The sequence below is a fragment of the Dipodomys merriami genome, unplaced genomic scaffold (assembly GCF_024711535.1).
Source record: "Dipodomys merriami isolate MVZ:Mamm:240054 unplaced genomic scaffold, mDipMer1.0.p SCAF_64, whole genome shotgun sequence".
Lineage (NCBI taxonomy): Eukaryota > Metazoa > Chordata > Mammalia > Rodentia > Heteromyidae > Dipodomys > Dipodomys merriami.
The window spans coordinates 2,917,578-3,029,432 of NW_027206224.1; the positions used below are offsets into that span (position 1 = coordinate 2,917,578).

Here is a 111,855-nt window from a genome sequence, read left to right on the forward strand (position 1 = left end):
GGAAGGTGGCTCAGTGGTAGAGCTTGCCTTGCATGCATGAGGCCCTGGGTTTGATTCCTCAGCACCACATAAGCAAAAAGAAAAAAGCTGGAAGTGGCACTGTGGCTCAAGTGGTAGAGCACTAGCCTTGAGCTGAAGAGCTGAGGGACAGCGCCCAGGCCCAGAGTTCAGGCCCTAAGACCGGACCCGTGTTGCTTCAAGGACTTTTTCTTTTTTTTGGGGGGGTGGTGGTGGTGGTGGTGGTGGTTCTGGGTCTTACACTTAGGGATTGGGTACAGTCCCTAAGATTTTGGGCTCAAGGATAGTGCTCTACCACTTGAACCACTCAAAATTTTTTTTATTGTAGTTAACTAGAGATAAGTCCCCTGTACTTTCCAGCTCAGGATGGCTTCAAACCATAATCCTCAGATCTCAGCTTCTTTAAACTAGGATTATAGGCGTGAGCCAATGGCACCCAGCTTGCTCTAAGGATTTTATGTTTAAGAGAGTGTCCACAGTAATAGTATCAACACTGAGCAGAGGCATTTGCAAAATCGATCACAGCAACCCTAGGATTGGACTTCAGAGAGGATGGAAAACTCCTCCCTAGGATTCTATTCTGAATGGAAAATAGTGATGATCAAAAGGGCTACAATAGTTCTCAGGCAGGACCCTGAAGTCCAAGAACAGGAGCAACAACAGGAGGGTCAGGTCAGCCCCTGTACCAAGTGAGTACTTGCGGCAGGCAAGAGCCACTAAGGCAACCAGGATCTACATAGAGATTGGGACTGGTGTGTGGGACAGTCAGACACCTTTTCTGATAGTGATCAGGAAAATAATGACAAAACAAACCTTAACTGGCCTCAGATCTTACAATAACTCCTTCACTGAAGTGAAGCCTTCAGCTTGTTCTGGACAGCACACCACACTGGGCACTAAGATGCTGAAGCTCCCAATAAGAATCAGCCCTGCTGTCTGAGAAGTACAGGGTGAGGGATGGTTTTAGGAGAGGATCCTGACCAAAAACCCAAGAAGGCTAAGGTGTCTGCTGGGCAATAAAAAGGGCTAAATGCTTGCAGAGGTGTGAAGATAAAGAAAAATAAAATAAAAATGTATGCTGGTACTGGGGCTTGAAGTCAGGGCCTGCATGCTGTCTGACGTTTTTTGCTCAATGCTGGCACTCTTAACACTTGAACCATAGCTCCATTTTTTTTTTTTTTTTTTTTTTTTGGGTGGTTAACTGGAGACAAGAGTCTCATGGACTTTGCTGTGCAGGCTGGCTTTGAATCAACATCCTCAGGTCTCAATCTCCCAAGTAGCTAGGATTAAAGGTTAGTTACTGGAGCCTGGCAAATTACTTTACTCAAGTCCTGTGGTTTAAAAATGAGGAAGGGAGTTGCAAACTGGTTCGGGAACTTGCTGCTCAAAGTTCAGTGGAGGAATTCAAGTGATAACTGGCCTCTGTGGAAGGATATATGGGCTATATGGATATATGGGCTATATAAAAATGAATCACTTCCCAGCTTCCATTATGTTACTTCTCTTGCCCCCACACTAGCCAAAACAAATCCACTTTCAAACAATTGAATATACACAATTAGAAACAAACTACATTGAAGATGCAGATAAATATAGCTTCACTGTTCTGCAGATTTACTTCTTTTAGAAAAGGATGTACCCATCTTAACAATTCTGGTAGGGGAGCTAGCCCATGGGTGGGATGAAGAATTTGTGTTCTTACAGTCTGAGGTTTACTAACATTCATTCAAATCTACAAGATTTTTTTTTTTTAATTTATTTTTGGTACTGGTCGTAGGGCTTGAAATCGGGGCCTGAGCTTTTATGCTCAAGACTAGTGCTTTTACCATTTGAACAAAAGGCCCACTGTGGCTTTTTTGGTAGTTACTGGAGATAAAGAGTCTCATGGACTTTGCTGTCTATGCTGGCTTCGAACCATGATTCTCATATTTTTGTCATGCTGGACCCAAATCTCTGCTCCCATGAGCCTGGGTGACCCTAAGCCCTCTGAGCCAAGATTCCAAGAACAGTTTCTCACCCAGCTCTTTCTATTCAAGGCAGCTCTGGGGCACTTCATTCTGTACATGGGGCATACATTCCTAAGGTGGTTCGTGGAAGTTGGCAGTGGTCCACTCACTTGCCTCTTATTCACACACACAGTTTTGGGAAGTTAAAAGTTGCAGCAAGCAGGTTGCATCCAATATCCTGTCATCTGCCAAACCATCTCATCTACTGCAAAAGAAGTATGTTAGGGATAGAGAATGCCTGAGAAGAGGAGGTCTGAGCAACCTGGAGCCATGCACAGGCCCCCTTGGGCTCCCAGCAGGCAGGAATCATGCCAGATGGAGTCTTAAGCGTGCCTGTTAATCCGTTATGATTTATTAGCTGTACAGCAGTAGATCCTCCTCCTCCCCAGCTTTCAACCCCATTACATATTTTATTACAGGTCTCATGTTGGCGTCCTAAAATAATGAAAAATATCACACAGTACAGCTAAGTACAAAATGCATCAACCTAGAGTCTGATAGCTAACTGATGGCTCTCTTAAAAGCAATACACAGAAGAAAAAAGTGTTTGAAATCAGTAAGACTGAGGCTCTCTAAAAAACACATTTTAAACATGTGACAGTTCATGTGCAAGAATCACTTTTTAAGTTGGTTTTGCTTCACATTATTATAAATTTTTTTTTTTTCAGATCCAAAGTTTAAATTACTGACCTAGTAAAATTTTCTGGCCCAGCATTTCTGGGCTGCTGTGACCCATTCATAATCACCCTTCTGGCTTTAACAGAAGATTTATAAAATACAACATTTAGCTACAAATAGAGCAAAGAAAATGTTGATGGGAAATCATAAAGTTAATTGTACAAGGTTCAAATGCTGGCTCCATGGGCTGAAAATCACCTCCACATGGGTATCCATCACTAGCAGACAGCAATCTGGGTGCTTTTCTGCTACATGATTGTGATCCAATTCCTGGTCAACATTTACACACCACCGAGTCCGTGGTAACTTAATTTGCAAGTAATTAAATGCTGGGTTTTCTTACACTGCACTTTTTTTTTTCAATCTCTTAATTAATGGAAAAGATTAAAATGTAAAAAAGTTATTTACAAGCTTGACCATACCAGAGACTTTGCCAAGAAAGAGGCAAAGCTTTCAGGACAGGAACTGATCATAGCATGCCATACTACTGGTGTGCAGCTGGCTCCGAGCAAAGGGAGTCAGGGAAAAGCAAAAGCAAAAAACAGGTTAAAAGTCTAAGTCCTTCCCAAGTCTGCATTTACAATTAAAAACTCTCTTGGGAAGAAGACTATAGAACTCTGGGAAACCCGTGGCCATTCTGGAGTGGTTTACTAAATCAAGAGAGAGGGCTCAATGTCTGTTTCCATCTCAGAAAACTAGTTAGGCATCAACACTGTCCTCAACACTTCACAGTAAACCCTCAGGAACTCAGGACATTCCATGATTTGCTAACATCAAACAGCAAGTTCTAGTTAAATCACATTTTTCTAACATCATCCTTGAAGTTTTCGTTCTCAGTATGTTTGGTAAAATGGGTGTAAAATGATGCTTTTCCCAAAGCCAAAAGAAGAAAAGGAGAAAAATTAAAATTTAGGCCGTTTAAACACAGCCTAGAACAGTCCTGGAGACAAGTAAGGCCCCGTTATCACCGGTCCATCATGCTGAGGATCATCTCAGGTGTGAGGTCTCCATTAGGGGCATCTGTGGCAGCTGGCTGGGCCTCCTCTTCCTCCCCTTCTGCAGGCTCAGCATCTGGCTCTTTTTTGACTTCAACTATAATGTTCTCAATTGCACCTGTATTCTGGTCTTCAACCTGAATGATGGCTGTTGCTGGCAAAGCAAAGCAAAGACAAAACAAACAGTACATTAAAAACCCCAGAAACTACAAGGGTCTTTTCAGATACGACAGTGAATAAGACAGCAATAAAGGAAACCCTTAGAGGTGATGAGGATAAAGTCAATGAAAGATCACCTTAAACACCTAAAATGTAGACATACATAAAATAGAGCCCTAATACTTAGAAACTGCCAAAGGACAAAATGCTGACATTCATCCTCATATACCTCCTAACTTACATTTTGAAATCCTTACTTTTCCTTTATGTTAGAAATTTAGATTTTAAGCTTTATAAATAGTGTGTGAAACAAGTAAAACTAAATCAGAAGAACCCCCCCCCCACACACACACAAAATAGCACATGATCTGAAACTATGAATACTTTAGAATGTATGCTGTAGGTAACTTTTTTGTTTGTTTTTGGTTGGTTGTGGGGCGTGAACTCAGGGCCTGGCCTTGAATCTCTTTGTGCTCAAAGCTAGTGCTCTAACCCTCTAAACCACAGCACCACTTCTGGTTTTCTGGTGGTTAATTGGAGATGGGTCTCACAGACTTTCCTGCCCCTGCTGGCTTCAAACTACAATCCTCAGATCTCAGCCTCCTGAGTTGCTAGGATTATAGATGTGAGCCACCAGTGCCTGGGGCTAGGTGACATTTTTAATTCTATAGCTCGTCCACACCTCTACACTGGGTGAAGGCCATTTTCCTGCTAGTTTGGTCACTCAAACATTGTGTAGGTGAAATGAGAGGGCTATATGACCTATTAATCTTTTTTTCCCCCCATGATAGACATTTAAACACAGGGCTGAGGAGAATATACAAAATATGGAAGAAAAAAAAAGATGAACTGTAGGTGTGGCTTAAAGTGGTAGGGTACCTAGCTAGCAAGTGTGAGGCCCTGATTTCAAACCCTAGAACTGCCATACAAAACAAAACAAAAAACAAAACAAAACAAAAAAAAGCCAGGTGCTGGTGGTTCATGGCTATAATCCTAGCTCTTCAGATGGCTGAGATCTGAAGATTGAGGTTCAAAGCCAGACAGACTGGACAAGTCCATGAGATTCTTATTTACAATTAACTAGCAAAAAGCCAAGCAAGAGTGTGAGGCTCTGAGTGAGCCCCAGTTACTGGCACAAAACTTCCCAAAATGAAATAGCCACTCCTAAAGAGATTAAGGAGACATTTCACACCTGGTGGTGTAAAGTGGCAGGGAAACATTTCCTCTGGGTCTTTTTATAGAACAGGAGGCCAACACTTGACTCTATGGTTCTGAATTTCTTCAGAGGGGCAACATCAGACAAATTATTTTATCCTTGAAAATTTGGCTCTTTTATGTTCATTCCCATATCAACCCTGCCAAACTCGCCCACATTAACAATACCCATCTTGTAGAACATAAGTACGCTTCTACTCTGGACGTTTTCTTCTTGAAATTAACAAGCTTGTAGAGACTTCCTCATATGTTCTTCAGTAAGAACTTCTAAAAAGTAATTTCCTGAGCGTTTATTCCCATTCTGACCTAACTTGTTTTCATGGCTTAGTTCCCACCTCCCTGAGAACACAGACCCGCCTGCCTGGTTCCCTCACAAGTTGGAGATGCAAGAGCAGAGGCAAGCAACTTACGCTGGTTCTGTTTGGGCTGGTTGGTTCTGCCAGGGGGTCTTCCTCTCCGCTTCTTGGCAGGTGGTGGGGCTGGGGTCACAGGTTGAGGCTCTGGCTCTGGTTCAATTTCTACCGCAGGTTCCTCATCATCCTCATTGTCATCCAGATCTGGCTCAGCATTTTCTTCTCATGGAAATGAGGAGGAACAGGTAGTAGGGCAAGGTGAGTAGTGGAAGAAAAAGAAAACAGACAATCATATGTCTGTGAAGTCTCATTACACATTTATTTCCTTTACTAAGTAAAGCTCCTTTAGTGAGCTAAGATTTTTCTGTCTTTTGAAAGATCATCTTTCCTTATCTGGTGCATGTGATACAATGTTTAAAAAAATGTTTAAAGTCCCATACCTCTCTGGTGGCTTACGCCTGTAATCCTAGCTACACAGGAGGTTCAAAGCCAGCCTAGGCAGGAAAGTCCGTGAGACTCTTATCTCCAATGAACCACCAGAAAACCAGAAGTGGTGCTGTGGCTCAAATGGTAGAGACTCATCTTGTGCTGAAGACTATAGGGACAGTGCCCAGGCCCATAGTTCAAGCCCACAACTGACCAAAAAGAAAAGTCCTATACCTCTAACTCAAGCACAGTCTTTGGGATTTTCTGTTGGTTTAATTTTCTGCTCAGTAAAAATATTTTTGCTCTGTAGTTAAAAAAGAAAAGCCAGTAAAAAAAAATGCATTTGCAGCAGGTACCCATAGCATAGACTTGTAATCCTAACTACTGAGGAAGCTAAGACCTAGAGGATCATGTTTAAAAGCCAGCCTGAGCAGGAAAGTCTGAGTGACATTATCTCTAATTGCAAAAAGCTAGGTTGGAGGCATAGCTCAAATGGTAAAGCACCAGACATGAGCAAAACAAAAGCTTGCCAGCCAGGGGTTGGGAAGGTGGCTCAGTGGTAGAGCGCTTGCCCTGCATGCATGAGGCCCTGGGTTCGATTCCTCAGCACCACATAAGCAAAAAGAAAAAAGCTGGAAGTGGTGCTGTGGCTCAAGTGGTAGAGCGCTCGCCTTGAGCTGAAGAGCTGAGGGACAGTGCCCAGGCCCAGAGTTCAGGCCTCACGACTGGACCCCACCCCCCCCCCAAAAAAAAAAAAAAAAAAAAAAAAGCTTGCCAGCCAGGCACCAATGGTTCACACTTGTTATCCTGGCTACTGAGGAGGCTGAAATCTGAGGATCCCAGTTTGAAGCCAGCCAAAGCAGGAAAGTCCTTGAGACTCTTTTATCTCCAATTAACAAGCAAAAAGTCAAAAGTGGAGGTATGGCTTAAATGGTGGAGCAACTTAAGTGGGGGAAAACAAACAAAAAACAGGCAAGAACACAAGGCCCTGAGTTAAAGCTCCAATATTCGCAAGAAAACACACACACACACACACACACACACACACACACACACACACACACACACACACACACACACACACACACACACACACACACACACACACACACACACACACACACACACGTTTCTAGCTATCAGCACTGATATACGGTAAACAGATACTATAATAGTTAGGCAAATCAACTAAAATGCTATTAATCCTCCTTTACATTGAGTGTTTTTCCCACTATTATCTCAGATCATTGTTTCAAATTCTTGCTTTTTTGGTGCTGGTCCTAGGAATTGGACTCAGGGCTGGGTACTGTTGCTGAGCTTCTTTTGCTCAAGGCTAGTACTCTACCACTTGAGCCACAGCTCTACTTCTGATTTTTTTTTTCAAGTAGTGTATTGGAGATAATAGTCTTATGGACTTTTCTGCCTTGCCTGGCTTTGAAACAAGGTCCTCAGATCTCAACCTCTTGAAAGTTGCTAGGATTACAGGTATGTTTCAAATTCTTTTTTTTTTTTTTTTTTTGTTGGTCGTGGGGCTTGAACTCTGGGCCTGGGCGCTGTCCTTCAGCTCTTCAGCTCAAGGCGAGCGCTCTACCACTTGAGCTACAGCGCCACTTCCGGTTTTCTGGTGGTTTATTGGAGATAGGAGTCTCTGTTTCAAATTCTTGGGAGGAAACTCCATCTTTTTTTTTTTTGCCAGTCTTAGGGCTTGAACTCAGGGCTTGGGCACTGTCTCTGAGCTTCTTTTGCTCAAGGCTAACACTCTACCACTTGAACCACAGCATCACTTCTGGCTTTTTCTGTTTATGTGATACTGAGGAAACAAACCCAGGGCTTCATGCATACTAGGCAAGTACTTTACCACTTAGTCACATTCCCAGCCCAATTCCATCTTTTATTAGCTATATACAACTACAAAATAGTGTTCAAGCTGAAAATAAAAATGTCTCCTTTACTATGTAAGGATAAAGCAAGATACTAAGCCTGATCCTTGGAAATCTGCCCATATCTGGTTGGGTAGGAGTGTGTGTGTGTCTGTCTTTGTGAGAGGGAAAACCAATGAACAGTCTTGAGATAAAAAGCTAAGGTCCTGAGTTCAATCCCTAGGAACCCCTCACCAAAAAATGTTCTTTTGAGACTATTACTGAATTTTCCTTTTTCTTTTTTGCCAGTTCTGGGGCTTGAACTTAGGGCCTGAGCACTGTTCCTGAGCTTCTTTTGCTCAAGGTTAGCATGCTACCACTTGAGCCACATCGCCACTTCTGGCTTTTCCTGTTTATTTGGTACTGAGCAATTGAACCGAGGGCTTCATGCATGCTAGGCAAGCACTCTACCACGAAGCCACATTGCCAGCCCTGATTTTTTACATCGAAAGTCTCAAAACTTAATTATCAGCTTCAATGGGTTAATTTATAGACCCACTGATTCTAATATCTGAACAAAGGGAGAGAACTGCTAAAGAGAATACTGACAAACAGCCAGATAATACAGGTTTGAGTCCCAGATCTGTTTTGGGTTCACAGCCTGTGTGTGTGTGTGAGGGGGGGGGGGGGGGGAAGGGTGGGGAGAGTTGCTACATGAACTAAGACCCTCTCTCCCTTTCTTTGAATAATCTACACAGCAATCCCAACCCAATTAATAGTGACTTGAGAATCATGCCCAGGAAATTACACTTTACACAAGCACTTTTTTTATGTGTATGTGCCAGTCCTGGGTACTGTCCCTGAGCTTCTTTTTGCTTAAGGTTAGCGTTCTAGCTCTTGAGCCACAGATTCACTTTCAGCTTTATTTTTTTTTATCTTTTATTTTTTTGTCGGTTGTGGGGCTTGAATCTGGGCCTGAGTGCTGTTCCTTAGCTCTTCAGCTCAAGGCTAGCGCTCTACCACTTGAGCTACAGTGCCACGTCCGGTTTTCTGGTGGTTTATTGGAGGTAAGAGTCTCACGGACTTTCCTGCCTAGGTTGGCTTTGAACCCTGATCCTCAGATCTCAGCCTCCTGAGTAGCTAGGATTACAGCCATGAGCCACTGGAGCCTGACTGCACTAGCTATCTTAAAACAGACATTTTCTCTGGAACAAAATGTTTAAACTTACAAAATCGGTGAGAAAATGCCTTATTTTCACGACAAAATGCCTCCTTTATCAAATGACTGAAATCCTTAGACACAGGGAACTCACTGGTAGGTGGTAGTGTGTAAAAAACAAGGTGCTTCTGAACTGAATTTATTTAAGCTCTCTATTGCCTAAGTTGGCCCAATGCCTAGAAGACTTAACAAATTCAGTTAGAACTAGGGAGGGGGCACAAAAAGAAGGTTGACAGGGTCAAAAGATTACTGGCTTAGTGATATTTTAGAAGAAAAGCCTTGAAAATAGCAGTACATTTTGCTGATGGCCAATAGGCAGAACTTCCTGGATGGGACAAGTAAGATTGTGGGGCCTTTGTCAGCAGCGGGATGCATCAAGTCCATACTGATTTCCTCGTTCTGGGGGCATAAAAAAACACTGGGTACAAAGGTACAAACAAACCAGTAGTGCAAAAAGACAAAAGGAAGAAGTGTAGAAATTGATTAGGAACCATCAATAATCTCTTTAGTTTAAAGAGACTTCTGGAAATGTGCAATTAGGAAGTGAAGCTGACCATGCTGAAGATGAACCACAGATAGAAACAAGGCAGTACTAGGGGAAGAAAGGGCTTGGAGCACAGTAGCAGGAGTTTCTGCAAAAAAAAGTACAGGGAATCCCAAAGATCAAGGTCACTGCAAGCACTGGTAATATCTGGGGTCTGACTGACATTACTTGGTATCTCCCAACAGTTCACTGCAATAATTTCTTAGCCAAATCAAGAGATCCCACAAAGACCTGTAGTAAAGGCTAGTGTGCTTTTGTAGATTTTCTAACTTAAAAGGGCAGCAAAAGAGCTGAGATATAGCTCAATGAAAGGTCAAGTGCAATCTCTAGCACCACCACCATCAAAAGTTTTTTTTTGTTTTTTTTGTTTTTTGGTTCCAGGTCTAGGGCTTGAACTGAGGGTCTGGGCACTAACCCAGAGCCTTTTTACTCAAAGCTAGTGCTCTACCACTTGAACCACAGCTCCACTTCTGATATGTTTGGTGCTTAGCTGGAGATAAGAAACTCATAAACAATGTTCTTGCCCAGGCTAGCTTTGAACCATGATCTTCAGATCTTAGCCTTTGGAGTAGCTAGGATTGTAGGCATTGGCCTCCAACACCTAGCTCAAAAAAAAAAAAAAAAAAAAAAAAAAAAAAAATTACTTTTGAGCCGGTGGCTCACACCTGTAATCCTACTCAGGAGGCTGAGATCTGAGGATCATGGTTCAAAGCCAGCCTGGGCAAGGAAAGTCTGTGAAACTCTTATCTCCAATAAACCACTAGAAAACTGGGAGTGGCACTGTGGCTCAAGCAGTAGAGCGCTTGCCTTGAGCTGAAGAGCTGAGGGATAGCACCCAAGCCCAGAGTTCAAGCCCCACAACCGACCAAAAAAAAAAAAAAATTACTTTTTGTTATGTAGGCCAGTAGCTTAACATTCAAGATCCATCTGACTCAGCCTCAAGTTCTAGGAATGCTGGGTGCCAGTGACTCACTGTGATTGTAGCTACTAAGGAGGCTGAGGTTTGAAGATCGCAGTTTGAAGCTGGCCCAGGCTTTAAAAAGTCTGTTGGACTTATTATCTCCAATTACGCAAAAAGCCAAAAATGGAGCTTGGACTCAAGTGGCAGAGTATTAGCCTTGAAAAAAAGGACCTGATTTGAAGCCCCAGGATTAGTGTACACATGTACACACACAGATGACAGACGCATGCACGCACACAAATTCTTTTTTGCAGGTATAAGCTACTATGCCTGAATTTCATCATTCTTTCTTCTTTTTTGGGTGGGGGGAGAGGGTTGGTACTGGGATGCTTATTGGGCAGGTACTCAATTGCTGGTCTATACCTCCAACCTCTGATTTTTTCTTTTTTTGATGGTTGTGGGGCTGAAACTCTGGGCCTGGGCTCTGTCCCTGAGCTCTTCAGCTCAAAGCTAGTGCTCTACCACTTGAGCCACAGTGCCACTTCTAGTTTTTTAGTGGCTTATTGGAGGTATGAGTCTCATGGACTTTTCTGCCTGGGCTGGCTTTGAACCGTGATCCTCAGATCTCAGCCTCCCAAGTAGCTAGGATTACAGGCGTGAGCCATCAGTGCCTGGCTGATTTACTTTATTCTTTTTTTTTTTTTTTTTTTTTTTTTTGTCGGTCGTGGGACTTGAACTCTGGGCCTGGGCGCTGTCCCTCAGCTCTTCAGCTCAAGGCGAGCGCTCTACCACTTGAGCTACAGGGCCACTTCCGGTTTTCTGGTGGTTTTTTGGAGATAGGAGTCTCACAGTCTCTCCTGCCCGGGCTGGCTTTGAACTGCGATCCTCAGATCTCAGCCTCCTGAGTAGCTAGGATTACAGGCGTGAGCCACCAGCGCCCGGCTTACTTTATTCTTATGCTTACCAGACAATATTTTGCCAGAGAAGTACTCAAAATTGAAGGCCTTAAAAACTTTTTTAAGCTAGAGCTTTCAATGAGCAAGTTTTATAATAAAACACAGAGTGATGGAAGTTCTCTAATTGGCTTACTTTCCAAAAATTCTATCCTCTCCCACTATTATCATTTTTTGTGCATGCCAGTACTGGGACTTTAACTCAGGGTTTCGAGCTCTCATTCAGGTTTCTTTGTTCACAGCTGATGCAATACTGCTTTATCCACAACTATAAATAAGCTTTTTGCTGGATAACCGGTGATAGGAGTCTCACTGACTTTTGCCTGGACTGGCTTCAAACTGCAATCCTCTAACTCTCAGCTTCTTGAGTAGATAGGATTTATAAACATAAACTACAGGGCCTGATTCTCATTACATTATTTTTACTAACCAGCAATTCAAAAGACTAAATGAGGGCTAGGGGTAGTGGCTCAAGTGGTAGAGGATCTGCCTAGCAAATTCAAGGGCCCAAGATCAAATCTTAGTACTGAGAAAACCAAGAACGAAAACAAAAAGTCCTTAGCGGAATTAGGCACCACCATTCCCCCAAACAGAGCTCTCTATGACCTTTTCAATCAAAAATTTTAGGCACATCTGACTAGAAAAGCAATTATCACACCATAGAGAACTAATGAGAGAGCAAAAAAGGTGGTTAAATGATAGGTGCAGAGATTAAGGTAGGAAGAACATGTGGCTGGCCTTCAAGATGATTTCATCAAGTACCTCAAGGCTAGGCTGAAAAACACAGTCAAGATACTTAAGCAACTACCTTGATGTCCATTACAGTCACTGCTCAAATCTGGACTACATGTAAAATAACATGGGAAAGAAACTCTGCTAGCCTTGGACTATCACTAATTTGAAAAAGTAAATACAATAACATTAACCCAGGAAATAAATTAGCTCCTGTTGTAAATGCACATTAGGAAGACTAGAATTAAAGAAGTTAAGAGTGATTTGGCCACCACTATATCTCACACACTTATCCATTGGAATTGGGTTCCAAAATCTGCCACACATAACTAAATCAATAAACAAGCCACCCATAAGCAGTAGAGGACCTGCCTAGCAATAAGTTCAATACTGGAAAAAGAAAAAAGCCACTTACCACTATCAGAGGAATCTTCTTTTTTAGAACGCATCTTTCTTTTTCTTCCACGTTTACTCTTCTTTGTTTCTCCTCCATTTTCTCCTTCTACACCATCTGGACCAGCACAATTATCAGCATGTCTTGCCATGGTATTCTGACAAAAGGAATAACTGTTGTTTTACACTACTAAAAAAGCTTAAGATCAAATTGGAATTTCTAGCTTTTCTAATGAAATCAAAATCTTGGGAATCCATATTTAAGCCTGAAAGTTCTGTTATCTACCTGAGCTTTCTCCTGTCATTCAGAGGTCTCAATCCAGAGGAAAAAAGAGAAGATCCAGAGAAAGAAGAGAGATTAACCCTCAGAAGATAAAGCTAGGTCTTCTAAGGGGAGGCTAAGCAGCCAGCAGAGCTGGCTAAAACAGCAACAGGGAAGACCTAAGACAGACTTAAACTAGATAGAGGTGGAATGAAGTACAGGTTTTAATCCAAAGACAATTCCTTCATACATTAAACTACTCAAAGATAGTGCTGTTCCCAGAAGTGGAAGGTTCACACATGGACTGAACACCTCCAGATGGGGATGATGGACCCTTACCAAATGATAACGTTTCACTATATTTGTAACCTAGGAGGAAAAAAAGCCTTGCTCTGTAGTGGAAGACCAAGAATGTGATATTAAGAATATGGGCAAGTAAAAAAAAAAAAAAAAAAAAGAATATGGGGAAGTGGGGCTAGGAAGTTGGCTCAGTGGTAGAGAGCTTGCCTTGCATGCCTGAGGCCCTGGGTTCAATTCCTCAGCACCACATAAGCAAAAAGAAAAAAGCCGGAAGTGGTGCTGTGGCTCAAGTGGTAGAGCACTAGCCTTGAGCTGAAGAGCTGAGGGACAGTGCCCAGGCTCAGAGTTCAGGCCCCACGACCGGACCCGCCCCCCCCCCCCCAAAAAAAAGAATATGGGGAAGTAACATTACAACACTGACTCTTACCCGACGAGTAAATGTTTTCCCACACTTAGAACAGACAAAGGCCGCAGGGACAAAGTTAGGGTCATGGTAGCGCTTGAAATGCATATCGAGGAGCTGTTTCTGGCGGAAGGTCTTGTCGCAGTGACTGCAGGCGTAAGGCTTTTCCCCAGTATGGGTGCGCTTGTGCATGATCATGTGCCTCTCCTGAAAACAGAGACAACAGGAAAGAGGCCCCAGGGCCTGGTTACAGGGCCACCATCCCAGCTGCTGTGCATGTGGCCTTTCCCTTACAACAGGGGCTAACCTGATTGACATGATAAAGTTATCTTTTACAAGAATTCAAAACTGCTTCCATAAATCCTAGCACAAAGAAATCTGTTCACCCCTAGTGGGCTGTTTCTCTAAAGTCTGAACATGTCACAGAACCAGATTATGTTCTTCCCTCAAATTCTGGACTTAACTCCAACACGGTTTTGAGAAAGAAGTGTAGTCAGTCTTAGGACTGGGTAAATCTGACTGACTTAAACAGCAGCTGAAGACCCAGATACAACTGACAAGGAACCTTTGATTTTGGTGAGGGCCCTCATAAACCAATTTGAAAGTATTTTTCTTAGAAGTAGTCACTGTACTAGGTATATAAAAACCCTCTGAGAATACCCGACATGGATAGGGCAGGCATTAACGGCCTTGTAACTATGACAGTTCCTACCTGTCTACAAGCATAATCACACTGGTCACACTTAAAGCGCTTCTCGTTCTTGTGTGATTTCTGATGCTGAATGAGGGCGTAACGCTCATGAAACACAGCATCGCAGTAACGGCATTTCTTGCCTTGCTCAATATAGGAATGCTGCTTCCGCAAGTGGACACCTGAGAGCAAAATATAAAAAGCCAAGCTGAACTTTTGAAAACACAAACAAGCATTGCAACAAATTACTCCTACATTTATTCTACTTCTTAAATTATTCTGTGGGCTGGCTGAGGTTGTGTAAGTTCAGCAGTCTAGCACTTAGCATCAAAAAGAGAGAGAGAAAGCAATTAAATTAGGTAGGTGGGAGAAGATGGCAGGCTGGACAAGAAGGCTAGCAAAGGATTTAGAAGTAAAGAAGTGATGAGAAACCCAAGAAGTGAGGCCAGGAAGAGTTACTGACTATGGAAGAAGATGCATGTCAGGGAAATCTACTGAAATTAGTGTGTGTGTGTGTGTGTGTGTGTGTGTGTGTGTGTGTGTGTGTGTATGTGTGTGAGTGTGTGAATTGTGGAAAAAGATGAAGACTAAGCTGTGTGTGTCTATTTTGATGGGAAAGTGTGGAATAGTTATAGAGCTTTAGTTTCACATGTTGAATTTACAATTGCAGTGTTATTGAAGTAGAGGTGATTATAGCAATGGATAAATGGCTATAAAGGAAATCTAACTGAAAGATCTGAAACAGGAAGAAGCCAGGAGCCAGTGACTCATGCCTGTGGATCCTAGCTACGCAGGAGGCTGAGATCTGAGGATTGCAGTTGGAAGCCAGACTGGTACAAAGTCCACAAGACTCTTTTATCTCCAATTAAGCACCAAAATTGAAGCTGTGGCTCAAGTGGTAGAGTGCTAATCCTGGACAGAGCCTAGGCCGAGTTCAAATTCCAGGATTGGTGCATACATGCACACACGTGCACACACGTATGCATGTGTACACACACACACACACACACACACACACACACACACACACACACACACACACACACACACACACACACACACACACACACACACACACACACACAACCTAGCCAGGTGCTGGTGGCTCACACCTGTAATCTAGCTATACTCAGATAGAAGGCTGAGATCTGAGGATTATGGTTCAAAGCCAGCCCAGGCAGGAAAGTCTATGTGACTCTTATCTCCAATTAACTGCCAGAAAACTGGAAATGGCAGTGTGGCTCACAGTGGTAGAGTGCTAGCCTTCAGTGAAAAAGCTTAGGGAGGAACAGAGCCCAGACTTTGAGTTCAAGCCCTACAAACAAACCCAATCTCTCTCCCCCCTCCAACAAAAAAAATCTGAAATAGGAACATCAATTTTGTTTGGGGGCTTGAATGAGATTATGGAGCTGATGAGATCACAAAGGCAAATGTTAAAAGGAAAAAGGAAGTCTATGGATTAGGCTTTAAAAACAAAAATCTAAGTCAGGTATAATGGCTCAAGGATACAATGCTAGCTACTTGGGAGGTGGAGAATGGGAGATCAGTTTAGGCAAAAAGATTTTAAAAAATAAGCCAGGCACCAGTGGCTCACAATTGTAATCCTAGCTACTCAGGAGGCTGAGATCTGAGAATCACAATTCAATGCCAGCCCAAACAGGAAAGTCTATGAGATTCATCTCCAATTAACCACCAAAAATCTGGAAGCAGCGCTGTGGTTCAAAGTGGTAGAGTGCCAACCTTGAGCGAAAAAGGTCAGGGATAGCACCCAGGCTCTGAGTTCAAGCTTCACGACCAACAAAAAATATGTATCTATTATTTCCCAAAAGGCCATCTCAACCAAGGACTGGGCACAATGGCTAGGTGCAGTGCATATGACTGTCATCCCTACAAACACATGGAAGTACAAGTCAAATGATCATAGGTTGGGCTTGAAAATAACCAAGACAAAAATGGACTGGAGGAGTGCCTAAAGTGGTAGAGCACCTGCCCAGTGAGTGAGAAGCCTTGAATTCAATCCCCAGTACTATCCAAAAAAAAAAAAAAAAAGGAGGGAAAATGGTAGAAGCAAGAAGAGCAGACAGACTCCAGGAATCAATGGCTCTTTCCACTTTCATTATACTTTCTGTTTTTCATTTGCCTTTAGTAAATCTACTTACCCAAGTCACTTTTTCGGGCTATGACAGTGTCACAGTGGGGACAATGAAATTTGGCCACATTTTCTGTGTGCTTCTGTAAAATGTGCATCTTCATGGTACCACTTTGGGTAAACCGAGCATGACAAATATAACATTCATAAGGTTTTTCCCCTTAAAAGGAAATACAGAATAAACAAATTAAATGAATATTATGATTCAATTGGGAGTAACTAATGTGGCAGACAGATATACTGGGCCATAGAAACTCTAAGTTCTACTTAGTAAGTCTGAGACTTATTCTGTATGTCAAACTCAAGCCTATCTTCAGAGATGACAAACCCTAAACTTCTGCTGTCTAGCTTTTCTACATAATCTTCCATGTAAAAAGATAATTTCCATGGCAAGGCCAATCTTTGGAAGAGACTAATGGAGGACTTCCAACTTTTTCTTGTCTTTAAATATTTTTTTCCTTTTTCTTTCATGCAATGTAGACCAGACTGCTCTCAAAGTCGATACTGTAGCCTTAGGCTGGCCTCAGACTCCTGAGTCTCTTGTCTCAGCTCAGCATTCCATATGTGGAATTACAATCATGTGCCACCACATACAGCATCTTAACCAACTGGGCACAGTGGAGTGCACCTGTTGTCCCACTTACCAGGGAAGCACAATGGCTAGGGGCAGTGCATGTGACTACACTTTAACAAAAAAGACTAGAGTTAAAAGACTAGAGGCTAAGCCAGAGCCTTTGTTAAGTCTTCCATTCAGGTACGCAATGACTGTATGTGGTGACTCACAGGCTATTATAGGATCATTGAAAAGAGCTCACTAATACCAGGAGGGGAGAAATCCTACCTGAATGTGTTCTCATATGTCTTTTCAGCTTGTATGTGTCCCTGCTGGCATAACTGCACAAACTGCACTGGAACGGGCGCTCTCCAGTATGAGAGCGAATGTGACGTTTTAATTTGCTGACCTGTAATATGAAAGCAATCAAACCTCTTATGCTTCTGTTAACAGACTGCTAGCATGAACACTATAGATTAGGTACAAATGCTTACTTGATTAGTTTTAGGGCACTTCAGGTAGGAAAAGTCTAAAAGATAATGACTAGCAAGGGTAAGCCCTCAGTTTAAACCCCAGTACCATGAGCACACAAAAAAGGATTAATTACTTTTGGTAATTGCTTTAAGTGTGTGATAAGGTATGTGCTTTTCTCTTTACTATTTTACTTTTGTGTGTGTGGTGCTAGTGATCAAACTCAGGGCCTCATGCATGCTTGGTAAACACTCTACCACTGAGCTACATCTCTAGTAGTTAAAAGATGTAGCTGTTTTTTTTTGGGGGTGGGGGTGGGAGGGAAGGGGGTCTGGGGACTTGAACTTGGCCTGGGTGCTGTCCCTAAGCTCAAGGCTAGTGCTCTACTACTCTGAGCCACAGAGCCACTTCTGGTTTTCTGATGGTAATTGAGGATAAAAGTCTCATGGACTTTTCTTTTTTGCTGATCCTAGTGCTTGGGCACTGTCCCTGAGCCTCTTTGTTCTCAAGGCTGTCACTCTACCGCTTGAGCCACAGTGCCACTTCTGGCGTTTTTGAGTTAGAATATCATGGAGACTTTTCTGTCCAGGCTGGCTTCAAACTGTGATCCTTAGATCTCAGCCTCCTGAGCAGCTAGGATTACAGTTGTGAGCCTCTGCCTCTTTCATGGACTTTTCTGCCCGCGTTGGCTTTGAACCGTGATCCTCAGATCTCAGTCTCCTGAGTGCTGGTGTGAATCACCAGTATCTAGCTTGAAATTTAAGTTGCTCTGATTTTATGAAAAACAAAAAAAATTTCTGCATTTACGTTTTACACACTAAAATTTCACACTTGTTAAGTTAGTAACTATCCCAACAGCATTACTGAGCTGTTTTCTTTCTCTCTTGCAATGTTGGGAAGTGAACACTGGGCCTTGCATATGTTAGGCAAGCACCTCTATAGCTTCCAAATTTTTCTTAGCTAACCATCCACATTTACTCTTCCAGACAAAAATCTGCAGCAGTCCTGGGGCCTTAACTCAGGGGCTCTTGCCCTCCACTGGCTTTTCTACTCAAAGTTGGTGCTCTACCACTTGAGCTACACTTTTACTTTTGGCTTTTTGCTGAGTTTTAAAAATAAAAGTCTCACAGATTTTCCTAATAAGGCTGGCTTTGAACCATGACCCTCAGATCTGATTTCCTTCTTCTTTTTTTTTTTTTTTTGGGTCCAGTCGTGGGGCCTGAACTCTGGGCCTGGGCACTGTCCCTCAGCTCTTCAGCTCAAGGCTAGTGCTCTACCACTTGAGCCACAGCTCCACTTCCGGCTTTTTTCTTTTTGCTTATGTGGTGCTGAGGAATTGAACTCAGGGCCTCAGGCATGCAAGGCAAGCGCTCCACCACTGAGCCACCTTCCCAGCCCTTCTTTTTTTTTAAAAATCTTTTAAAATGTTTATTATCTTCAAATAGTTGTACAAAGGAGTTTCAATTCAACATAGAGGACTTTGAGAACTTTTATATAAGCTATTCTTAATCACCTTCAATTTTTTTTGAGAAGAGTAAATAAACATGTTTGCTCTATCAAAAAAAAGTGATATTGATCATCAAGATATTGATATTAATCAACTCATATATTGACATGTTGAACTGATTTTCTTTAGTAGTGCCAGATTACAGGTCTACCATGAAAGATACCAACAAGGAACTTGACACTCACTTCTACACTGGCATAATCACACATGGAACACTTAAATGGCTTCTCATGGGTATGTTTGTAACGACGATGCCGCACTAATTCTCCACTGGTCACAAAGGCCATGTCACAGTCTGGGCACTTGTGAGGACGAGTACCTAGATAGAGAAAAGGACAACAGAACAAGATCAAAGGCATAGTTCAGAGTTCAAAGTATAGCACACAACTGTTGCCTAAGATGAGAATTCAGTCATCCTATCAACTCTGCCTTAACCCAAGACTAGTTCTACAAGATATGGGAAGGCCTAGCTAAATTTACAACACAGGATGCAAGAACACACCAAACTTTTTTGCTTATTATCTAATTTGAATCTGCTACCTTTGAATACAAAACCCCTTTTTGCCCCTAGTTTGTATCCAATCACTATGGATTCAAGGTTGATAAAAACTCAGGCTGAGGGGCTGGGAAGGTGGCTCAGTGGTAGAGCACTTGCCTTGCATGCCTGGGGCCCTGGGTTCGATTCCTCAGCACCACATAAGCAAAAAGAAAAAAGCCGGAAGTGGCACTGTGGCTCAAGTGGTAGAGCGCTAGCCTTAAGCTGAAGAGCTGAGGGACAGCGCCCAGGCCCAGAGTTCAGGCCCCACGACTGGACCCCCCCCCCAAAAAAAACAAAACAAACAAACAAAAAAAAAAAACTCAGGCTGAGGGCTGGGAAGGTGGCTCAGTAGTAGAGTGCTTGTCTTGCATGCATGAAGCCCTGGGTTCAATTCCTCAGCACCACATAAGCAGAAAAAGCCGGAAGTGGTACTGTGGCTCAAGTGGTAGAGCGCTAGCCTTGAGCTGAAGATCTGAGGGACAGTGCCCAGGACCAGAGTTCAGGCCACACAACCAGGTGGGGGCGGGGGACGGAGAGTGGGGGACAGGGGACAGGGGATGGGGAGCCGGATGCTGGTGGCTCACGCCTGTAATCCTCACTACTCAGGAGGCTGAGATCTGAGGATCGAGGTTCAAAGCTAACATGGTCAGGAAAGTCTGTGAGACTCTTATTTCCAATAAACCATCAGAAAACTGGAAGTGGTGCTGTGGCTCAAGTGGTAGAATGCTAGCCGTGAGCTGAAGAACTGAGTGACAACGCCTAGCCCCGGAGTTCAAGGCCCATGACTCTCCCCAAAAAATACCCAAAACCCAACTCTCTCTTTCTGTTCTTTTCTAGCTCTCTCTGCTCTCTCTCTGTTCTTTTCTAGCTCTTCTCTCTCTCTTTCCCAGCTCTCCCAGTTCTCTTTCCCAGGCCTTTCCCCACCTCGTGGAGGACCAAGATGGCCTGGTGCCAGCCGGAACAATGAATAAACCTACCCCTTAAAAAAAAAAAAAAAACCAAAACCCAAAAACTCAGCTGATGATGTGTCTCAAGTGGTAGAGGCCCTGCCTAGGATTCAAAAGGCCTGAATTCAAAACCTCAGTACTGTTACTACCACCTACATATACCGCAGTTTGAAGCCAGACCAGGGAGGAAAATCTGTAATACAACTCTTGTCTACAAGTAACCACCAGAAAACTGGGGGTGGAGCTACAGCTCAAAGTGGTAAAGTGCTAGCCTTGAGCAGAGGTCAGGGACAGTGCCCAGACCCTGAGTTCAAGCTCAATGGCCAAAAAACCAAAACCAAACCAAACCAACAACAACAACAAAAAAACACCCAAAACTAAAAATCAAAAACAGAATGGAAGTAAATCCAGGTGCTTGTGGCTTCATGCCCACAATCCTATCTATTCAAGAGGCTGAGATCTGAGGATTTCATAGTTCAGAGCCAGCCTGGACAGGAAAACCTGTGAGACTCTTTTATCTCCAATTAACAACCATAAAGCTGTAAGTGGGGATATGGCTCAATAGAGCATTAGCCTTGAGCACAAAAGCTTAGGGACAGTGCCCAGGCTCTTAGTCCAAGCTGTAGGACTAGGACAAAAAGAAAAAGAAAAAGGAAAAAAAAAAAAAAAAAAAAGGAAGTACAAGTGTAACAATGTAAAACAATGTAATGAATAGGTCCAGTCATGTGCAGAAATATTTCCTAAGAGGATGGGAAGAATTCTAGAAAGTTAAGTATAAATAGAAAATGACAATAAGAGCCGGGCGCTGGTGGCTCACGCCTGTAATCCTAGCTACTCAGGAGGCTGAGATCTGAGGATCGCGGTTCAAAGCCAGCCCGGGCAGCAGAGACCGTGAGACTCCTATCTCCAATAAACCACCATGAAACCGGAAGCGGCGCTGTAGCTCAAGTGGTAGAGCGCTCGCCTTGAGCTGAAGAGCTGAGGGACAGCGCCCAGGCCCAGAGTTCAAGCCCCACGACCGACAAAAAAAAAAAAAAAAGAAAATGACAATAAGGCTGGGCACCGGTGACTCATGCCTGTAAATTCTAGCTACTCAGGAGTCTGAGATCTGAGGATCACGGTTCAAAGCCAGGCCAGGCAGGAAAAGTCCGTGAGACTCATCTCCAATAAAAAACACTAGAAAATGGGAAGTGGCGCTGTGGCTCAAGCAGTAGAGTGCTTGCCTTGAGCTGAAGAGTGCAAGGACAGTGCCCAAGCCCAGGGTTCAAGCCCCACAACCGACCAAATAAAAAAAAAAAGAAATTCTAAGGAAGGAATATTCATTTGTTCATTCACCTTCCTTCTTCAGTACTACTAAAGGTGTAGGAGGGTGTGAAGGATAGTTCTTCTGTGGTAAGTGTACAGTATAGAGGTAAGGATAAGTGAAACAATTAGTTGTATTCATTTTGTATTCATTTCTGTTAGGACAGATAAGCTGAAAAATAACTTTTGGTGTTATTTACCCTAGTACTTCCCAGGGGGAAGAGGTTTACCTCTGGTAGAAGTAAGCATGTCATGACATTAATGAAGTAGACACTGCTGTGGAGGAATTTCCACCAGGCTGCACTACATAACCACTGTCTCTCTGCCCAAGATCCATGCTCATTCAGTCATCTCTCATTTATTACATCTTGACATAGGCAAGAGCTTCTCTTACACAACTGCATTTAGAAAATGAAAAGATAAGCCTGCCTCACTCCTGTAATCCTAGCTACATAGGAGGCTGAGATCTGAGTTGGTGAGACTCATCTCCAATTAACCATCAGAAAACCGGAAGTAGCGCTGTGGGTCAAAGTGGTAGAGAATTAGCCTTGAGCCGAAGAGCTCTGGGACAGCACCCAAGCCCAGAGTTCAAGCCCCATGACTGACAAAAAAAAAAAAGAAAAAAAATTGTTCCCCACTATAAACTGGCACTCTGTGTATATATGTGATTCCTTCCTTTAGGTCATACTAGAATTTAAATCCAGGATCTTGCACTTGCCAGGCTGCTATACTATTTGAGCCACACCTCTAGCCCTGTGTCAATCTCTTGCAGGCTTGGTTACTAGATGGATGAACTTCTACCTAATCAGCTCTGAGACCAGAAAGATCCAACTTCTCATTTGCAAAGCTAAAAGTCTAGAACAGGAGACTGTCTACATTAAGGCACACTCATGTTGACATATCCTACCATAGGGCCAGCTTTTAGTCATATGTCCAATATATTTTCAACGTTTCAATCCAGTTCACCAAGCTAATATTAGAATATTTGAACAACTTATTAAAGTATATATGGCACTTGGACAAATGAATCGTTTTACACTTGCTTGGTTTATGGTGTTAGCAATCGAGCCCAGTGCCTCACATATGCGACATTAAGTGTTCTGCCACTGTTGTTCTTTTGTTTTTGAGATAGGGTATGGGGATTGAACCTAGGAAAGTACCCTACCATTTGAATTATACCCCTACCCCTTGAACATTCAAATTGCCTAAAAAATATTTTAAACCTTACATTCTCCAATTATGAATTACTCAGGGTTTTACTTCAATTTCTGTTCGTCCTCATAGTGCCTGACAATTGTTATGTGGAACTTTTTGGACTTTTCTGTAATTACTGTATAAACCTCAGTTACACAACGGTCAGGTTTCTAGGAATTATTCCAAATAACAACCAGATAGCCTTTTTTTTCTGGTTCATCTCCTTTAAATCATTTGGATTATTTTCCACTAAGCATTTTCTTTTAGGGCCAAAACTGTGGTTGAACTCCAGGCCTCATACTCTTGCTTGGCTTTCTTGTATATAATTGGCATTCTACCACTTGAATGATTTTGCTGGTTAAAGTCTCAGAGATTTTTCTGCCTGGGCTGGTTTTAAACCCCAGTCCTCTAACTCTCAGCCTCTTTCCTCCCCCCCCATTGTTTAAGGAATTTTATTAAAGCAAGAATTTTATAATCCAAATTACATTTCCTTGCACAGTTATTAATTCTGTTACTTAGAACTGACATCCTGAGCTATTCCACAATAAAGAATTAGAAAATTAAAGGAATGCTTTAAATTTTTGTACTTTGCTGAAAATTCTTTTTCCCAGGTCTAACATTGTTTTATATTTTACTATTTTTTGTAGTTTTTTTGTTGATTTTAAATCAAGTAATCTAGGACTAGCACTGTTCGCTAGATCTGGCATTTGCTCAGTACATAAGGTTCAGTTTTCTTTCCTTTTTTAAATTATTTTATATTTTACAATTTTCTTTCCATTATATTTAGGTTTTTCGATGTTTAGATATTTTTCTTTGGTGAAGCACGAGTTTCTTTTCATGGTCTCTGATCAATTTTTTAACAGTTGGAACACCAGTGGCACTGTTAACTGCTTTCTGGGTAGCCTCTTTAGCTTGGTGGGCATGTAGTACAGCTACAGCTTCATCAACCTTAGAACTCAGAGACTCTGGAGACTCAAGACTCAGCCTCTTGAGTAACTAGGATTATAGCCATGAGCCACAAGTATTTGGCTTCCACTAAGTTTTCTTGACATTCACCTATAACTAAGTCCATATGCTTTTTTTTTTTTTTTTTAAATTGGGAGCCTGGCACCAGTGGCTCATGCCTACAATCCTAGCTACTCAGGAGGCTGAGATCTGAGGATCGAGGTTCAAAGCCAGCCTGGGCAGCAAAGTCCGTGAGACTCTTCTTTCTAATAAACCACTTGAAAACTGGAAGTGGCGCTATGGCTCAAGAGGAAGAGCACTTGTCTTGAGCTGAAGAGCACAGGGGCAGCGCCCAAGCCCAGAGTTCAAGCCCTATGACCGACCAAAACAAAGAAAAAATTGGGGCTGGGAAGGTGGCTCAATGGTAAAATGCTTGCCTTGCATGTATAAGGCCCTGGGTTGGATTCCTCAGCACCACATAAGCAGAAAAAGCTGGAAGTGGCGCTGTGGCTCAAGAGGTAGAGCGCTAGCCTTGAGCTGAGGGACAGCTTATGTCCAGAGTTCAAGCCCAGAGTTAGGCCCAGGGTTTAAGCCCCACGACCAGAAAAAAAAAAAAAAAAATCAAATTAAGATTACAAAAAAGGCACAAAAACCCTACAGAAATACTCCTTTAGCTTTCTCCTTGTAATCAATGTGAATAATTGAAACCCAACTTTATATTACAGTCTTCACATTTTCATACAGCACCTGTGTGTGTGTTAAGGTGATTCCTCAGGAGGGTGACTGTTCTAAATGCCCTGCCACAGAGATGGCATTTATGTGGTCTTTCATCAGTGTGGCTTTTCATGTGACGATCCAAATTTGAACGCCGTGGACATGTATAACTGCACAGCTCACACTGGAATGTCTTCTTTACACCTATATGCAAAAGAAAACACTTGCTATAGGGTTTCAATGTACTTAGGTTGGCACAGACTTTAATTTCTACAAATATATTTCATTGGTTTTTGTAACTAAAGCCAATGTAACTCATGTAAGTTGAAATTATGTCATTGCACTAACAGATTTACTTCTCTTTAGAACTTAATAACTTGAAAAATAAATTTAATATAACAAAGTAACTTGTATGTGAACAGTTGTATCATTAGTTCAAAATACTTTTAAGACTACTACTTTACCTTTTTTTTTAATTTTTGTTGGTTTGGGAGGCTTCATATTACCAACCACTTTCTCTGCATTAACTTCTGACAGCAGGCCTTCCTGCTGCTCTTCTTCAAAATCATAGACAGACACATCCACATCTTTGCCCTCCTCTGTGTAACGCAGTTTGCTCTTTTTGGTTTTCTTTGTTTTTTTGGCTGGTGGCTGATAGTCTGGGTCTTTCTGCCAGCTTGGATCTTCCTGAGGTGGAAGTTCACCTTGCTCTAGTGTCTCCACCTCTCCATTGGCCCCCACTTTCACCACCTGAAACCCTTCAGGCAAAGGTAATGTGTGACATATCATGGGTTCACTTTCTGCAAGGCCCTCTTTAGACACTTCATTTTCATAAGCCCCCTGAAGTTCTTCTACCGAAGTGGTAGCAACAGGTACAGTCACAGGAACAGGTACTTGAACAAGCTGAAGCTCTCCTATATTAATGGGCTGTTCCTCCATATTTACAACTTGCAAAGTTATGATTTGTGTATCGTCCACTGCAGCCTCCGCTTCGGGAGCCACCGTACCCTCCATTACTTCAGTCTTCATTTGAAGAAGGGTAGGATCCAGCTGTTCCATCATTACCATCTGTACACTGCTGTTGACATCCTGTACCACCTCACCCCCATCTGTCTGGTTCTGGGGTAGGTGGCAAGCATCTTCTTCCTGGCCACCTTCCCGGCGTCGCTGGTAAGTCTTTCTCTCCTTTCCTTTAATGAAAGTTTCAGACTCTTCCACAATGGCTTCGACTGCCTCACCTTCCATTTCCCCTTCCTTTATTAAGGAAGAACATAAGATTGTTATTTAAGATAAAGCTTGACTAAATGTAAACTTACATTTTAAAACAAAAAAAGATCCCTGATGAATGAATTAAGAATCAATAATTGTTCAAAAGAACATCATGTGCCTCCTGATGAACGATAAAGAAAGTCTGTAACTGCTGGGCACACACCAGTGGCTCACACTCAAGAGGCTGAGATCAAGAGGATCACTGTTTAAAGCCAGCCTGGGCAAGAAGGTCTGAGATTCCATCTACAAAGTAACCAGCAAAAAGTAGGGCTGGAGGTATGATCTAAATGGTAGAGCACAAGCCTACTGAACACTAACCCTGAGTTCAAGCCCAGTATCACCAAAACAATACAAAAAACCTGTAACTGATTAGTCCCTAGATCCAATTTCCAATTAATAGCAAACTGATAACAGAGGATGTTAAAGCACATTGCAGAAATAATAGACAAATCTGGTCTAAGGGAAACATAGCAGGATTAACTTTGAGTTTCTTTTGCAAATCAATGGGGAAAAATAAAGGGAAAGAAAGACTGAAGTGACAACCTACAGACTGAAAGAGCTCAATGTGGGATGACTTTCAGGGGCTTTTGGCAGGGTCTAGAGACACTTTTGGTTATTACTGGCCAGAATGTCACTACTGACATCAGGTGGATAGAGGCAATATGAAATAGCCTACAATGCTCAAGTTAGTCTTCCACCACAAAGAATTGTCAGAGATAGGTGTGTGTAATACAGTGGATTACCAAATATAATCTAAGAAGTTGGAAGGCTGAGGCAAGAAGGGGGTACAGAACAGGATAGTCTGGGATACATAGTAAGATTCAGTTTCAAATCAACAACAACAAAAAGCTATTAGGCAAAGAATTATTAACTAGTTTAAATCTTATACATCCAAGGAGATTAGGGAAGAATACATTAGTGAAAGGATAACAATTTTCAGTTATAGCAATGTTTTTTTTCCAGTTGGTTTCATCTGTTTTCTAACAAGTGAGGATGTGGAAACTGGGTGGGTCATGATTGGAGGGCAGCCCCAATGAAACATATACAAGACCTCGTCTCAACCAATAGCTGAGTATGGTGATGCCTACCTGTCATACCAGCTAGGAGAGAGGCTAAGATTGGGACCATCGAAGTTCAAGGCCAGCCCAGACAAAAAGTTCATGACTCCATCTCAGCACAAAAGGCTAGGCATGGTGGTGCATGCCTGTCATGCCTGCTGCAGCAGAAAGCATAAATAGGAGAATGGCAGTCCAGGTCCACCTGGGCAAAAAGCAATATCCTATTTAAAAAATAGCCAGACCTGAAACCCAAACCCAAACCAACCCACCTTCCCAAAAAAGAACAGACCAAAAAGGGTTGAAGGCATGGCTCGAGCAGTAGAGCACCTGCCAAGCAAGCTGGAAGCCCTGAGATCAAACTCCAGTTATCACTAAAAAACAAAAACAAAACAACATGGAGACTAAACCTAGTAAGAACGTACTGCATACTTGAAAAAACATTGAGAGATTTTACATGTTCTCACCTCAAATTACATAAATTAAGTTCGACCTAGTCATTCTAGAACATATACAACCTATTTCAAATTATGCTGTATATAATTAAAAGTTAAATAAGCCAGTACTGGTAGGTCACACCTGTAATCTAAACTTGCCAGGAGACTGAGATCTGAGAATTAAGGTTCAAAGATAATTGGACATAAAGTCCATTACTTTTGGGGCTGGGAAGTTGGCTCAGTGGTAGAGCACTTGCCTTGCATGCCTGAGGCCCTGGGTTCGATTCCTCAGCACCACATAAGCAAAAAAGAAAAAAGCCGGAAGTGGCGCTGTGGCTCAAGTGGTAGAGCGCTAGCCTTGAGCTGAAGAGCTGAGGGACAGCGCTCAGGCCCAGAGTTCAGGCCCCCACGACTGGACCCAAAAAAAAAAAAAAAAAAAGTCCATTACTCTTATCTCCAATTAACCATCCGAAAGCTGCAAGTGAAGGTGTAGCTCAAGTAGTTGAGAACCAGCTTTGAACAAAAAAGCCAAGAACTTGAGGCCTTGAGTTCAAGCCTCAGTACCATTGTGTGCACGCACATGCACGCGCACACACATTGGTTAATTAAAAGAATAAATCTCGGTCTGGGAATGTGGTTCAATGGTAGAGCAATTACCTAACAATTGTGAATCTCTGGGTTGAATTTCTAGAAACACAAAACAAAGCCAGATGCAGTGGCCCATGCCCGTAGTACTAGTTACTCAGGAGGCTGAGATCTGAAGATTTAGGTTTGATGTCAGCCAGGGGCAGAAAGTCTGTGAAACTCTTACCTCCTTAACCACTTAAAAAAAAAAAAAAAAACTCAGAAGTTGAGCTGTGGCTCAAGTGGTAGAGTGCCAGCCTTGAGTAAAGAAATTAAGGTGATATCACCCTGGTTCTTAGTTCAAGCCCTAGAACCTGAACACAAAAAAGCAAAACAAAAACAATGTACCCTTTTATATGTATTTACCTTTAAAGTATAAGTAGAAAGCCCTACTGGATTTTTGTTTGTTTTTATGGTCTTGAGACTGTTTCCCTGTTTTTTGGGTTTTTTTGCCAGGCTTGAACTAAAGGCCTGAGTGCTGTCTGTGAGCTTCTTTTTGTTCAAGACTAGTGCTCTACCACTTGAGCCACAGGATCCACTTCAGGATGTTTCTGAGTAGTTTGTTAGAGATAAGAGTCACAAACTTTCCTGTCCAGGCTAGCTTCAAATTGCAATCCTCAGATTTCAGCTTCCTGAGTAGCTAGGATGATAGGTTTGAGCCACCAGGCTCCCAGATGCTTTCCTTTTCTTTCCTTCTTTCTTTTCTTTCTTTCTTTCTTTCTTTCTTTCTTTCTTTCTTTCTTTCTTTCTTTCTTTCTTTCTTTCTTTCTTTCTTTCTTTCTTTTAATTGATTTTAGCCAGGCACCAGTGGCTCACGCCTGTAATCCTAGCTCCTCAGGAGGCTGAGATCTGAGGATCACAGTTCAAAGCCAGCCCAGGCAGGAAAACTCCATGAGACTCTTATCTCCAATGAACCACTAGAAAACCGGAAGTACTGCTGTGGTTCAAGTGGTAGAGGGCTTGCTTTGAGCTGAAGAGTGCAGGGAAAGCACCCAGGCCCAGAGTTCAAGCCTCATGACTAACAAAAATAAATAAATAAATAAATTTATTTTATGGTGCTGGGAACTAGCTACTCTGCCAGTCTTGCACATTGCCTTTTTTTTTTTTTTTTTTTTTTGTCAGTCATGGGGCCTGAACTCTGGGCCTGGGCACTGTCTGTGAGCTCTTCAACTCAAGGTACCACTAGAGCCACAGCACCACTTCGGCTTTTTCTGCTTATGTGGTGCTGAGGAATTGAACCCAGGGCTTCGTGAACGCAAGGCCAGCACTCTACCCCTGAGCCACTTTTCCAGCCCCTACTTTGCTGCTTTTAAGATAAATTCTACCTTAGAAACCATTCTGTCATATTGCTTTTAAAATTTTTTGAGTCAGACTGGTGACTTATGCCTGTAATCTTAGGTACTCAGTAGGCTGAGATCTAAGGATTGGGATTCAAAGCCAGCCGGGGCAGGAAAGTCCATGAGATTCTTAGCTACAATTAACCACCAGAAAACTGGACGTGGCACAGTGGTAGAGTGCTCACCTTGAGCTGAAGAGCTCAGGACCAACACCCTGGCCGAGTTCAATCTCCACAGCCGACCAAAAAAAAAAAAAGCTGCACACTTGATGACTCATAGCTATAATTTTAGCTACTCAGGAGGGTAAGATCTGAAGATCAAGGTTCAAAAGCAGCCCAGGTAGATAAATCTATGACTCTTATTTCCAATTAATTAACAAAAAGCCAGAAGTGGAGCCATGGCTCAAGTGAAGGAGTACCACCATTGGTGAAAGGCTGAACAGAGCTTGAGGCTCTGATTTCAAGCCCCAGCACTGGGGCTTGTGTGCATGTGTGTGCATACATATACACAGATTTATGAAGCTACAATTTATGTATGTAAAAGTTACACTTATGTATATACTTTTTTTTTCTTGTGCCATTTTCTATTGTCACTACTGCCCCAGGGCCTGGGGCATTAGTATGTCCCTAAAACCTGACTCTACCACCTTTTTGCTGATAAGGAGAGAAGAAAGAATCTCTCGGACCTTCCTGAGCTGACTTGTAACTGGGATCCTTAGATCTCAGCCTCCGGAGTAACTAGGATTACAGGCATGAACAATCAGTGCCTGGCTTATTTGTGTACATTTGATGAATTTAGACATATACACATACCCATGATACCATTAACTACAATCAAGGAACTAAACATCACCATTACTTGTATAGTAAGACTGTCTTAAAAGAAATTTCAAAAACAGGGGCTGTGAAGGTGGCTCAGTGGTAGAGTGCTTGCCTTGCAAGCATGCGGCCCTGGGTTCAATTCCTCAGCACCACATAAACGAAAAGAAAAAAGCCAGAAGTGGCGCTAGTGCTAGCCTTGAGCTGAAGAGCTGAGGGACAGCGCCCAGGCCCAGAGTTCAGGCCCCATGACCGGACCAAAAAAAAAAAAAAAGGAAATTTCAAAAACAAAACCTTTATAATTCTCACAAACAGGTTACATTAAGTTCTATTGATGGAGAGAAACTCTCAATTCAGTCCTACATTATAATTAGTTGTATTTGATCTGCTTGGTGTTTTCCTGCCTTATTTTTATGAAAATATGAACATATGCCTCTCCCAAAGCAAGGTAATCTGAAAATTTAAGTGACAAGCTTTAGATTTGTTCCAGGTTGATATGTTTTTAACAGAGAGATATTTGGGCAGCACTATGGAAAAAATAAGTTAAACATCCCCAGTATAATACTCAATTCTATGCATCCCGAACATTCAGTTTCTTCTCAATAGCAGTTTCCTTCTAACTATATACCCATAGATACCAAGGGTCTACAGTATTGCTGTGATTCAAGGGTCTACAGTATTGCTGTGATTTTTCTATCATGAGATCTGTCCTCTTAAACTTCACTGATACTATATTAGAAACTACAGGTACTACATTATATAGGAGATCTTCAGTAGTTACCCATTTTCCCTAAGTGAAATTTTATATACATTGATTAACAACTGTATTTCTCCCAGCAGTTTTTTTTCTTTGAAGAATTCTTGTTGTGTAGTACAAGCTGGTAAAATTGCTATTCTGCCTCAGCTTCCTGAGAGCTAAGATTACAGGTGTATACTATTATGCCTAGACCTGGAAGTTTTTTTAGTCAGTTGTGGGGCTTTAACTCAGGGCCTGGGCACTGTTCCTGAGCTCTTTTGCTCAAGGCCAGTGCTCTACCGCTTGACCCACAGCACCACTTCAGTTTTCTGGTGATTAATTGGAGATAAGAGTTTCATGCCTTTGCTGCCCAGGCTGGTTTCTAACCATGATCCTCAGACCTCAGTTTCCTGAGTAGCTAGGATTACAGGCATGAGCCACCAGCACCCCGCTGATCCAGAGTTTTTAAACCTTGGAGCCAGAGTCAGACTTTCAATCCAGACTCTAACAGCAATGTCTCATACAGCTTCCAATATTATATCAAAAACAACATTAGCCTATCTTTTTTTCTTATGAGACCATCAGTTCCCTGGTGATCAAATAACATCAAGTGAATTTTACTTAAAACAGAAAATAACTCAACTAATTCATAGTTTCTAGCTATTAAATCTAAGGAGTACCAAAAGTACTCAAATATTCAAAGAGTAAATTGTGAGCAGTCATCTAATTCAAGCAAAAACTACAAATGTGTGTGTGTGTGTGTGTGTGTGTGTGTGTGTGTGTGTATATACACACATGTATAAATATAAATAATCTTAAATGAAAAGGTAAAATACTTTATATTCTTGGTCTAGTCTCAAACTAAGAGTTTTTTTTTTTAAGTGCCAGTCCTGGACTTTAGTTAAGTCCCTGAGATTTTTTGCTTAAGGCTAGCACTCCACCATGAGCCACAGCTCCACCTTTGGCTCTTTTTTTTTTTTTTTTTTCTGTGCAGGTCCTGGTGCTGTCCTTAAAGCTTTTGTGTTCAACCAATTGGTAGAGCCAGTGCTCTACCAATTTTGAGTTATAGGACCATTTCCAGCTTTTTAGTAGTTAAATAGAAACAGGAGTCTCGTGGTCTCTTCATGCCTGGGCTGGCTTTAAACTGTGATCCTCAGATCTCAGCCTTCTGAACAGCTAGGATTATGAGTGTGAGCTTACCAACACCTGGCCACTTCTATCTTTTTTTTGGTTGTTAATTGGAAGTAAGAGTGTTATGGACTTCCTACCTGGACTGGCTTCAAACTGTAATTCTCAGATCTCAGCATCCAGAGCAGCTAGGATTACAGGCATGAGCCACCCGTGCCTACCTCCTTCAACTAAATAAAAATTTATTTAAAGGGCTGAGAAGGTGGCTCAATGGTTCAGTGCTTGCCTCGCATGCATGAGGCCCTGGGTTTGATTCCTTAGCATCATATAAACAGAAAAAGCCAGAAGTGGCACTGTGGCAAGTGGTAGAGTGCTAGCCTTGAGCTGAAGAGCTGAGGAACAGAGCCCAGGCCCAGAGTTCAAGCCCCACGACCAACCAAAAAATAAAAAATTTAATTAAGTACAGCCGGGTGCCTGCCTGTATTCCTAGCTACTCAGGAAGCTAAGACCTGGAGAATCATCATAGTTTCAAATTAGCACAGGCAGAAAAGTCCCTGTGAGATTCTTAACTCCAACTGACAAGTAAAAAACTGTGGCTCAAAGTTTTAGAGCCCTAGTCCTGAGTAAAAGAGCACAGGACAGTGTCCAGGCCCTGACTTCAAGCCCTATGACAAAAAAAAAAAGGAACGAATGCCCAAGATATATGAAAATTACCATACACTCAGGTATTAATAGAAGCAATAGCTTCTATTTTTTTATAGAAACATCACATATGAAGTAGCAAGCAAGCATCCTCTCCCAGATACTTAGAAATCTCACAAGAAGTGGATCCCTTAACCTAGCTTTCTCCAGGAGTGAGTCTCTTCTGAATCAATAACTAACCCAATAGGTTAGACCAAGCCCTGTCTCTCCACTCCCAGGGGATTTCACTCTTAGCTGCTTTACTCTTGCAAACAGCTCCAATCCATCGGTCTCCTCACTTCCTTTCTCTGCTTTCAAATCATTAGTTCCTCCACCACTACCCCCGATTCTCAGGCATTCTCATTTGTGTTAGCCTTACCTTCTAGGTTTCGTCAAATCTCTTTTGTTTGGACTGCTACCACTAAAAGTTTTTTTTACTTCAGGGATACAACTTTTCTCTTCAAAACTATCAGTCTTATTCATAGAAATCTGAAAAAGGCAGCATCTAAAAGATATAAATAACATTCACAATTCTTACTCTAAAGATAATCATTTACCAAGCACAGGATCATGTCTGTAAACCAAACTATTCCAGAGGCTGAGATCTGAGGATCGTGGTTACAAACCAGTCTCACCTCCTTAGTTAAAACTCCAGTTAACCACCAAAAAGCTAGAAGTGGAGCTGTAGCACAAGTGGTAGAGTGCCAGCCTTGTATGGAAAAAGCTAAGGACAGTGATGGAGATTGAACCCAGGCGCTTCATGGTCGCTATACCACGTGAACTATGTCTCCACCCCTTTTATGAGTAATTTTGCTCTTTTTTTTTTTGTCTTTTCTTTTTTGATACTGGGGATTGAACCCAGGACACTGCATTTGCTAGGCAAAGGCTTTGCCCCTGAGCTATATCCCAGGCCTAGTTTTGCTCTCTTAAGAAAGATTCCACTTAAAGCCAGGCATTGATGGTCCACACCTCTAATCCTAGCTACTCAGGAGACTCAGATCAGAGAATCCTAGTTCAAAGCCAGATGGGGCAGGAAAGTCTGTGAGACTCATCTCCAATTAACCACCAGAAAAATCAAAAGTGGAGCCATGGCTCAACTAGCTATCCTTGAGCAAAAACACTCAGGTAGAGTGGCCTAGACTGAGTTCAAGCCCCATAATGGACGAAAGAAAGAAAGAAAGAAAGAAAGAAAGAAAGAAAGAAAGAAAGAAAGAAAGAAAGAAAGAAAGAAAGAAAGAAAGAAAGAAAGAAAGAAAAAAGAAAGAAAGGAAGGAAGGAAGGAAGGAAGGAAGGAAGGAAAGGAAGGAAAGAAAGAAAAGAAAGAAAGAAAGAGAAAGAAAGAAAGAAAGAGAAAGAAAGAAAAGACCCCATTCTCTCCTTAGCCTGGCCCACAAGCAGCATTCATCACAATCATCTTAACCAACCCAAAAGCCTTTTTTCTTTATCCAGTTTCTCTAAAAATAAAACTCATCTTCCTTTATCCTGAGCTTCTCTCATCCCTTGAATGCTGCCTGTCCCAGGTCTTTTCTCTTGTTGCTGAAGGCCCTTCCATCTCCGCCACCCTCTCCCCCTCCCCCAACATACCAAGGGTCTGTTCCTTTCATTGTAGCTACTATTTGTGCTAGTTTTTTTTTCTTCCAGTCCTGAGGCTTGAACTCAGGACCTGAGTGCTGTCCCTGAGCTTTGTGCTGAAGGGCTATTGCTCTACCACTTGAGCCACAACTTCAGTTTTGGCTTTTTTTGTAGTTAACTGGAAGTAAGAGTCTCACGGGCTTTCCTGCCTAGGCTAGCTTGGAACTGGGATCCTCAGATCTCAGACTCTTGAGTAGCTAGGATTACAGGCATGAGCAACTGGTACCTGGCTTAGGTTTCTTTTTAAACTTATTTTTCTTTATTACTAGGTAGTCTTACAAAGGTTACAATCCCATAAGTCAGGTTATGAGTACAATGCTTCTATTTATTTATTACAATGTGCCTTAATTAATGTCACTTCTTCTATTGTTCTCCCCCGTTTTTTCCTTCCCATCCCTATTTCGGGTTATGCAGTTTATAATGTACAATGGCTATAATGAGTACATTACTCTTTATTCCTCCAGTCACATGCCACTCTTTTGTCTCCCTCCAAAATATATTACCATTTCCTGGTATTCATTTTGATAGATACATTAGTTGTTCAGAGGAGTTACACCTTTTGGATTCCTCCCACCCCCCAAAGTTATCCCATCCGTTAGTCAGTTTGTGTGTATATGCACAGAACCCTGTATATGTTATCATGCATGTATGCATTTTAGATCTAGCTTCCACATGAGAGAAAACATGTGCCACTTGTCTGAGACTCACTTCACTTAACATTATTTTCTCTAGGTTCATCTATTTCCCTGCAAATGGCACATTCTAATAGATGAGTAAATTTTCTTTTTCTCTTTTTTTTTTTTTTTGGGGGGGGGGGTCTGGTCGTGGGGCCTGAACTCTGGGCCTGGGCGCTGTCCCTCAGCTCTTCAGCTCAAGGCTAGCACTCTACCACTTGAGCCACAGCGCCACTTCTGGCTTTTTTCTTTTTGCTTATGTGGTGCTGAGGAATCGAACCCAGGGCCTCATGCCTGCAAGGCAAGCGCTCTACCACTGAGCCACCTTCCCAGCCCTGGATGAATAAATTTTCATTGTATGTATGTACCACATTTTCTTGATCCACTCAAGATGTAGGATATCTGGGTTGTTCCTACAACTTTTCTATTGAGAGTAGGGTGTCAATGAACATAAATGTTGCACTAGTTTTTTTCACTTTAATTTTCTCTACTATAGGGGTCTATCTCATATTTGCAATCCTAGTTTCACTGCCTGAATCTCTCCATATGGATGGTTGCGTGTCACTTTCCCCTCAAAAGTATAGTCAACAAATAAAGACACCAGGACTCTAGTCTCTAATCCATCCAGCTACAATGGTACTTCGGGGGTGGAGGGTGCAGTGTGCTGTTTGAAATCGAAACCTTGTGCTCACTCAACTTGCTAGTTTGGCTGGCACTGTCCCTCAGCTCTTCAGCTCAAGGCTAGCACTCTACCACTTGAGCCACAGTGCCACTTCCCACCTTTTCTACTTATGTGGTGCTGAGGAATTGAACCCAGGGCCTCATGCATACAAGGCAAGTACTCTACCATTGAGCCACCTTCCCAGCTCTACCACCATCTTTGATCTCTATCCTTAGGAAATCTGCTGGACCAACCATCCCCCTTTTCTTTCCACAGTTTCTCTGCCAGTTCTACATGGTTTAAAAGAACTCCCAATTTAAAATGCCCCTTAACCTGATTTCAGTGTAGCACATGTAGATATGATGTTGTACTACCTCCAATCCTTTTCTTCTCTTCCATTCCTAATTACCAGTTTATGTACCCCAATATTCTATTGTATTGAACTAGTACTCGAGGCCAGCAATGGCACTTGTTTGGTCAATTCAAAGGAGATTCCTCTATCCTAACCTTGACTTCTTTGTAGAAATCAGCATTCTATCCTAGGTATACCCTAAGCTTTGGTAAACAAGGGAAACTTGTATTCCCTACAGAACTGCTTTCACTGAATTTTGTTTTGGTATCATATTCTTGGCTTACAGTAAAGGATATGTGGGTTCAGTTTATTTGGAAAAGCTTTGTTTCAGGCCACCAGTATAAGTGGAGAGGGCTAACAAAAGAGGGGAAATAAAGATGAATATGGTAAAAATAGTTTGTTTGCCATATGTGAAAACAGAACTCTGAAACCAGGAGAAACTGTTTTAAGAAAGGGGAGTAGAACTTGGTGCCAGTATTTTACTCCTAGAGGCCTAAAATCCAAACTAGTTAGGAGGCAGAGTTTGGGAAGATTGTACTTCAAGGCCAGCCCAGGTAAAGTTCATGAGAGCTCATCTCAGTTAATAAATAGTTGGACATGGTGAACCTTGTCTGTCATCCCTACTATGAGGGAAGTTTAAAGTATGTGGGTCACAATCCAGGCAGCCTGGGCAAAAATTTGAGATTCTATTAAAAAAATAACTAAAGCATAAAAGGTTAGCATGTGGCTCAAGTGGGAGAGCACCTATCAGGCAAGCACAAGCTCCTGAATTCAAAACCCCAGTATAAAACCTAAAAAAAAGTATCTATGACAATACATTAAACACCTTTATTACATAAAGAAATGTAAAATTTCTAAGAACAAGATTAATGTCAAAGAAAACTCTAGGCAAAAAGAGATTGAAAAAGATGATTCAAATTACAAATGACAGAGCTCAGTGGCAGTGCCTACTTAGTGTGTGAGGTCATGGCTCCACCCTCAGAATAAAAAGTAAAAAAAAAAAAAAAGAGCATGGCAAACATCTCCCCAAATTTTATACAAAATAGCTAAAGAAAACAAATGGACAAATGGAACACTGCTAAGTCTGTTCAAGATACTTTGCAATATTGGTCACAGTACAATGAAACCAGCATAGTGCTCCTGGAAGGAACAGATTCCATGAATCTTTAAAATTTAAAAATATTCAAATTGTGTTATGGTATTTTTTATTATTACTTTTATTTCTTTTTGCTGATCCTGGGGCTTGAATTCAAAGCCTAGGCACTGTCCCTGAACCTCTTTGCACTAAAGGTTAGCACTCTACCACTTGAGCCACAGCACCACTTCTGGCTTTTCCTGAGTAGTTTATTGGAGATAAGAGTCACAGTCTGGGGCTAGGAAGGTGGCTCAGTGTAGAGGGCTTGCCTTGCATGCATGAGGCCCTGGTTCGATTCCTCAACACCACATAAGCAGAAAAAGCCAGAAGTGGCGTTGTGGCTCAATGGTAGAGTGCTAGCCTTGAGCTAAAGAGCTGAGGGACAGTGCCCAGGTCCAGAGTTCAGGCCCCATGACCTGCCAAAAAAACAAAAACCAAAAAAACCCAAAAGAGTCACAGTCTATTCTGCCTGGGCTGGCTTCTAACTGCAATTCTCAAATCTCAACCTCCTGAGTAGCTAGGATTATAGGCATGAGCCTCCAGTGCCCAGCCTGGATGCTGTCTCTGAGGTTTGTTTTATTTCAAGGTCAGTGCTTTAACACTTGAGCCACAGTTCTACTTCCAGAATGGCATTCTGGTGGTTAATTGGAAATAAGAATCTCATGAACTGCGTTTGAACTGTGATTCTCAGACCTTAGCCTCCTGAGTAGCTAAGATTACAGGCATGAGCCACAAGTGTGTGACTGTGCTATGGTATTTAGACTTTAGGACCACCAGGATAATTGCAACCTTTCCCTCCAAATATTTCTAATTTGTAGCTGGTTAAATCCATGGGTGTTAGAACCTGTATTTATGTAGGGTAGATGATGGTTACTATGGGGAAAATGTAGTGCGTGCGTGCGTGCGTGCGTGCGTGCGTGCGTGCGTGCGTGCGTGCGTGCGTGTGTGTGTGTGTGTGTGTGTGTGTGTGTGTATTTTAAAGGGAGGGTAAGCCGTCGCTGGTGTGTGTGTGTATTTTATTTTATTTTTATTTATTTATTTTTTTATTGTAAAGATACTATACAGAGGGTTACAGTTACATGAGTGAGGTAATGAGTACACTTCCACTTCCTCTTGAACATTGTTACCCCCTCCATTGTTTTCCCCCTGTGTGTGTGTATTTTAAAGGGAGGGTAAGGAAGTAGGGCACCACTGGCTCATAGCTGTAATCCTAGCTATTCAGGAGGTTGAGATCTGAGGATATGAGGATCATGGTTCAAAGCTAGCTCGAGCAGAAAAGTTCCTGAGACTCGTATCTCTAATTAATCACTAGAAAACCAGAAGTGGGGCTGTGGCTCAAGTGGTAGAGTTCTATACTTGAGCTGAAGTGCTCAGAATCAGTGCCCAGGCCCAGAGTTCAAGCCCCATGACCAACAAAAAAATAAAAAATAAAGGGAGGGTAAGGAATTAGTAGACATTAAGAGTCAAAAGATCTGAATTCCTATTTCAGGTTCTTCTAACTAGCAGTGTGACCTGGGATATGATAAACTTCTTTCTGTGCCTGGCCCTTTTATATATAAAAAGAGAATGATGACATCTAATGCACTTATATGATGCCTGCTTTGGTGCTTTTTTTTTTTTTTTTAATAATCATACAGGCCGTACCAGAAAGCAGTCAACACATTTCAGATGTGAACAATGACATGAAACCTTAGATAAGTTTCCTAACAAAAATAGTCTCTCTAGGGGCTGAGGACCTCTCTTAATTTTGAGAGACTAGCAATTTCAAGGCCCTGAATAATCAGACCAGTTACAAAAAGACAGACTTCTCTAAAAAAAACCCAAAAACCAAAAAAACAAAACTCCTGGGTTTCTAGAAGAAGAAGGTAGCAATACCTGACAGAACTTTTGTTTGTTTGTTTGTGGGCCTTAGCTCTGGGGCCTGGGTGCTGTCCCTCAGCTCTTCAGCCACAGCACCACTATTTTTTTTCTGCTTATATGGTGCTAAGGAATCGAACCCAAGGCCTCTTGTATGCAAGGCAAGCACTCTACCACTGAGCCACCTTCCCAGCCCTACCTGACAGAACTTTATGACTAACCGAAGCCAGAACAAACATATGAATCTACCAACCAAGGGAGAGCAGCATGGAGGAGACATGGTATACCAATGTTTGAGGGAAGTAGTCTACCATTTTAGGATCCTGTTCAATTTTAAGTGAATTCATAGTATAAGATGAATAAAGACAAAACGAAACAATAACACAAACAGAACAAGGCTGGGAAGGTTTAGTCAGGGCCCAACATTTGGGTTTAGTCCCTATCGCTATAAACAAAAAAACAAACAATGACAACAAAAAACCCAGAACCACTCTCAGACTGGTCTTTCTTACTCTGCATGACATAGTAATGCCAGACTAAATTGTCCTAAAATGAGGCTCAAAAATCTATCAAGTCAGACATGACACCTATTGTCCCAGCTAATCAGGGATGGGACAGGAAGATCACTTGAATTTAAGAGTTTGGGGCCAGCCAAGGCAACACAGCGAGACTCTCTCTCTCTCTCCCACCTAATCTTTTTAAAAAACAGAGCTGAATGTGGCAGCAGGCCTGTAATTATAATACTTGGGAGTCTTAGGTAGGAGGACTGGGAGTTTGAAGCCAGTCTGGACTACATAGGGAAGCTGTCACAAACAAACAAACAAACAATTCATGATGGTTGGTGTTTACTTAATCAAGTCAAAACTCTTTGGCTTCGCTCCCAGAGCTCTGTACAGCTTGTTCCTATTCCTTCTACCCACTCAATGTCACCTCTGAATACTCTGATGGGCATCTCTACACCAGTGTCATACTCTTTGTCTTGTCACCTCCCAGCTATATCAGTCTTTTCAATCTTTACTAGGGCAGACTGACCTGAAGTTTTTTGGTTTTGCTTTGTTTTTACAGTAGCATAATGTTCTATATTTGTGCCTTTTCCACAACAGACTATTAGCTTTTTTAGGGCAGGAATTAAACTTTTTTTTGGTCAGTTGTGGGGCCTGAACTCTGGGCCTATGTGCTGTCCCTCAGCAATTCAGCTCAAGGCTAGCACTCTACCACTTGAGCCACAGTGCCACTTCTGGCTTTTTCTGTTTATGTGGTGCTGAGGAATCAAATCCAGGTTCTCATGCATGGGAGGCAAGCACTCTACCACTGAGCCACCTTCCCAGCCCCAGGAATTAACACTTTTTTCTTCTTCTTTGGGGGGAGGATGGGATGGGAAGGGGAAACAAAGGAGGAGGCTACAATGCTTGATAAGAAAAGTACTCATTATCTTGCCCATGTAATTGTAACCCCTCTGTACAGTATTTTCACAATAAAACAAAAAAAAACCTTTTTTCTTTTGGATCCTCTATAACAACAGATTTAAAACAATGTTAAGTAAATAGTAGATACCCCAATAACATTTTCTTTTTCTTTTTCTTTTTTTTTTGGGGGGTCCGGTCGTGGGGCCTGAACTCTGGGCCTGGGCACTGTCCCTCAGCTCTTCAGCTCAAGGCTAGCGCTCTACCACTTGAGCCCCAGCACCACTTCCGGCTTTTTTTCTTTTTGCTTATGTGGTGCTGAGGAATGGAACCCAGGGCCTCATGCATGCAAGGCAAGTGCTCTACCACTGAGCCACCTTCCCAGCCCCCCCAATAACACTTTCAGTCATATGAAATATATAAATCTTTCTTGTATAGGATAAGTAAAAGAAGGGAATATAGAAAAATGAAACAGTATATGCTTAGTGAAAGCTTAACTATTAATTTTTTTTTCCCTGCTGCACTATTTATTTCATTTTCTCTTTAACAAAAGAAAAAACATTTTTGGAGACAGGGTCTTGTATGTAGTTCAGGCTAGCCTTGAACTTTCAATTCTCCAGCTTCAGGTTCTTGAGTGGTGGGATTATATTGGCGTGTGCCACTAAGTCTGGTTCTATGTCTTTTTTTTTTTTTGTCGGTCGTGGGGCTTGAACTCTGGGACTGGGCTCTGTCCCTCAGCTCTTCAGCTTAAGGCTAGCCCTCTACCACTTGAGCCACAGTGCCACTTCCAGTTTTCTGGTAGTTGATTAGAGAGAAGATTCTCACGGACTTTCTTGCCCCAGCTGGCTTTGAACCGAGATCCTCCTCATCTCAGCCTCCTGAGTAACTAGGATTACAGGCGTAATCCTAGCCACCAAAGCCAGGCTCTATCTAATTCTTTAAAGAGAAAATGTCCTAATACAATTATAGATTATATTTAAAAACAAAACAATCTGTCACATAAAATAGATGCTAACTGTGAGTACACCTATCATTGTATGGTTATGTAACAAATTGGCAAACCATTCTCAAAAGAGAACTGTCAAAATAACCTCTATTCATTATTGCAGGGTTTTGTCATTTAGAGATATTGGTTATTGTATAATGGACAAATATTTGCTAAAAACAAAACAAAAAAAACCCCTCCAGTTTATTTCCTGAAGAGCAGGAGACTGTGTACATTATCTTGCCAAGAAATTGCAGCCCCAAGTTTCCATGAGCTTCCATAGCCACTCTGAAAGTCTAAAATGAAAGTCACTAAAAACAGGTCTAAACTGTGCTTTTCTTTTTTTCTAGATCTTTATTTTTATTTTTGCAGGAATGCAGATTGAGCTCAGAGCATCTCAATTGCTAGGCAAGTGCTATACTACTTGGGTATCTCAACCTAGCCTCCTACTTTTAAAATTACACAAATGTTGCCAGGTGTCTATAGCTCATGCCTATAATCCTAGCTACTTAGGAAGAATGAATGGTGTTGGAAAGCCTAGTCTAGTACCATTTCAAAATATTCATTTACTTATTTTGTACCAGTCCTGGGGCTTTTGTGTACTTTAATCATGTTCACCATACAGTATATTTTTTTTGACAGTACTGAGATCTGAACTCAAGGCCATGTACTTACTTGCTAGGAAGGTGCTCTACCACTTAAGCTATATTCTTAGTCCTTCCTTCCCTTCTTTCCTGCTGTGACTTACTCCTCAACTTCATTTAAAACAAAAGTCCTGGGGTGGGAAGGTGGCTCAGTGGTAGAGTGCTTGCCTTGCATGCATGAGGCTCTGGGTTCCATTCCTCAGCACCACATAAGCAGAAAAAGCTGGAAGTGGTGCTATGGCTCAAGTGGTAGAGCACTAGCCTTGAGCAGAAGAGCTCAGGGACAGTGCCCAGGCTGAGTTCAGACTGACAAAAAAAAAAAGGTTCTAACAGCTCATTTGCAAGTTAATATGTTAGGAATAAGGTTGCTGTATACCAGCAAATAGAGCACATAAAGAATACAGGCAACAGAGGCAACCTCCAACTGGTACAGTGGCTTACTATGGCACTGTTCACTACCAGATAAGCTTTGAATTCCCCACAGGGCTCAGTTCTCACAGAGCTCATCTGGCAGAGAAACCATCAAAACAAATAGCAGCTATCTAGTGTGACTCTAACAGGGTTAACATTCTTCTCATCACCCTGGAACAGAAGAAAGCAACTTACTTAGAAAAAAGGAGGGTTTAAAGGAGAAGAATTGCTAAAACAATCTTTTTTTTTTTTTTTTTTTGGGGGGGGGGGGTCCGGTCGTGGTGCCTGAACTCTTTGCCTGGGCGCTGTCCCTCAGCTCTTCAGCTCAAGGCTAGCGCTCTACCACTTGAGCCACAGTGCCACTTCCGGCTTTTTTCTTTTTGCTTATGTGGTGCTGAGGAATCGAACCCAGAGCCTCATGCATGCAGGGAAAGCGCTCTACCACTGAGCCACCTTCCCAGCCCCTTTTAAAACAATCTTAAAGGATGAAATAGCCTTTATCAGGCAAGCTACTAGACAGAAGCATTCTAGCAGAAGGATTCTATATGAGAACACTAGTTTATATATAAATGAAAATTTCTATATAAGACATTCAATGTACCCAATTGAAGTTATGTTAAATCATCTCAAATTTACTACTGGGATCTGGTTTCAGAGGGCAAGTTCTAGCCCTTCATTAAGGACAGTTTATTTATTTCATTTATTCAACATTTATACACAAAATAGAGTAAAATGATTATCTGGAAGTCAATGATGGAGTTTCATACCAAGTATTTGCTAGGTCCTGAGCACATGCTGTCCTTCTCTGCACGCTGAAGCCTAGATGATACTTTTGCTGGCACAAAGCAACCTAATGTGTCACTTCTTCATGTATTTTCCCTAGGGTGACTTTGTCAGTGACAACTAGATGCCTTTCCACTCTACTCCATACCCACCCCCTGGAAGCAGCTCAGAGTTATAACACCTTTGGAACATCCCTTAGTCTTTCATCACTTGATATATGAAAAGGCTGAGTATCTATGGCAAATTTATTACTTTGAATAAATATATTACACAACATGAGAAATTACATACACAATGTAAATATGCATATATACAACAGGAACTTCTAAGGATTGGTGGGCGGACACTTCCTGGGCATCACTCCTTAGAACTAGTTTGTATCAGAATGGCTAGTGAGCTTCAAAAAATATATAACTAGCCAAATGCTAATGATTCATGCCTATAATTCTCAAGAGGCTGAAATCTGGGGATTGTGGTTCAAAGCCAGCCTGTGCAGACAAACTGGAGAGACTCATGTCTAATTAAACATCAAAAGGCCAGAAGTAGAGCTGTGGATCAAGTGGTAAAGTGCTATTCTTTTTTTTTTTTAATAATTTTTTTATTGGGATTAGGTGATTACATAAATTTCACAGTATTATGGGATAGTGATACTTAAAAGTCACAAACACATTTTAACCTTTACAGGGCAAATTGTTATTATCATGGTCTAAAAGTTTGTGAATTCCATAAACTATGGTAACATAACTACTTCCAAATCAGGTGATATGTACATTTCTTTCCTTCTGCTTAGTGTAAGGTGTTCCCACCTTCCCTCTAAAGTGCTATTCTTTTTGTCAGTTGTGGAGCTTGAACTCTGAGCGTGGGCACTGTCCCTCAGCTCTTCGGCTCAAGGCCAGCGTGCCACCACTTGAGCCACAATGCCACTTCCAGCTTTTTCTATTTATGTGGTGCTGAGGAATCGAACCAGTGTGCCTCATGCATGCGAGGCAAGCTCTCTATCACTGAGCCACCTTCCCAGCCTAAAGTGCTATTCTTGAGTACAAAATCTCAAGGACAATATCTAAGCCCTACTTTAAGTATAGGATTGGCACCAAAAAAAAAAAAAAAAAAGGAAAGAAAAGAAAAAAGAAAATAAGAAGCAGCAGGAGCAGCTGGGCATCAGTGGCTCACACCTATAATCCCAGCTACTCAGGAGGCTGAGATCTAAGGATTGTGGTTTGAAGCCAGCCTATGCAGGCAAGTCCCTGAGGCTCTTTGTTTTGGTTTTTTTTTTGGTCCGGTAGTGGAGCTAGAACTCTGGGCCTGGGCACTGTCCCTCAGCTCTTTAGCTCAAGGCTAGCGCTCTACCACTTGAGCCACAGCGCCACTTCTGGCTTTTTTCTTATGTGGTGCTGAGGAATCGAACCCAGGGCCTCAGGCATGCAAGGCAAGCGCTCTACCACTGAGCCACCTTCCCAGCCCCTCCCTGAGGCTCTTATCTCCAATAAACTACTGAGAAATGACTAGAAGTGGAGCTATGGCTCAAGTGGTAGAGTGCTAGCCTTGAGTAAAAGAAGCTTAGGAACAACACCCAGTCCCTGAGTTCAAGCCCCAAGACCAGTTAAAAACAAAACAAAAAATCATATAGCCAGAAATGATGGTACAGGCTTTTAATTCTAACATGTGGAGGCAGGGAGAATGTCAAGTTTGTAGGAGACTGTTTTAAAAACAAAAAACAAAAAGGGTCTCCAAGTAATCCTCATACAAAATTGCTGTTGACCATGCTCTGGAAGTGACTGACCTAGTATGCAAGTTAATGCAGTCTAAATATAGATCCACATAATCTTCTGTGTAAAAATTTTTTGGCTAGGTGCCAGTAGCTCAAGGCTGTAATCCTAGCAACTCAGGAGGCTGAGATCTGAGGATCATGGTTCAAAGCCATCCCGGGCAGGAAAGTCCATGAAACTTTTATCTCCAACTAAATACCAGAAAAATGGAAGTGGTGCTGTAACTCAAGTGGTAGAATGCTAGACATGAGCTGAAGAACTCAGGGCCAGCGCCCAGACCCAGATTTCAAGCCCCAAGACCAGTAAAAAGATAAATTAAAAAAAATAATTTTTGTTCATTTTTCAAATAAAATCTGTAGTCTATCATTACGTTTCTTAAAGAAAAAGTCATTAAGTTTCACTTCTTTTTTTTTTTTTTTGTCGGTCGTGTGACTTGAACTCTGGGCCTGGGCGCTGTCCCTCAGCTCTTCAGCTCAAGGCTAGCGCTCTACCACTTGAGCTACAGCGCCACTTCCGGTTTTCTGGTGGTTTATTGGAGATAGGAGTCTCACGGTCTCTCCTGTCCGGGCTGGCTTTGAACCTCAATCCTCAGATCTCAGCCTCCTGAGTAGCTAGGATTACAGGCATGAGCCACCAGCACCCGGCTTTTAAGTTTCACTTCTATTCTATGTACAACCAATATTAAATGAATTTTTTCCCCCCAGAGACCAGAGCTTGAGCTCAGGGGCTCCTATTTTTGCTTTGCTTTCCTGCTTACAGTTGGCACCCTGCCAGTTGAATCACAACTCATCTTTTTGTTAGTTCATCTTTTTGTTGGTTGTGAGGCTTGAAGTCTGGGCCTAGACACTGTCCCTCAGCTCTTCAGATCAAGGCTAGGGCTCTACCACTTGAGCCATAGCATCACTTCTGGTTTTCTGGTGGTTTATTGGAGTCTCACAGACTTTCCTGCCTAGGCTGGCTTTGAACTGTGATTCTCAGACCTCAACCTCCTAAATAGCTAGGATTATAGGTGTGATCCACCAGTACTGGGCTTAGTTCATCTTTTTGTTAGTTAACTGGAGATAAAGTCTCATGGACTTTTCTTTTTTTTTTTTTGGGTCCGGTCATGGGGCCTGAACTCTGGGCCTGGGCACTGTCCCTCAGCTCTTCAGCTCAGGGCTAGTGCTCTACCACTTGAGCCATAGCGCCACTTCCAGCTTTTTACTTTTTGCTTATGTGGTGCTGGGGAATCGAACCCAGGGCCTCAGGCATGCAAGGCAAGCACTCTACCACTGAGCCACCTTCCCAGCCCAAGAATAGCATTTTTTTTTGGTCCAGTCGTGGGGCCTGAACTCTGGGCCTGGGCGCTATCCCTGAGCTCTTGAGCTCAAGGCTCTACCACTTGAACCACAGTGCCACTTCCAGCTTATTCTGCTTATGTGGTGCTGAGGAATCGAACCCAGGGCCGCTCTACCACTGAGCCACCTTCCCAGCCCCTCTCATGGACTTTTCTAGCAGAGTGACTTTGAACCTAGATCCTACCCTTCATCTCACAGCCTCCTGGGTAGCAAGGATTACAGGGTAAGTCACCAACACTTGGCTTCAATGATTTCTTAGGTAGGAAGACAAAGTTCAAGGTATGACAGAAGGGAAAAAAGAGAGAAATGGATACAGACAAAGAAGTGAACTAATTACTTGTGGTTTTGTGGCCACTGATCCTATTGTCTCTACAACTCAGACTTAGTCACATTGGCCACTTTTTAGAATCAAAGCAATTTTTATTTAGTAAAGGAGGTCTCCTTTAAGATTAAATAAAAAACTAGTAGCTTACACTCAACAATGTACATCTGTACCAAATAGCAAAATGGTAATAAATGGCAACAATGTATTTGACAATCTAAAAAAAAGGAAAAAAGATACAGTTACTACATCAGTACCAGCTACTATATTCTTAGCTAGAAGAAACAAAAGTAATCTAAAACACAGCCAAGCATGGGTAGTTCATGCCCGTCATCCTTAGCTACTTGGAAGGCTGATAGGGAGAATTGTGATTCAAGGCTACCTAGGATAGAAAAATTTCTAGAATCCCTTCTTATACAATAGCTAGAAGTAGTGACCCATGTCTAATCATCCTATACCAAGAAGCCTAAAATATAGGTAGACTGAGGTATAGGCACATGCCTCGGCAGGATGCAATACTCAATTCAAATATTAACTAAAGCAAAAAGGACTGGATATGTGGCTTAAGTGGAAGTTTTTAAGTTTAAACAAAAAAAAAAAACAAAATTGGAAGAGCTGAGGGACAGCGCCCAAGGGCAAAGTTCAAGCCCCACAACCAACCAAAAAAAAAGAAAAAAAAAGAAGCAAAATTTTACTTTGAACTAAAATGAAAATTACTAAAACAAGGAATTTATTTATTTTATTATTATTATTTATTTTTTTGTCAGTCATGGGGCTTAAATTTGGGTCTGAGCGCTGTCCCTCAGCTCTTCAGCTCAAGGCTAGCACTCTACCACTGAGCCCCAGTGCTACTTCCAGTTCATTGGAGGTCAGAGTCTCTCGGACTTTTCTGCCTGGGCTGGCTTTGAACCTCGATCCTTAGATCTCAGACTCCTGAGTAGCTAGAATTACAGGTGTAAGGCACCAGTGCCTGGCTAAAAGAAGTAATTTATTAACTTGCTTATTTCTTAGTAGTAATAAAAGCAAGATTGGGGACTTGGCTCAAATGGTGGAATGTATGGTTAACAATCAGGAGACCTTGAGTTTAATCCCAAATAATGTTATATGGATGTGGCTATCTTCCCAGCCCCTGAACACCATCTTTATAATAACAATTTTTTTAAAAATTCAGGGCTGGGAAGTTGGCTCAGTGGTAGAGCACTTGCCTTGCATGCCTGAGACCCTGGGTTCGATTCCTCAGCACCACATAAGCAAAAAGAAAAAAGCCGGAAGTGGTGCTGTGGCTCAAGTGGTAGAGCGTTAGCCTTGAGCTGAAGAGCTGAGGGACAGTGCCCAGGCCCAGAGTTCAGGCCCCACGACCGGACCCCCACACACACACAAAAAAAATTCAGGGCTGGGGATATGGCTTAGTGGTAGAGTGCTTGCTAGCATGAATAACACCATGGGTTCAATTCCTTAGTACCATATAAACAGAAAAAGCCAGAACTGGTGCTGTGGCTCAAGTGGTAGAGTGGTAGCCTTGAACAAAAGCAGCTCAAGGACAGTGCCCAGGCCCTGAGTTCAAGCCCCAGGAGTGGCAAAAAAAAAAAAAAAAAAAAAAACACCCCCTCCACTCCGTCCCCACAAAAAAGAAAAAAGAAAAAGATTGTATCTCAAGCTCAGGCACCAGTGGCTCACACCTGTAATCCTAGCTACTCAGGAAAGTCCTTGAGACTCTTATCTCCAATAAACCATCAGAAAACTGCAAGTAGTGCTATGGCTCAAGTGGTAGTGCTAGCCTTGAGCTGAAGAGCTGAGGGACAGTGTCTAGGCTCAAAGTTCAAGCCCCATGACCACCCCTACCTCCCAAAACGAAAGACTGTCTCAGGAATCTGTGCCTCACACCTGTAATCCTAGTTATTCATGAAGCTGAGATCTGAGGATCCAGGCTCAAAACTAGCCCAAGCAAGAAAATTCTTGAGACTCTCATCTCCAAAAAAGCCAGAAGTGGAACTGTGGCTCAAGTGGTAGAATACCAGGCTTAAGTGACAAAGCTAAGGAATAAACACCTTGAAATCAAACTTCAATATAGTCCTAGGCATGCATACATGTGTGTACATATATATGTGCACAAGTGCACCCATGAAAACAAACACACACACACACACACACACACACAGAATTAGAGGAGTCATAGGTCTCTAGCTTTGGATTTAGTATTTGACTGGAATTGGAAGGAAAACTAACACAAACGAATATAAACTGTTAATTAAGATTGAGTTAATTTTAATCCCAGCTACTTGAGGAGCAAAAATTGTACCAGTCTGTCCAAAAAGTTATCAAAATTCACCTCAATAAATAAGCCAGGCATAGTAATGCATGTGTTTAACCCCAGCTACAGGAGGCACAAGTAGAAGCATAATCCAGATTATATCTGAAACAATAACATAAAGCAAAAATGACAGGAAAAAATGAGTTAAAATTTGACATTTGCTTCCTAAATTGTTTTACAGAATTTACTTTTAAGGTTTTAGACCAACCAGTCTCTGATAGTTCCTTTTTTCCTTTTAAATTATATCATCAGAATGGTCTTTATAACAACACTTCCAATCTGGTCTAGTCATCTACCAATTGTCATGTACACTCCAGTTAATTGTTATTATAAAGGTAATGTTCAGAGGGATAGGTTACTGTTTCATAAGTCAGGTAATAAGTACATTTCCTTTTGGATAATATAACTCCTTTCTCCACTCTTTCCCAGTTTTTCCCTCCTGTTCCCACCCACAACTTGTTGGGTTTTTGTTGTGGTTTTTTTTTTTTTGGGGGGGGGTCGGTTGTGGGGCCTGAACTCTGGACCTGGGGGCACTGTCCCTCAGCTCTTCAGCTCAAGGCTAGTGCTCTACCACTTGAGCCACAATGCTACTTCCACCTTTTTTTCTGCTTATGTGGTGCTGAGGAATCAAACCCAGGACCTCATGCATGCAAGGCAAGCACTCTACCACTGAACCACCTTCCCAGTCCCTCCACCCACAAGTTGTCCAGTTCATTTTCAAGACAATGAGACACATTTTTTTCTGACAGAAACACTTACGCAAGCAATAAATACCAACTTCTGTATCTCAGTACACTACAACAGGGACAAACTAAGAAACTGTTTAATGGCTCAAAAGTACTTTTTCCTGTGTTTCTCCTGTGGTGCCTTTAGAAAGAAGAATTCCAATCCCAGGTATTCACACCTCATTTTGTTAAAGATAAGTATGTGCCAGAAAATCATAGCTTGCATTCCACTAGTTAAATATAATTGTATGTAACTATATCTATGATACACACACACACACACACACACACACACACACACACACACACACACACACACACACACTCATTGGGAGGGGGCAGGAGCTAGGTTTGAAATTGCTAGGTGGGCGCTCCACTACTTGAACCATGCCTCTAGACCTAAATATTACAATATTTTAATTTCTTCCAGTTATTCACTATCCCCTAAGTTTAGAAGCTTTCCAAATAAGCTAATCCTGTGGATTCACTGTCTGGGAATATAAACAGATAAGCTAGACATGATAATTTCTTTTTTTCCCCTTGTGCTGGTACTGAGGCTTGAACTCAGGGCCTGGTTGCTGCCCATTAGCTTTTTCTGCTCAAGGGTAACACTCTACCACTTGAGTCACAGTTTGACTCTAAAAAGTCATCAGGTGCACCAGGCAGGGTGGGTACCAATGGCTCACACCTGTAATCCTAGCTACTCAGGAGGCTGAGATCGGAGGATCACAGTTCAAAGCCAGCCCGGGCAGGAAAGTCTATGAGACTCTTACCTCCAATAAACTAGTAGAAAAGTGGTGTTGTGGCTCAAGCAGTAGAGCGCTTGCTCTACTGATATATATCAGTAGATATATATATCAGGCACCAGTTGTTTACACCTGTAATCCTAGTTACCAGGAGGCTGGCTGGTAAGGGTCATGGTTCAAAGCTTGCTGGGACAGCAGACTCCTATTTCCAACTAACTCCCAAAAAGCCAGAAGTGGAGTTGTAGCTCAAGTAGTAGAGCCCTATCCTGAAGCAAAAAAGATCTGGAATTGTGTCCAGACCCTGAGTTCAAGTCCTAGAACTGGAACACACACATACATTAAAAAAGTGATCAAGGGGCTGGGAAGGTGGCTCAGTGGTAGAGCGCTTGCCTTGCATGCATGAGGCCCTGGGTTCAATTCCTTAGCACCACATAAGCAAAAAGAAAAAAAGCCGGAAGTGGCGCTGTGGCTCAAGTGGTAGAGCGCTAGCCTTGAGCTGAAGAGCTGAGGGACAGCGTTCAGGCCCAGAGTTCAAGCCCACGACTGGACCCAAAAAGAAATAAAAAATAAAAAAGTGATCAACATATTTCAAAGATCTGACATTTCCCAAACTATTAAGTCTAAATTTCTTACTAGTTCTTCAAATCAGTATCATTACTCTTTTCAGGATCTTATGAGTACAGCAGACTTTGTTCTTTCCATCTAGCAAGATACCAAGTTTGCTCATTTGTAGAACAGAAGCTTAAAGAATAATAGAGCTCTCATTCCTCCTTTCTCCCTCTACATTTACTTCTAGCACAGCTTCTAAGAAAAACTCTAGTAGTCACTTAGATGATTCATTTATATAAGCTTAGCTAATTTTAGCATTTGAAAATTTTGCCTCCACATTCCTTTTTGCCATTATACAATTTCAATTATTTTCACTTTTTTTTTTTTAAGGGATAAAAAGATGTGCCTTGTATAAGCCTGAAGAGAAACCACTTCCATAGCTCCCCCTTACCCCCAGCTGAGGACCAAACTCAGGGCCTTGTACTTGAAAGGCAAGTACTCTTCCACTGAGCCAAATCCCCAACCCAGAGAAAAAACTTTTAATATCTATACCTACTTAGTTACTTCAAGATCCTAAAGTAAGCCAGGTGCTAGTGACTCACGTCTGTAATCCTAGCTGCTCAGAAGGCTGAGATCTAAGGACCAAGTTTCAAAGCTAGCCCTGAGACTTTATTTTGTTGGTCATGGGGCCTGAACTCTGGGCCTGGGCGCTGTCCCTCAACTATTCAGGTCAAGGCTAGTGCTCTACCACTTGAGCCACAGCACCACTTCCAGCTTTTTTTTCCTGCTAATGTGGTGTTGAGGAATGTAACCCAGGGCCTCCTGCATGTAAGGCAAGCATTCTACCTCTAAGCCACCTTCCCAGCAGCCCTGAGACCAGAGGTGGAGCTGTGGCTCAAAGTAGTAGAGCTCTACCCTTGAGCAAAAGAGCTCATGGACAGAGCCCAGGCCCCGAGTTCAAGTCCCATAACTGACCAAAAAAAAAAGATTCCCAAAGCAGAGCAGACGACAACATTTATTAGGACTGTTTCAAGTTCTCATTATATTTTATAGCAGAAAATTATCAGCTAAATTGACTAGCTCGAATTAAGACAATTCTTATCCAGAATATTAATTTCTCCAAAAACAGCATTCCTTCTGTTCCTCATTAAAATTACAAATTGCCATAGGCCATAGACATTTCAGGTCATCTGCCAATAGTCAAAATACACAATTCAAAAATTTCTACAGAAAAACAGCCACAACTTCTTGGGAGTTTTCCTACACACACAATCAGATTGGAATTTAATCTGTTACATACATTATTGTTCACCTGAAGAACACACTGAGGTTGGTCTTATTTTTCTCTCTGAAACAGGGACTGTAGAATTAGACAGGTTAAGTAACTTGTCCAATGTCACTCAGCTAGTTTGTGACACTGCACAGTTTCAAACCCAGGACTCTTACTCTAAAGCTGTATAGCTCTCAATCACCCAATAACCTCTATCTCCTATACCCAAGAACTACCCATAAAATCCTCTAGTCCAGGAGTTTTCATTATTCCCATTTTTTTTTTAGAGCAAGAAATGAAAATAGCAATTACCGCTCCGTGGCTGCAAAGTTGGTTTGAGGAAGGAAAACAGAACCAGCTACGAAGTCCCTGGTCAGCAGTCCGTCTACTAGTGCATCTTGTTTTTTGTCTCTAGATCCACAATCATTCTAAAAACAAAAAGAAATAATTATATGAAATATGAATTTCACAAAAATGCACCATGCAGCATGGAATAAAATGAGAGCAAACTAAAGATTTGATGTAATTGATAAATAAATAATTAGTTGGGTTCTGGTATTACATGCTTGTAATCTCAACACTCAGGAGGCTGGCAAGTTTGAGGGTACCCTCAACAACAAAAAAGTTTGCAAAGAATTTAGTATATAAAATACTAAGAGGAGCTGGGCGCCGATGGCTCACACCTGTAATCCTATTACTCAGGAGACTGAGATTTGAGGATCATGGTTCAAAGCCAGCTCACACAGGAAAGTCTATGAAACTCTCATCTCCAATTAACCACCTGAAATCCAGAAGTGGCTCTGAGGCTCAAGTGGTAGAGGGACTGCCTTGAGATGAAGAGCTCAGGGACAGTGCCCAGGCCCAGAGTTCAAGTCCCATGACCTACCAAAAAAAAAAAAAAAAAAACTAAGAGGAAATTCATCTCATAATTAACTAGTCAACAAAAAAAGATTATTCTTTCTCAGACCAAGCTAAATAAAGTCTCTTATGTTGATAGGCAGCTTATAACACAAAAGAGGATTTGTATATTTGATCCAAGAAATTTTTTTTTTTTTTTTTGCTGGTCCTAGGGCTTGAGTACTGTCCCTGAGACTCTGTGCTCAAAGTTAGTTCTGTACCAGTTGAGCTATAGCTCTACTTCTGGCTTTTTCTGAGTGGTTTATTGGAATTAAGAGTCTCAAGGGGATTTTTCTGCCAAGGCTGGCTTCAAACCACGATCCTCAGATCTCAGCCTCCTGACTAACTAGGATTACAGGTGTGAGTCACCAGCACAAGGCTTTTTTTGGGGTGTTGATCATGGGGATTGCACTCTGGGCCTGGGGGCTGTCCCTCAGCTCTTCAGCTTAAGGATAGCCCTCTACCACTTGAGCCACAGCACCACTTCCGGTTTTCTGGTGGTTTATTGGAAATAAGAGTCTCATGAACTTTCCTGCCCAGGCTGGCTTTGAACCATGATCCTCAGATCTCAGCTTCCTGAGTAGCTAGAATTACAGATGTGAGCCACTAGTTTGTTTCTTTCTTTCTTTGGGTTATTTTGAGTCAAAGTTTATGTAGTCTGGGCTGGCCTGAAACTTGAGATCCTCCTGCTTCAGCCTCCTGAGTGCTGATGCCTGGCTTGTGTATTGATTGGTGTCCATGTATCACTAGAAACTTCAATGGGAAGAGAATTTTATGCCACTGAAAGTTCTAAGGGTGGGCCAAAATAAATATCAAGCATAAAAATTATATCAAAACCCTTGAGATATGTCAGCTGCCTATATCCAGTGACCTATCTCTGAACTCACACATGATATCACAGAAAGAACACACACAGATACTGGCAGGGATGATTTGAAGATAAAGAGTCACTTCCAGTTTTCTGGTGGTTAATTGGAGATAAGAGTCTCATGGACTTTCCTGTCTGAGCTGGCTTTGAACCATGACCCTCAGATCTCAGCCTCCTGAGTAGCTAGGTTTACAAGTGTGAGCAACTGATGCCCAGCAATTTTGCATCTTGTGGCATCTTTTACAACTTTAGGTAAATAAGCAGAATTTTCTTATGCAGGCAAAATTCTTGCAATCTTGCTCCTACAACTATTTAAACAAGTAGAGTCTTTGGGTTTCCCTGATATAACCCATTTATCCCAAATTTATTTTCTCTAGGTTTAGCTTTCTACTAAAAACAAAGTATTGGGGCTGGGAATGTGGCTTAGTGGTAGAGTGCCTGCCCAGCATAAACAGAAAAAGCCAGAAGTGGCACTGAGGCTCGAGTTGTAGAGTGCTAGCTTTGAGAAGAAAACGCTCGGGGGCTGGGAAGGTGGCTCAGTGGTACAGTGCTTGCCTTGCATGCATGAGGCCCTGGGTTCAATTCCTCAGCACCACATAAGCAGAAAAAAAAAAAAGCCGGAAGTGGTGCTGTGGCTCAAGTGGTAGAGCGCTAGCCTTGAGCTGAAGAACTGAGGGACAGTGCCCAGGCCCAGAGTTCAGGCCCCACAACCGGACCCCCCCCCCCAAAAAAGAAAAAGCTCGGGGACAGTGCCCAGGCCCTGAGTTCAAGTATCAGGACTGACAAAACAACAACAAAATAAGCAAAAAACCCAAAGATAATTTCTGGCATACAGACCCCAAAGAATAGCAATTGTGTTGGATAAGGTCTACACTATTTTTTTTTTTTTTGGGTCCGGTCGTGGGGCCTGAACTCTGGGCCTGGGCGCTGTCCCTCAGCTCTTCAGCTCAAGGCTAGTGCTCTACCACTTGAGCCACAGCGCCACTTCCGGCTTTTTTTCTTTTTGCTTATGTGGTGCTGAGGAATCGAACCCAGGGCCTCATGCATGCAAGGCAAGCGCTCTACCACTGAGCCACCTCCCCAGCCCAAGGTCTACACTATTAAGTCATCAAAATGCATAAGACTAAGAAACTGCCAGGTGCTGGTGGCTCACATCTATAATTCTAGCTACTCAAGCAGACTGAGATCAGAGAATCAAGGTTTGATGTCAATCCAAGTAGGAAAAGCCTATGAAACTCTTACCTCCAATTAACTACCCAAAACCAGAAGTGGAGGTACGGCTCAAGTGGAGGTATGGCTCAAGTGGTAGAGCTAGTACTAGCCTTGAGCAGAAAAAGCTGAGTAAGAGTGCAAGGGTCCTGAGTTCAAGCTCTAGTACTAGTACAAACAAAACCACATATAGAACAGCAGACTCTATAAAAGCAACACAGGATTTGCAGAGCATAATTCTAACCTGGGAAAACAAGCATTACTCTTGACTCAATTACAAACTTGCTGCATTTTAATTTTTAAATCTCTGTGGGCTTTATCTTAAACCTGCCACTTGTCACTCAGAAGTTTGAAAGATTGGGGGCTGGGAAGTTGGCTCAGTGGTAGAGCGCTTGCCTTGCATGCCTGAGGCCCTGGGTTCGATTCCTCAGCACCACATAAGCAAAAAGAAAAAAGCCGGAAGTGGCGCTGTGGCTCAAGTGGTAGAGCACTGGCCTTGAGCTGAAGAGCTGAGGGACAGTGCTCAGGCCCAGAGTTCAGGCCCCACAACCGGACCAAAAAAATAATTAAAAAAAAAAAAAAAAAAAAGAAGTTTGAAAGATTGAAAACATAAAATAATGCAATGAGTTACATAAGTGGATTATTTATCAATTAAAAGTAGTTCTAGAGGGAGGGAACAAGTGGGAAAGAGGGAACAGCTGATGCTATGCAAAAGAAATGTACATACCACCCAACATGAAAGAAATAACTGTATCGCAAAGCTCACAGAACTCATAAATGTTACAGACTGTGATAGACAATTTGCTCCAGGAAAGTTAGAATGTGTTTGTGATTTTAACTGAGCATCACTATCCCATAATACTGTGATTTGGGAAATTATGTAACCACTTAAACACAATAAAAAATAAAAAATAAATAAAAAGTAGTTCTAGTCCCAAGCCTAACATTTCATGAATACTGCCACATTTAGTTGCTTTTTACTTGGGAGAGGGCAGAGCAGGAACTCCAGTAGTACACACACACACACACACACACATACACACACACACACACACACACACACACACACACTAACACGGATGAGGGAGCTGAAAGTATAAGTTCAGTAGTAGAGCAAAAGTCATGAGTTTAAACCCAGTACCACAAAAAATAAAAGTTGCATAAATAAGGTTCTAATGTGGCTCCTGAGAAATTGGCCTAACCCTAGTTTCAGTTAAAAAAAAAAAAAAAAAGGATGTTCAAAAAGATGTATACGGAAGCAGATCATTATCAGGATTTACAGGTTGAGATTACATTACAGTGGAGACCTTTACCTCATAAATTAACATAGCTTTTCTTTCTTAAAAATATCAAAACAGCTGGGCACTGTGGCTCACACCTGTAATCCTAGCTACTCAGAAGGATGACGGCTGAGGATGGCAGTTCAAAGTCAGCCTAGGCAGGAAAGTCCGTAAGACGCTCATCTCCAATTAACCGCTAAAAAAGCCGGATGTGAAGCTGTGGCTCAAGGTAGAGGTAGACTTGTGCAAAAAGCTCAGGGACAGGGCTGGGAAGATGGCTCAGTGGTAGAGCGCTTGCTTTGCATGCCTGAGGCTCTGGGTTCGATTCCTCAGCATCACATAAGCAAAAAGAAAAAGCTGGAAGTGGCGCTGTGGCTCAAGTGGTAGAGTGCTAGCCTTGAGCTGAAGAGCTGAGGGACAGCACTCACGCCCAGAGTTCAGGCCCCACGACTGGACCCCCCCCCCCAAAAAAAGCTCAGGGACAGCACTCAGGCCCAGAGTTCAAACCTCAGATCCGGCACATAGACGACAAAGTCGTAGCAATGCTAGGCGTGGCTCAAGTAGTATAGCAGCTGCATAGTAAGCATGAGGCCTAGACTTCAAACCAGTGTGTATGGAGCTAACCCAGCCTTTTTTAAACTAAGGAGTTGATATATTGTACTATCCTGTACCATACAAAGGTAGTATGTTTGGAGGAGGGGAACTAAACTTCAACAATTCAACATAGGAAGCTTTTTAATGATGCAGGACGGCTTACTGACAGTAAATTTTAAATACATGCCCTAATTTAACTTCTTTTCCTGTCTATAGGAAACATGGAATCCTCACTTTCCTAGTTGATCTGTACTCAAAGAAAGTAGGAAAACTCTGTATTCGAATGTTTACTAATGTCGAACAGGAGAAATGCAGGAAGTCGGCTAGCTATTAGAGTAGTTACATTAGGCATAGATATTTATAAACCATCTGCAATGACCCAGGATTCAATTACAACACCAACCCTCATATTTCAGCGTACGGGCAAATTACCAGTTGAGTCAAGAATAAATTCATTCTGTCCTACTGGCGCTTTAGATCAGGTTGCACAATCTCGAAGGCTGAAACTGCCTATGCCTAGCCCTAGAGCATCAGGTACTAAGTATACGAAGTTTAGCGCCAGGACAATTAAAAACCGGAGGCCGACTCAAGGGTCGTCTCGATCAAAATAACCAGCCTAGAACTCCCGAATTCAGATGGTCACGTCACTTGAGATCAGAGCGAAATTGTTTCAGTCCCTTTGAGATCACTGAATGTACACAGGCTGTTACTTCTCCAAGGGGGTTAAGAGAGTGGAAGCCTGGCAGAAGAAATGCTACTTGAGGCGGAACTCGGCTTTTCTGCCAACTATGGGGTCGGCACGAAGTCCGCTCGCGCGCGGAGCCTTGGCGCGAGTTTGGGGGCGCAGCGGGGCCCGGCGGGGGCGGCGAGCGCACGTTCCCCCGCCCGCTCGGGCGGCGTCGAGGCGCGAATAGCTCAGCCAGCCTTGCAGAGGGAGCTCTCGGCAGCTCTGGGGTCCCTGTGCTCGCAGCCGCAGCAGCGCCGCCTGCGCCACTCGGCGGAGACGGAGACCAGCGGCGACGACGCGCGGACTGGGAGCGACCGCGGAGCAGCCGGGCGGCTGGGGAAGCACTCGGAGCAACCAGGTAGGTTCCGGGACTGGGTGGCCTGGAGGATGGGTATCCCGAGACGCATCGACAGGGGCCCGGACACCCACAGGGCTCTGGGACTCAGTTGCGTGCCCGGCCGCGGGAGGGTCTGAACTCTTAAACGAGTAGCGAGCAAGGAAGCCGGAGCGCGGAGACCGAGTCTCGGCTGAGGCCACCCGCCGCGGGAGGGGCGGAGGGCAGAGGGCGGGCCGCGGCAGGGCGATCAGCCGGGCCAAGTGCCGGCCTCGAGGGCAGAGACAAAGGAAGGAAAATGGAGTCGCCGGGCGCGCGGGCCTCCGCCGCCGCCGCCGCCGCCGCCGCCCGAGGCCTAGCGTGCGGCCAGGAGGCCTAGCGAGCGGGTGTGGAGTGGGGCGGCCGGGCCGCGGCGGCGGCGGCGGGCAATGGCGGCGGCCGCGCCGCAGCAGGGACGGTAGAGGGAGACAAACACCCCCCGGCGGCGGCGCTGGCGCCGGGCTACAGCCAGCGCCGACCGGAGCGGCCCCATCGTGACACCTAGAGGCGGCCCGCGAAACCTCCTCCACCCTGGGCCCCCTTACCTCCGCGCCACACCCCCCGCGGCGCCCGTTCCGCCGCCGCTCCACCGCTCCGGCCACCCGGCGTCCCCGGCCAGCTCTGCGCGCCCGCACCGGCTACTGCTGCCGCCACTGCCGCCAAAGAAGCAGCTCCGCGCACGGTTTAATCGCTCCACAAGCTCGGACACAAAATGGCGGCGGTGCGGTGCAGTGCGCCTGCGTCGGCGCTGCCGGGGCCGCGGGTGCTGATAAGGGAAGGGACGGGTGGGGGGGCCGGCCGGGCGGCGAGTGGAGGGCGGGGGAGGAAAGGTGAGGGGAGGGGTTGGCGCAGGGCAGCATGGGAGGCGGCCCCGGGCGCCAACTTTCAAAAGCAGGCGCGATGGCGTCACGGGACGCACCGCGAGTCGCGTCGTCACGCCGCACGCGCCCTCCCGCGCCCTCGCCCGGTCGCGCGTGGACTTCGCTGGCGTGGTGGCGTCCGGTCTTCCGTTGGGTGGGGCTTCCTGGGTGGGGACCGTCGTCTCGGGGCCGTCTCGGATTCCTGCCTGTTTGACCTGGTTCCCAAACTGCTCTCTCCGGCCCTCTAAACCCCTTAGGAGTTGGAGGAGTGGGGGTGGCTAGAGGAAGCGCGCGCGGGGCCGTCTGTGGGACATGGGCGGCTCCTAGGCCCGGCCCCGCCCAGTCTCCGCCCTACTGGGACCCGCCCGTCAACCGCGGCTCAGTGGCCCGCCACCGAGTGAGGCCCAGCGGGTATCTGTGCGTTGCTGTTTCTCGTATGGAGTCCAGTGCTCTCGAGTGACTGCAAGAAGGGCTGTGTTTGCCTAGAGGCTTCTGAAGATCTCACTCCCTAGAAAAAGAGTCTCCTGAAATCGGGTCAGAGGGAACCAGGGCCTACTCTGGGAGTTCCCAGGCGACTTCAGCCTGGAGAGATAGCAGAAGACCACTTGAGTCTTGTGCACTACAGTCACCTTTAGCGGAAAGGAGTTTTGAGTATTTGACGCCGTGTAGTTTCTGTTTTAAAACCTGCCTTTCTCATTTCTCGTCTTTGCCCGGGAGCTGTTAAGTTCCCGGTGGGTGGAGTCCTTTGGCTCCTCCCCCTCCCCTGGAAGTGCCTGCGGACCCCGCCCAGCCAGACCTTGAAGTTAACGGGGCCGATTGCCAGGTGTTGTGGTGGCTCCCGAAGGAGTGTCTTTTAGTGTTTTTACCGTAATGCGGCTTAATCCTCAACTCCCTTTCGTTAGACTCATTCAGCGCCAATGGAGATGCTTTTCCTCTATTCAGCTGATTGTTCTTGTGAGAATATTGGCCCAATATTGATATACTGGGGTCTTTTACCCACAAAGGAAAGAGAAATGTTTTCGAAAATGTAAAATCTCCAGAATTGTAGGTGCTGGTAACTCGATGAGAAGTTTTTAAACTCGGTGACTGGATTTCAACCATAGTGCGGTCTGTCAGCATATGATCCTTGACTTGAAGAAAAGGAAATTCTAAGAGCAAATCAGTTGTGGAATCCCAGGGCAGAAGATTCTGGTAGTGGGGAGGCTTCAGCTGGCTAAGGGGTTGAGAGTTCTAATCTTGGACCAGAGGCGTAGCTTGTGTTGGATGACTGGAGAATGTCTTTGGTGATCTTGGACAGATTCAGGTGGGTCATACATGGATGTTAATCTAACTAGAATGGGATAAAAAATGAGCAGAAACACGAGAAAATAGAGACAGTACATGTAGGCAACTTGAGAGAAGATTTTCAGTGAGGTAAGCACAGAAATTTAGGGATAGTCAAAAAGGATGTGAGGTGTTGTAAAGGGTTTTTGCCTCTTCCATGCTAGGGATTAAACCAAAGACCTTGTGATGCTAAGTAAGTTCTTACTACTGAGCTCCAGAGATATTTAAGACAGTATGTTTTTTGAGCTCCCCTTCCCCCCCCCCCCCCCACCAGTCCTAGAGCCTGAACTCGAGGCCTGGGCACTATCCCTGAGCTTTTTTGCTCAAGGCTAGTGATGTACCACTTGGGCCATAGCTCCACTTCTGGCTTCTAGTCATTAATTAGTGATAGAAGTCTCACAGACTTTACTGCCTGGCTGGCTTTGAACCACAATCTTCAGATCAGTCTTCTGAGTAGCTAGGATTACAGGTGTTAGCCACCAGCAACTAGCATCTTGAGCAGGTTTCTGCACTGTTGGGAGTGATGTAATAGGGAAGAAAGATGAATGGCACAGGAGAGACGTTTACTTGACCTCTAAAGGATATAAGGGGGCTGGGAAGGTGGCTCAGTGGTAGAGCGCTTGCCTTGCATGCATGAGCCCTTGGTTCCATTCCTCAGCACCACATAAGCAGAAAAAATAGCCGGAAGTGGTGCTGTGGCTCAAGTGGTAGAGTGTTAGCCTTGAGCTGAAGAGCTGAGGGACAGCACCCAGGCCTAGAGTTCAGGCCCCATGACTGGACCCCCCCCCAAAAAAATAAAGGATATAAGGAAATGGGAGAAGAGACCTTGGATAGGATGCTTCCTCTAATAATAAGGGTATTAGATGGATGCAAATGCAAGAGAAAGAGAAAACAAGTCCTTTGTAGGGGCACTGAGTACCCATTTCATGGTTTATGGTTGTGATCTTCAGTTTAAACTAGATGGTTCAGTGGGTGTGTATGTGTTTCCCATTAACTTTCAGCTACTTAAGTACAGATATAACATGACCCAAGTTTTCTCCTCATTCCAGTTGCTTGCCCTAGATGAGATACTATTCTAGAAATGTGTATAGTATTTGGAAAATTTACATATGACCTCCCTTTTTTTTTTTTTTTTGCTGGACGTGGGGCCTGAACTGTGGGCCTGGGCGCTGTCCCTCAGCTCTTCAGCTCAAGGCTAGCACTCTACCACTTGAGCCACAGCGCCACTTCCAGCTTTTTCTGCTTATGTGGTGCTGAGGAATCGAACCCAGGGCCTCATGCATGCAAGGCAAGCACTCTGCCACTGAGCCACCTTCCCAGCCCGTCCCCATTTTTTCTAGAAGCAAAATTATCCCATTTGTCTTTTTTTTTTTTTGGTCGGTCGTGGGGCTTCAACTCTGGGCTTGGGGGTTGTCCCTCAGCTCTTCAGCTCAAGCCTTAGCGCTCTACCACTTGAGCCACAGCACCACTTCTGGTTTTCTGGTGGTTTATTGGAGATAAGAGTTTCACGGGCTTTCCTGCCCGGGCTGGCTTTGAACCATGATCCTCAGATCTCAGCCTCCTGAGTAGCTAGGATTACAGGCATGAGCCACCAGCGCCTGGCTCCCATTTGTCTTTTATGTACACATGTTAAGTCTCAAGTATAAGGATAAGGTGGATTTAAAAAAATTTACCAGCCGGGCACTGGTGGCCTGTAATCCTAGCTACTCAGGAGGCTGAGATCTGAGGATCTCGGTTCAAAGCCAGCCCGGGCAGGAAAGACCGAGAGACTCCTATCTCCAATAAACCACCAGAAAAAACCGGAAGTGGCACTGTAGCTCAAGTGGTAGAGCGCTCGCCTTGAGCTGAAGAGCTGAGGGACAGCGCCCAGGCCCAGAGTTCAAGACCCACGACTGACAAAAAAAAAAAAAAATTACCAAACATACTTCTAGGATATTTGTGTTTTGCATTCTCTTTGCTAAAAAGAATAGAGCCTGGTACACTTTAGAACTTAGATAACAATAATAATGCTGACTTGGGTTGGGAATGTGGCTTAGTTATAGAGTGCTTGCCTAGCATGCATGGTTCCATTCCTCAGTACCACATAAACACAACAATCCAGAAGTAGTGCTGTGGCTCAAGTGATAGAGTGCTAGCCTTGAGCAAAAGAAGCTCAAGTACAGTGCCCAAGCCCTGAGTTCAAATCCAGGACCGGTAAAAAATAAAAAAAGTAATAATAATGCTGACTTGCATTTGAATATTTTGTTTATGGATTGGGGATGGAACTTAATGGTAAATGACAGCTTAGCATGCACAAGGACCTGGGTTTGATCCTAACTAGTCCAATTAAAAATAAATCTGTCACCAGACACCAGTGGCTCACTCCTGTAATCCTAGCTACTCAGGAGTCTGAGATGGCTGAGATCTGAGGATCACGGTTCAAAGCCAGCCCAGGCAGAAAAGTCCCCATGAGACTTGTAATCTCCAGTAAACCACTCAAAAACAGAAAGTGGTGCTATGGTTCAAGTGGTAGAGTGCTAGCCTTGAGTACAAAGAGGCTCAGAGCCAGCATCCAGGCCCTGAGTTCAAGCCTTACACCAACAAAAATAAATCTATTTGTGACTCAAAGCTGTATCTCAGCTTCTTGGGAAGTTGAGGTTAGGGGTATCACAACTTGAGAGAAGCCTAGGCAAAAAGATTTCAAGACTCGAACCAATTTTTTTTTTTGGGTCCGGTTGTGGGGCCTGAACTCTGGGCCTGGGTACTGTCCCTCAGCTCTTCAGCTCAAGGCTAGCACTCTACCACTTGAGCCACAGCGCCACTTCCGGCTTTTTTCTTTTTGCTTATGTGGTGCTGGGGAATCAAACCCAGGGCCTCATGCATTGCAAGGCAAGTGCTCTACCACTGAGCCACCTTCCCAGCCCCTCAAAGCAATTTTTTTTTAAAAGCTGGATATGGTTGGAAAATGCAAGAGTATGTGGCTCACAGTCCAGGCCAGCCGGGTCATAAGACCCTATTTGAAAACAAAAGCAAAAACAAGATGGGATATGTCTCAAGTGGTAAAGTGTTTTATCTCAAATCATCTTAAGAATAACCTACAAGAATATCTCTTTTTAACGTGGGCAAATATAATGTAGTGTCTTTGAAGAGAAACAAACCTCAACCGTATTTACCCAGTGTATGAACTATATTTACAACAGTTTGACCTCTGAGGCATGTTAGAGCTAGGAATGGGGTCCAAGCGGCCTTTGGAATCTGCTTTCTAAAGATGAAGTGCTGACCTAAATGGGCTAAGAAAAAGCTGAAAATCACTAGGAAGGAATAAAAGGATGTCTTTCTTTTTCTTATAGGAAATCCTTATATATTCTACTTTGTGTAATCATCTCCAAGAATCAAAGAATGAAAAGCCAAATAAAAAATATTTCAGGCTGAAAAGAAACAAACAGTGTTTGGTGCATGTGGCTCATGCCTGTAACCCTAGCTACTCAGGAGGCTGAGATCTGAGGATCATAGGTCAAAGTCAGCCCAGGTAGAAAAGTACCCCTGAGACTCCAATTAACCACCAGAAAACTGGAAGTGGCCCTGTGGCCCAAAGTGGTAGTATGTTAGCCTTAAGTGAAAAGGCTTAGGGACAGCATGCAGACTCTGAGTTCAAGCCCTACAACTGGCAAGGAAAAAAAAACTGAGAGGGAATGGTACTATGATGAGAGCCATTGAAACAGTTCAGATAATAAACATAGGAACTAGGAATGTAGCTCAGTGGTAGAGCAATTAATTGCCTAGCACGGATGTAGCCCAGTGGTAGAGCAATTAATTGCCTAGCACGGATGTAGCCATGAGTTTGATCCCTAGAACTGAAAAATAAGGTGAATTTGTTCCTAAATAAGCTACTTAAGAAAAATGAGAGCCCATTCTGTGATTTGTTTCAGTCAGGTGCTGGTGGTTCATGCTTGTAATCCTAGCTACTTAAGAGACTGAGATTTGAGGATTGAGGTTCAAAGCCAGCCCAGGCAGGAAGGTCTGTGAGACTTATTTTCAAGTAACTAGCAAAAATTAAAAAATTAAAAAATTAAAAAAATGGATCAAATGGTAGAGTGCCATCCTTGAGTGAAAAAGCCAAGTGAAGGCATGAGGTCCTGAATTCAAGTCCCAATACTGTCATGAAAAAGAAAAGGAAGGGGGCTGGGAAGGTGGCTCAGTGGTAGAGCACTTGCCTGGCATGCATGAGGCCCTGGTTCGATTCCTCAGCACCCCATAAGCAAAAAGAAAAAAGCCGGGAGTGGCACTGTGGCTCAAGTGGTAGAGCGCTAGCCTTGAGCTGAAGAGTTGAGGGACAGTGCCCAGGCCTAGAGTTCAGGCCCCACGACCAGACCCAAAAAAAAGAAAGAAAAGGAAGGATAATTTCAGATGCTTGTCCTAAGAAGGAATAAAGGTTTGCTCTTTTTCCCTCCCTCCCATACACACACACACACACACACACACACACACACACACACAAATACATGTTTGTATGTACATATGCGTGTGTGTGTGTATATATATATATATATATATATATATATATATATATATATATTTATGAACTATAAACTAGTCCTTAGCTTCACAGACAGGACCAGAAACCTAAAATGGTTTATATCCTAAGAGCAGATTCCTCAAGAGTCAGGTGCTGCATAGCTTGATGGATAATCAGAATGCTGCTTTACTGGCAAGTGGACCAGTACCCTCATGCTGGCAAAAGGCATGCTGTTGGTCTGGGTGTGTTGTAGTTAAGTGATTAGAGCACTTGCCTAACATGGGAGAGGCTTTAGGTTCAATACCCAGTACTGGGGGTGGAGGTGGGGAGGGAGAATTGTGATTTTCCTATAGGCGAACAATCTGAGAAGGCAGATTACTAAAAAGCTTTTATTGAACCATTAATTAAATTAAAATGTTAGTTATATAACTTAAACATTTACTGTCACCTTGTCTGGATGGAGTCAGATTGTCTTGGATTCAGGTCTTGTCTTAGCGTCTTAGTATCTCTATGATCTTAAGTAAATTAGGTAGCAACTCAAATATAGATGTCTAAAGATGAATAATTGTATTTGACAGTGATTAGGATTATTAAAGAAAAACAAAGCTGGCATAACTGTAGGTATCGTAATTATATAATCAATGTAAACTATTATTATGTATTTTTGGCTTTCCTATCCTTACTCTCAACTTTACCTTCTGATATATTTCATCATTCTTGATTCATTTAGAGAATCAGTTACTTTATTTGGGGGGGGGGGCGGGGTCCTGGGGCTTGAACTCAAGGCCTGGGTGCTGTCCCTGAGCTTATTTTTATTCAAGGCTAGCACTCTACCACCTGAGCCACCATGCCACTTCTGGCTTTTTCTGAGTAGTTTATTGAGTAGTAGTTTATAAGAGCCTCCTGAACTTTCCTGCCATGCCAAGTGTGGCTTAGAACCACAATCCTCCAATTTCACCCTCCTGAGTAGCTAGGATTATAGGTGTGAGCCATTGGTACCTAGCAGAATCAGTTACGTATTCTCTTTATTTAATTTGTTTTATTGGTGCTGGTGGTGGGGCTTGAACTCATTGCCTTGTGCTCTTGCTTATTATTTTCACTCAAGGCTGGCACCCTACCAGTTGAGGTACACCTTCAAACTGTGATCCTCAAATCTCAGCATCCTAAGTCTAGGATTACAGGCATGAGCTATTAGCGCTTGGCTAAAACAGTTAAGTTTGACTAGGATTTCCCTGGCCTTGGAAACCTTTCTTTCCTTCTTGTGCTGTGTTTTTCCAAATGGCTATATTTCTAAGGGCTTTCTTGACTCTCTTACCTCCCTATTTTTGTAGTACTGGGGTTTGCTCCAAGCTCACTTGGTTTGCTTTCTTGGCTGGCACTCTACCACTTGAGCCATGCTTCCAGCCCAGTGTTTTATGGTTATTTTGGAAAGGGAGTCTCCAAATCTTTTCTGCCTCAGCTGGTTTTGAACTATGGTCCTCCATATCTTAAAGGCCTCTTGACTAGCTGTGGAATATAGGTGTGAACCATTGGGGCCTAGCAACCCCTTTTTATAATTCCATATAAGTCTTGCATAGTTGTGATCATTTACATGTTTTGTTTTTTAGACCTTCTATACCGGAGAATCAACAAATGGAGGAAAATGTGTTTTCTACATAATCAATGGGAAGAATCTAAACTTCAGTGTAAGGCCTAAAGTTATACATAAATACTCCTGTTCTATAAAGGACAAATGTGAAATATCCAGTTTAGCAAATACCTTCTTCTTTGTCTTCATTTTTGTCTTCTTCTCCTTTCTTCTTCTTTCTTTTTCTTCTTCCTGGAGATTGAACTCAGGGCCTTGTACATGCTAGATAAACATTCTACCTCTGAGCTACAGCTATACCCTAGTTCAGTACATATTTATTGGATTCCCTAGTGTATGTAGCTTTAGGTATGAATATTTAAAGATGATTTAAGATGTGTTAACTAGTAAAAGTGGTTAAGAAAAATAGTGGAAGGATATTTGTAACAGGAAGAAATGAACTCACAGAAGGAACAAATCATTCTCTAATAGTATCTCATCTCAGCTGAATCTAAAGTATTGCCAAGGCATCACGAGGCAAGAGAAAGGCATGTAAGGTAAAGAGCCATCCATGATGAAGGGCATAAAATTATATAAGAGTTTGAGGACAACAGATCATCCCACATCACTGGGCTAGGAGTAGAATAGGGACACTAAACTTTATAAAATGTTTGGAAAGTTTTCAGTGTCTACTGATATCAACTGCCAAGACCAACCACTTGCTCCTAACATTTAAAGACTTCCACATCGTAGCTTGCCCAGACCACAGGAATTTTTTTCCTTATTAATGTCTGCTTTCTTTAGACCCTTATGAAAGCTATATTTGTCTTTCACATTTCAGCTCAAATGACTTTTAAAGTTTTAAAGATTTTACCTAGAACTATATCCTATGCTTAGGAAGCAGGATAATTTTTGTTTTCATCTGTATTTTCCAAACATGCATTGATTATACTTCAGTAATTCATCACATCTGTACATTTTTTCCTTCTTTTGTGCCAGTCCTGGGGCTTGAACTCAGGGCCTAGGCCCTATCCCTGAGCTTTTGTGCTCAAGGCCTGTGCTCTACCACTTTGAGCCACAGTGCCATTTCTGGCCTTTTGGTAGTTAATTGGAGATAAGCATCTCATGAACTTTTCTGCCCAGGCTGGCTTTGAGATCCTCAGATCTCAATCTTCTCGAGTAGCTAGGATTACAGTCACTGATGACTGCAGAAATACATTTTTCATTTTTGCAAGATACCTTCATGTTTGCCTTTTCAAATGATATCCACAGTTCTATTTGATAAGCCAGGCCCAGTTTTGTGCTGAATTCAAGAAATAAACCTGGAGTAGTGGCATTTGCCTATATTCTCAGCATTCAGGAGGAGACAGGAAAATTATGAGTTCAAGGCCTGTCCGTAAGGCTACAAAGTGAGTTCTAGGATAGCTTAGGGTATACAACATGACTGTCTCAAATTTCTGAAAGTGATGAAAATGAAGTCCTCCTCTAATATAAGCTAATAAACATATAACAAATATAAGCTAATTAAAAGTGCTGAAAAGGAGGGAAGGGAGGGAGGGAGGGAGGGAGGGGTTGCTCAGTATCCTCACACAATACTTGGCTATGGCCTCCTCCCTCCCTCCTTCCCTCCCTTCTTTCCTTTCTCCCTTCTTTTCTTCCTTCCTTCCCTCCTTCCTTCCTTCCTTTCTTGCTTTCTTATTTTGAGATGAAGTCTCGTTATATTACCCCAGTTAAATCTTGAACTAGACTCCAGTGGTTCTTCCACCACAGACTTCCAAGTGCTGAAATTATAAGTGTACTCAGCTCAACATTTTTATTTTTATAGCAGTTCTCTGGAGGGGATGCTTCACCTCTAAGCCTACCTTGAATGGAGGAGAGAGAACTATCAGATGAGTTCTAGGTCCCCCTACTTCCTGTTCCCTGCCACTCTTTTGTTTTTAATATTGGGAAATAAACACAGAGCCTCAAGTATGTTAAGCATGTGTGCTTCTCTTGAATCATACCCTTCCAGTCTCCTACTTTTTCAAATTCTATGTGATTTTTTTTTTAGGGGAATGAAAAGATTTCTGTCCCTAAATCAAGTTGATGTCAATTGCTTCAATTCAAAGGGCTTTAGTGGTAGAAATTTAAGGCAATTTGGACAGCAGATTACAGTGGTATTTGAATAATGACTAGTTAATCTATTGTAAGTGTTTACTGACAAACTACTCAGGACCAAGGTTTATGCTTTAGGCTAGGTAATAATGGAGAAGAATGATGTCCCTAGGGGGAAATGTTTTGAATTTCCAGACTTCTCCATTGAATATGTTATACTTTTATCCTCAAAATGCTTTCAGGTTGCTTTTGAAATAAGACAAAACCATCCTGTGAGGAATTAGATATAGGGAGCCAAAAGTAGACAGGTTTTATCAGTACTCATCAAAAGACATTTTTTGGCCACTTACTATGACTACTCACCAAGTAGGTGGCCTTGAGTACCAGGGCTAAAAGGGAAATGCAGTTGGGTGGTACACACCTGTTATCCCAGCACTCAGGGGATGGGAGGATAAAATGTTCAAGGACAGTCTGAGCTACTTAGGGAGACCTTGTCTTCAACATGGGGGGAAAAATGAGAGAGAGAGATGCTGTCTGATCAAATGCTGTCTGGCCCTATGCCAGATGCACTGAATTTGAACCACTAGGGAAGTTCTGAGGTGATCCTTAGAACTAGGTAAATAGGAAAGACCTAACCTGATTTTATGTGTAAGAACTATCCACAATAGGCAAATCACAGAGACAGAAAATAGATTAGTAGTTGTCTGGGACTGGGAATAGGGTGGAGGAAAATGCAAGGGCCTTGGGAATAATAGCTAAGAGATGCAATTTCATTTTATATTAATCTTACTTTATTAAATTTTTGTATTAACTTTAGATGTGCAAAGGGATTTCAATGCAATTTTTTCCATTGATGAAAATATGCCAAAATTGTAGTGATAGCTATATACCTTTATGAATATGTTAAAAGCCATTCAATTTTATTTATTTATTTGCCATGCTAGTGATCAGATCCAGGGCTTCGTACCTGCTAAGCAAGCACTGTACCACACAACTACATCCCCAACTCTTTTGTTTTTTATTTGTTTTTGGTGATACTTGGGTTTGCACTTAGGATCTCAATTTTTCTAGACTGAATTTTACTACTTGACCACACCCCCCAGCTCCACAGCCCTTGGATTTTTGAAACAGGGTATGGCTGTTAGCTTGGACTGGCCTTGAACTCACAATCCTCCTCCCTCAACATCCTGAGTGTTGGATACGAATGCATAGATCTTAATTATGCACTTTTTTTTTTGTTGTAATGGGGCTTGAACTTAGGGCCTGGGCATTGTCCCTAAGCTCTTTTGCTTAAGGCTAGCATTCTACTACTTTAAGCCACAGTTCCACTTCTGGTCTTCTGGTGGTTAATTGGAAATAGTCTCACAGGGCTGGGATTTAGCTCAGTAGCAAAGCACTTGCCCAGCAAGTACAACATCCTGGGTTCAATCCCCAGTACCAAAAAAGAAAAGAGACACACACAAAAAAAACTTTCTGTCTGGGCTAGCTTTGAAAAGATATCTTTAGATCTCACTCAGCTTTTTGAGTAGCTGGGATTATAGGTATGCACCACCAGCATACAACTAATTATACCTTTTTTTTTTTTTTTTTTTGCCAGTCCTGGGGCTTGAACTCAGGGCCTGGGCACTGTCTCTGAATTTCTTTTGCTTAAGGGTAGTACTCTATCACTTTAGCCATGGCACCATTTCTGGCTTTTTCTGTTTATGTGATACTGAGGAATTGAACACAGGACTTCATGCATGCTAAGCAAGCACTCTACCACTAAGCCACATTCCTAACCCATAATTATGTACTGTTAAATGGTTGAGTTGTTTAATATGTGAACTCTCAATAGGGCTGTTTAAAATGCCCAGTCATAGAAGTACATATCTGTAATCTCAGCTACTTGAGAGGTAGATATCAGAAGAAGTATGGTTCAAGACCAGACCAAGCAAAAGGTTAGTAAGAGCCAGGCACCAGTGTCTCACCCCTGTAATCCTAGCTACTCAGGAGGCTGAGATCTGAGAATCACATTCAAAGTCAGCCCAGCAGTAAAGTCTATGAGACTCTTTAAGACTATGAATCTCTCTCTCTCTCTCTCTCTCTCTCTCTCTCTCTCTCTCTCTCTCTCTCTCTCTCTCTCCTCTCTCTGTCACACACTCAACAAGCTGGACATGATGGGACATTTCATGTCTAGTTGGGAGATGTAGGTAGGAGGATCTTGGTCTGAGGCTGGCCCCTGGCAAAACCACAAAACCCTCTCTGGACAAAAAACAAAAAACCTAAAGTTGAAAAGGGTAGGGGGCATGGCGCAAGTGTCATTATGAATGATCTCAATAGGACATTTTAAAGCTGGGGGTACAGATGAAAGTCACATTCATATACATGGCTGGGGTTCAGCAAATTGTACCCACACACCAGGCACAGAAACACACAAGGAAGGCACCCCCGCTGTGTGGGCGAGACAAAGAAGCAGTCCTCTCCTTGTGTGCCAGCCCATCTGCTTCTTTGCCTTTACAAACATGTCTTTTCTTTCTTTTTTGTTTTTTTTTAGGTTCTCTACAGCTTTGAAAACATGAGGAAGAAGAATGAGAATTAAGAGGAAAGGTAAGATTGGAAGAGGGCAAGAGGAAGGGAAACTGAAGGAAGCTCCAACAACCAACAATAAATTGTATCCTGGACCACATTGCCTGGCTTTTTTTTTTTTTTAACAGTATGTACATATCAGTTTCCTTTAGGCAAAGCCCTGAAGATGATGACTAATGCATAGCTGTGGCTTCAATGGATGCCAATGATAGGGCACTTCTCAATATCATAGACCTTAGAGGCCTACTTCCATCTGTCCCTTCACCAAGGCAGGCACGGGTTTCACGGGACAACTGGGCACAGACTTTTTTTTACTTGGGTACCTTTACTTCTGATAATAGTATCTATCTTCTATCACCTGGGCAACTGGTTCCTAACTGTCCTAAGTTCAGGGCAACAGGAACAGGTAACTACCCAACCTGTATAACAGCAGGGCAGGAGGTAGAGTTGTGGGGCGGCTTTGCGTTGTGAGAGAGACCTCTGAAGAGAGGTGTAGTTATAAAAGGATTCTCCCTGCCCTCTACCATCTGACAGATCAGGGTCCCTGGGCAAAGTAAGCCAAGTCACAGAGAAAGGTCTCTCTCTCTCTCTCTGTTGTACTAAGTATGCTAGTTCTTCACCTGGCTGTGCTAGAGCTGAATACTAGGCTCTGGCTTTAGCACCCTATTTGTGGAAGACGGGAATTCTGTTCCTTTTCAGCACTAGAGAGCACGGATCTTCAGTGATGGCTCCAGTGAACCCTGTCTGGGATGATGACATTTTTCCATTTTTTCGCCCAAGCCCTGCCCTATCCTGTGGACTGAGCTATGAGTATGTGCTGGCCCATTCACCCCATATGTACTTTCCCAGGACCTGGTCAACACCAATGTCCACTTCCTCTTTTTCCACCACCTGGGCTACCAGTAGGCCTCTTGTCCACAAGATTCAGTTTCTGAGGGGCACCTAGTGGTGGTTCTGGAATTGCAACTTTCTTGCAAGAGCCCATGGACAAGGCCCAAGCTGTGGCCAGATTTGGGTGCTGGCTTGGTTTCTACCATTTGATTGCCTTAATCTACTCCATGCCATCCCAGGTAACCATGCAAAAAGCTGAGCTGAGCTGCACAGTCAGTCCTGCCTAAGTTGCCCTTCATAGTTAAGAGCCGGGTGCCAGTGGCTCATGGCTGAAATCCTAGCTACTCAGGAGGCTGAGATCTGAGGATTTCAGTTCAAAGCCAGCCTGGGCAAAGAAAGTCCGTGAGGCTCATCTCCAATTAACCACCAGAAAACTGAAAGTGGCACTGTGGCTTAAGTGGTAGAGTGCTCACTTTGAACTGAAGAGCTGAGGGACAGTGCCCAGGCCCAGAGTTCAAGCCCTACGACAAACAAAAAAAAGGGGGGAGCACAAAGTTAGGTCAACGTGATGGCTGTCTGCCTGTCACTACCCCGTACCCCATGTCTTTAGTGAGCCACCTGCATCTACTCACAGGTGTTTCCTGTATGCTTTCCTGTTGCTGTGGTTTTTTTTTTTTTTTTTTTTTTGGTCGTTTATTTTGTTTTTCTTCTGCTCAGTGTGGCTTCCCCAGCAGGTGGTTAACGTACTAGCCAAACCTCTTTACACAGCCTTAAAGCACTAGGGGGATAGGGCTCCACAGAGATTTGGGTTATCCCTATCCCCTGGGACAGTTGGCACCTCGTTAGCTCTTCCTGAGTACAGGTACACATGCACTCCCTGTGACACCTCTGTGTACTTGCTGTCCCACTGCTGTGCTACTACCACAGGTCCTGGGACACCAGAGTAGACTCAGAGAGTAAGCAAGGTCCTGCCTATACACTCTCTCTTTTGGATCATGGACATTTTGTTGGGAGAGGGGAAGAGCAGTCTGTTTCTCTAGCCAAGGGTATGGCCCTTCCTCAGGCCCTTCTTAGAATAAGCCTGCCATCCTGCAATCAGACCCACTCTCTTGTTCTTCCCACTTTGACTCTTCACCTCCTGGGTTAACAAATCAGATTCCAGGCAGCTCTGAGGGAGGGGAGCCATATTCTGGGAACCCTGCCTTCTGAAGCAACAGTTTTGATGTCTGTTGGGCACCACAGGGTTCAGCAGGTTTGTTATTCCAGCGAAGCACCTCAGGGAGGAGGTCACAGAGCAGCTATCCTGGTCTCCTGCCTCCCAAGCCCCAGCTCCTCCCCTCTGCAAGGATCTCTCCCTTGATCCCCAGCTTCCAGAATGAGTTCCTTCAGCCTTCCCTGTAGGAAACTGCCAGGGTGGAAGGAACACCCCTAAGTCTGATATCCGGTTATGCAATTCTGCTGCCCTCTTGTGGCCAAAAACTCAGCCACACTATTCGGCATAGGTTTTTTTGTTTGTTTGTTTTTCTCTCCTAGTCACAAACTCAGCCATAATATAGTGTTTGCTTTCTGCTCCATGGCCATAGCCAGTCCAAAACTAGCACCCTTTAGGGCCTTCTCTGGGCCAGCTGTACAGTTGACGCACCCAAGGGTTATAGGTCCCAGGCCCAGATGCTAGCTGACCCTGCTCAGCAATGTCCTCTCTCTTTCCTCTGTTTTCTCCAAGTCCTTTCTGGGCTTTGCTCCACTAAGGTTTCCAGGACAGATGCACATACTGTTGTCACAGCTGGAAGTGTGGATACACCAGTGCCAGGAAGGGCATGCCAGAGGGTGTTGGAGCAGAGGGAGTGGAGCAGGCTGTGTAGGAAAGGCATTTTGCTTTTTATTTTCTGTAAAACTCTGTAAATAAAATACAAAACCAAGGGAAGTGGTGAGGCAGAGGCAAGATGGCCAGGCCCCAGACACTTTGTGGCGAGGGATGTGCTGAGTCGAGGCTGAGAGGCACTTGACTGCAGGCACTGACTCTACCAACCCCAGGGGTAACAGAAGAATATATTAGATTTTCATTGATAGGAATCTGTGGGGAGGGGTGTCTGGAGCCGGCCCTCACCCTCCCGCCAGTGCCTGGTGAGCCCTGAAAGTGGTAAGAAGGGGCTCTGGGAGCCAGTGAGTAGAGTTCAGAATGCAGTGCTGGCCATGCTGCTGGGCCCAAATATGCGGGGTAGGGCATCCAGTGACTCCTCCAGCCGTCGATGGGCAGACTGTCCTTCTTCCCCTGTAATGCATGGGTATGGGGTCAGTCATGGCCCTGGCTCCATCCTTACCCTTCTATTCTTAGACTCAATGCATCCTACTTCTGTTAGCCAGGATGTCCCAGAATCCACTTGAGCCATTATCTCCCATATGCCTGACTCACCACACTGCTGCAGACTTTGCCGGGCAGCTTCTCTTACAGCTTCTGTGTCTGTTTGGCACAGGTACACCAGGGGTTCAATGCCCTCAGGAGCCTATCAAGAAAGAGAACAGTGAAGTGGGCTCAGTGGAATAGGCGGGAAGGGCCTCAGAATGGATGCCAGCAGGGGAGTGAGAGGGTAAGTGGGTTGGCAAGTATCACCTTGATGCAGCCCAGAGCCAGGCATCCAGCCACTCGAGTCTGCACATCTTCATCCTCAAGCTGGTCTAGGAAACACAGCAGGGCCTGGGCAAGGGCAGGAGAGCAGTCTTAGCCAGACATTGAGAGCCCAGGACCACAACCTTCACCCTCAAGAGAGCCTCGCCTGACTCTCACCCTTTCCCGGAAGACAGGGCCCAGTGACAAGCTTCGGAGCTGTGTACTGACAGCAGCCATAACCTTGTTGTTGCCATGGACAAGCAGGGAGCTGAGGGCCCTAAGTCCATCCTTTCGCAGCCGCCCCTCGGGTGCCAACCTCAGGGCCTTCAGCACAACAGCCTGGTCATCAGAGTTCAGATTCTTCACCAGCAACACTGAAAGAAGGGAGCAAAGTTAAGGACTGGGCCAAGATGAAAGGCGAGGAGGTTCATTGGGTTTAGAGGCCTTATCCTCATGTCCTCATCCATACCCTCAGGGCCAAGTAACTGTGGTCAGGGCCACTGTCTCACCTTCCTCAGCAGTCTCTGTCACGTAGGCCTCCATAGAAGGGCTGTCCAAGGCTTCAAAATAACTCCAGAACTGGAAAATGGTGAGCTGTTCCCCAGGGCCTGGTTGGGGCCTCCTGGGCAGTTTCTGCCCCAGGGCATCCTCCAGGAACTTTACACATACTGTAGGAGATGGTGCCATAGCTTGAGTTGGGATAGACCCAGACTTCCAGTTGGAAGATAGTGCTTCTGTCCCAGGCTCTGGTCCAGGGGTTCCCTGTCTACATCCTACCAATCTAGAAATGTGTCTTCAAGTCAGTTTCTCCTCAGTGCTCAGCCCATATGTTAATATGGGCTGACTTAGCCTTTCCAAGGTCCCTGTTGCTGAGAAGCTGAGAGAAGATGGAAGGGCAGGTAAGGAAACCACTTACCAGCCTCAGCCAAGCCTGGCTGACGCAGAGAGAGACGGGCTCCATACTGGCTGCAGAAGGTGAGGAGCACCCGCTCCACTGGACAGATGAAGGGGCTGAGTCCCTCTGAACACTGATCCCAGAAGGTCAGGAAGCCAGGACGAGAGGCTGAGAACTGCACCACTGTGAGGGGATGAGAGAAACTGTGCGCAACCCAGCAGGCAGGCAGGGAGCAGACAGGTGGATAGATAGGTAGAATGAAGTAAGGCAGAAGTCTCAGGTAGACAACATCAGAGCCTGAGCCGGTGTCCTTTACCTTCCTGGGAGGAAATGACGGGGGTCTCCCATAGCCTGCTGAGCTTGCACACTGCCTCAAGTACATGAGCTTCCCGTAGTAGCCGTTCTAGGGCCCATGCTTCCTGGCAGCGCAAGGGCCCAAATGTGCCGAGTTTCTGGAGAACAAGAGTGGCCAAGTAGAACAGGATTCAAGGTAGGACTTAGGAAGGACAGAAACCAGGGACTACAAGATCTAAGATCCAGCATGCATTGGGAGAGACTGAGGATAGGCAGAGAGCAGGAGTTATTCATCCAGCAAGACCTAGAAGTCATGGCAATGGAGTACTAGGGTATAGAAGGCCAGGATTGGAGTGCAGGGTTCTCTGGGGCAAGGGGATAAAAGGGAAGGGAGGGGGAAATACCACTAGCCTCACCAGCAGGAGGCGACTGCAGTGGTACAGGTGTTGAACCAAAGTAGCATCCAGAGCTGGACACCCTGTGCTGAGGTGGTGAGCACTGGGTGAGTCTAGGCTGTCCTCAGTCCTAGCCTCTGGATTGCTTGGGGGCCTGAGAGAGAAATGGAGTCAACCACACTAGAAGCACACATTACCATCTGGTCACCAGAGTTTATTTTTATTAAGCTCCTCCTATCCCCAAATGGAAGAATACACATGCACAGACATCAGACAGTGGGTAAGTTCACAGAAGACTTCCAGGAGGGAGGGGTGTGACCAGCAGGGGTAGAGGGGTCTTTAATCAGTCTTCCCTGTGCCACACCAGCTAGGGGATGCTGGGGCTGGGATAGGTGAGAGTAGGGTTGCAGGGGGGATGGTTTACAAAATGTAGACTGAAAGGAACGCAGAGCATGAGAATGTAACCTGGGAGGCAGTAGAGGAAGGAGGGATCGGGCACGACTTTCAAATAGCAATTGAAAATGGCCACTCTGGGACCTGAGAGACCGGGGTCTCTGGGATAGTCGGGGGTGATGCTGAGAGATGCGGGGTGCCTGAGGTGGCACTGGAGGAGCTTCTTCATAGGGTAGGTCCAAGGTGAGGCCAAAGGAAAGAGGAGGGGTGGAAGGCACACGAGTTGATGGGGACCGGTGGGGGAGGCAGATATTGCAGAGACGAGGAGCAGGGCGGCCAGAAGCACTAGGGACAGATGGTATGAGAGACACCAGCATGAAGGACACATGAGGTATACACGGGAAGAGTGTACACAGACATGCCAGCAAATCCATCTTCATGTGCCCTCCCTGGCTCCACCTCACCCCATCTTGCCTTTCTCCCAACTCACCTGCATCTCCTCTGCCTGGCAATGCCTCACCTCTTGCCCTTTATTATCTCTTCCAGTCTCGCCTAGTCCCCTTACCTGTCCCCTGGCCCATCCTTGTCTTCATCCTCATCTTCGTTGAGGAAGCTGAAGCTCTCCAAAGCATGCTCCACAGTGATGCTGAGACTGGAGGCCCGGCTGCGAGTCATGCCTTGTTTCTGCTAGAATTGGGAAGGGAGTCAGAGCTGCTGCCACTAGCTGGTCATCCTCCCAGGCCACCCAGGCCGGCCTAACCTTCCTCACCATGAGCAGACTCTCCAGCCGAGTGACCTCTTGCTCCAGGCCCTGGAGCTCAGGAAACTGGCCACGATAGTCGTCCAGGGCAGACATTAGGGTGCCCAGCGCTTCCTCCAGCCTCCTGTCTCCAGCTCCTCCAGTTGTTACTGGGGCTGGAACTTGAGTAGCTGTGGCCAAGTTAAGTTCTGAATGTTGGGGTGTAGGGGCTATGGGTGAGTGAGGAGGGCTTAAGCTCTTAAGGTTGGGCTCTGGAGGGTCTGGGTCAGGGTTTGTGAGGGGCTTCCAGTCAGAACAGGCATGACTCTGGAAGGAGGTACTGGGTACTACAGTGTCTGCCTGAATACAAGGAGCCAAGGCTGGGTTGTTGCAGGGCAGGGGTTTGGTGATGGGGAGTGTGACATCTCCAGAGGGACTGGAGAACACCTCAAGGTCTGGAGAGGAGGAAGGGCTTACAGTTGTAAGAGTGGGACTGGGGGTGGTTTCGACTTGGTTCATAGCATTGGGGGTAGGACTTGCGTTAGTTGACATTCTTGCTTTGTGGGTGGGGCTTGCGGGAGTGGGGCTTACAGTGGTATGGGTAGGGCTTGTAGGAGTGGTGCTTGCAGTGGTATGAGTGGAGTTTGTAGGAGTGGGGCTTGCAGTGGTATGAGTGGGGTTTGTAGGAGTGGGGCTTGCAGTGGTATGGGTGGGGGTTGTGGGTGTGAGGTTTGCAGTGGTATGGGTGGGTCTTGGAGTAGTGTGGGTGGGGCATATAGTGGTATGGGTACAGTTTAGGGTGGCATGGGTGGGGCTTGCAGTAGTATGGGTGATATTTGTGGTGGTATGTGTGAGGCTTGGTATAGTGTAGGTAGGGCTTGTGATGAGCTGGGATTGGCCTGTAGTATCAGAGATAGGGCTTATAGTAGTGAGGGTAGAAAGCACAGGCTTGTGTACAGAACCTCTAGTAATAGAAGTGAGGTTTTGAATACTGTTAACAGGGCTTATGGCACTATGGATGGAGCTTATAGTGGTGTTTGGGCTTCCCGGCCCAGAAGGGCCAGAGTTTGTGGTCTTATCAACTGAGTCAGGATGTGCAGATGGTGCATGGTCCATAGATGTGGGGGCAGGACTGGGTGTGTTGAGGGTGAGGCTTGTGGCAGAATGGCAAGTGTCTAGAGCAAGTGGAGTAGTACTAGGGTGCTCCCCATGGGTGGGATTTGGACATATAGGCAGGCTAGGTCTTGGGACCAGGCTCTCTGAGCCCGTAGGTTCCACTGAAGCCTCAGCCAAGGCAGCATCAACACTGGCCTCACTGATGTGGCTCAAGGTCCGACTGTAGGGAGCATGCCCATTGGCCAAGGCTGGAGCCACAGCTCCCTCCTCATCCACGGGCCCAGAACGGGGCTTCTCAGGCTTGCGGAAGGCAACTTGAATGGGCAGGGGCTCAGGCTGCTGCACCAGAGGCCTCGGGATTGATGAGTGGCGGGCAGTGCCTGAGAGCTGTGGACTAGATGAGTCGTCTGAAGATTCAGATGACAAGGACCATGCTGTCCCATTTTCCAGATCCTCCTGCCGCCGAAGCATGTTCTGAGAAAGAGGGAAGGGCATTTCAGAATTACCTTTGAAAAGCCTCTAGGAGATAGAAAGGTCTGGGTCAGGGTTATGACTCTCACATAAAAGGCCTGTTCCCGAAGCGAAGGGGTGTCTGGTGGGCTCTGGCTATAGGTGGAGAAGCGCTTGGTAACATTGGAAGCTTTGTTGACAGTTGAGGCAGCTGAAGGCTGGTCATCCTTATCAAAGGGGCTAAGGAGTAAATAGGCTGTTAGCTATGCCATCATCTTCCTGGCCCTGCCCCTAACCCTTAAGCCCACCAACCTCCATATGACTTCTAGGCTGAGCTTGATGGTGCCAAGGTCGTTGATGTCCACAGCCACAACCTGAGGCAGGGCAGCAAACAGGTCCTTGGTTTCACAGGAGACACTTCCCACAACTACATGGTTGGCCAGGCCCTTCAATTCTGTCACCTGTAGAAAAGAGTACATGATAGGATCATAAGGGTGCAAGGGCTATGAGCAATCGAGGCCTGAATCTTCACAGAGATTACAGGATGGTCACAGGGATATGAGACCATGGAGGCTTAAAGCCATTTGGGAACATGAAGATCATAGAGGTCCAAGTTGGTGGGTCATTGAGGTTATGGGAGTCATGGCTCCTGAGGGGTATCAAATATTCATAGGGTCAAAAGATTATATGGAAATCACAGTCAGGAGGCCTTGAAGTATAGGAATTACAACGGTTGTTCTTGAAGCCTCAAATTTCATGAGGAAATCATAGAGCCAGGAAGGGAGACCACAGGAATAAAGGTCTCAGGGTCAAGAGGGTCACAGGGGTTCATGGGGTTTACAGGACCAAGGTATCTTAGGGACCTGGACACATATATCACCTTAATGGACAGGAATTCTGTGAGCAGAGGAAGAAAGATGGTTTCTTCGCTGTCCCAAACCTGTTTTCCACTACTCTCAATACGGCCTCGCAGTTTCCAGCGCTGACGGCCATATTTCATGCAGATCTGGGGAAATAGGATGAGTCAGCCCTTGGGGTTGCAACCCTTCCATTTCAGCCCTCCCATGTACATCCTCATACCTCATACTGATCACCGACACACAGCCTTGCAAAGCCAGCTAGCCCTGCAAGTAGGGGGAGAAGTAGATGAGCCATGTTGGGGAGCTAGAACATAATTCCTTCTTACCTCCCACTAGTCTCCACAACTTGGTACCTTTCATCCGGAGATGAAACTCTCCCAGCTGTGCCTCTAGCTCACTCTCCAGCAGACACATGCTCTGAGAAGGAGGAGTGGGGAAAGGAATGAATAAAGAACCAATCCCCACTCACCAGCCCTGCCACACCCCATGTCTCTACCTGAGCAGCACTCATCTCTCACCTCTGTATATTCTCGATGCCCCCGAGTGGCCTCAGCCAGGCTGTCCCGGGCCTCTCTGCTTCCTGGGGACCCAGTGCTATAGGCTCGAACCATGTTGTAGGCACCATCTCGGAGACGCCGCTGGACACAGTATGCCTCATACAATTCATCGATCTGGCAAGGTGACATGAGGTTCTCACTTGGCCTAGAAACCTCATTTTCCTAAACTGTCCAAACCTCCATCCCACTCCAATTGCATGCTGCACAAGTACCTTGCTGGCATGGAACTCCAATCGTCTCAGGAAGCGTTCAATGGACTTGACTTGCTGGGGGAGAGGTGAGTCAGGAGAGGCCTGAGGCCCAAGGCCCTTTTCCCTCCCCAGGAGCCAACCCCTTCCATCACCATTCAATAAACATTTACCTTGTCCAGGTCATACAAGAAACCCTACGGGGGAGATAAAAAGGGGTACTTAGGAGGTATGTGGAAGACCTTACCCAGGTTACTTGCCCACCCAGACCCATCCTTCAAGACAGCAAAAAAAGGTTTCCTCCTCTGTTAATCCCTGACTTCTTTTTCCATGAAGAACTGTGACTCTCTTCAGTACCATTGTAATATAATCTGCTGTCATGTCTGGGTCTAACACCCTCCTCTCCCACTCCACACACTTGAAGCATCTGTGAGCAGATACTGGGTCTTAAGCAGAAAGTGTGCCTCCCTAGCTGGTGGCTCATGTCTGTAATCCTAGGTATTCAGGAGGCTGAGATCTGAGGATGGTGGTTCAAAGCCAGACCAGGCAGGAAAGTCTTATCTCCAATTAACCGCCAGAAATCTGGAATGGTGCTGTGGCTCAAAATAGTAGAGCACTGGGGAAAAAGCTCAGGGACAGAGCCCAGGCCCTGAATTGAAGTCCCATGACCAATTGACCAGGCAGAATGGAAAGAATGGGGATAGAAACATCCTCAACCAGCCTTTCCTTATACTACCTTTCTACACACATCTGGACCTAGTCACCCCAGAAAACAGATTGTCATGCAGGGTTGGCCTGGCCAAGCCCCAACACCCCAAAGGCAAGGGGCACCCCTACTACCACTCACCAAGCGGGAATTCCTCTTGGACTCCTTTATCTGCCCCTGGAGTTTCTCCTGCTCCTGCTGGTGCACTTCCAAGTAGGCCCTGGGAAGAGGTGACAAAAGTTAGTTTACAGACAGGCTGTCCTCAGCTTCCTACTACGTCAGCCTTCGGGTATGGGGCCGGGTTAGGAGTAGGGAGATTGTTGCTGGGAAGGAGTTGCTTACGTCAGGCCTCGCTTAAGAGCGGCATACACCAGATCCAGCCGCTCAGGCTGTGGGACTTTGGGGGCCGCATGAGCCACAGAGAACATCCTGGACACTCGGGAGAGTGTTAGGGTCTTCCGTGGGGGCCCTGGTGGGCTGAAGACCCTAGAGGTCCTGAAATAAAAAATAAGCTGCCTTCAGAAAGGGGCGAACAAGAGTCCCCCAAGCCCTCACTGCACATCCACTCCCGACCCCATCTGACTCTCGACCCCCTTTACCCCCCTCCACCGCGTACCTGGGCCCGCGCTCGTGGCTGCCGAGGACGCCTGCGAAGGACTGGCTCCTATTGACCCGGGCGCTGAGCAGGCGGCGCTGTGGCCGCACCGACAGGGACATCATGGAATGAGTCCGCGCGGGGCTCCCTGGGGGTGGCGGGGGTGTGTGTCCAGTCGGGTCCCTGAGGCCCCCTCCCCGCGGCCGGGTCCCAGGTCCCTCCCCCGAGGCCGGGTCCCAGATCTTGTCCCTAGAAACAACTGCCCCAGTGGGCTCCAGCTTCACTACTCTTAGCCTGGCCGGCCCTGGCGTTAATGACAGGGCAGCCGGAGGCGACTCGGCCTGGGACTCAGCGTGGCCTCGGCTCGGCCCCCACTTCCTGGCGAGGTGCGGGCTCCGCCTGCCGCAGGGCAGGAAAGGGGGGGTCGCGTGGACCCTCCACCGGCTGGAAGGGGCAGGAAAGGGGCGGGGCGCGCGAAGAATGTGCGGAAGCGCCTGTTTACCCGGGGGCGGGGCGGCCTCCCCAGCCCAACCCCTGGCCTGTCCCCCGCCCCCCTCCAAAGTGGACGAGAAACTCGGGCGCTCCCACCCCGAGAGGCTGCGGGAGGTCACGGGGCGGGGCGCGCATTCGGATCCCAGAAAGAGTTGCTGGACAGGCCCGGCCGGCGCGGGCTTGGCTCCCGCAAACAGCCGACTCTGCGAAAACTGCACCCCCAGATCCCCCTCCCAACCGTCCCCCCTTCCCCCAGCTCCCCGGCGCCGCGACGCTGGAGCTCTCCCTGCGGGGAGCCGGGGATTCCCAGGGTGCGGGGCTGTGCCGAGAAGGGCCCGCCTCCTCCACTTCCCGTGGCTCCGATCTGTAAACTGAGTCACGGACGCACGCCTTCACCCCTATACCCCTAATCCTTCGGAGGGAGGGGGGGTCCTTGGTGGGCCCCCTACCACTACTACGCACTCGCTTTGGCGAAAACGCCCTCTTGGTCCCCAGAATCTGGACTGCACTCGGGTGGCAGCCCCGGAACCTTCACAGCCCCGAGCCGAGTCCTACCTCTCTTCTTGGAGTTCATGGTAGGTCCTCGACGCGCCTGGCCGCGCCGGCCCCCCGTGTCCCCGCCGCCCCGGGCCGCTTGGTGAGTGTCGGCCCCGCCGGGCTCCGCGCGCGCGCTCCCTGCCTCTCTGGCCCGAGCTTCGGCTGCTCTCGGCGCCTCCCCCCGCCCAGTTCCTGCCTCCTGACTCAGCCCGCCAGGATGGGGCAGGACCGGTCCTCGGACCAGGGGGGCATCAGATCACGGCCTGCCTGGCTTCCCCAGGGTGACTTAGAGGTTCCTTTCCAGGAGGAGACGGAAGGTGGCTGGGTCAAGAAGTGCAAGTGAGAGAGTTGAACACGGGCATGAATAAGGAGGGATAGAACGAGTGAGCTGTGGGGCGCAGGGCGAGTAAGGAGCTCTGCGTGGCTGTGGGGAGGTGCGGAGAGAAGGCTGGACATAGCTGAGGTGTAGAGGGGTGAATCTGGGGTGCTCGAAGTGGGGGAACTGTGTCAACAAGAGGGTAGAGAATTGGGCATATTATGTATTGCTGTGCTAAAAGCTATGCAGAGACGGAACTGGGTGTAGAGACTCACACAGCCCCAGTACCACACTCACTCTGTTTCTCTTCTTTTTTTTTGCCGGTCCCAGGGCTTGAACTTAGTGCCACAGCACCACTTCTGGCCTTTCTGGAGTGGTTTATTGGAGGTAAGAGTCTCGTGGACGATTCTACCGGGGCTAGCTTCAAACAGGTGTGAGCCACCAGCACCTGGTTCACATTCTTTTTTTCTTTTTTTTTTTTTTTTTTTTTTTTTGGGTCCGGTCGTGGGGCCTGAACTCTAGGCCTGGGCACTGTCCCTCAGCTCTTCAGCTCAAGGTTAGCGCTCTACCACTTGAGCCATGGCGCCACTTCCGGCTTTTTTCTTTTGGCTTATGTGGTGCTGAGGAATTGAACCCAGGGCCTCATGCATGCAAGGCAAGCGCTCTACCACTCAGCCACCTTCCCAGCCCTGGTTCACATTCTTATACTCCCAAAGTGGGTGCTCAGTCTGGGTATTCCCCTCCACCTAGTCCCAGGGAAAAGGATCAGGTCCCAGGGACTTGCCAGGGGCCTCCTTTCTAACAGAAGATGCATCCTAAGGCCGAGGTCTCATCCTCACATAGCACATCTTCCTATAGCACCTCCAGTCCTGAATTTTCAATACTTCTGTGACAACTCTTTACACACACACACACACACACACACACACACTTCCTTGAATATCCCTTGTCCATCTCCAACATGGAGAGAGGCCCAAAATGTTCAGGATTCCCTAGACACCCCATCTCTTGAACCTTGATCCCCATTACCTTTAAGAAGGTAATGTTCTACAAATAACCTCCTTGAGGCTCAATTCTGCCACACTGTGCTTTCTTTCTCAAGCCCAGGGGTCAGCCTGTGCAACAAACCCACTAGCGCCCCCTACAGATGCAGCTGCAAGAAGGCTAAGGACTCTGGTTTGAGGAACAGTATCCACCCTTACTCTGAAGACTGGGTAACTTGCACTCATTGGTGACTTACACATTCCCATGGATTGCTTCTTTCAGCGACCTTCAATGCCCCGGCCTTATCACCTATTCTAGAATGCCCCATTTTTAAGCTGCACCCACAGTACCCACAAGCTTCAGCTCTCTCCATCACTCCCACCTTACCTGCTTTTTACATGAGACATTTAGTCCCTAAACCCTCAGCTCATTTATTCAATTATGCACTGAATGACAGCTTGTCAACAAGCATGTGCCAGTCAGTGGAGATAGAGCCTGGAATTTCACAGACACCACCCTGTGTGGAACTCACAGTCCGCCTCTGCTTTGCTTTCTTACTGCCAGCTCCCTCCTACTTTCTGTTCTCTACCTTCCCAGCACACCCTCCTCCAAGTCTGCATCCACAGCTGCCTTTCCATCCCTTGCTTGCTGCTAGCATCCTCAGCACTCTGCACCTCTCTCCTACCCCGCAGAAACCCCTGGCAACTCTACCCTTGTCTTCGTTGCACCTGCACACAGACTAGAGGAAGCTGCCAGAGGCATTCTTGGTATGGTGTAGCATGGTAAGAACTACAGAACAACTCTCAATCTCAGCCAGATTCTCACTTCCCATCTGGAAAAAAAATCCCATCTCAAAGAAGATGGATGTTTCAGATTTTTTCCATGAATTACCAAAAACCTCATCATTCATATAAAAAAATGAAAAACAAGGGGCTCGGAATGTGGTTTAGTGGTAGAGTGCTTGCCTAGCATATATGAAACCCTGGGTTCAATTCCTCATAAACCACATAAACAGAAAAAGCTGGAAGTGTCGCTGTGGTTCAAGTGATAGAGTACTAGCCTTGAGCCAAAGAAGCTCAGGGACAGTGCCCAGGCCTTTAGTTCAAGCCCCAGGACTGGCTAAATAAATAAATTAAAATTAAAATTAATAAAAAAGTGAAAAACAGCCAGGTCCCAATGGCTTATGCCTGTAATTCTAACTACTCAGGATGCTCAAATATGAGGACTGAGGTTCAAAGCCAGTCTGGGAAGGAAAGTCTATGAGACTTTTATCTCCAATTAACTAGGAAAAGCCAGAAGAGGCCTGGCAATGATGTGACTCATGCCTACAATCATAGCTACTCAGGAAGCTGAGATCTGAGGATGGTAATTTGAAGCCAGCCTGGGCAAGAAATTATGTGAGACTCCTATCTCTAATTAACCACCAAAAAAGTGGTAGAATGTAGAGTACCAGGTGTGAATGAAAAAGCTAAGAGGCAGAACTGAGGCCTTGAGTTCAAACCTCAGTAGCACATACACACACACACACACAGTTCAAACCTCAGTAGCACACACACACACACACACACACACACACACACACAGAAGAAAATGAAAAATATGTAAATATCAATAAATGACAATTATTATATAACAAGAAAGAAAAATAATATGTGTAACAATATGGAAGAGGGGATGAGGGTTCTTCTTCTTCTTCTTCTTCTTTTTTTTTTCTTTTGGCAAATCCTGAGGCTTGAACTCAGGGTCTGGGCGTTGTCCCTGAGCTTCATTTTGCTCAAGGCTACCCTCTACCACTGGAGCCACAGCGCCACTTCCATCTTTTTCTGTTTATGTGGTACTGAGGAATCGAATGCCAGGCAAGCACTCTACCACTAAACCATATTCCCAGCCCCAAGAGGAGTCTTCTAAAGTCTGGCAGTGTTCTGTTTCTTACTCTGATTTTTTTTCTAGTCCTCGGGCTTGAGCTCTGGGCCTTGGCACTATCCCTGAGCTTATTTTGCTCAAGGCTAATGCTCTAGTACTTGAGCCACAGCGCCACTTCCAGCTTTTTGTGAGTAGTTTATTGGAAATAAACTTACAGACTTTTCCTGCCTGGGCTGACTTCGAACCGTGCTCCTGAGAACTCTGCCTCCTGAGTAGTTAGGATTACAAGCCACTAGTGCCCAGTCCTACTCTGATTTCTATTTAGGATGGATATGTGTGTGTGTGTGTGTGTGTGTTCATATATATATATATATATATATATATATATGTACACACACACACACACACAAATCTGGAGAGACAGAGTGTGTGTTTCAATGGAGTCTGGCTATGTTACTCAAGCTAGTAGTAAACTCTTGGTCTAAAACAATCTTCCTGGGCTAGGAAGGTGCCTCAGTGGTAGAGTGCTTGCCTTGCATGCATGAGGCCCTAGATTTGATTCTTCAGCACCACATAAGCAGAAAAAGCCAGAAATGTCACTGTGGCTCAAGTGGTAGAGCGCTAGCCTTGAGATGAAGAGCTGAGGGACAGCACCCAGGTCCAGAGTTCAAGCCCCATGACCAACAAAAAGTAAAATAAAACAATCTTCCTGCCTCAGCCTCCTGATTAACTGGAACTATAGGTATGCCTTACTGTCCTGAGTTATTTTCTGTATTATATTTCATCTAGTATGAAGTTAGACTTAACCAAATGATTACAAAGGGGTATATATCAGTGGTAAAGTGTTTGCTTAGCCTTGGGTTTGATCTTATGTAACATACACAGAGACACAAAAACAGACAGACAGACACACACACACACACACACATACACACACACACACACATGAGTAAATAAATATAAAAAAGAAATATTTCTGTGCACCCTGTGTCTCCCTCTGCAACTCCTCACTTCATTGTTCTTTTTCCTTTTTGAGCCAAGTTTCTGGAAGAATGGTCTACCTCAGTTTCCTTACCACACCTACTATTCCTCTTCCCATCCTGTCCCAACTACTGTACTCACCCTTCTCCTGATTGGTCCAGACAAGGTCACCAGAGACCTCCCTATTGCTGAATCAACCCAGTGTCCAATGTTTAGACTTTATCCTGCGTAATCGCAATAAAGCTTTGGACTTGGTGTCTCCCTTCCTCTTCCTTTAAGTCCTTCCTGCCCTTGAGTTTTAAGAAACAACCTACTCTTGGTTTTCCATCATCTCTCAAGCCATACTTTTTTTTTTTTTTGAGACAGGGTCTCAAGGCTGGCCTCAAAATCACTCTGTAGCTCAGGTTGGCGTCCAACTCAAACTGCCTTACCTCAGCTTCCCTAGTGCTGGGATTACAGGCCAGCACCATCATGTCTGGCTCCCACATCTTTTCCCACAGAGGCCCTGTCGCTTTCCCTATCCTCATCTCCATGGGCCTCACCCTTCCAACCCTTCAGGCTCTACACATCTTCAGTTCAATGCCGTTTAAATGTTGCCAGCTTCTTTATTTGTATCTCACCCACACTGCTCTTGTGAGCAGCAGTCCTCACATCCAGCTGACTCCACTCCAGCTGACAAGGTCTTTTGATTTTTTTTTTTTTTTTGGTCCAGTTGTGGGGCCTGAACTCTGGGCCTGGGCGCTGTCCCTCAGCTCTTCAGCTCAAGGCTAGCGCTCTACCACTTGAGCCACAGTGCCACTTCCAGCTTTTGTCTTTTTGCATATGTGGTGCTGAGGAATCGAACCCAGGGCCTCATGCATGCAAGGCAAGTGCTCTACCACTGAGCCACCTTCCCAGCCCTGACAAGGTCTTTTGAACTGTAAGAGATGAGCTGAACTTGATACCTCTAGACGGAATTCACCACTTTCTTCTTCAAGCTTGAGCCTCTCTAGCCTAAATCTGTCTACGATGGCACGACCATCCCGGGATGTCTCAGTCTCTACTCCTGTCAAGAGCTTTTATCTTTGTGTGTGTGTGTGTGTATATACAGGTACTGAAGCTTGAACTCAGAGCTTGGGCACCATCCCTTAACTTTTTCACTCAAGGGTGATACTTGAGCCACTGCCTCACTTGTTTTTTTTTTTTTTTTGCTGGTTAATTGGAGATAAGAATCTCACCTCCATGAGACTCTGTCTGCTATGGCTTTGAATCTCTCTTCTCATATCTCAGCCTCTCTAAGTAGCTAGGATTACAAGCGTGAGCTACTGGTAGTCAACAGGCCTAGCTTTTAAATGTCACTGAAATCAGCTCCCCTACCTCTACCCCCATAGTGAGAATTTGGGTTCAAGCCATCACCAGCTCTCTTCCTTACAGCAGCCTCTTAAAGGGTTCCCTGTCTCCTTTCCAATCTCAATGTGCCAGTCATAGGCACTGTGCTTACATATGCCATATATTTTAATTCAAGCAACAATCCTATGGGGTAAGGGCTACTAGCTCTAAGGGCTACTAGCTCTGCTTCACAGCTGAGAACCCACAGTCTAACTGACTGTGTGACCTTGGGTAAAATACTTAAGATTTTATCCTTTAGATATGCATAAAATAATGTTTAGATAATAATAATAGTAATAATAATAAAAGTAACAACCAAAAAAAAAATAAAAGTAACAATCACAACACTACTTCACAGGGCTGATGGAAGAATACTGTGTTACATCCCTTTGTCATGGGTGTTCTGGGTGAATATTACCTTACTGTTAGCACACAACAAATAATAACTTATTATTGAGCCACAGCGCCACTTTTGTTAGTGATCATTAATTTGCCCAAAGTTATACAGCTGGTAAGGGGCAGAGCCAGGATTCACATCAGGTTTTATGAACCAGAACGCCAATAAACCTTTATAATTTTCAGACTCTTGTGGCTGGCTTTGGTGGCACATGCCTATAATCCCAACTACTCAGAAGGTGGAGGTCTGGAGGAGTGTGGTTCAAGAATAGCCCGGGGCAGGGTGGAGGTATAATGGAGACTCCCCATCTTAAAAAAAACAAGGTAGGTGGCCAGGCATTGGTGGCTACTTCGGAGGCTAAGATCTGAGACCTTGAGGAAAGCCAACCATGACAGACAAATCCAATTAACTATCAAAAAACTGGAAGTGGAGGTATAGTTAAGTGACATCAGTAAGCTAAAAGCCAAGCAAGAGTACAGTGCCTAGAGTTCAAGCCCCATTACTGGTACAACAAACAAGCTGAGTGCCAGTGGCTCACACTTGTAATCCTAGCTACTCAGGAGGCAAGATCTGAGGATCAAGGTTTGAAGTCAGCCTGAGTAGGAAAGTCTGTGAGACATTTATCTCTGATTGACCACCAAAAAGCCAGAAGTGACTGGGCACTAATAACTTACACGTGTAATCCTATCTACTGAGGAGGTTGAGATCTGAGAATAACAGTTTGAATCCATCTTGGGTAGGAAAGTCCATGAAACTCTGATCTCCAATTAACCACCAAAAAGCTGGGAGTAGCAGTGGTAGCCCTGGGGGTGGGGGTGTGGGCGGAGATGGGGGGAGGGGGGGTGGGGGGGAGACAAAACAAAACAAAACATAGGCATTGGTGGCATGAGTCTGTAATTCTAGCTACTCAGGAGGCTGAGATCTGAGGATTGAAGTTCGAAGCCAGAATGGGCAGGAAAGTCTATGAGACTCTTATCTCCAGTAAATTACTCAGAAAAAGCTGTAAGTGCCGCTGTGACTCAAGAGGTAGAATGCTAGCCTTGAGCAAAAGAATCTCAGGGACAGTGCCCAGGCTGAGTTCAAGCCCCAGGCCCTGAGTTCAAGCCCTAGTACTTGCTCATGCAAGCATGAGCACATGCATAGTCACAGGCACAAAAGCTGGAAGTGGAGCTGTGGCTCAACTGGTAGAGTGCTAATAGTAAGCGAAAAAGCTAAGGGACAGTACTCAGGCCCTGAGTTCAAGTCCCAATACCAGTACAAACAAATTAAAAAGGAGGGGTGGGCTGGGGAAGAAGCCAGGTTTGTTACTTGTTGTTCATATTTGTAATCCCAGCTATGTGTGATTACAAATGGATAGGAGGATCTTGGTCTGATGCTAGCCCTGGCATAAAAATATCTAAAAGATATCCTAAAAAATATTTATTTAAAAAATACCTTGCTGGGCACTGGTGGCTCATGGTACTCAGGAGGCTGAGATCTGAGGATTGTGCACTGTGGCTCACCTTGAGCTGAAGAGCTGAGGGACATGTGTCCAGGCCCAGAGTTCAAACCCCATGACCGACAAAAAAAAAAAAAAAAAAAAAAAGCTGGGTGCTGATGATTCATGACTGTAATACTAGCTTCTCAGGAGGCTGAAATCTGAGGATTGTGGTTCACAGGATTGTGAGACTGTTATATCCAATTAACCACTTATGGCTCAAGTGGTAGAGCGCTAGCCTTGAACACAAAGAGGCTCACGGACAGCGCCCAGGCCCTCAGTTCAAGCCCCACAACTGATAAAATAAATAAAACAACAACAAAACAAAACATCTAAAAGCAAAAAGCACTGGGGTTTATCTCAAGTGTCTACCTAGCAAGCTCTGAGTTCAAATCCCAAGGGTGATGGGGAATCCAGACTCTTGTGAAACAGTCACAGTCATCTTTTACCCTAAGGTAAGAGTACAGCCTAGACTCATGACGACGGGCAAGCCCTCTGGGTCTGTCCTCTTCCTTCCAGTGCCCTGCCTTCTGGCTAGGGCCACTGCTCAAGGTTTATCATTATCCCAGCAGTAACCCCCATTACTCCTATACCCTCTTGTCCTGACTAGCTCTTTCACCTTCAAATCTGATCCTCTTAACTTCTTCCTCCAAGAAGCCTCCCTGGGTTGGTTCCTCCTTTTTGGTGCCTCTAAAGCTTCCTCTCTCTGATCCCTGAGGTCATATAACTCAGTTGTCAGTTCTCCTTTAAGATCTCTTTTTTTCCCACCAGCCTGAACCTTGTGGAGGATGGGGTGTCTGTTTGGGGGCTTTCCACCTAGGGCCTAGGCACTTGAGAGATGAGAGAGGGAGGGAGGTGCATGGGAAAAGCTGGGCTGTCTCGACAGATAACCTGACTTGCTGATTTAAAGTCTGAGCACCCGATCACCCTCTACGATTCTCTCTTCTCTCTTCCAGCCCACTGATTATACCATATGCCATCAGACAGGAGGTTCTGCTCCCTGGAGATGGGGCAGGGTGGAGCTGTCTTGGGATTCTCAAGTGTGTTGACTGTCCCATCAACTTCGGGAGATCCTGTCCCTGGGCACTGCCCAGCGCCATGGGCAGGGAAGCCGCCGGTCCGGGAGTCCCTCTAGCCCAGCCCGGCCCTTATTGCAGGGCTGCCCCAGCCTGAGGTAAACAGACGCTAAAAATAACTGGGCTAGGGGTGGCTGCAAGGCGGAAGGGGGTCGCTCCAGAGCCTGTCCCTGTCTCCATGGCAACTGCCCCAAACCCGGCTGCTGACGTCATCCCGCAGCTGCCAACCAGAATGCGGAGACAAGCGGGGAGGGGGGAGAAGGGGGGCTGCGCGGCCTGAGACCCCCCACCCCGGAACCGGGCGGAGGCGGCCCAGTGGCCTCACTTCCTGCCGGCCTCCTCCCCTGGTCAGCTGGTTACATTCCCGATCCTAGTCAGGGCCAGCCAGGCCTGACTAGGACGCAAGTCTAGTGGTGACGGAGGAGCGGGACTGCGGTGACTCACCCGCGCCCTGCTCGCCAGATTTCCCACCTGAGCAGGACCTAGCCCGGAGCCTTGCTTTCTCCCCTCCCCGTTCCCGTACGAGCTCCGACCCCCTGAGACTGCCCGTCTGGCTCCTTTCCCGCCGCTGCCCAAAGGACCCAGGAACGGGATCCTGGGTGGAAGAGCGAGCCATGGCAGTCCCTTCCCTCTAAGAGGACACGTGCATAGGTGATCCATCCCGTCTTCACACGCCCCCACCGTCAGTACTACGGAGGAGGATGGCGCAGGGGGGCAAGAATTCTTATCTAATTCTTGCTTCTCCCTCAAACCAGCTGTGTGACCTTGAGAATGTTACTAACGTTTCTGGGCCCGGTTCTACATCTGCCAGATGGTAATAACCCTCCCCTGCGGCATGTGGCAGGCTCAGGGCACAGCCCCACAAATGGTGGCGAAGCACGGTTGTTGTCCCGTGGGGACTGCACACAGTAGGTACTGGGGAGATCCCCCTGGACCTGCATCAGAACTGCCTTCGTTGGGTTCGATAGGCCAGACTCGGGCTTCACCCAGGACAGGAGGTCAGAGGGTACCGAGGCTGACTTAGCCTGGTGAGCAACCCCTTCCCCAAACCAGTTCTGCAGGGTGTCCGGGCCCGGGTGCCGTGGGAGTCCCCACCGCAGCCTCCATTTGCAGGGACGGGGAGGGTCGGCCCCCCGCCCGCGCCGGTTACCTCGGGCCTGGCCTTTCCAAAGCAGCTTAGGTCGGCCCGCGGGGCCAGGAAGATTAGCTCATCTGCAAAGCCGCCCGAGCCCCCTCCCCATTTGCAGGCCAAGCCTCCCCGGCAGCAGCGTGGGCAGCGGGCGTCTCCGCGAGGAAGAAAGCTGGTCCGCGGCCCTGGTTGCAGCACCGGGCCCGCCCTCCCGCCCGGCCCACCGCACGGCCCCGGGGCACTGGCGCCGAGGCCCGGCCCGGGGGAGGGAAGCAGGCAGCGCCGGGCGCGCCAGGCCCGCAGGCGGCGGCTTTTGTGGGGCGAAGCTGCGTCCTCCACGCCCAAGAGAGGGGATCGGGAGCGGCGGCGGGAGACAACGCGAGTCCCGGGAAGGGGGTTAGGGGAGACAGGGCCGCAGATCCCCGGACCCACCGGGCGGCCCGCCGGTGGGGACGTGGAGGCGGCACCGGGAGCCTCCGGCCCGGGCGCGGCCCCCGGAACCGCGCGGACACTCACATGGCTGCGCTGGGGCGCGAGGACCTGGAGCTGGTCGGGGTGTTCGGTGTCGCCCGGCCTGGTCGCACCGCAGCTGCCGCTGTCGCCGCCGCTGGCGCCGGCCGCTCCTTCCGCCCCGCCCCTCGCGCCCTCCTCTCCCCTCCCTCCCCCGGCCCGCCGGCCCCACCCCCCGGCTCCTTGGGCGCCTGCACCCCTAGGGGCGCCCACGGCTCGCTCCGCCCTCTCCGGTAACCGGGCTGATGGATGGCTTGTGGGGAGGTGGGGGAGAGCTTGGGGCGCCGAGGGCGTCTTGGGTAATTTCCTTTGAACCTTACAACGGGGAAGAGGAGAGGGCGCTAGAGAACCCCCTCCTTACTCGGCCGTCTCCCCAAGATCCCTGTGGCTCCAGAGACCATCCGGGCCCCCAGTCTGTGAACCCTCACCCTGAAACATGTCCTTGGAGCTGCCACTGCTGGCTGGGTGGGTTGGAGAAATCAAGGCTAGTTTCTGGGAAGAAGGGCAACATCTCACACTTTCTGGGCCCAGACTGCCGCTCATCCCTCCTCCCTCCCTCCGTCCCTCCCTGCCTTTTCAGTCAGCCTCAGTTTCCCCATTGTGGAGCCTGGCAGCCCTTTCTACCACTGTGTGGCTGGTAAGGTCAGGAGCGTAACCTAGCCCTGCATTCACTACTCACTGGATACTGGTTTCTGGGGAACCTGGGGCTTTGTTCCTGCTTCATAGATGGGAAACCTGGCAAGGTTTGGGTATACAGACTTGGGGGTGCATATTTGGCAATAGACCCAGTGTTCTGTCTTTTCCAAAGCCAGCACTGTACTGATAGCCTTTCTCTGGAATGGGCTGAGGTGGAGCTGAGATCTGATCCCCCAATCGGGCCAAAGGAGGAGCTCAAATGGCCCATCTCTCCCATTAACCAGGTACTGTTGGCCCTCTTCAACCATGGGCACTGAGCCCATACCATGCCTCAGACCCAGTCTCCTGAAGCCATATGCAGAAAGGGTTCAAGGGACTTCAAAAAGGTCTTTAAACTTCTGCCCCTGATCTAGACCTTGAGGGCTGGAGCCCTGGAGGCACTGACAAACTCCATCTCCCAGGCCCTCACCCTTAGCCTCTCCCAGTTTTCCGCCTCTCCAGCCCTCCTCCTAACCTTTTGCCTGGAACCGCCTCTTGTTCCAAAGCTGTGGATGGCCTCCCAGGTCTCATGATTGTCAGAAGATGCCATTCTCTTCCTCTGTCCTCAACCCTGCAAAGGATCACTTGAACCCAGGCACACATGAGCCTTCCTGGCACTAAAACGGGCACCAGTGACTTCATACTTGCTAGACAAGTGCCCTACCACTGAGCCACACCTCCAATGCCCCCTGCCCCCTTCTGAAATACCTCCTCAGCAAGGCATGCATCTTCCAAATACCTTTTCTGCAGACAGCCTCCTCTTGTTACTCTGTCCAGCCCCAGGCTGACTCTCTTCCTCCTCTGTACTAGGGCTAGGTGGCTTTCATACCCATGTGTGCCTAGGGGCCTGACTGTTCTCTAAGCAACGTGCAGGGCCTGGACCTCAGTACTGGTCACTATTGTCCTGTCTCCATAGTGGGAGTTCAAGAAATATTTGTTGCCTGAGTAAGTGGGTGAATGAGCAAATTCATGACCCTTCGACTACCCCCACTCCTATCTTCATTCAAACTGTCTGCCCTGTCCTTTTGGTTGTTGTTTGAGACCATTCTAAGGCGCACTGTATAGCCCAGGCTATATAGCCTTGAACTTGAGATCATCTTGCCTCTCAGCCTTCCAAGTGCTAGGATTAAGGATGTATGCTTTGTATGTGGGCCTTGTCTTCTTGATTCTATCTGCTTCATATCTTTTGAATTCATTTCTTCCTCCATCTCACTCCTACTACTAGTGCTCCATTTTTAAAAATTTGTTCATTCCGTGAATACTCCTTGAGCACCTAGAACAGGAGTCACACATAGGGCTGCTTATGCATTCATTCTCATGTTGGGGATTGGACCCTGGCTTCCTGCATGCTAAGGAAGCACTTACCAGGCTACTTCCTTATTGTTTGTTTTGGTGGTAATGGGGTTTAAACTCAGGGATTTCTGCTCACCAGGCAGATGCCAGGCCCCAGCACTTTTTGCCTTTAATATAACTTTCAGATAAGATCTCACAGTTACCAAGATCTTCCTAAATACCTCCCAAATAGCTGAAGTTACAAGGCACAATGTTCCATGCCTGGCATGTTTGGTTGAGATAGAGTCTCACTAAATTTTTGCCAGGGTCAGCCTCAAATTGTGATCTTCCCAGTCTCCATCTCCTGAGTTTCTGGGATTACAGGCATGAACCACCACACCCAGCCCCAGAATCCACATTTTTCATGGATGATTTCCATATTCTTCACAATCAGTCAGCCACACTGACCTGTGTCTGGCCATGTCTCTCTGTTCTCTTATATCTGGACCTGAGCTACTGTTTGTTTGTGTTTTCCTGACCATTCAGTGTCTACCTTTGTGACTAAATTTAATCTTTACCCAACAGCCTGGAAGAAGGACCTTTCAAATAATCAATCAGATCATATTATTCTCCTTCTTCAGAGGTTTTGATGGTTCCTTATTGCCCTTAGGATAAGTCTATGATGAGACTTTCAGGAGATCCAGCCTAAGTTGACTACACTTTCTTATCTTTCACAAGATAAAGCCTGAGCTGCTCTGGCTTCCATTATTCCAGCCTACCTGCAGTGGACATGCTGTCTACTAGGCCCAATTTTTTTTTTTTTTTTTTTTTTGGTCAGTAGTGGGGCTTAAACTCTGGGCCTGGGCACTGTCCCTCAGCTCTTCAGCTCAAGGCTAGCCCTCTGCCACTTGAGCCACAGCACTACTTCTGGTTTTCAGAGTGGTTTATTAGAGATAAGAGTCTCATGGACTTTCCTGACCGGGCTGGCTTTGAACTGGGATCCTCAGATCTCAGCTTCCTTAGTAGCTAGAATTACAGTTGTGAAGCACCAGCGCCCAGTTTAGCTCATCTTTTCTCCTATCCTCTCTTCTTCCTTTTTTCCATTAGAAAATAGCTCAAAGGCCCCCTCAACCCAGATCCTCTTCCTCTGAAACCCCATCACTGCCTATTGTACTTGTCTATGGGCAGGCCTGTGACCACCAGGACCAGCGAAGATGGAGCTACTTGTGAGTAATGGCACACCCGTGAGTTGGTCTGGCCCTTGCCCCCCTGCCTAGAGCTCTTGATGGAGGCGTGGCATCTGAGAACCATGGGATACTAAGAGTCCTGTATCTCAGGCCTCTTCCCAATTACTAGTGAGTTGGCCTCCAAGGAAGGACATATCTGAAACCCACGATGCAGAGGAGACATCTGAAGCAGGGAAAGCAGCACATTTCCAGGTCATGTGGTTAGGAAGGGCTGAGCCTGAGCTCCAGCTTGGCTTCCTGACTCATAGTTGGATTGGCGCTGCCTGAGTCAGGCATCACTCTCTGTACTCTCTGGGTACATCCTCTGCATGGCACTGAGCTGGGAGCTGGGGTGGAGCAAAGAATCATGGGCATTTCCGACCCAGAGAAGTTCTTATTTTGAGGGAGGAGTGGACTTTGTTCTAAGAAAAATCCTCCTAAACAGATGGCACAGGGTAGCAAGGGCCCTAGTGAGCACCCGGGGCTCCCACATCATGCTGTCTGCTCTATTTTGGGGAGCTATGCAGCTCACGTCCAAAAATCCAGAAAAACAGGCTTCTTTTATCCCACCCCACAGTTCCCATGGTTCATAGCTCTCTGGCATCCAGCCTCCCTGCCCCCAGCTTTCTGTGAAGAGACAGAATAGAAGCCACCCCTTTATAATACCTGTGGCCACATCATTCATTCACCAGAGATTCACCAAGCATTTGTGTCCATCAGCGCTGGAGGTGGGGGGGGGGAAGTGGGAAGGGATAAGGACTAAAGTCTAGATTACCATCATCCCTGACACAATTGGTCAGGTCAGGTATATCCCCCAAGTTTATATATACATCTTCTCACCCACCCCCCAGTCCTGGGGCTTGAACTTAGGGCTTGGGTGCTGTCCCTGAACCTCTTTGTGCACAAGGCTAGAGCTCTACTACTTGAGCCACAGCCCCACTTCTGGCTTTTTCTGAGTAGTTTATTGGAGATAAGAGTCTCACAGACTTTTCTGCCCAGGCTGGCTTTGAACCTCGATGTTTAGATCTTAGCCTCTTGAGTAGCTAGGATCACATGTGAGCATCCAGCATTCAGCTTATACACCTTCTTTATCACCAAAGTTGTGGGTATATCTGTGAGATTGTACACCACGTTGATGGTGGATGCCATTTCTAGGCCTGCCTTGGGGTCAGTGGGGATGGAAAACAGTATTTGGGAGGTATGCAGGGCTTGGCACTCCATAGGGATTTGGAGATGGAGGCATCCTAGATGCAGGGCTTTGGGCCTGGGGCATGTGTGGAAGGTAGTGCTTTCTCAATTCAAACTGGAGGCCTAGAGGATCAGGTTAGAGAGACAGTGATATGGTCAGTTAGGGTAGGTGGCAACTGAGAGGTCTGGGGTTCCTTCAGGGGAAAGTGTCCAGAAGGCAGCTAGACATGTGGGTAGAGGAAAGAGAGGGTCTGCACTAGAGATAGCTTTTGGAGGAGCAGTGATCAATCAGGGCAAGTGAGAGAAGACCAAAAGTGCCAGAAAAGTGGGTCCGCTGAAGGGTTTCAATATAGAGTGGAGTAGAAGCCGACCTGAGAGATCTAAGTGTGGGATTCCACTTCACACACAGCCAGCTTCCACATACCCCCAGCAGGGCTGAGGTCCAGTATGCTGTCCCATGTTCTAGTCTAGACTTTACCATTCCTAGCCCTATTTACTCTTTTTTTTTTTTAAAATCAATTGTGAGGCTTGAACTCTGGGCCTGGGCGCTGTCCTTCAGCTCTTCAGCTCAAGGCAAGCACTCTACCACTTGAGCCACAGCACTACTTCCTGTTTTCTGAGTGGTTTATTGGAGATTAGAGTCTCTTGGTTTTTCCTGCCAGGGCTGGCTTTAAACCTCGATCCTCAAATCTCAGCTTCTTGACTAGCTAGGATTACAGGTGTGAGCCACCAGTGCCTGGCTCTTTTTTTTTTTTTTTTTTTGGTTATAGGGCTTGAACTCAGGGATTGGGTACTATCCCTGAGTTTTGTTTTTGTTTTGTTTTTGTCAGGGCTAGTGCTCTACCACTTTGAGCCTACAGAGCCATTTCTGGTTTTCTGGTGGTTAATTGGAGATAAACCATGATCCTTAGATCTCATCCTCCTGAGTAGCTAGGATTAAAGGCGTGAGCCATCAGTGCCTGGCAAACACAAGGTTTTGTAGTGTTGTTGTTGTTCTTGTGTGTGTGTCAGTCGTGGAGCTTGAACTCAGGGCCTAGGTACTATCCCTGAGCTTTTCTACTCAATGATAGTGCTCTACCACTTTGAGGTATAGTTCTACTTCTTCTGTGAAACTTATCTCCAATTAGCCACCCAAAAGCCAGAAGTGGAGCTGTGGCTCAAGAGATGCAGTGTGAGCATTGAGGGGAGGAGAATCTAAATGCGAGTACAAGGTCCTGAGTTTGAGCCCCAGTACTGGCACAAAAAGGTGGGGGAGGGATTCCATGCAAATATAACTAACAAGATAAAAGTTTTCTTTCTAGGGGCTGGGAAGGTGGCTCAGTGGTAGAGCGCATGCCTTGCATGCCTGAGGCCCTGGGTTCAATTCCTCAGCACCACATAAGCAAAAAGAAAAAAGACAGAAATGGTGCTGTGGCTCAAGTGATAGAGCGCTAGCCTTGAGCTGAAGAGCTGAGGGACAGCGCCCAGGCCCAGAGTTCAGGCCCCATGACCGGACCCCCCCCCCCCAAAAAAAAAAAAAAGTTTTCTTTCTAGTCAGGCGCTGGTAGCTCAGGCTTGTAATCCTAGCTACTCATGAGGCTGAGATCTGAGAATCACAGTTCAAAGCCAGCCAGGGCAGGAAACTCCATAGACTTTTATCTCCAATTAACCACCAAAAACACTGCTAGTGGTGCTCTGGCTCAAGTGGTAGAGCACTGGCCTTGAGCTGAAGAAATGGGGGACAGCACCCAGGCCCAGAGTTCAAGCCCCATGACCGACAAAACAAATTTTTTTCTTTCTCTCTTTTTTTGGTCCAGATACTGGCAATGATGAGCATGATGAATGAATGGACATTGTCAGGAGAGTGGAGCATTGGTTTGAGTATTTCAGAACGGTGGTTTTCAGTCCATATCAGGATATTGAATGTAAAACTCCCTTTCACCCTGAAATTTCCCCTTTGAGAAATTTATCTCAAAGAAACAATGATCTCAAACAGAAGATCTATGCCTAAAGATGTTGATTACTGGCTTTCTAAATCAGGCCTGTTGGAGGGAGACAGAGGATGAAAGAAGTTTTTGCATGTTCCTAGATGTTCCAGGGCTACTGAAAATGGATGTCAGGCATACACCAAGCACTGCTATGTCTCTGGCATCGTTCTGGGTACTTGGGGACACAGTGGTAGTTCTGAAGGAGTTTAAAGTGTAGCAAAAGGAAATAGATAGTAAGTTAGTTCATATACAGCTAAGTCAACCCAGAGTCCGTGGCTCACTCCTGTAATCATAGTTACTCAGGAGGCTGAAATCTGAGGCTCAAGGTTCAAAGCCAGAGGAGCAGGACAGAGCATGAGGCTCTTATCCACAATGAACCACCAAAACACCAGAAGTGATGTGGCTCAAGTTGTGGGGCTCTAGTTTCAAGTGAAAAAGCTTAGAATTGTGCCTAGACTCTGAGTTCAAGCCCTTGGACTGGGGGAGGAAAAAGCAACCATATAGATAAGGCGATTTTAGAACATGATGAAATTTGTAGTAATAGGAGGGGCTCCTATTTATCAAGGTGGCTGAGGAAGTCTATTTTGAGGCAGTGACATTGGAGCTGAGACCTGAATAAGAAGGAAACATATCAAATGGGAACAGCAAGATCCATGGGTAGGATATAGAAATGAGCTTGTTATATTTAAGTTATGTAAGTTGGAAGAGAGGCAAAGAGGTAATGTCAGAGTAGGGTGAGGTCAGGTAGGAGAGAAATTTTTATATATCAGTAGAGAAAGATGAAAGACAGCTTGTGTCTATGTCCATTGACTCAGAGCTGATAGGGCTAACAGTGACCATTCATGCCCAGAAATTGGAATTTTCCCTAATTGGATTATGTTCTTTGTATTTAATTATGCCACAAAAAGGTATACAGAGAACATGGCATCTTTTTCTCAGCGAATATGACCATTACTCATTGGGATATCTTCATGCTGGCTTCCTCACTGGAAGGTGTAAATTTCTACTCTGGGCGGGAGATTCTCCTTGGGACTCCAAGACCAGGTGGTCTCTGCCATGGACCTAGCAGGTCCAGTTTTGGCCTCTAGGGGGAGCTGTGAGCAGGGCCATGCTAGGCTAGTTGTGGGTAGGGGTGGGGTGACTTGTGTGTCCCTTGGGTAGGGCTGGGCATCCTTCCTTCCTTCCTGACTCCCTTCTCCTAAGGGACAAATGGGAGGGACATCTTTGCCTTTCTTAGATCATGCGATGAGCTGTTCCCCTGAGGCTCTTTCAGGCTAGGTCCCTTGATAAAGGCTATGGTGTGTGATACAGTTTGTGTCTACCACTAGAAGGGTCTGACAGAGACTCGTGGTGGTGAGGGTTCAGTCACCAGGTATCTAGCAGCACTCTCTCCTGACGGGACATGATGATCTACACGATCTATGGTGGAGTCCCAAACGGACCCCCAAGTCCAGAGTTGGTCTTTGGCGCCACCATGTGGTAAATATCCACATTACAATTTCAGACTTCAAATAGCCATCCACTCCAAGGACGCTCCATCATCTCTAGGCCTGTTTACTTGCATATCAAAGGGGTATGCCACACCCAATCTGTTCAGTACGGTATAGAGGCTTTGCACATACTCCAACCTGATCACAGGTCAGAGACTGTGGAACACCCTCATCACTATTAAAACCCCCTCCCACAACCCAAGGCCAGTCAGTATCTTTGAGCAGTTCAAGGGTACTTTTCACAGCTGATCCTGCTCTCTTTGGAAACTCCTTTTGGCTTCTGTGACCACTCCTCTTGAATTACTCTGCTTCTCTGTCTTTCTTTCTGCCCCTTATAGGGACTGGGCCTCTTCCCTCTTCTTTGATACTTTTCTCTAGGGAATTCCAATAATTTCTAGAGTCTGTACCCATTTAGGATGAGCCTCAGGCTTTACAAATTCATTGTGTAAAGTCAACCCACTCTCCTCTCGTCAGAACGCTATCGCCTGGGTCACCTCTCCCCCTAAGACTCCATCAGCCCTGAGTGAACTCCCTCCTTTCCACCTATACCATCTTGCCTTTGACCAGGCCAGTACCTGCACCTCCTGCCAGGTCTAAGTCCCCTTTGTTCCACTGTGCTGGTCCTGGTTCCACAGAACAGTTCTAGCCTGTGCACATTGGACCCTGCTCCTCCTCACTTCATCTCTGATAAGTTTCTCCCTCAAGCTCTATCCGGACTGAATTTCTTTGTGATCCCCTGAGCACAGACTGCTTTTCCCTGCCTCCTCCTGCACAGGCTGGTTTGTGCATATGAATGCTTTTTCCTCTTTCTCTCACCTAACTCCTTCTTGCCCATTAAGTCTTAGCTAGGACATCATTTCTGGTCTCCCCAGACCCCAGGTTGATCCAGGAACCTCTCGTTCACACTCACAATGCCCTCTACTTCCCTCCCATCATGGTGCTGATCTATTTGCTCCCCTTTCCAAAAGGATCACCTGCTCTTGATCAGAGCTCCCCACTTCAACCAGATCTAGACTGAGTCACCTGACTGCCCAGTTCCCATACTCACAGGGCCCCAATCTCAAAAGCCACTGAATTCTAGCAAGAGCCTGTAAGTCACCAGAGTCAACCAGTGGCTAGGCTAGTATTGAACCCAATGCTCTTACCTTTCTCTCCAGAGCTTCCACGAGCCCCCTGATGCCATCATGAGTTGAATCAGTCCTTGAAGACGTGGGGACCTTGACCAGAAGAGAATTATCCTGGGGGATTCTCTCTTGTGGGAGGACAGTCCGGGCTCTTGAGAGCCTAGGATGCTGTCACCAGAAGCCAAGAGGGCTGGTATATGGGTGACCTGAGGTCAGCACATTTGATGAGAGAACTTAATGAGACTTCCTTCTCCCACAGGACTGCACAGTGGGAGTGCTGGCCGACGTGTCATTTGGGGAGGGCCTGAATTCCTGAAGGGTGTTGGTGGCAGCTGTTCTAGTCCCCAGGTTAATTATTTCTAATGTCATGGAGTAGAGAATGTGCTGAGGTGGGGCCTCCCCCACTCAGCCTGGGCCTCCCAGGGCTCTGCTCGGATCTCTCCAGACCCATTCCACTGAAGGAAGATTGGTTCATTTCTGCTTCAGGTTTCCACGCTCTCCCTCTGCTCCAGCCCTACAGGACCCTTGGCTCTTCTCTGTGGGGTTTCAGTTTGATCCTTTGCTCCTGTGGTGCCCTCTGCTCCATGAATGGCCCCAGCTCACCTGCTCAGAGAGTTCAGCAAATACTGATGAACTGAATTGTTCTGTAAATAAACAAAAAGTGCCAACCAGGCTGCCTGGCACAGAGGAGATACCCCCTCCACTTTACCAAATTTGCTAAGCAAACATCCCAAAGTAAAATAGAAAGAACCCAGCCAATCTTTTGTGCCCTCTTCCCCAAACTGCATTCCTTTGCAGTTCTTTGGGAACAGCCCTGCTATCTCTATTCAGGCCCCTGCTTGAAGTTCAGCAGGGGCCTGAACTTTAGATCTGACCATTCATCCCCTAGGAGCAGAGAAGCCTTCCAGTATTCCCACAGTTGGCCTTATACCCCCAAGCTTTCTTCCTTGTCCTTTGATTTTTGTGACAGTACTGGGGCTTGAACTCAGGGACTGGTGCTGTCCCTGAGCTTTCTCACTCAAAGCTAGTGCTCTACCACTTGAACCACAGCTCCGCTTTCAACTTTTCTGGTGGTTCATTGCAGATAAGAGTGTCACAGAGCCTAGCTCTAGTGGCTCATGCTTATAATCCTAGCTGCTCAGGAGACTGAGATCTGAAGATTGCAGTTCAAAGCCAGCCTGGGTAGGAAAGCCCCTGAGAGTCCTATCTCCAATTAACCCCCAGAAAACCACAAGTGGTCCTGTGGTTCAAAGTGGTAGAGTGCTAGCCTTGAGCAAAAAAAGCTCTGGGACAGTGCCCAAGCCCAGAGTTCAAGCCCCACATGGAAAGTAAAAAAAAAAAAAATGTGTCACAGACTGAGGGGATGGGTGGGGTGGGCTTGGAGAGATTAATAAGAATGATGAAAGGGTGACATTGATCAAGATGTATCACTCATGAGCAGGGCACTGGTGGCTCCCGCCTGTAATCTTAGCTACTCAGGAGGCTGAGATGTGAGGATCATGGTTCAAAGCCAGCTGGGACAGGAAAGTCCGAGAGAGTCTTATCTCCAATTAACTATCAGAACACTGGAAGTGGCGCTGTGGCTAAGTGGTAGAGTGCTAGCCTTGAGCTGAGTAGCTCAGGGACAGCTCCCAGGTCCAGAGTTCAAGACACACCACCGACAAAAAATAAATAAATAAATAAAATAAATAAATAAACATATATATATATCACTCATAAAGTGATATGTTGAATTGAAACCCCTTTGTATAATTTTAAAAATAGATAAAAATAATTTTTAAAATAGGTTTTTCTTTAAAGACTCTCATGGACTTTCCTACCCAGGCTGGCTTCAAACCATGACCTTCAACCGATCTCAGCCTCTGAGTAGCTAGGATTATAGGCATGAGCCATCAGCCCCAGGCTTTTCTTACATTTCACAAAATTGAGATGCAAGTTCTATGGAGCCAGGAACTGTAGTGTGTCAATAGCACTCCTTGCCAGCACTTTCCTTAGGAACTTGAAGGACGCTTACTGAATACCTACTGGAATATAAATGGCTGGGGGCACTGGGACATTTTCCGTCTCTCTGAATCTTGCTAACACAATGTCTTCTCAGTTGGTTGGCTCAAATTTGCCCTAAGACACAGGCTCTCTTTCACTTGAGTGGCCTGGATCCTTGTGAAGCTTCATGTCTTTCTCACCATTGTTTTTCTCCTTACTTTCCAGAATAGCATAGCAGCTTGACAATTTCACACTAAAGCTGAAAACTTTCCCTGAGAGTCATCTTGACTTATCTCTTGGAATTTGCTTCCTACCTCCCTTGCTTTATAAAGACTATGACTCATTTATGCAGCTAGCAGTGTCTTCTCTGGGATTTCTCATAGCAAAGAAGCAGGGAAGTGTGTGTCTCTGTGTATGTTTCTTCACTATCCCTTTTTGGTCCTGGCTTTTCTTATCTAAAACCCTAGATTTTATGAACTTGAGAGGAGAGGAGAGTCATTAGGTTTTCCCTTAACTTTGACAGACCTCATTAAATCACTCTGTACCTCCCAAGAGTGCAAACCTTTGCAGAGTCACCAAAGCTCCCAGCCTCCAAATTCTGTAGGGACACAAACTCATCTTTTGTTTCTTTGAAGAATTTCCACATATGACAGACTCTGGGTCTACCCTGGAAATCAAGAAAACTATAGAGTATTTCTAATGTATCTTCTGTTTTTGTGTGTTGGACTGGGGTTTAAACTCAGGGCCTGAGCTGAACCCTGTTCCTTAGCTTTTTTTCTCTGAAGGTTAGTGCTCTACCACTTGAGCCAAGCTTCAGTTTTGGTTTTTTGGTGGTTACCTGGAGAGAATAGTCTCATAGACTTCCATGCCTGGGCTAGCTTTGAACCATGACCTGCAGATCTCAGCCTCCTGAGGAATTAGGGTTACAGATGTGAGCAACTGGCACAGAGCTCTAATGTATTTTCAAGGTGGCATCCTTGAGGGGAAAAAGTGAAGGAAAAGGTGACATTGCCCAAAAAGAAATGTAGTCATTACTTGACTTATGTAACTGTAACCCCTCTGTACATCACTTTTATAATAACAGTAAACACTTTTTTAAATAAAAATTTAAAAAGATATCCTTATACAAGTGGAAATGTTGTATATTTGGAATACAAAGAATAATTTCAAGATAGATATAAATTGAGAACCGTCAATATGTGGATGGTACTTTGAACTACTAGACTAGATGAAAAGTCTTGGGAGACTTTTTTTAAGACACTTAAGAGAAAAATATATACAATGAAGTCTGAGGGATTAATATGGGACTCTGATGAAATAAATGACATCTAAAAAACTAAGAATATATGCTGACTGTATGGGGTGATTGAGATGCTTATTGATTTACACAAACTCTAGTCTCAAACAGAAGAGTGAAGAAAGAAAAACTTACTGAAAACTGTGACAAAATATTCTGACTCAGTACATGCATAATGTTATTATTAACTACAGGATTCTCTCATCCTTTATCTCTTAATAAAAATGAAAGTAAACATAATAAAGTAATATACTTCCAAAAAAAAAAGTACAGCGGTGGAGCTCACTGGACATTGATGAAAGTGAACTATACAACTTGTGGGAGGAGACAGGAGGGACTGGGAGAAAATGTACCAAACATTCTCTGGAGAGGGAATGAGAAGGCACTGTATGAAAGGAAATGTACTCATTACCTGACTCATGTAATTGTAATCTCTCTGAAAGCATCTCTATCAATACATTTATAAAAAGAAAAAAAAAAGATATCCTTCTGGGACACCCAGTAATCAATCTCTCTCTCTCTCTCTCTCTCTCTCTTTCTCTCTCTCTCTCTCTCTCTCTCTCTCTCTCTCTCTTTCACACACACACACACACACACACACACACACACACACACACACACACACACACAATATTTTTCATTTTTACTACTTTAAAAGTGCTTAAATGCAAACTCTGCAGTTTGCACTGTGTGCAAGTATCAACCATCCCTGGAAGGAATAGTTGGTCAGACAGGAAGGAATCATGCAGAGGTTGCCAAGTTCAGACAGATGGCCTGCATATTTGTCTATATGAAGACTGAGAGAATCTCTGACAGCTGGGTGGGGGGGTTAGGATGGCTCTTAGGGAATGTTGGTACAACTGATGAACGGGGCTAATATCTGAATGAGAGTGTGTGTGCAGCTGGGTGTATATTTTGTTGAGTTCCCTAAGGGTTGTCTAAGAAAGTGAGTTAAAATTTTTTTTTCTTTCTTTTTTGGTCAGTCATGGGCCTTGAACTCAGGGCCTGGGTGTTGTCCCTGAGCTTTTTCATGCAAGGACAGTGCTCTACCACTTTGAACCACAGCGCCACTTCCAGTTTTCTGGTGGTTGATTAGTGATAAGAGTGTCATGGACTTTCCTGCCTGGGCTGGCTTTGAACCATAATCCTCAGATCTCAGCCTTTTGAGTAGCTAGAATTACAGTGCCAGCTGATAAAATGCTGTGTAAGTACATCCCGTGAAAGAAGGCAGAGTGATGACATGTGGAGAGAGAATTAATCAGGTTTAAATGAAGTCTGAGAAACAACCAGAAGCTAAGCACCAGTGGCTCATGCCTGTAATCCTAGATACTCAGGTGGGTGAGATCTTAGGATCCTGGTTTGAAGCCAATCTGAGAAGGAAAGTCCATGAGACTTTTTTCACCAAAAAGCTAGAAGTGGAGCTGTGTCTCAAGTGGAAAGGCACCAGTTTTAAGTGATAAAGCTAAGAAGCTAAGAGCAGTGTGCCTAGTCCCCGAGTTCAAGTCCCAGTACCAGTGCAAAAACAAACAAACAAAAACCCAGCAACAACAGACCAACAACTGGATTCATTAATCCTTACCATCATCATCAATAACACAGTAACAATATTTTTGCTGCTATTTTTAGAAATGAAATCTTGTGGACTTATCTGTTTGAGCTAACTTTGAACACCCAGTCATCTGGCTCTCAACCTCTGGGTAGCTAGGATTACATACATAAACCACCAGAACCTGTCTATACTCATCACTTTTGTGAACTTACTATAAGCCAAACACATTTGTCCCTGCTTAGGCACCTCCCATCTTTTACTCACATGATAATTGTCAAAGTCAAAATGGAGTCCCTTATGTCAAACCTTAATAAAATGGAGTCAAGAAGACCACAAGGGGGAGGTTGTCATGTATACACATCCATGACAAAAACTATTACAGAGGCACTCTGAGAACCACAACCTTGCACAACCTCCCACAGAAAACGCTATATGGAAAGTTCCTTCCAAGCAACTGCCTATCCAAGCTTGAATAGATACTACCCCCATTGATATTTCTAGCCAAAGATAATTTAAAAAACAACTTATATTACCTTCTTCACTTTACTTAAAAAAAATCTTTATCTTAGCCTGGTGCTGGTGGCTCACACCTGTAATTCTAGCTACCAAGAGGCTAAGATCTGATGATCAAGGTTCAAAGCCAGCCCAGGCAAGAAACTCCATGAGATTCTTATCTCCAAATAATTGCCAGAAAACCAGAAGTGGTGCTGTGGCTCATAGTGCTAGTCTTGAGCAAAGATGCTTAGGGACAGTGTCCAGGCCCTGAATTCAAGGCCCACAACAACCCCCTCCAATCTTTGACTTCCTTTGCCTCATGAGTGTGCCTACAGCATGCATATTCTGGATTATACTTCCTTGTTTATTACTAAGAACATTCATTTCTTCAAGTTTCTCTATGATTTTATTTTAGGTTGACAAACTTGCTCTGCCTCTGTTCTTAGAACATTTTTCCCAGGACATAATTTGTGGGGCTCAGTGCAAAATCAAAATGTAGAGTGCTTCATTCAGAATTACTATGGATTTCAATATGGCAACAGTAGAGCATGGACATAATCACGAGACCCTTTGAGGCCTGAAGCCACATGCAACCACGGCATTATACCTCTGTGTCAAAATAGGCTTTGCTTTTGTTTCTGTTTTGGTAATATTGGGTTTAAACTCAGGGCTTCTCACTAGCTAAGCAGGCACTCTGAACTTGAACCACATCTCTAGGTGCTGTCAATGGAGAAATTCTACACACTTCCATTTGGAAGCTTGTTGTGTGCCAGTCCAATGCACAGGTATTCCTGTGATGTAGCTGCTGTTCACGGGCTATTCCCAGTGTGTGTGTGTATGTGAGAGAGAGAGAGACAGAGAGACAGAGAGAGAGACAGAGAGACAGAGACAGAGACAGAGACAGAGACAGAGACACAGAGAGACAGAGACAGAGACAGAGAGAGAAAGAGAAAGAGAAAGAGATATTAATATTGGGGATTTTGTCTCTAGATGCTTCTAACTGGTACCATCACACCAAAGGGACCTCCCTTATTTCGATCAAGTCTTATCCTGGAAAGAGGAGCTAGACACCTAGCCTAGGGTAATTCCATACAAGGCTGTTTTTTTCCAGAGTCTGCCAATACAAATCAAAGGATCCTGCTTTTGTTTCATCAGAAACTTAGATGCAGATTTCCAAGTGCAGACCTCCTTTGCAGTTTTGCCATTCTGCACTTGAGTCCTGTACCTAGCATGGCTCTGCCTGCCTTCTGGGTTCATGACATGAAGTTCCCTTGAAATCCTGTTCCATTGTCCCAGATGAATGTCTTAGCACATTACTGCAAGGATTCTAAGACACCACCTCCTCAATGAGTACTTCTCACAATGTGACCTACTAGGAATTTAACCTAGAGTTCTATTAGGTCTGCATTCTAGGACCCTTCTGCTATTGTCTCTTTCATGTAAAGGACTTGTTGGGGGAGAGCTCTCCCCCAGTAAAGAGGATCAAAGAGTTGGACTCACACCTGTAATCCTAGCAACTTGAGAAGCTGAAATCAGGAGGATAGTGGTACAAGACCAGCCCTTGAATAAAAGTTTATGAGATCACTCCCCTTTTCAACTAATAACTGGATGAAATAGGGAAATAAAAGGACTGCAGTCCAGGCAGGAAGTGAGATCTTATCTAAAAAAGAAAAGAAAAGAAAAACAAAGAAAGAAAAGTAAAGAAAGAAAAGTTGGTCCAGGCACCAGTAGTTCAGGCCTGTAATCCTAGCTACTCAGGAACCTGAGATCTGAGGATTACAGTTTGAAATCAGCCCAGGCAGAAAAGTACCTGTGAGACTCTTATCTCCAGTTACCCTCTCAAAAAACTGGAAGTGGAGCTGTGGCTCAAAGTAGTAGAGCACTAGCCTTGAGTGAAAGAGTTCAGGGACAATGTCTAGGCCCTGAATTCAAGCCCCACACCGACAAAAAAATAAAGACAGGCAGGCAGGCAGGCAGGCAGGCATGCAGGCAGGCAGACAGACAGACAGACAGACAGACAGACAGACAGACAGACAGACAGAAAGAGAGAGAGAGAGAGAAAGAGAGAAAGAGAGAAAGAGAGGGAAAGAGAGAAAGAGAGAGAGAGAGAAAGAAAGAAAGAAAAGAGAGAAAGGAAATAAAGGAGGGAGGGAGGGAGGGAGGAAGGAAGGAAGGAAGGAAGAAAGGAAGGAAGGGAAGAAGTAAAGTTGGGCACTACTGGCTCACTCATAATCCTAGTTACTCAGGAGGCTGAGATCTGAGGATCATGGTTCAAAGCCAGTCCAGACAGGAACATCCATGAGACTGGGGAAGATGTAATGGGTTAGAGGAGATCTAGATCTATCCACATACATATGTTCTGTTCATGGACTACTGGCAGGCAGCATTCAACACCCTGTAACTATGGCATCCAACTTCCCTGGGAACCTCCCAGAGAGAAGTTCAACTCTGCAAGTTTGGCTGTAGGTTGGTTTGTGGCCAAGTAGTCTCAGTTGAACTTTGAGGACTATGCTTAGCACAGCCCATTGATGTAAATGTAGGTCATTAAGGGCCATCCAGAATATTCTGAAGGAGATTGCCCAGTTTGAGCTTTTCTAGATTGGAAAGGCTGAGCCATCACCAAGGTGAGCATTTTCAAAGACTCAACTGGACCACAGGGATGCCACGAAACTCAAATTGTTTGTATTCTATCCCTAACCCTCACATGAACCCTGCTACCTTCACCCTCAGGCCCTTAGTAAAGCCAAAGCATCTGTCCCAGGCTCTAATACACAGGGGACACTCAAATAGATCATGGATGAGAGAATGAGGCTGCTTCTACATGAACTCCTGTTTTGTGTCTCTCAAGGCTAAAGTGTTCCTTTGCCCCTCACACCTCCATGGGCCCTTCCTACCTTGGACCTCAAGTCTTAGCCACAGTTTTCTATAAGGAAGGTTAGGGTTAGGGTTGATTTCTAGAATTAAAAACAATAGTGAGCATTCTCACAGCTCAGTCATATCACAGTCACCTGGAGGGGCTGTAAAAACTGACAACTAGGCCCAATCATAAACTCCTGGGGTTTATGATTCTTTAAGTCTGGGTAGGGACAAATTGACATTTTCCCCAAGTTCATAGGTTAGGTTTCTGCTGCTGGTATAGGTGCTCTGATATTTAGACATACCTGAAACACAAGCTCTTGGGGTTCTGCTGGACCTTCTTTACCTTTTCCATCTTTCTGATGGATCCATAGCTAGTGTCTCTAAGGTGCCTAGACCTTCCCAAACTCTTTCTTGAAGTTGGTCAGAGCCAGGTGCTCGTGGCTTATGTCTGTAATAGATACTCAGGAGACTGAGATCTGAGGATTGTGATTCAAAACCAGCTTGGGCAAAAAAGTCTGTGCGACTCTTATCAGTTAGCCACCAAAAAGAAGTGGAGGTGTGGCTGAAGTGGTAGAGTTCTGGCCTTAAATAAAAAAGCTAAGGGACAGCTCCCAGACTTGGAATTCCCAGTACTGGCACAGAAGGAAGGAAGGAAGAGAGGGAGGGAGAAAAGAGAGAAAATTGGTCTAAGTACCACGAGTTAGCAATTTTCAACATCTACTTCCAGGATTGTTTTAGATCTAATTTCCCCTGTTGCTTTTGGTGGAGACATGTATTTTATTGCTGTATTCCAGGGCTCTCACACCATTTGTAGGGAAAGCAAGAGAAGGATAACTCTCACTCAGCCTGGAATCTTCAGGCCTTCCCACTTCTCTTTATTGCAGCAGGAAGGGGCCCTATCTTCAAGGGGGGAAAATGAGAGGCCCCTGGAACTGAAAGGTTCATTTGCCACCCCGAAGAGTATGCCGCCATCCAGTCGCTTGAAAGGACTTCTGGGATTTCTTCAGCTGTTACTTGGTGTCAGGGAGAGCCAAAGGGGGCTGAATTCCTTGAACATGGAACAAATTGAGGTGTAGTACTGCGGAGGCTGAGGGTTGTGCTGCTAGAAACCACAGGGGCCATGAGGATTCTGGTCACGAACAACTGCAAAAGCTGCCCTAGAAGTTTCTTCCCCCTTTCAAGAAGCTTCCTCCTTTAGAAACTTCCTTCAGATACTTTGTAAGGGAATCAAAGTTTTCCCAGAGGTCTCAACGTGAGTCTTATGGATCATAAACAGATCTAAGGATACCACAAACTCTTAGACTTTCAGGAAGTTAGTAAGTTTGGGCACTGCTCCAAGCAAAACTGGGAACAGGCATTGGGAAGGTAACTGTGTCTGCCCCACTGAACTTGAGATGTTAGAGCAAACCTCATCTAACCAGTCCTGCTCTGTACTTTTCCAGTTATATGAATCAATCAATTGTTTTTATGGTTTTAAGACTATTTGAGTGGAGCCTGGTAACTCATGCCTGTAATTCTAGCTTCACAGGAGGCTGAGATCTGAGGATCATGGTTTAAAGCCAGTCTAGGCAGGAAAGTCCATGAGACTCTTATCTCCAGTAAACTAAAAAAAAAATAAAAGCCAGAAGTAGAGCTCTCGTTAAAATGATAGAGTTCCAGCCTTGAGTGTAAAAGCTCCAGGACAGTTCCTAGGCCTTGAGTTCAAGCCCCAGTAACCAGCACACAAAAATGGTGAGGGAGGTAGTGTTGGAAAGGGTATAAACAACTTATTTCCTCCTCCAGATTCTACTTGAGTTTCTTAGGAAATAAAGTTTATTTAGCTCATGGTTATTGAGCCCAGAGTGATCTGGGCTCTACTGGCTTAGTCTGAGCAGTGTTCAGGGTAGCAGTTGTACAATGTGACAAAGACTTAGATGTTTGCTGATTGACTTACTGAGTGAAACAACTCTGGGGATCATCTTTGGAGAGGGGGCAGCTGTCTCACCAGCTCTTGGCTAGAGACATGGCCCAAGTGGTGCAGCAATTTGCCTAGCAAGCACAAGGCTTTGA

The 111,855-nt window shown here is 45.2% G+C and overlaps 2 protein-coding genes and 1 long non-coding RNA gene across 11 annotated transcripts; 1 reads left to right on the forward strand and 2 right to left on the reverse strand.

Annotated features, from left to right (window-relative positions):
* Positions 1-2,354: 2,354 nt before the first annotated feature.
* LOC138815407 (transcriptional repressor CTCF) lies at positions 2,355-58,731 on the reverse strand. 3 transcript variants are annotated; one of them, XM_070004787.1, is made up of 13 exons: positions 58,569-58,731; positions 52,388-52,503; positions 26,785-26,956; positions 24,892-25,681; positions 24,461-24,631; positions 18,973-19,106; positions 17,098-17,218; positions 16,267-16,416; positions 14,129-14,289; positions 13,441-13,623; positions 12,474-12,609; positions 5,482-5,643; positions 2,355-3,851 (listed from the first exon to the last, which is right to left on the reverse strand). In XM_070004787.1, the coding sequence occupies exons 4-13, from the start codon at positions 25,670-25,672 to the stop codon at positions 3,667-3,669; spliced, it is 2,184 nt and encodes a 727-aa protein (XP_069860888.1). In that variant the 5' UTR covers positions 25,673-25,681; positions 26,785-26,956; positions 52,388-52,503; positions 58,569-58,731; the 3' UTR covers positions 2,355-3,666. The 3 variants fall into 3 exon arrangements, with proteins under 3 accessions (XP_069860888.1, XP_069860889.1, XP_069860887.1); XM_070004788.1 differs by lacking the exon at positions 26,785-26,956 and adding an exon at positions 32,892-33,017; XM_070004786.1 differs by lacking the exon at positions 26,785-26,956.
* On the forward strand, positions 57,907-71,024 carry LOC138815409 (uncharacterized). Of its 2 annotated transcripts, none has more exons than XR_011368314.1 (3): positions 57,907-58,008; positions 66,309-66,386; positions 70,893-71,024. It is a non-coding gene; the product is annotated as an uncharacterized lncRNA (long non-coding RNA). The 2 variants fall into 2 exon arrangements; XR_011368315.1 differs by lacking the exon at positions 57,907-58,008 and adding an exon at positions 59,349-60,186.
* A 2,588-nt stretch (positions 71,025-73,612) lies between these two features.
* On the reverse strand, positions 73,613-101,858 carry LOC138815406 (rho family-interacting cell polarization regulator 1-like). 6 transcript variants are annotated; one of them, XM_070004783.1, is made up of 22 exons: positions 101,645-101,858; positions 81,573-81,699; positions 81,299-81,451; positions 81,098-81,176; positions 80,424-80,447; positions 80,275-80,328; positions 80,024-80,176; positions 79,859-79,922; positions 79,726-79,769; positions 79,526-79,651; positions 78,958-79,106; positions 78,756-78,885; positions 77,110-78,669; positions 76,906-77,027; positions 75,969-76,101; positions 75,575-75,710; positions 75,280-75,441; positions 74,873-75,031; positions 74,541-74,737; positions 74,367-74,450; positions 74,169-74,259; positions 73,613-74,027 (listed from the first exon to the last, which is right to left on the reverse strand). In XM_070004783.1, exons 2-22 carry the CDS (start codon positions 81,674-81,676, stop codon positions 73,930-73,932), a joined length of 3,822 nt encoding a protein of 1,273 aa, XP_069860884.1. In that variant the 5' UTR covers positions 81,677-81,699; positions 101,645-101,858; the 3' UTR covers positions 73,613-73,929. The 6 variants fall into 6 exon arrangements, with proteins under 6 accessions (XP_069860884.1, XP_069860883.1, XP_069860882.1 ...); XM_070004782.1 differs by lacking the exon at positions 101,645-101,858 and adding an exon at positions 92,688-92,769; XM_070004781.1 differs by lacking the exon at positions 101,645-101,858 and adding an exon at positions 82,599-82,657 and having other exon boundaries at positions 76,906-77,024.
* Positions 101,859-111,855: the final 9,997 nt, after the last annotated feature.

What these genes read in the sequence shown, in the direction of transcription:
- LOC138815407 (XM_070004786.1), bottom strand. Translation starts at nt 25,672, where the DNA reads ATGGAAGGTGAGGCAGTCGAAGCCATTGTGGAAGAGTCTGAAACTTTC. An exon ending in AACAAAAATTAAAAAAAAAG is followed by an intron (nt 24,632 to 24,891) that starts GTAAAGTAGTAG and finishes TTTTGCATATAG; the next exon opens with GTGTAAAGAAGACATTCCAG. An exon ending in ACATATGAGAACACATTCAG is followed by an intron (nt 16,417 to 17,097) that starts GTAGGATTTCTC and finishes TTTCCTTTTAAG; the next exon opens with GGGAAAAACCTTATGAATGT.
- LOC138815406 (XM_070004780.1), bottom strand. An exon ending in GCTCTTAAGCGAGGCCTGAC is followed by an intron (nt 81,177 to 81,298) that starts GTAAGCAACTCC and finishes ACCTCTTCCCAG; the next exon opens with GGCCTACTTGGAAGTGCACC. An exon ending in GGCTGGAGAGTCTGCTCATG is followed by an intron (nt 77,028 to 77,109) that starts GTGAGGAAGGTT and finishes TCCCAATTCTAG; the next exon opens with CAGAAACAAGGCATGACTCG.